The sequence below is a fragment of the Cornus florida genome, unplaced genomic scaffold (genome assembly GCF_030987335.1).
Source record: "Cornus florida cultivar Cherokee Brave unplaced genomic scaffold, ASM3098733v1 CherokeeBrave_3.0.0_Hap2_Chr09, whole genome shotgun sequence".
In the NCBI taxonomy this organism is placed as follows: Eukaryota; Viridiplantae; Streptophyta; class Magnoliopsida; order Cornales; family Cornaceae; genus Cornus; species Cornus florida.
This window is the reverse complement of record NW_026775579.1, coordinates 69,754,383-69,875,240: the sequence shown is the minus strand read 5'-3', so window position 1 is coordinate 69,875,240 and position 120,858 is coordinate 69,754,383. Positions and strand designations below refer to the sequence as shown.

Sequence of the window (120,858 nt, the reverse complement as noted above, 5' to 3'; positions counted from 1 at the left end):
TCCATTGGTAGATTGGTTCTATGTGAACTTCCTCTTCCCCTTGGATTCCTAATAGTGGATTCTAAATGCAAATCAAGAGGGACAAGAGTAGGTCTGAATGAACGACGACTATGCATGCACAATGCAACACGAATAAGCAACTTTCTCAACAATGCAATTAAACTTCACAACCACAATTTTCAAATGCAATGTATGTCAAATAAATGCCTCCACGTGGGCCCCCGATTTAACTAAGGAGATTGAGTAAGAAGGTCTCACAATAGTCCTTTAGCACTTCAACTCCAAATTTAAAAGCTTAGCTTAGCAAAAATTTTTTAGCAACTCTTCATTTTAAGCATTTTTCCTTTGCTTTGCTTTGCTCCTTAGCTTGGAAGTTCTTTGCTAGCTCCTTGCTCAATGCACCTTGTTAATGAAGAACAAACTTAATAAGTAATCAAAAACAGAAAATAAAAAGAAAGTAAAGACAAGATCAAAAGAGTACTAATCCTAATTGAATTCACAATTCGACGTTGCCAATTTAAAATCCCCGGCAACGGCGCCACAACCAACAAAGCTTGAGAGTTGTGTGTGTTTAGGAGGTGGCCAAGTTTTACATTTATAAAAAGCCACTACTACCTTTCTCTATATAAAATATAGATAGGGCGAGTAGGGATCGTCCCAAGGGATTTGATGGTGTATCGAATTGTGAACTATGGTAATTAGGGTTAGTAGGTCAAGTGATCACACAATTGGTTGGTTGGTTGATTAAGCTAAATTGAATTCAACTAAATAAAATAATATGAGGTAAACAAGAGAGAGAGGTCTTGGGGTGTAGAGATCACCACCAAGCAATACTTTTCTATACTACTAACAAGTGATCAATTGAGGGTAATGGATGTGTTGCAATATGATAAGGGTGTGTGTGCATTAGGTTGATTCAATTGGCAAGGATGACAAATCAAGCAAGTATTGTCTAAACATCATGTGAAGAGCATAATATATCTAAGCAATAGAGCATATATTGTCTAGACAACATGGGGATAGCACAATAGATCAAAACAAGTCATTAATCCTTCATTAAGCTCACAATCCACATGCAACACAATATTAGAGGAATATGTCATTTGGACTCACAAGCATGGAACATCAAACATCAAGAGTAGATTGTCCTCCCATCTAACATTATACTACCACTACACTAAATCTACACTACTAGCATGAAAATAAAGCTATCTAGACTAGGGGAGAGGCACAAACCATCAAGAATAGGCATAAACCATCAAATGAACCAAAATAACATTCATTAAGCATATCATCTTGATAATCTCTAGATCTATAGCATCAATACACATAGACATGCATCAAAAACACTAAATATAGAGATAAGCACATGAATATCCTACTCTAGCATACATAGACATATGGGTAGAATAGAATAGTCAATTGGAAGCATTAAACCATACAAACCATGAAATAATCAAGATTTATATATACATGAATATCAAGATGTATCATACAACACTAATCCCTCAATAATACACAAGATTAGAGTATAGAAAGCATGCTTGGGGCTAACTCTAGCCCCAAGAAGATGTCTAGCCACTCATGGTAGTGATGATCCAACCCTCAAGGGCTAACTCCATGGCTGATCCTTGTAGATGAAGATCTTATCCAATGGTTGCTCTAGCTTCCTCCCTTCTTCCTCTTCAAGAATAGCCTCCAAGATGATTTTCAATGTGTGACAAGGGACTCTAGGCTCCTCTCCAAAAAGTGTATCATATTCCTTATATAGGTAGGTCAAATACACCCTATGATGAGCTGTGGTCGTGCAAGGCATATTCTCCAATGATTGGGTGAAGGACGGAATAAATGAGCTGGACTTTAACTTTTTCTCGCTGGAGGAAGTTCGATCGATCGAACCTTAACTTGGATCGATCGAAGATGGGTTCGATCGATTGAACTGAATCTTGGATCGATCGAAGTGGTCTGACTCCTCCGGATAAGGATAAGGCTGAGATATTTCGAAGATATTTATGGGGAAAAGGACAAAAGTGGTTGGTAGGCGTACAGCCGTGGATAAGATCAATCATTTGAAAAGGACAAAATAGGGTTCGATCGATCGAAGGTGATGTTGGATCGATCGAACTTGGAATTTCAGCAAAGGCCAAGGTTAGATCTATCGAGAAGTACTGTGATCAATCATAGATGTTCAATCGATCGAACTCTAAGTTGGATCGATCGAACTTTTCAGCTGCACAACTTTGATTCCTTTTTGCTCCTTGCTTTCTCCACTTTGCTCCCTCCTTTGGTTTATCTCAGGATTGCTTCAATTAAGCTCTTATTTGGCTGAGTTAGCTCAATTTTGGGATTAGTGCCTGAAAATATAAATAACACGTAATAAGTTTAAAACGGCAAAGTAAGATAGATAAAGGTACTAGAATGCTTAAGCTTAACGGGTTTAAATGCGCACTTTTCAGTGCTCATCATACCGCCAAGTGCAGGACTTGGTATTACAATCGGTAATGTGCTGAATCATACATTCGGCATGTCAATAGGGAATCCACCAATCTTATCAGATTGGTCGACAGTAAATACTGTGCTAGTGTACCATCCATCTATGAATGATCAACATAATAAAAATGTGCAGCCGATTCCACCAGTGAGAGATCAGCAAGAAGTGGTAGGCAACCTAAACCAAGGTAGGGCTAATCCATTGATACCTCCAGCGGCTGCTGGGGGGCAAGTAAATGCCTGCTGCTGGGGGGCAAGTAAATGCTGATCATCAAAGGGAGTGGGTTAATCCATTTATTCCGCGGCACCCAAATGATCCTCCAGGAAGAAATGCAGGGATTGATAGGGCTCAGATTTTGGTTTTAATACAGGCCGAAGTAGCACAGGGAAGTAGATGTGCTCGGCCGGTATACAGAAAGTCCTATCCTAATCATGTCGATGCCCATGAGTTGCCTAGAAATTATCAGTATACCGATTTTTCTATGTACAGTGGCGAAGAGAATTTCTCTATGGTGCAGCATATTACAAGGTTCACCGCACAATGTGGAGAAGCAGGTCCTAGCCCTTGGTTAAGGATGAGGTTATTTTCTAGCTCTCTTGCCGGAGCGGCGTTTGAATGGTACAACAACTTACCGGCCAATTCTATTCAGACTTGGGATGAGATGGAGGAGGCGTTCTATACCCAATTCTACCGAACAGAGACAAAAGCTACGTTGGCAGACATATCTCGATTATCTCAGTTGCCGAGCGAATCGGTTGAGACTTTTGTTGCCAGGTTCAGAAAGGCTAAACTCAAATGCCGAGTAAGTTTACCAGAACCAGAATACATCAAGTTGGCATTGAATGGTTTAGACATTGAACATCGCAAAAGGTTTGATGGGGTTGAGTTTCAAGATCTCTTCGACTTAGCAAACAGAGCTTCTCGGTATGAGGAAATACTAAAAGAAGAGAAAGAGATGAAGAATTCTTCTAAGGGTACTTGGTACAAAGACCCTAATTATGAGCTATTCTCGGCAGAAGTTGGAGATGAATTAGAAGTTGACGTTGCAGAGGTCAATATCAAAAAACCATACGTTTGTGAGGCATTGGTTAAACCTAAACCGACCGCGGGGGGCAATGCATCATCATTATCAACATCGGCAGCAAGGAAAGGTCTTACCGATACCTAGAAAAGCTATTCTTTCGATTTGTCAAAAACAGATCAAATCTTTGATCACTTGATGGCCGATAAAATGATATATTTGCCTAAAGGGCATAAGATTCCATCGGCAAGTGACTTGAAAGAAAAAAATATTGTAAGTATCATAACTCTTGGAACCATGCTACTAATGATTGTACTGTTTTACGAGGTGTATTACAGAAAGTTATTGACGAAGGTACTTTAAAATTCCAGGAGAAAACTTCAGAGACTACGAAGGTGGATACCAATCTATTTCCTACAATCACATCTACAAATGTGATAAGCTTAGCCAAGCGAGAGAATCAGCAGGAGGCTGAAAAGATATCCGGTGAGTTTCTTTCATCAACTGTGACACCTGAAAAGATGGCAGAACTGCAGAAACAATTAAGGGAGGCTCAATTGGCCTTAATTGACCATGATTGTTGCCTCAATTGTAAAGGAAAGTAAAAACCAAAAGAAGATGTGCCAATGGAGGTTTAACCAAAGAAGAAAGGTATTTTTGAGAGGCTTATTTTCCCATTGAAGCCTAGGGAAGAGCCTTGGCAAGGTGGTCCCAGCAGCAGTCATTTGAAGGAGGGAAGGCAAACTCGGCAAGTATACACATCTAGCCGATTTTATCCCCAAAATCGGTATCCCAGTTTTAAGAGGCAATCGTCGGTTCAGTCAGAAATTTGGGTACAGAAAGGAGCCGATTCATATAGAGTGCGAACTGTGAAACTAAGGACAGATTCAACTGAAGATAGATGGACTCGAGTGAATCATCCAAAATTCTCTAAGGCTCAATAATATCAGAATGGAGGCCTAACTCGATCTAAAAAACGTAGGGACAAAGGAGAAGGGTCGAGGAAAAAAGGAAAGCCGAGGAAATCGACATTCCAGATAAAGATCAATTGGACGAGGAACATCAGCCGACGTGGCCCAGACGCAACAATGAGTTCAAAATTCAGTTTGGGCAGTTTCCCAGATGAAATGTCATGTAATATGGCGTTTGCATTACCAGCAATGTTCCAGGCCCCATCGGCATCAAATGCAAGTACTGAAAATAAAGGAAAAGAGACTCAGCCGATTCAGAATTTATCAATTCTTTCTTCAGAATCGGCAGAGAAAGTAGTTTTTGAAAAACCTTTGTTAGCAATGACTCAACAACTCAGGCCTTTGTATGTTAAGGTATGGGTAGAAGGTCAACCTATTAATTGGGTCTTGGTAGACAATGGCTCGGTTCTGAATGTTATTCTAGCAAACACATTGAAGAAACTAGACAAGAGTATGAAAGATGTTATTCCTACTGATGTAGTAATTTGTGGTTTCAACGGAGGCTCTACTAGCGCTGAAGGGATCCTTCCTTTAGAAGTAGAAGTTGGAGGTAGGACATCTTTCACGGCATTCTTTATTATTGAATCCACGGCTTCCTGTAATTTATTACTAGGCCATGACTGGATTCATCCAAATATGTGCATCCTATCATCATTACACTAGATGCTGATTTTTTGGGATGGAGGTAAGGCAAAAATAGTAAATGCCGAGGATAAGCCATTTATGGCAAAAGTGTACTCGGCAGATGCTGTTTTGTATGACGAAGAATGTGTTCCTATTCGATTTGTGGGAATAGGAGCCGATGGAAGGCCAACCTTGACAACTATGAGAAGAAGTCTTGCTGATCGTGAAATTGACGAGTTGCAGCAGGTGAATTTTATACTGAAGGTAGAACTCCCTCGGCTTACTATAATTGAAGAATCCATTGGAGATATATTGGCAAAAAAAATAATGCAGGAAGTGAACAAGCAATATATTATCTCAGCCGAGTTTTAACTCCAATCGAGTGTAGATATACACCTGAGAAATTATGTTTGGCTTTGTATTTTGCAGCAATGAAATTAAAAGTCTATATGTTGTCTGTTTTGGTTTATATTGTTTGTCAAATAGATCTTATAAAGTATATGCTATCAAGACCATTAATCACAGGCCGGATTGGCAAGTAGGCTTTGGCACTAATGGAGTTCAACTTTGCATATGTTCCACAAAAGGTAATTAAGGGAAGAACATTGGCAGATTTTCTTGCCGATCATCCCTCGCCTGAAATTGAGTCACAAGTATTTGATGAGCTTGACTCGGCATCCATATTCATGACTCCATGGACTTTAATGTTCGATGGGTCGAGTACCAGTGAAGACTCGAGAGCTGGTATAGTCATAATATCCCCAACAGGGAATCAAATTTCGTTTTCCTTCTTTTTGAATTTCAGGTGTTCAAATAATCAAGCCGAGTATGAAGCATTAATTATCGGCTTGGAAATCCTGCTAGAAATGGCAGTCAAAGACGTCCACATCGTGGGAGATTCAAGTTTGGTGATTAATCAAATCTCAGAATACTTTAGATGTTTGAATTAACAATTGAGACCATTTCATTCGTTGGCAACCCAATTGGTCAACCAATTTCACAATGTGACTTTGGAATACAGACCAAGGGCCATGAATAAAATAGCTAATGGTTTAGCACAGACTGCTACAGGAGTCAGGGTGCCGAGTGGTATGAAGGAAAGGATAATGAAAATTATACGCTGATCTCTTCCATCGGCTGAAACAAGAAATCAAGTTATAGAAGAAGTCTTTGCCACTGATGTTGCCGAGTTGGATGATGATGATTGGCGAATCCCTTACATCTTGTTCTTACAACATCTAACTCCAAAAGCCGATCGAAGAATAAAAAGAAGTGCAGTCGATTGTGTGCTTATGGATAGAGATCTTTTTAGAAGATCGGCTGATGATGGTTTGTTATTTCAGTGCATTAGTAAGTTTAAGGGTTTGAAGATTATGGTCAAGGTACATAAAGGGATATGTGGAGCTCACTAAGCTGGCATAAAAATGAGGTGATTGATATGCCGATATGGATATTTGACCAGTCCTTTATAAGGGTCGCGATACCAAGTCAAGCTTAAAGAGTTGTGAATTTAGGAGGTGGCCATGTTTTACATTTATAGAAAGCCACTACTACCTTTCTCTATATAAAATATAGATAGGGTGAGTAGGGATCGTCCCAAGGGATTAGATGATGTATCGAATTGTGAAACTATGGTAATTAGGGTTAGTAGGTCGAGTGATCACACAATTGATTGGTTGGTTGATTAAGCTAAATTGAATTCAACTAAATAAAATAATATGAAGTAAACAAGATAGAGAGGTCTTGGGGTGTAGAGATCACCACCAAGCAATACTTTTCTATACTACTAACAAGTGATTAATTGAGGGTAATGGATGTGTTACAATATGATAAGGGTGTGTGTGTATTAGGTTGATTCAATTGGCAAGGATAACAAATCAAGCAAGTATTGTCTAAACATCATGTGAAGAGCACAATATATCTAAACAATAGAGTATATATTGTCTAGACAATATGGGGATAGCACAATAGATCAAAACAAGTCATTAATCCTTCATTAAGCTCACAATCCACATACAACACAATATTAGAGGAATATGCCATTTGGACTCACAAGCATGGAACATCAAACATCAAGAGTAGATTGTCCTCCCATCTAACATTACACTACCACTACACTAAATCTACACTACTAGCATGAAAATAAAGCTATCTAGACTAGGGGAGAGGCACAAACCATCAAGATTAGGCATAAACCATCAAATGAACCAAAATAGCATTCATTAAGCATATCATCTTGATAATCTCTAGATCTATAGCATCAATACACATATACATGCATCAAAAACACTAAATCTAGGGACAAGCACATGAATATCCTACTCTAGCATACATAGACATATGGATAGAATAGAATAGTCAATTGGAAGCATTAAACCATACAAACCATGAAATAATCAAGATTTATATATACATGAATATCAAGATGTATCATACAACACTAATCCCTCAATAATACACAAGATTAGAGTATATAAAGCATGCTTGGGGCTAACTCTAGCCCTAAGAGGATGTCTAGCCACTCATGGTAGTGATGATCCAACCCTCAAGGGCTAACTCCATGGCTGCTCCTTGTTGGTGAAGATCTCCTCCAATGGTTGCTCTAGCTTCCTCCCTTCTTCCTCTTCAAGAATAGCCTCCAAGATGATTTTCAATGTGTGACAAGAGATTCTCTCAAAAAGTGTATCATATTCCTTATATAGGTAGGTCAAATACACCCCATGATGAGCTGTGGTCGTGCAAGGCATATTCTCCAATCATTGGATGAAGGACGGAATAAATGAGCTGGACTTTAACTTTTTCTTGCTGGAGGAAGTTCGATCGATCGAACTTTAACTTGGATCGATCGAAAATGGGTTCGATTGATCGAACTGCATCTTGGATCGAACGAAGTGGTCTGACTCCTCCGGATAATGACAAGGCTGGGATATTTTCAAGATATTTATGGGGAAAAAGACAAAAGTGGTTGGTAGGCGTACAGCTGTGGATAAGATCAATCATTTGAATATGACAAAATAGGGTTCGATCGATCGAAGGTGATGTTCGATCGATCGAACTTGGAATTTCAGCAAAGGCCAAGGTTGGATCTATCGAGAAGTACTGTGGTCGATCATAGATGTTCGATAGATCGAACTCTAAGTTGGATCGATCGAACTTTTCAGCTGCACAACTTAATTCCTTTTTGCTCCTTTCTTTTTCCACTTTTTTCCCTCCTTTGATTTATCTCAGGATTGCTTCAATTAAGCTCTTATTTGGCTGAGTTAGCTAAATTTTGGGATTAGTGCCTGAAAATATAAATAACACGTAATAAGTCTAAAACGGCAAAGTAAGATAGATAAAGGTACTAGAATGCTTAAGCTTAACGGGTTTAAATGCGCACTTTTCAGTGCTCATCAATATTATTGGCCTGGAATAAGAAAAGATTGTATGACTTATGCAAAAGGTTGTATAGACTATCAAAAACATGGTCCAATGCAGTGGGTTCCAGCAATAGAGATGCAATTACTAGTTAAACCATGGCCTTTCAGAGGTTGGGCCATGGATCTAATTGGCAAGATTAATCCTCCTTCATCAAAGGGTCATCATTAGATTATTTTAGCTACCGATTACTTTACCAAATAGGTAGAAGCCTAGGAATACGTATCGGTAACTCATAATACCGTTATACAGTTTTTGGAGCGACATATCTTTCACCGATTTGGCTTACCAGAAACAATTGTTGCCGGTAATGGATCTGTGTTTCGAGCAAATGAAGTATTACAACTCGGCATTGATATGTAAGTGAAAATGGTAACTTCATCACCGTATAATGCTCAAGGGAATGGTCAAGCAGAGGCTTCAAATAAAGATGTTATTGAAATTATTGAGACGATGATAAAAGATAAGCCAAGGCGTTGGCATGAGACCCTTTCAGAAGCGTTATGGGCCTACAGAAATTCGAAGCGAACAAGTACAGGAACAACTCCTTATTGGCTAATATTTGGCCATGATGCTGTGTTGCCGATGGAGTTAAATGTAAAATCGGTAAGGGTAGCTCTACAACACAATCTGATACTTGCCGATTACAATGAAGCTATGCTTGCCGAGTTGGAAGACTTGGATGAAGTTCAGAAACTTGCTTTAGACCATCTTATGGTTCATAAAGGAGGCTTATAATAAAATGGTGAAACTCAAGTCATTTGCAGAGGGTGACATGGTTTGGCGAACAATTCTTCCACCTGGAAAGGTAGATAGAACTTATGGCAAATGGTTTCTTACTTGGAAGGAACCATATATAATCCATCAAGTGTTACATGGAGGTGCTTATAAATTGAAGGATTTGGATGGTGAGATGCATAAAAGGCGGCCAATAAATGGAAGATATTTGAAAAAATATCAACCCACTATTTTTGAACTTATGGAGGAAAAGAAAGCCTCTAATAAGTCAAATATAGAGGGTCAGTGTTCAGTTTAATCCATTTATTTTAGTTGTTTGCAAATGTGTTGAGCGGCTCTATAGTGCATACATAATTTCGTTACAATAGGTGTAGTTAAATTTTGAAAGCCGAAGGGTTAAAACGGCTACCAAAATTGGGGGGCATTGTTGATACCCATTTTGGTAATTACATAGGCATTAACGTGGCAGTAAGCGTTGGTTTGAAAAAGAACATTCTCAGTAGAATTACTGGCAGTGACGTGGCTATAATTTGGGCTGAAATGGGTTTATGTTGTTTACGTGGATTAAAATGCATGCTAAGGTTAGAGAAACCTTTCACTTGATTAATGGATAAGGATCAAAAACTAGTATTTATTTTTTAGATAAGTTTAGTTATATAATTTTAATATATATCGATTAGTTTATGTTAGTTAAATGGTGATAATTATCTCTATGATTAGTTTATTTTGAATTTAAATTCAGTGATGAGATAGAATTTTATTATAATTAGAATACTTATTGGTAGGAGTTTGTTTTTAATAATTTCTATAAATAAACAAAAAGGCATGCTGAGATAAAGGTCCAGCACCCTCAGAATCTTTATTATTATTTGTTTGTTTTCTCAAGCTTTTTCAAGAATAGCATCCTTGCTATTTCTTCTTTCTTTCCTTCTATATTTCTCAATCTCTCGTTCTATCTATTTCACTATTTCCTTCTATCTCTCTCTTTCTTTCTCTTTTCTTGCTATATCTATTTTCTTCCCTTTTCTATTCTCTTGATACGTTACTATAAATTATACACTGAAAAGTCCTTTTAGCTAAGGCATTATTGAACTAAAAAGAGGAATTTTATTGTTCCTTTTTTCCTCGCATCGTCTGAAAGTCAACCTTCTCAAAGGGACTGACGTTGGCTGTTTACAATCGAATTACACAAGTGGTTCTGGCATGCCCGTTTTACATCAAATTAAGATCGGCTCTAACCGGCCGATTTTAGGGTCAACATTTTTGGCACGCCCGGTGGGACCCATCAAGTAAGTAATTATAGTAAATATGCCTCCAAAGCTAAGAAATTCGAAAGGTATGACTACAGGTGACAATATTGACGAAGAGAACCAGCAACTCGGCGTTGGCGATGATGTCACGCTACTCATCTATTCCATCCGATCTTCCTTTGGGTCGGGTACTGGAATCAATTATGCAGAATAATGTCCAGCAAGCACCGATCGGTGAAGTAAGGTCTCAGGTGGGGGAATCAAATCAAATTTTGGTTTCTCAAATACATGAGATGAGGTCAATGACTGGGGAATTAAATCAAATGATGTACGCTCAAATGGAGAAAATGAATTAGAAGCTTGAAACGGGTATTTCGGCTAATCAAAATTGACATGATCAAGCCGAAGCATCTCATATTAATGAGTCCATATTTCAGCGTATGACGACACCATTGATATATATTTCCCAAGGGTCTCGAACAAGCATCGTACCGCCAAGTGCAGGACTTGGTATTACAATTAGCAATGTGCTGAATCATACACTCGGCATGCCAATGGGGAATCCACCAATCTTATCAGATTTGCCAGCAATAAATACTATGCCGGTGTACCAGCCACCAATGAATGATCAGCATAATCAAAATGTGCAGCGTGTACATGTGCAGCCGATTCCACCAGTGAGAGATCAGCAAGAAGTGGTAGGCAACCTAAACCAAGGTAGGGCTAATCCATTGATACCTCCAATGGCTGCTGGGGGGCAAGTAAATGCCGATCATCAAAGGGAGTGGGTTAATCCATTCATTTCGCGGCACCAAAATGATCCTTCAGGAAGAAATGCAGGGATTGATAGGGCTCAGATTTTGGTTTTAATATAGGCTGAAGTAGCACAGGGTCGCAGACGTACTCGGCCGGTATACAGAAAGCCCTATCCTAATCATGTCGATGCCCATGAGTTGCCTAGAAATTATCAGTATCCCGATTTTTCTATGGACAGTGGCGAAGAGAATTTCTCTACGGTGCAGCATATTGCAAGGTTCATCGCACAATGTGGAGAAACAGGTCCTAGCCCTTGGTTAAGGATGGGGTTATTTTCTAGCTCTCTTGCCGGGGCGGCGTTTGAATGGTACAACAACTTACCGGGCAATTCTATTCAGACTTGGGATGAGATGGAGGAGGCGTTCCGTACCCAATTATACCGAACAGAGACAGAAGCAACGTTGGCAGACATATCTCGATTATCTCAGTTGCCGAGCGAATCGGTTGAGACTTTTGTTGCCAGGTTCAGAAAGGCTAAACTTAAATGCTGAGTAAGTTTGCCAGAACCAGAATACATCAAGTTGGCATTGAATAGTTTAGACATTGAACATCGCAAAAGGTTTGATGGGGTTGAGTTTCAAGATCTTTTCGACTTAGCAGACAGGGCTTCTTAGTATGAGGAAATACTAAAAGAAGAGAAAGAGAGGAAGAATTCTTCTAAGGGTACTTGGTACAAGGACCCTAATTATGAGCTATTCTCAACAGAAGTTGGAGATGAATTAGAAGTTGACGTTGCAGAGGTCAATATAAAAAAACCATACGTTTGTGAGGTGTTGGTTAAACCTAAACCGATCGCGGGGGGCAATGCATCATCATCATCAACATCGGCAGCTATGAAAGGTCTTGCGGATACCGGAAAAAGTTATTCTTTCGATTTGTTAAAAACAGATCAAATCTTTGATCACTTGATGGTCGATAAAATGATATATTTACCTAAAGGGCATAAGATTCCATCGGTAAGTGACTTGAAAGGCAAAGAGTATTGTAAGTATCATAACTCTTGGAACCATGCTACTAATGATTGTACTGTTCTACGAGGTGTATTGCAGAAAGCTATTGACGAAGGTACTTTAAAACTCCCGGAGAAAACTTCAGAGACTATGAAGGTGGATACCAATCCATTTCCTACAATCATATCTACAAATATGATAAGCTTAGCCAAGCGAGAGAATCAGCAGGAGGCTGAAAAGACATCTGGTGAGTTTTTTTCATCAGCTGTGACACCTGAAAAGATGGCAGAACTGCAAAAACAATTAAGGGAGGCTCAATTGGCCTTGATTGACCATGGCTGTTGCCTAAATTGCAAAGGAAAGCAAAAACCAAAAGAAGATGTGCCAATGGATGTTCAACCAAAGAAGAAAGGTATTCTTGAGAGGCTTATTTTCCCATTGAAGCCTGGGGAAGAGTCTCGGCAAGGTGGTCCCAGCAGCAGTCATTTGAAGGAGGGAAAGCAAACTCGGCAAGTATATACATTTATCCGATTTTATCCCAAAATTGGCATCCCAATTTTAAGAGGCAGTCACCGATTCAGTCAGAAATTTAGGTACAGAAAGGAGCCGATTCATATAGAGTGCGAACTGTGAAACCAATGACAGATTTAACTGAAGATAGATGGACTCGAATGAAACATCCAAAATTCCCTAAGGCTCAAAAATATCAGAATGTAGGCCTAACTCGATCTCAAAAAAGTAGTGGACAAAGTAGAAGGGCTGAGGAAAAAAAGAAAGCCGAGGAAATCGGCATTCCAGATAAAGATCAACCGGATGAGGAGCATCAGCCGATATGGCCCAGACGCTACAATAAGTTCAAAATTCAGTTTGGCAATTTCCCAGATGAAATGTCATGTAATATGGCGTTTGCATTACCAGCAATGTTCCAGGCCCCATCGACATCAAACGCAAGTACTGAAAATAAAGGAAAAGAGACTCAGCCGATTCAGAATTTATCAATTCTTTCTTCAGAATCGGCAGAGAAAGTAGTTTTTGAAAAACCTTTGTTAGCAATGACTCAACAACTCAGGCCTTTGTATGTTAAGGTATGGGTAGAAGGTCAACCTATTAATCGGGTCTTGGTAGACAATGGCTTGGTTCTGAATGTTATTCCAGCAAACACATTGAAGAAACTAGACAAGAGTATGGAAGATGTTATTCCTACTGATGTAGTAATTTGTGGTTTCAACGGAGGCTCTACTAGCACTAAAGGGATCCTTCCTTTAGAAGTAGAAGTTGGAGGTAGGACATCTTTCGCGGCATTCTTTATTATTGAATCCAAGGCTTCCTATAATTTGTTATTATGTCGTAACTGGATTCATCCAAATGTGTGCATCCTATCATCATTACACCAGATGCTAATTTTTTGGGATGGAGATAAGGTGAAAATAATGAATGCCGACGATAAGCTATTTGTGGCAAAAGTGTACTCGGCAGATGCTGTTTTGTATGACGAAGAATGTGTTCCTATTCGATTTGTGGGAACAGGTGCAGATAGAAGGCCAACCTCAGCAACCATGAGAAGAAGTCTTGCCGATCGTGAAATCGGTGAGTTGCAGTAGGAGAATTCTAGGCTGAAGGTAGAACTCCCTCGGCTTACTATAATTGAAGAATCCATTGGAGCTATATTAGCACAAGAAAACAATGCAGGAAGTGAACAAGCAATATATTATCTCAGCCGAGTTTTAACTCCAGTCGAGTGTCGATATGCACCGATTGAGAAATTATGTTTGGCTTTATATTTTGTAGTAATGAAATTAAGAGTCTATATGTTGCCTATTTTGGTTTATATTGTTTGTGAAATAGATCTTATAAAGTATATGTTATCAAGGCCATTAATCACAGGCCGGACGGGCAAGTGGGCTTTGGCACTAATGGAGTTTAACTTTACATGTGTTCCACAAAAGGCAATTAAGGGAAGAGCATTGGTAGATTTTCTTGCCCATCATCCCTCGCCTGAAAATTGAGTCACAAGTATTTGATGAGCTTGACTCGGCATCCATATTCATGACTCCATGGACTTTAATGTTCGATGGGTCGAGTACTAGTGAAGGCTCTGGAGCTGGTATAGTCATAATATCCCCAACATGGAATCAAATTTCGTTTTCCTTCTTTTTGGATTTCAAGTGTTCAAATAATCAAGCCAAGTATGAAGCATTAATTATCGGCTTGGAATTCCTGTCAAAGACATCCACATTGTGGGAAATTCAAGTTTGGTGATTAATCAAATCTCAGAAGACTTTTGATGTTTGAATTGGTAATTAAGACCATTTCATTCGTTGGCAACCCAATTGGTAAACCAATTTCACAGTGTGACTTTGGAATACAGACCAAGGTCATGAATAAAATAGCTAATGATTTAGCACAGACTGCTTCAGGAGTCAGGGTGTCGAGTGGTATGAAGGAAAGGATAATGAAAATTACACGTCGATCTCTTCCATCGGCTGAAACAAGAAATCAAGTTATGGAAGAAGTCTTTGCCACTGATGTTGCCGAGTTGGATGATGATGATTGGCGAATCCCTTACATCTTGTTCTTGCAACATCCAACTCCAGAAGCCGATCGAAGAATAAAAAGAAGTGCAGTCGATTATGTGCTTATGGATGGAGATCTTTTTAGAAGATCGGCTGATGATGGTTTATTATTTCAGTGCATTAGTAAGTTTGAGGGTTTGAAGATTATGACCGAGGTACATGAAAGGATATGTGGAGCTCACCAAGACGACATAAAAATGAGGTGGTTGATACGCCGATATGGATATTATTGGCCTGGAATGAGAAAAGATTGTATGACCTATGCAAAAGGTTGTATAGACTGTTAAAAGCATGGTCCAATGCAGTGGGTTCCAGCAATAGGATGCAATTACTAGTTAAACCATGGCATTTCAAAGGTTGGGCCATGGATCTAATCGGCAAGATTAATCCTCCTTCATCAAAGGGTCATCATTGGATTATTTTAGCTACCGATTACTTTACCAAATGGGTAGAAGTCGAGGAATACGTATCGGTAACTCATAATACTGTTATACAGTTTTTAGAGCGACATATCTTTTACCGATTTGGCTTACCCGAAATAATTGTTGCCGATAATGGATCTGTGTTTCGAGCAAATGAAGTATTATAACTCAGCATTGATATACAAGTGAAAATGGTATCTTCAACACCCTATTATGCTTAAGGGAATGGCTAAGCAGAGGCTTTAAATAAAGTTGTTATTGAAATTATTAAGAAGATGATAAAAGATAAGCCAAGACGTTGGCATGAGACCCTTTCAGAAGTGTTGTGGGCCTACAGAATTCGAAGCGAACAAGTACAGGAACAACTCCTTATCGGTTAACATTTGGCCATGATGCTGTGTTGCCGATGGAGTTAAATGTAAAATCGGCAAGGTTAATTCTACAACACAATCTGCTACCTACCGATTACAATGAAGCTATGCTTGCCGAGTTGGAAGACTTGGATGAAGTTCAGAAACTTGCTTTAGACCACCTTATGGTTCATAAAGCAAAGGTAATGAAGGCTTATAATAAAATGGTGAAGTTCAAGTCATTTACAGTACATGGTTTGGCAAACAATTCTTCCACCTGGAAAGGTAGATAGAATTTATGGCAAATGGTCACCTACTTGGAAGGGACCATATATAGTTCATTAAGTGTTACATGGAAGTGCTTATAAATTGAAGGATTTGGATGGTGAGGTGTATGAAAGGCTAATAAATAGAAGATATCTGAAAAAATATCAACCCACTATTTTTGAACTTATGGAGGAAAAGAAAGCCTCTAATAAGTCAAATATAGAGGGTCGTGTTCAGTTTAAGCCATCTATTTTTGCAAATGCGTTGAGCGGCTCTATAGTGCATACACAATTTTGTTACAATAGGTGTAGTTAAATTTTGGAAGCCGAAGGGTTAAAACGGCTACCAAAATTGGGGTGCATTGTTGACACCCATTTTGGTAATTACATAGGCATTAACGTGGCAGTAAGCGTTGGTTTGAAATGGAACATTCTCAGCAGAATTACTGACGTGGCTATAATTTGGGCTGAAATGGGTTTATGTTGTTTACGTGGATTAAAATGCATGGTAATGTTGGAGAAGCCTTTGAATTGATTAGTAGATAAGGATCAAAAGCTAGTATTTATTTTTTAGATAAGTTTAGTTATATAATTTTAATATATATCGATTAGTTTATGTTAGTTAAATGGTGATAATTATCTCTAGGATTAGTTTATTTTGAATTTAAATTCAGTGATGAGATAGAATTTTATTGTAATTAGAATACTTATTGGTAGGAGTTTGTTTCTAATAATTTCTATAAATAAACAAAAGGGCATGCTGAGATAAAGGTCCAGCACCCTCAGAATCTTTATTATTATTTGTTTATTTTCTCAAACTTTTCCAAGAATAGCATCCTTGTTATTTCTTCTTTCTTTCATTTTATATTTCTCAATCTCTCGCTCTATCTATTTCTCTCTTTCCTTCTATCTCTCTCTTTCCTTCTATCTCTCTCTTTCTTTCTCTTTTCTTGTTATATCTATTTTCCTCCCTTTTCTATTCTCTTGATATGTTACTATAAATTATACACTGAAAAATCCTTTTAACTAAGGCATTATTGAATTCAAAAGAGGAATTTTATTGTTCCTTTTTTTTCTCGCATCATCTGAAAGTTAACTTTCTCAAAGGGACTAACGTTGACTGTTTACAATCGAATCACACAAGTGGTTCTGGCACGCCTGTTTTACATCAAATTAAGATCGGCTCTAACCGGCCAATTTTAGGGTCAACAATATGTAAGATTTTTGAGAGAGAGAGATGGATAAATTTTTAAAGAGAAAAAATGATTACGGAGGTAGAAAATTTAGATAGAGAAAAGGTGAAGAAAATTTTTATAGAGATAAAAAGGAGATGGGTAAATTTTTAGATTATAGAGAAAAAGTTACAGAATTTGAAAGAGATGAAAAAAAGAGAGAATTCAGATCCAAATTTAAAAGAGAGAGTGAAGAGAATGTCACTAGGATCGGCCTTTGAACAATTTGGAGCGGTAAAGAGAGGAAAATGAAGGGTATGAAAAGAAGATAAGATATGAGAGTATCTTTGTCATATACAGAATTTTATTTTTATTATTATTTTTATTAGGCTATAGTGCATTAAACCCCTCTGAACTATTGGGGTATGTGCAAGAAACCCCCCTGAACTATAAAAATTACAAAAAAAACCCCCTGAACTATTAGGGTATATGCAAGAAACCCCCCTGAACAATAAAAGTTACAAAAAACCCCCCTGAACTATTAAAGTTGCAAAAAACCCCCCCGAACTATTGGGGTATGTGCGAAAAACCCCCCTGAACTATATATTTTTTTGCAGTTTACCCTATCCAAGCGAATTGATTGACTGAAAGGGACGATGAAGCCGAGGAATTTGTTGCTGGGATCGGTGGGTCTCCTGTCATAGCTCCATCATAGCCGTTGCACCACTAGCCAGATCCGTCGGCCATATATATAGCACTTCTCTGCACCATTGCGTCAGCCCATCGCCGTCACTGCCTTGCCCACCGTTCAGCTCACCTTGCTCACCGGTCCATTCCACCGTCCATTCCAATCTCGTCGGCCCATTCCGCCATCTCTATAGCAGAGCACATCGCCGTCCGTGTTTCGAGCACACAGCTGTCCACCGTTCACCGCCGAGCCCCCTTGAGCTCGCCGCCGCCTCCACAGTTCATGGCCGAGTCAACCGAGCTCTCATCACAGCCGAGTCCTCTGCGCACAAGCCACTATCATCCGAGACCGAGCCATCCCGCTGACCTCGGATTTCTTTGGTCTCTTATCTCTTTCTCTAGCTCTCAGTTTTGGGTTGTGTTGGGTGAAAGGCATCTTTTGGCCAAAAAAAAAGTAAGAAGTGTATAAGTTAAAACGACGCAGTGTACGTGTTATAAGGATAAACTGGTCTTTTAAAATTTTCGGTATCGAAAGCTGATGTCATGGGGGTAAATTGCAACAAAATCATAGTTCAGGGGGGTAAATTGCAACAAAATCATAATTCAGGGGAGTTTTTTGTAGTTCAGGGGGTTTCTTGCAAATGACCAATGGTTCAAGGAGGTAAATTGCAACAAACTCATAGTTTAGGAGAATTTTTACAGTTCAGAGAATTTCTTGCAAATGACCAATAGTTTAAGGGGTTTAATGCACTTTACCCTTTTTATTATTTTTCAGGGAGATTTAAGTATTTAAGTAGATGACGTCGTTGTCCCACGTCCGGCTCGATGTCTATTCGTGGATATCATTATTCTACATGAAAATGTAATGTTTAAATTTAGAAAGTTGAGGACTAACTTGGACCGGACGGATATGGTAATTTTCATATTTAAAGTACTGAAACACACTTCTTCTCACCACTGTGGGAGTGTACTGTGTTTCTCTCTCTTCAACCTCAGCATTTCAAGAAAAATGGCAGAAATGCCGATTCAATTCGGAATCATGGGCTGTGCCGAAATTGCACGCAAGGTATCGCGAGCAATTACACTCGCGCCGAACGCCACCATCGCCGCCGTTGGCAGCCGCTCGATCGACAAGGCCACCGGATTCGCTGCAGCCAACGGCTTCCCTCCGGCGGCCAAGGTCTACGGCAGCTACGAGGCCGTCCTCGACGACCCCAACATTGACGCCGTCTACGTCCCTCTCCCCACCAGCCTCCACGCGCGGTGGGCGGTGCTCGCCGCCAAGAAGAAGAAGCACTTGCTGCTCGAGAAGCCGGTGGCTCTCAACGTGGCCGAGATTGACACGATTATCGAGGCGTGTGAATCCAATGGTGTGCAATTCATGGACGGTACCATGTGGATGCATCACCCTCGGACGGCCAAGATGAAAGAGCTTCTCTCCGATTCTCACCGTTTCGGGGCACTTAAATCGGTATGTATATTGAAAATTAGCATTTACATGTAGTATACATATGAGTGTGGGTGTATATATATTGAATTTAGTTGCTTTTTGTTATTAATTAACCAAATTTAGTTGCCTTTTTGTTATTAATTAACCAAATTTAGTTGCTTTTTTGTTATTTATGTTTTTCAATAATTTCCCAATTTTGGATATAGGGGATTTTTCAATGTTGTGATGATGCTCTGAGCTTGAATTTTTATTTTTTAATTTTTTTATTATTGTTTTTTTTACAGGTAAATCTGAACTGGAAATCAATATGTGAATTTTTTTTCTTTTATTTTATGGAAATGAATATGGTTGCTTGAATGAAGATTGAAAAAGTGTTTGTGTGTGTGTGCCTATATATATATATAAATATATATATATTTTCTTGTATGCCAATCTTATTTTTTACTATTGTTGTTTAATATCTAAAATGCTTTTAGCTCACAGTCATTGAGAAAGATGATACATTAATAGTTTATTTTCATTATTATTTTCAGTTGCATCAATTCTGTGAAGCATTAGCTTGCCTAATGATTTGTAATTACAAAAATATAATGGATATTTATGGTCACTACTCATAAAAAAGTACTCATTCCCAATCAATATGGCATTTTGTTGGCCTATCCAAATGCCTTTTATGTGGTGAAAATTCATTTTTCTTGTTCATAATACATTATAAAAAAGCAGGCTTCAAATAGCAGAAAGGTTACCTAAGGTGGTGAAAACTTATGGTGGCAATTGGACGCGTGTGGAGATTTTTTTTAATGGAGGGGTCATTGAGCTTTAGTAATTTTAAAATGATTTTATCCTAAAAGTGGGTGTTTGGAGCTACAAGTTGCATGGAAATTGAATCATGTAGAGATTTCTTATAATTCATAGATGCATTTACAATAATGGGGCATAACATATACTATCATATCCATGAAATGACGACAAATCACAATAGCGATATCATGGTTATATTGAAATGTATTAACCCTTGTTGGCACTTAGAAATAGAAAACAAAAAATATGTTTCCCTAATTTGACATTTGAATTGGTTAGGTTAATATGACAACCAAAATTCACTGTCTAGACATCAATTCTTTCTCCTCTGTTCGTTTACTTGCTTTTCATTATTAACTTGTGATTTTTATTTTTATTTTAAAATTTGTTTCTTAGTAGCTTACAACCACGACAAATCAAATTTGAATACGAGGACCACACTTTTATTGTCCCGATCTGGGTCATCTCTATCTGTTCCTTTTGCTTGATTTGCAATAGGCATATGGTATGATACTCTATAACCTCTTTTTACTTTCAAAAAATTACCCTTCAATGAGGGGTAGGTGCTCAATTTATACTGAGGGACACGGGAGGTTGGAGTGGTAATTTCCGAAATCTATATACACAGTTGTCTAGGGTTGAGTTAAGGTAGCCATCATGAGGGTCCAGGTGCATTATATGCATGGCAGCCTTGTGGACGTGGAATTATCAGGGACTGGGGTTGGGTGAGTGGAGGAGGGAGAGTAAATCCTTTGTTTGGAAAGGGGAAATAGAAAGGAGGGAAGGGGACCAGCTCCTCTCTTCAGAAGTGGGGTTGGTGGAGGACCTTGGAAGGTGACCCCAGGAAAATGAGTTTTTAGACTTAGAATGTGCTGGTGAAATGTGAAGGGGATGCTAGTTTAGAGAGAAAAAGTCTTTATTATATATATGGAGAGAGAAAATTAAGATCTTGGTGTTCTGGTGGTTGTTCCCCTTAAGAACAAGGGTAAAATGGTCATTTTCCAAGGTCTAATGCATAAGGGTCTACAGTCGGTATATAGAGGTCAATTCAAGGAAGTCATCATGAGATCAAAGTAATCATATATTGTATTAAATGCATTCATACAATAATATCAAGTCAAATAATATGATCAAACAACTTTATAGAATTCTCAAAGACTTGAGCCATGAGAGTCTCCCTGAAAATTTAAGTGTGTGGTATCCACTTGTCTTTCTAAAGCATATACTTACAGATTCTAATCATATACTCTCATCAGCAAAATGATTGCACTCTTATAGCTGTACTGATCCTTGACTCTCTCTCTCTCTCTCTCACACACACACACGTACAAACTGGACTGCATATCTTTTTCAAGTCTGTTCAAGCTATATGCATTAATGTGGATCACAAGAAATAAATGAGTAAAACTTGAATCTTATATTTTGTAAAATGTTTATTGCTTTCGGATGACTTTATTCATTATAGTTCTTCTCTTCAGCAACACTATAAAGAATCATCCTTGTAAGGTTGGAGGGATTTTCAACAATAAAGATATCATTGTTGTGTTCATAGGCAAAAATAAGCCAACTATGTAATGATTTGACTTCTGCAACTAACTTACCCCACTGCTCTTTGATGCTTGAAACAGATGTTGAGCTTGATTCTCTAACATACATATTGTTGCATCCTTTTCTTCTTTTTGCTTGACTGACACACTTGAATTGAGCTCATTTGGAGTTTCCCAACATATAACAGCAGTCAACTTCGAAAAGTGAGGGAAATCTTTTGAAATTACCAGCAGCGTTTTCCGCTATGGAGTGAGAAATTGAATGATATCCTTCCATTCATACGGCATAAGCCATTCTTGATACCCTTCCTCCCCCTTCCTTCTCCCACCCTCTCTCTCTCTCTCTCTCACACACACACACACACAAACAAACACACAGAGAGACTAATCATTCTTGTTTTTCTTCCAAATTGCGCCAACCTTTGCCTAGGTAGGCGGGGGAACGAGTTTCATGGAAATGGGTGATGTTTGCATCATTGAAAGATGAGTATAGAGTTCACTACATAGTCATGTATCATGAACAAGGAGGTTTTAATCCGAAGACCCTTTTTAATTAGTGAAGGTGATATCGCACATTTGACCCTCCTTAGACCCACAGTGGCGAGAGCCCCTTTAATTAATCGACACTTTATATGGGAAAGATTATTTTCTACCAGTGGTGCCCAAATGGTTGGTGCCAGACCCCACGGTGGTGAGAGCCTCGTGCACTGGCCTAGTCCTTTAATTAATTGACTCTTTACGCGGAAAAAATTATTTTCTACCAGTGGTGCCCAAATGGTTGGTGCGTGTGAGAGTTTTGGTGGATGAGATAAAGATACATACTTGCATTTCAACAGTTTGGCTTGTGTGTGTATTATGAATATCGTTTCGTCTTTTAAATATTGTGATAATCCATTTCATCTACTTCCACGTTGATGATGCATGCGATTGAAATAACAGCCTTCTACTTGTTGAATTCATGAGTCATGTGGCCTTATTGTTGATGAATTATACATTTTCAAATTGAATATATATCTTCTTAATCACTTAACACAATCAAGTATTTAATGTGATCTGCTAGAAAAATGATCTCCTGTAAATCCCACAGGTACACAGCTGCTTTACATTTGCCGGTGACCCAGATTTTCTCAAGAATGACATTCGTGTGAAGCCAGATCTTGATAGCCTTGGTGTTCTTGGTGATGTTGGGTGGTACTGCATCAGGTCAATCCTATGGGCTGCTGATTTTGAACTACCTAAATTGGTAATAGCTCAGCGTGAACCTGTTCTCAACGAAGCAGGAGTAATTCTATCTTGCGGCTCTTCTTTATACTGGGAAGATGGGAAGGTAGCAACCTTCCATTGCTCTTTTCTCTCCCACTTGACCATGGATGTCACCGCTATTGGAACAAAGGGAACTTTGCATCTCAACGACTTTAATATCCCTTTTGAAGAGAACAAGGCTTCATTTTCTTTCGCTTCCGAATCAGGGTTCACGGAGCTCGAGACAGGTTGGGGACCAATGCCAAGCAAGCACATTGTCGTGACAGATCTTCCCCAGGAAGCTCTAATGGTGAAGGAGTTTTCTGGATTGGTTGGAGGTATTAAAAGAAATGGTTTGAAACCTGAGAAGAAGTGGCCTACTCTGAGTAGGAAGACACAAATGGTTCTGAATGCAGTCAAGGCATCCATCGAGAAAGGTTTCGAGCCTGTCGAGGTTGGGAATTAAATATGGATTTTCGAATCTGCTCCCACTGAAATTGATCTTGAACTGAAGTGCTGTTTGCTGCGTGTAAATCTAAATTATTCTCACCCTATTGTGTGAGTTTGATAATGTAGTTGGCATGGAATAATTTCAAGCTTGAGTTGTGATTCAAATGTCACATTTATCTTTTCTATTGTTATTTTTTATGATATATATATCTAATAAGATGTAAAAATATTAAGCAAGACTCCATGCTTTTTGGCCACTTGATTTGATTATGGAATTTGGATCATCTGCTGTGCATTGTCTAGTTCTGGGACCACCATCTCAAATATGGTCCCGACCAATCATAGCAAACGACATCAGCAAAATTAAAGTCCGCAGGAAGGTGATTTCAATGAAGGAATAGAGAAGATATGCGAGACTCAAATATGCTACTAGTTGAAGGTGTAAGATTATTTATTAATTGTGTTGCCCGCCTACATGATTTGGACATGTGATATATTTCATTAATTAATGGTTAGGTAAATAGATATCAATATTATTTGATCAGCTTATAAATTATCTTTTAGGTAATTAATTATTGGAGAAATGTTTTTCTATTTATTTCTTACTTTGATGGAAAGTGGAATTAAAGTTACTAAAAGGAAAACTGATCCTCTCTACCATTATAAAGTGCATATCCTCCATCAATTATGTACGCTAATGAAAACAACATGTATAATGTTTTTTATGTGTGCAAAAAGTCAAGAGAGAGAATCAGTTTCCACACGCGTTGCCTATTGTCCAGAGTTGCGGTTTAGTTCGTTATTAAATGATCTCGACATTGGACTTGATCTCAACAAGATTTGCTATCATGGATCGAGGTATTTATATCTAACTATTTATTTATGCATTATAGGTATGTGAGAATAATGAAGTTCTAAGATTTAGAATTCATATTTATTTGTGATTAACGCTTGACACGAATTATTAAAATTTACACGTGGTATCAGAGGTTAAGATTTAGGGACTCATTATTTTTCTTTAATGATGCATAAATAATATTTAATATATAATGATGATTACATGATTGAATAATGTGTTGTTTTGAATCCGCATTGTGGATATGTTTGATTAGTATTTTCCGTGGGTTTGTTTGGATCAAGTTTTGTGCACTGATTTTGGTTTCCATATATAGATTTTTGAATTTTATGTAATTACATGAAAGTTAATTACTAAATGATGCATGTATGCACATGTATAATAAGATGAAGAAGTTTCCTTTTCGTACATGATTTTAAAAAGGAATATGTGTATTATTATATACTAATTTTAATATTATTATGGATGAATTTTGTGGATACCAAACTAACTTGGGTATCTTGATTTCCGAGCCTGATTTAATTGCTAAAAGTTTTAATGACAGCTTGTTGAAGCTCACTGTTTTACCAATTATTGTCCAATGATATGAACGATTTTATTTTTAATTATCTGAAAAATGATAAATAATTAAATACATAAAGTATATATATTTATTTATTTTATTAAAAATTAGAATTTCTAGAATAATGTGTGAGTCTAGAAATTTGACTTTATTAGACATGCAAATAAATTATTATTTAATACCCAAACATGTATACATGATGGAGAATCAATTTTAGATTGATTCAATTATGATTTTTAAGTCCAAAAAATAAATAAAAATATATATTTTACTATGTATATAAAGTAAAATGATATTTTTATTAAATTTTTTAGACTATTAAGTTTTTGGGATCCAACTTACCTAAACTTGGATTGATCAATATAAGTATATGTGTATAATGTTAAATGAGTAAATTAATGATTAATTAGTTATTAACTAATTTAATATTCATGTTATATGAGTGTTAGTAACTACCAAAGTAGCCTAACCATAATGATTGATGAATCTTAATTTTAATAGTAAATATAATTAATGATGAATTAGTTACTAATATTCATATATATTATGTAAAGGTTGATAACTACCAAAGTGGTCTAATCATAATGGTTGATGAATATTAATTTTAGTGGTAAACATAATTGCAATATTTCATGAATTATGATGCTTATGATTTTTTGTGATATTGATGAATATTGGGTTTATTTAATTATGAAAAATAATTTCCCAAAGGGAATTAGTTTTTCTAAAGATTAAATGAAAATTAAAGGATTGTATGTATTTTTTAATTAGGTAAATATAGAATATCCAAAGGTAACTTATCTGTTTAATTAAATAATGCATCACCAATAAAGGTATACATATAAATACATGTAAGCATTATTATTAGTATTTTATAGTTGCCAACTAAAAGGGTACTATAGTTATACATTGTATTTATATTTTAAGTTATAAATACGTGTTGTTAACTCAAAGTAAGTTAAGTTCAAAATTTAGGTGTGTTAAATCTTGATTTAGCATTTTAAAATTGAGTAACCTATTGTTATTACTGATAAAGATAGTGAAAAAGAAAATTTTTTCCATAAAGTTTAGGATAGATCGAACAAATTTAACACTATAGTTATGCGAATAATTGTTCCCCATAGTGACAGTGCTAAGGAATATTTGACTATAAGAATATTTTCGTATTGTAGATAAATATCTAAAATGAAAATTATTAATTAATATCACTACTATGCATTTTTGTTGGTATTTGTACCATGTATGAATATAATTATGAGATGACTAATTGTGATACTCCTCAATTCTAGAGCCACGGGTGATCAAGTCCAAGCACAGATCCGAGGGATACCAAACAATTAAGTATATAAATAAGCATAGAATACAAGAATAATTAAAGAATAAGTAATTAAACAGAAAAGAATCTAAATAACAATCCTTGACTAACTAATTAAATAAGCCAATAATACCAAATCCTCTATTATTATTACAACTCGGGAATCCATCTAGTGAACCTTTAATAATATCCCAGCTAGAAAATAAATAACCAAACTAAAAAGGAAAACCAAAACTAAAACATAAATAATAGTTCTACGTAGTCGGAGGAGTGAATGACTGTCTTTACTCAGCACGAACAAGTTCTAAGACTGGAACCGTTCGATACCTGAAAAATAATAGTGGGTCAGGCCCATGAACAATTTTTACTTTACTACAATCCAAACAAAGACCCGATAAACATGTACATCCTAGACAACTCAACAATAGTTCAATAGTCCATATATGTATAAATACACACGATAGGACGCTCACTAGTCCATAGGTCTGTCTCAACCTGAATAGAAGGTAACATGAAAATCGCACATAAAATGAGCATGTATACCTAGACCTACCAGGGGACCAGATGTCTATTATGTCCAATTATCCATCCAATGTGATATACGCACCTTAACCATGATCCTGAGACTCAAGCTCATATCACGGTACCATAATTATATATATATATAAATCCATCCAAAAACTAAGGTATGTCATTCAATTGTTTATTGACCTGACATAGATATAAATAGGACTTAACTTTTATAATTAATCCATTTCCTTATAATAGATAGGTAGGACTTAGTATTTTAAACTAATCCATTTCTAAAATGTCACCGTCCCATACCGGTGCATATAATTCACAAATCCAATAATTGATGAAGTAAATAATAAATTAAAATATCAATTAATCCAAAATAAGCATAAGAATTTTCAGATAGTCAACTATGCTTATTATACAGCTGAAACATGATTAACACTATTTAATCATACATAGAAAAATTACTAAAACAATAGTAAGCAATTAAATCATTTATTCAATAATTAACCTGCAGATTTACTGTTGAAATTCATGTTGCTCCATTCCTTAGCCTATTAATGTAAACCACGCTTCCAAGTATTTTTACATGTCTATAACAGTCATTTAAATCATTTATAGCAACTTAGACAACTTATAACTACTCCAGATAGCCAAACAGAACCTAAAACATGACAAAACAAAATTGAGGAAGGGAGTCGCATCCCTGATAAGCGCCGAGCGCTCGTTCAAAGCCATTCGAACGCTCGTTCAAAGCCATCCGAACGCTCGTTCAAAGCCATCCGAACGCTCGTTCGACAATCATCAGCACCGAACGCTCGTCCGGCAATCATCAGCACCGAGCACTTGTCCAAAGCCATCCGAATGCTCGTTCGGCCATCATTAGCATCGAGCGCTTGTCCAAAGCCATCCGAACGCTCTTTCGGCAATCATCAGTACCGAACGCTCGTCCGACTCTTCTCCATGGGAGCCGCCTCCCTCCAAGATGGAGCCATCTCTCTCCCTGGTATCATCCATCGTTCTCATCTCCGGCGACTTTCAATCATTCCGACCCTCTCTGTTAAGATCGCTAATAGTCCTACCTAAGTCCCAGATTATTTCAGAAAATATTTGAATCCATTATACATCGTTAACATTAAGTAAAACCAATAAACATGCAAGTAAAATCAAGATCAAGTAATTAAAATTGCTTTAACATACATATTGCATTAATAAAATTCAACATGCATGAGAGATCAATTTAATATTCCATTACTCCTGGAATTGTTTAGGCATGTAAAGAACATGAAGCCTAAGGGAGAGAGTTAAATATAGAACTTGCCTTTGAGATTTTAGATTAAAATCTCGTTGCCGTCTTTCTAGATTTTTCTGGCAATCCTTGACTGTTTTCAACTCCTCTGTTGCCCTTGGTTCAACCCACGAACAACACCCCTTCTTCTTTTTCTTGGTTCAGCCTTGGTTCTTGGCTAAACCTTCTCCTCTTCCTCTCCCCGTTCTCTCACAAACTGTTTGCTCATTCTCTCTGCCTCCACTGTTACGTGAATAGGGTTCTAAACCATTGGCAGACGTAATAAGATATATTTATAGGCACATTTAATTTAACCTAATTCTAGTTACCTAAGGAAAAAGAAAAGGAATTATAATATAACTTAACTATATATATATAAGTCGGTACCCTAATCCAACGTGATATCATATATAATATATATAAATAAACCATTATAATTATATAATATATATCATATACTGAATATCACTATAAATTTAACTATTAATTATAATTAGTAATTAACATAATCCTATATACATATATACCTATATATATATGTATAATTATTCATAGATAAAACCATACCCATTTGATCCCCCATCCAAGTAATCCATGAGACCCAAACGGTGGGTCCATTACTTCTGTCCAAGCCCAACTCCTTAAAGTTAAACAAACATTTAATTTAAATATTTAATTACAACTAAACACTTAACACATAAAATAATTAGGTCATTTCCACATAAGCGTATAATTTCAATTAAAACAAATATATCAATTTAAACAATTAAACAATCAAACAATTAAACAAATAGCCAAATAATCAAATAACGAATATAACAATGCAATAAAATCATAAAATAAATACCGAGACTATCCTTTTAAAATTAGGGGTATTACACTAATGTTGCTGCAAAATTAATAACCTTAGGGATGATTATTGATGAGAATTTTCTCGTTTGATTTATTCTCAATTTCTTGTCTACTTAGTATGAGTTATTTTGAATTAACACTATTAAGACAAATGGAAAGTGAAAGAATTGACCATTATGTTAATTTAGGAGAAGACAAGGCTTAAGCAGTAAGGTAATCATTATGTTCATCTGATGACTCAAGAAGTTGAAAGAAATTTGGGAATAAGCCTAAAAAGGCAATAAGTGAGCAACACCAAAAATTAAAAGATTTAGGTCAATCGACTAAAAGAAAGAAATATAATAATGAAAAAGTGTCATTTATGTATTGAACACTTTTAGAAAGATTACATGAAACATAAAGAATGATTCAAAAAGAAAGATTGTAATGACCCGGTCATTTCCTTTCTTTCCTTTTTCCTCAGAATTTCACGGATGATTTTTTTTCGTTGAAATTTTTTTTCTTAGTTCAGTTTCTTGTCACTTAGTGTCATCTCGAGTGTTCAAAAATGGTCTCTGAACTCTTTCCTTTAGATTGACAAATTTCTTTAAGGACCAAGTCATTTCCACATTTTTCGTTTTTTGATACTATTCACTTTTCGTCCTTTTCTTTCTTTTGTCTTTTTCCCGTTTGTCACTTTGTTGGTATAACCTCACTTTTTGTGTTCGGAGTTGGTTTTTGACTTCATGTATCTTCATTTTAAGTGGTTTTCACGAAATACGTATCTTTACTTTTGTAGGAAAGTACTCTGGTTGCTCATGGTGTCCATAGGGGCATAGATGCAAAGTTTTTCAGAAATATTTTTTATTTCTTATGGTGTATTTCATAAATATCTTTTGGTGATATTTTATTTCAGAGGTTTTTAAGAAAATATTTTTAGAATATATTTTCATTATGGGTCATTAGTGCAGGTAGGGACCATTGTGCAATTAATGAATATTATTGCAAAATGCCTCATTTTGAGCCTGGATCCTCGTACGGGATTCATTTTCACTTTTCATTGAGTCGTGTACTCTTAGAATTGTCTTCTGGTCGTTTTCCCCCAGTTTCAGGGTTTTTGGCTTCGGTTGCAACCAAACTTATTCGGGGCATATCTCTCTACTCGGGACTCAATTTTTGACGTCGTTTCTTCCGTTATTCATATTTTCTCATTTTGGTTCTTATTCGTTCACAGAGTTTTGTCATTTGAGCGCGTCTGCTCAAATTCCACTTTTTCGAACCCGGCGAAGCCTTTTCGGGGCACTTTTAGGGTTTTCCTATAAAAGGGGGGTGAGACATTTCATTTTTAACCTTCTCCTCTCTTCATGCATGACCAGCAGTTGCCATAGCAGCCCAAGGGGGGCTGCCACCCTTCATCTCTCAATTAAACCTCCTTCCCTTTGTTATAAAGTCATTCAGCCTTTGCGTTTTGTGTTTGTCTTGACGACGCGCATCTTTTCCCCTTATTAGAACCCATTTTTGGCCAAATTTTGAGTTCGAGTTTGAGGTCAAGTTAGGATTTTGGTATGTCTTCCTTGGGGTTTATTAATCACGGCGTTGTCCCCGACAAAACCCCGAAGCATCGTCGAATTCAGAGCTGTTTCATTTTGGTGGCTTTTGAGATTTTCATCTCAAATTGAGGTAGGGGATGTCTTAGGTTTATATTAATGTTGTATTGATTGTTATATAAGCATATACAACTTGTAAGCATGCCTTTGTTCAAGTTTTAGAATTTAATTTAATTATTTTCTATGTTTAAGATTTAATTCTGATGAAGGTGAGCACCTTAGAATTAAATTGTGGCATGCTAGTAAATTAGGCCTTGGTATGTATATCAACATATAGTAAATTGGAAGTATTTGAATAAGAAATGCAAATTTTATTTAATATTTATCTTTTGTGAAAGATTAATTCACATAGTTGTAACAAATATGAAATCAACTTGTAATGTGATATTAAAATAGGTCTTGGTATGTTCTTCAACCTATGTAAAATTGAGGACATTTGGAGTTATTTGGAAATCTAGAGAAAATTAATTAATGAGTTTAATTAATTTTATTTTAAGTGTTTTAATCCATTGATTCAATATTTGATGTGATATATGTGAAGACTATGCTATATCCCTTAACATATATTAATTTGAGATAATTTGGGATTGATTTGAAATGTAGAGAATTTAATTATTTTAGTTAATTAAATTATATCTACTTGTTCCATGTATTTAACTATGTCTTTGAAATTGTTCCTATGTTTAAATCAAGGAATTGGACTTAGCATAATACAGGATGTCATTGTCTTGCATGACTTGTTTAAATATATCTTGTGTAGGTATATAGCTTGTTAGAATATTCTAATTGTTTATCTTAAAAGCTAGTTACTAAATTGTAGCTTGTTTAATACTTGTGGTTTAGGATGGTAATTTGGTTCAATTGTTGTAAAATATTATTGCTTTGGGTATAAATTGCATATTGAGGACATGACATGTCATATGCTATATAGACTTGAATTCTAGGACATGGTTTGTGTAGACTCAACCTTACTTGTGCATGGAATGTGGTAACTTGCATTTGATTTTGTATAAGTTTTGAACTTATTGATTTTGGAAAGCTTGTGAGGACATAATTTATGTGATGGCTAGGGTTTGGCTCTAGTACGTGGACAAGTGCTCTCTAAGTCATAAGTGCACACTAGGTGGTACCTTGTGGGTCGTAATTACCCGAAAATACTTGCTTGATCTAGCAACTGCATGTCCTAGTTTTTCCACTATTTGATTTTGCATTTAATTTCAAATTGTTAATCATGGATTACTTGTAACTTAAGAATTGATGCTTACTTTAGATATTTGAATCCTAATTAGTATAGTTGAACTTGTATACTTGCTCCATGAGTTTAAATTTCATTTAGTATACTTGTGCTGTGTATACTTGTCTTAGCTCAATATACTTGTGTTTGTATACTTGATTTATGAGTACTCTATATATATATCGAATACTTGTGTATGTATGTTGGATATTGCTTTTCTTGTTTAACATGAGTTAGGGTACTTGAACATTTATGCTTGTATGTCGTGTATCATGTTTTAATACGGTTTAGTGTACTTGAGCATGTATACTTGTATGTCGTTATTCATTTTAATTGCATGAGTAGCTTAGGATGATCCCTGAGTCTCACTTTGACATAGACGTTAGGTGGCATGAGCCCCTTTAATATGTTTCACCTTAAGGTGATATAATTGTAAAATGCTAGGTCGATGCATGCTCATCTCCTACGAGTAGCTTTATGTTACTCACCCACATAGTGGGGACATTTTTTTGGTACAGGGACCTTGATTTGGGATGCACACTAAGCCGTGGAAGTTTCGTAGACTTGAAGTATCATTTTCATGAAAATGTTGGCATGAAATCCTATTTGTAGCTTTGTATGTCAAAACTTGTATCTTTGATTCCATATAAGTAACGTGCATATAAGTACACCTTTTACGATGTATTTGACATGTATGAGATGAGGCCGGAGGCCAATGACTATTATTTTGTATCCTATGTAACTTTTGACTTCAAGAAATATTATGAAAATATTGAAAAATGACAAGTCATTACTTCCCTATGTTTGCATAGGGTGTGGGAATTCCATTTTTATTCTTTTATAAGGTCTCATTAATCATGTATGAAGTGTGGCCAAGGGCCAAACGGCAATTTGAAACCATTTCATATTTTTGGATTTCAAATTTTCTATATTGAGTTCATTTTCGTCATTTTTGGCCGTCGGGGGGTCATATTTTGCATCGGCCATTTTTGAGAGCCATGGACCATTCCCTCGTGCTTAAAAACACTAAATACGTTTGCGTGCATAATCATTTTAGCCTAGAAATGTATTTAGGGTCAAATGAACACTTGGTGCAAAGTTGCATTTTCCTTGTTTTTGGCCTAGACTGATCAGGGGCGTTCTAGGCATTTCACAGTGTGTTTTTTTTTTTCTTCTTTTGAATGGTCGGGTAGAAAACATGATTTTAGGGGGGGTTTCTTTTTCGTGTTTTTCCAGAAAATGTCGTCTTGGTACCGGAAATCCCTTGCAAAGTTTAGTTTTCTACTATGCATGTAACAACTTTTTAATCCTCTTGGCCTAAACTGATTTAGGGGCATTTTGAGAATTTTCTTTGAAAACTAAATTCTGATCTTGACATGGTCACATAGAAAATGTGATTTTAGAGGGGGTTTCTTCACAACCATTTTCCAGAAAATGTCATCTCGGACTCGAAAACCCCGCGTCAAATCTGATTTCCTGTGCGCACCTGCACTATTTGAAAGAGTCTGTTGTAAAGGCATTTTGGGGATTTCACGTCAAAAATAAATTTTTCTTTCAACATGTTCAGCTTGAAAAAATTATTTTGAGGGGGGTTTATTCTTCGTATTTTTCCAAAAAATGTTGTTTAGTGCCCTAAAACGGCACACTATTTTAGCATTTTGCTCATGTTACTATTCATTGCTGTCAAAATACTATTCACGGCCGCGGTGACGTTAAAACTTTGTTTTGACTTTCTCTTCCATCCGGACTCCGAATCAAGTGATTCATGAGACTAACTTGATTAGTTTTTCGCTGTCTTCCCAGTGGTGTGCTCTGTAGTACCCGATTTTATATTTTCAGAAATGACCACTTTGCCCTTGGGGCTATTTTTGTCCGATTTTCTTATAATTCACTTTCGCTACTTTCTTTTGAGTTCCGTGATTTTTTGGAAAGTCATGGATGTGTCTCGAGAATAATATACATTATAGGGACGCCATTTTCATGTAAAATGATTATTTTGCCCCCTGGGGGTTTATTTGTCATATTTATGATCTTTTGCTTTCGTGTTAGTTCTCATTGAGTTCTATGATTTCATGGAAGGTCATCAAAGTGTCTTAGAGGTGTGTTGTGCCTTGGGAGACCGTTGTCTTATTTTCTTGCTTCCGCATCTGGATCCGTTATCGGGTCAATCTTCAGTTTATCACTGGACGAAGTGGCTTGAAAAACTAGGGTCGTCACAAAGATAAGTCTTTTTACTTTTGTTTATTTCGAATCACTTATTGATATTCCTTCTAATACATGATATGTTGATGTAAGTACTAATATTTATGTTTCTAGTAGATGCAATGATTTCTTATGGTCTAAACTACAAATTCAAATGAGAATTTTTTATTTATAAGAATTGGGAAAAAGTTTTATTAAAACCATTGAGACATTTTGTTTAGTCTTAGATAATGGATTTTTTAAAAATTGTTTTAAACTCTTTATATTTTTTCAATTTCCCATAATTTGATTTTATTTCAAAACTTTATGTTAATAGTTTTTCCTTTAAATTTGATAATGATGTCTATTCAAAAAATTCTAATTTGTGAGTTATGGTATTCTTTTGATAATTTCTTTAAATTCAAACTTAATAGTTTATTTATTAAAACCTTTTTGACGTTGCACCATAATGTTAAAATTAAGTGTATCTCAATTAATAAAAATTCATTTATCTTGTAGCATAAAAGGTTGGACAATATATCAGTGAAATGTTAAGAAAATTAGTAAATGATGTGATTCTTTTGAAAATAAACTTTACTAATTTTGGTGTGTGTGTGTGGATTCTATTAAGGGTAAACAAACCAAACACATAAAGGAATGAGCCACAAGAAGTACAGATCTTCTTGAAATTATTCATACAGACATTTATAGCCCATCTGATATTTCATCTTTTAGTGAAGAAAAATATTTTATCGCCTTTATAGTTGATTTTTCACGTTATGGATATATCTATAAATATGTTGTATGAAAAATCTCAAGCAGTTGATACTTTTGAAGTATACATAAATGAGGTTGAAAAACAACTAGATAGAAAAGTGAAAATCATAAGGTCATATAGAGGTGATGAATATTATGGAAAGTATGATGAAACAGGTTAATACTTTAACCGTTTTGCTAAACTCCTTAAAATGCATGTCATTTGTGCTCAAAATACTATGCTAGGCATGCAACAGCAAAAACGTGTAGCTGAAAGGCGTAATCATACTTTTATGGATATGGTTAGGAGCATGTTAAGTAATTTCTTGTTACCCATAATCTAAAGGGTATAAATTTTACTATTGCAAACATAGTACGAGAATTTTTGAAATCGAAAATATCAGATTCATTGAGAATGGTGAAGTCATAGGAGTGATAAAAATTAGAATGTAATCATTTAAGAAGTTAGGATATAAATTTCTTTACCTATAACTTCTAAGGAAATAATGTTCCTTCAGTTGTTGAATAATATAATAGCGAAGAATAATTGAATGATTAACAACTCTATGATGAGATTGTCACCAATAAATAGATTGTAGAAGAATCACAGAGGAATAACATTAAGAAATTCTTAAAGAGAAAGGAGATCTGCTATTCCAGATGACTATTTGATATATCTGTAATAATTTGATTTTGATAGTGAGATATATAAGGATCCGGTTACATATTCATAAGCCATTGACAATAATGATTTTATTAAATGAATTAGTATTATGAATGAAAAGACTATTAAAAAACATTCTCTACAGTGCTAAGAAGGATTCTCTTAAAATATCATGGCATTAGTAGCTTATTATGATTTAGAGTTACATCAAATGGATGTGAATACAACTTTTATGAATGGGAGTTTAAAAGATGAAGTCTATATAATCAACCTGAAGGCTTTATATTAGAGGGTAAAGAATATATGGTCTATAAACTTAAGATGTCAATATATGGATTTAAACAAACTTCTTGACAATGGTATATTAAGTTCAATGATACCATTATTTTTTTTGGTTTTAAGAAAACATTGTTGATCAGTGTATATACTATAAGGTTAGTAGAGTAAGTTTATATTTTTTATTCTATATATATTGATGATATTTTGTTTGCTAGTAGTGATCTTAGTTTATTATATGAAACTAAAAATTATCTCTAAGGACTTTGAAATGAAATATATGGATGAGGTATCCTACGTAATAGGAATAGAAATATTCCACGATAGATCACGTGAATTTTTAGGATTGTCTTAGAAAGCATATATTGAAAGAGTTCTAGAAAGATTTGATATGGAAAATTGTTCAACCAATATTGTTCCATACATAAAAGGGGATAAATTCAGCCTAATGCAATCCCAAAGAGTGAGTTAGCTAGAAGGTAAAGAAACGAAAAATATTCTTTATTCATATATTGTGGAGTTTGATGTATATACAAGTTGATAAGGGATAAAAGATTATATACTCACACTTAGGAATACATTTTTATGAATGTGGGAATAATTATTAATTCACAATTGGTTATTTGTTCCTTTTGGCTGAAGGAACAATATTATGAAAAAGTGGAAAGTAATTTATTATTACTTTGTCTATTATTAGTTTTTAATTTGTAGTATGCTTTGGGGCTACAATTTATGGTTGCAAAATTTATTTCAGAACTTAGAGTTATGGGTACCATTTTCAGATTGTTGAAAAATTTATGCTGCAATTGTTGATCATCTTATATGAAAAAAAGGATAGGTATTTTAAAGTTGAAATACTTTATCATTAAAGAAGATGTTTAGAAATAACGAGTGTCTATTGAATATATAAGCACACAACTTATTATTACAATCCATTAACGAATGGATTAACACTCAAGACATTTATGAAACATGTTGAAAGAATGGGTCTTTAATGTAGTCAATGATGATTATTTTTTAATTGTAGATTGCTTAACAGTGCTTATATATATTTGACATTATACGCTCATTAAATGTGTTTATGATATTTTCTATTAATTAATGTACATGTATGTATTGCTTTAATAAATGGTAATAGGAATAGTCTTAGAAAAGACATTATTGTTAGATCATTATTGATACTTCTCATTTATAGACTATGTTAAATAGGTTATTAGTATTGTGGTACACGGAAGGGACTGCGTCATTTAGTGATATATAACCGCCATAACTCGCATTTGTAATTTATTTACCATGGTATTTATGATGACCAACTTAATAACTCAATCTAATTTATGGTGCACACTAATGACTATTTTACTAAACCACTACGGAAGTTGTCATATGGGCTAAGTGGGAGTCTGTAAGATTATTTATTAATTGTGTGGCCCACATGATTTGGACATGTGATATATTTCATTAATTAGTGGTTAAGTAAATAGATATTAGATTAATATTATATTATTTGGTCAACTTATAAATTACTTTTTAGGTAATTAATAATTGGAGAAGTGTTTTTCTATTTATTCCTTACTTTAATGAAAAGTGGAATTAAGGTTACTAAAAGGAAAATCGGTCATCTCTCTGCCATTATAAAGTGCATATCCCCCCTCAATTATGTACGTTAATAAAAATAACACGTATAATGTTTTTTATGTGTGCAAAAGGCCAAGAGAGAAAATCAGTTTTCACACGCTTTGCCTATTGTTCAAAGTTGCGGCTTAATTCGTTGTTAAAGGATCTTGACATTGAACTTGATCTCAACAAGGTTTTCTATCATGGGTCAAGGTATTTATATCTAACTATTTATTTATACATTATAGGTATGTGAGAATAATGAAGTTCTAAGATTTGGGATTCATGTTTATTTGTGATTAACGCTTGACATGAATTATTAAAGTTTACAAAAGGAACTATAGAAGGTAGCTCTGAAGGTGATTGAAAATACGAAGAATTTTGTGGCGGATTCGTGCGAATATTAGTGTAAACCAATCTAACCAACTAGTTTATGCGAATATCAGTGTAAATCGACCTAACCAACTAGTTCATGAAAGTGTGTAATGGTACTGGATACTTGAAAAAATGTTACGAATCTACCGATACATCGAGACTGAAAATAATTAGCATGATGGCTATATAGGGACGATTTGTTGCAAATCCTCATTCAGTCATTTCGGTTCTTTGTTTCATGTTAAGGATCATCGTTCTTAATTTATTCATTGATTCTTAATAGACATCGAGTAATTAGTAGTAATTATAAGAGAGAATTAAACAAAGAGATGTATATGAGAGAAGAATTGTCTAGTGTTTTGTGATTTGCATGATGTTTCAAAATTACATAAAGCACTTGTCGGAGAATTTGAAAAGTTTATAGAAATTCTCCCCCAATAAAAAATAACATGATTATTGCACACTGTATATAAATAAATAAATAAATGAATATATATATATATATATATATATATATATATATATAAAAATAAACAAAATCATGATAATGAATTTGTTAGCAGTATCAACATGGCGGCATGTAAGGAGGTGGAGGTAACATTTTTTCTTCTCGGCCCTCGCCATCTTTCACGATGAATGCCATCTCCATCCCTCAACTTAGGTGGTGCTCCATATGACAATGCATGAACCACACTTCGGAAAGAAAATATACATTTTCTTAATCAACTTAAGCTCTTAAAGCGGATATATAGATTTATAATTGACAATAATAATAATAATAAAACCCATTATTAATTAAGTTTAGCAGATGTCATGGCACACATGCCAAGGTTGTTTGCCTTGAATCTAACGGCTGCCTATCCATTCTTAGGGACTGCAATGGAGGATCGACAAGATTATACCTCAAAGGGTCCTTATCTTTGTCAAAATTACCAAATCCCCATCTGACCACGTAGAAATTGTATATGTGCAAATGCATGGGGTGGTTTGTCCTGCAACCAAGTTTTTGTTTTGGTAAACAAGCTCAACTGTGGAGTTATATTCAAGTACTTTCACTTCAATGTACTTTTTCGGCAACTGTAGCTCGAAAGGAAGATAATCCGCGTTAAAATTGAATACCAAAGGCGAGAAATTAGGAAACTGATCTCCGTACGCACCATTGATGTGATTATAGTAAGCTTGAAGTATGTCAATTGATGAAGTCACAAAGCTTATGTTGTTCACACTCGCGGAGAGCCTAGTACCATTTGGTCCGTTACACAAATTATTAGCACATGGTAAGGTTTTGACCGAGACAGTGAAAATGAGCTTGGTGGTCATGTTCAATGGGACATTGATGGGGTGGTTTTCACTAGCTAAACTTCTAAAGCTAACAGTGAAATTAGCCGACGCATTTGTGTCATTACACCATTGGTGCTCGAATAAACCCTAGTGGCCATGTAATAGTGGTCGGGAGGTTGGTTAGCTTCTAGCAAGACATCTAGGGTTTGTTCGGGAGATATCGTGACATAGTCAACTTTGAATGGCTTGGTGTAGCTACCATCCGTTCCAACGACTATGAGGTGATGTTTTGCGACCGAGAAGAAGAAAATGTTGCTCATGTCGGCGTTAATCATGCGGAGCAAATAGGTTTTGCCATGTTCCACCATTAACTTGAATGTACCCGCAAATATGTAGATTAAGTGGAAGGTCATGAACAGTTAAAAATGTTTATTTTACATATTTTGAAAAAAAAAAATGACACTTTTAATAAAGTTGTAGATATGCCATTTGGAAAATATACAATTATATATATTCTTTATTTTTAGAAATATACATGCCTATTTCTAAAATCATGTTCCATTGGTAATGGAACTTGTAGTTTTCAAATTTAATATGAGTGTCCATATTAATTTCATGTGTCCCATATTTAATTTTAATTAGTTAAAAGTGGAGCTGTAAATATCGGCTAGTAATCCAACCCTTTCGGGCCAAGTCCCATGCACTTGTAATATTCTCTCTCATTTAAACTCATAACGCCCTCGTTGCGGTCGGGTTATCTTGCCTACCTGGACTGTTGACCCAAACTCCTCCGAGCTTAGCACTTGGTATGACACCGGATCAAGGAATGAGTTTAACTTTGATACCAACTATCATGGTGATTCGCGATCCAACAAAAAAATTTGAAAACACCCAACTGATATATATACCCATTTACTTCCCCAATCTAAATTTGATATAGGACAAGTCTCACTTGTAACACTAGACCACCGAGTAATGTCGATTTTGTTTGCTTTAGTGGTAACTAGTAACTGTGTGCACGTCTACCACGTTCTATTCAACACTATAATGTGTAAGAAATATTTTAATAAAAATAAATAAATATATAATAAATACTATTAAATTATAATATATTAAATACTATTAAATTATATTTAATCTAATCATTTTAATTTTTTACTTAATATTATATTAAGTATGGATAACCGTCATAGTTATTATTGTATATAAAGAGGACGACTTCTTATTTTTTATAAAGAAGTGTTTGATGTATGAGTGATGGTATAGAGTGATTAAGACTCTTCTCTCTATTCTATAATCTATCTCCAAAACTCTTTCTTCTGTGAGATGTTGGTGTATATTATTTTACATATTGAGTTTATAAGCAACTAGGCTTATATAGACTTGGATCTAGTCTTTCTGTGGTCGCGCACATGGAGGAGACGCCGCTGTGAGCTGATGGGTTGTATCTTGGAGTTGACTAGTTTCACCAATACTTGCACGAAGGGGAGGACTATCAACTTTAGGTCAATGTGTTTACACTTCCCTCAACAATCAGACCAGCACTTTTTTACCTAATTTAATATTGTTTTCATTTCATAATTTCTATTATTATATTATTTTTTTTATTGCAGAATTATTATATTGTTAAATCCTTATTCATCTTTATATTAATATTGTTCATATTGTTGTATTTATTTTATTGAAAGAATTGCAAAGTGTTATTAATGTATTATTCATATTTATTCAGTAATGATTTATTTATTATTTTATTTCATTGTGTAATGTTGAATTGATTTATTGTATTTGTGTTAATTTATAAAGTATGTGGAATTTCCACAACAGTCTAAAGTTGACAGTCTTTTGTTTGTGTTTATTTGTATTGGATTTGGGTGTTCCCGAATATCAAAGATTTCAGATTTCATAATTATCCTATATATAGTCCAAAATATCTATGATATAGATATTTGGAAATTTTGCATAAGTTAATTTTAGAAAGGAAAAAAATTAATTGTTTAGAATCTAAAAAGAATTTCGCTTTCTGTATCTAGTGATTATAAAAAGACGTAAAATTAATATGTTTTTCACTTTTTCAGAATTGAATTATAATTGATTTGATTGCATATAGTTTTATACCTACATGTGTTACTATTTTCATATTTTTTTCTACTGGTTAGTTGCTTGGAAATCATGCCCAATGTTCATGCTGTACATTGCATGTTATGACACCTATGCATCAAATGGAGTTTCAATTACGAATGATAATATTATTCGTATGATTGATTTTATTTTGTACTTACTTTTAAATAAGGTCTTACAAAATTGTGTAACATAATTTTTAATTATATTTTATAGTGAATTAATTATGTAGCGGTCAGTAGTATTTTCATTGTTATTTTGATAATGATTTTTAAATAGAACTTTATTGACTATTGTAACTTCTAGTAGTGATAAGCGCCGAATATTGCATATTCAAGCGCCTTTATTTACATTAGTTAGGTGTATTAGTTGATCATATTGTATATATTAGCTTTATTTGCGTGTTTTTGTTTACTTTCAGGTTGGTTCCCCAAAGATAGATAAAAGTGCGGCTTTGTTGAGTTCTTGAAGAATCAAAGCATGCCGTTGCCGGGGGACCTTCATTTTGGCCAAGCCAGTGATCCATTGAACTCATGGTTATCCTTGCAAAAAGCGCTAAGGAGGGTGATCGAGTCATCGGGTCGAGCAAAGATCAGTTCATGAAGCAAAGTGGTGACCAAAGACGCTGCATTGCGGGCGCCCGCTAAAACGCCCAGAAACTTTGCAAAAATGCGGGGCCCCGCCGTGTGCCACCATCGACCTCCTTTGACACCTCGCCAGCGCCCGCCCTGCGCTGCGGGCGCCCGCCATTCTGCAGACAAGAGAGCATAGCCCTCTTTTTTCACCTAATGTTATCCCCTTAATTAGGGGGATTGCTCTGCACTTCTCTAAGAGTTTTGGGTCACGAAAATGGAGTGGTTGGAAGGGTATAGTGGATTATTAGAGTCTTGATACAATGTATTATTCATATCTCATATTGTAAGGGGTTCTAGAGATAGAAATATTGAGTTCTTGAGGGTGTGTGTGTATTATGGCTTCTAGGTGCGAAAATGGAGGGTAAGATCACCTCTTCTCCTTCCTCATTTGCTTCTATGGGTAACTAACTCCTTTTCTAGGGAGGTGATGAAGCCCTTCCTTGTAAGCATACTTTAGTTTTGGTTAAATTTGGGAGATGAAATATATGTATGGGCCAAGTTTCATAATCTAGCGCTATACACATGTTGTATTGGATATTAATGTTTATAAATGATCATTTTGAGTTTATTATCTTGTCTTAGATTGTTTTCTCTCATGATTATATGGCTTGCCTTTTCATAATGACAATGGAAATGAGATTGTGAAATGGTTTTAATGTCATGTTGTTTAAGAAATTTGATAGTTCATAGTTTAGGGCCTTCCTTTGATAGACTATTCTTGGTTTTTAATTTCATGTGCTTTATCATTTGATTGAGGGTTTCATAATTTCTAGCTTAGTGAGCATGTCTAAGGCCACACCCTAGTTTAGGTAGTTCAAACATGTCAAACTTTGATAGATTATTCTTGCCTATTGATTTCATGAATTTCTTGAAGATAATATAGCAATTTTGTGTTGTTACATATCATGGCCACTTACATATGTTGTTTCTCCAAGTTAATCATAATCTAGCATGTTTATATGGTAGGTAGTGGATTCACTCCCCTAACCCTCTTTACATAAATCTTTCTCTTTTACATTCCTTGCATTTATTGTTTATACACATTTTAATTCCAAGTATCAAGTGACAAACCAAACAAAACCTTACACCTCTTTCATCAAACTAAAAGTGATTTTAAAGACCTTGGTTGCCATAAACTAGCAGTTCTTGTGGTTCGACTTACCCCTACGATAGCCCTATTTTATAATGATTTGGGCTATTGTAAGGGTTGATTATAATTGACACCCATCAAGTAGCATAAAATATAAAATGCCATTCATTTCCAACTCACTATGTGCCCTAGCCTCTTGCCTATTGAATTATGGCAGTTACAATAGGCACAAATATACATACATATATATATATATATTTTTTGCTGGAATTTTATTTTACACATGATTTATGTGACACCCCCAACATTTTCCACGTATAAGTTGATCAGGCTTATACACGAAAAATGAGGGATATCAAAAACAATTGGCAATATACAAGCATGGAATACAAAATGATAATAATAAAAGAATTTAGACAGGAAATGAACACTAAATAATAAAACATCCATCCATCCTTTATTTAATATAGTACTCCGTCACAACTTGGAAATCCTATGTCAAGGATCCCTAAATATAAATCCTGAGAGTTCAACGTCAAAAGTAAATAAAAACTGAAACTGAAGTAATACATTAAACTTCTACCCTGAACTAGATCGTAAGAGTAGATGAATTTGGATGGTGGTCCCACACTGCTAGCCTCAACCTTGGAACGGGTACTGACCGTATCCTGAAATAACAACAATGGTGGGTCAACCCCACGAGCAAGTCCTCTCTACTATGACCCAAATCAGAGAATCAAATAAATTAATCATTTATATCTGGATGAGTACTATATCTGTATACATCCTAATGGAACTATCCAATGTATAACATGACCTCAACCAGAATAGACGGTGATCACTTAGACTCACACTAGGTGGTTAAGTGTCGCCTTTCCGTACCCGGGAAATCAGCTATTATACATGGTGCACGGTACTGACAACACAGACTGTAAAGACTACACAGTAGTAACGCATCTCAATGTACTAATGAGTTACTGATCATAACAATTAAGTAACACATGCCAATAATAATACTAAATATACTGAGTATGTCAATTAGGCAACACATGTGAATAATATGAATAAATATACTGAGTATATCAATTAGGCAACACATGCCAATAATATTAAACCACATACCCCGACAGCCACACATCTGTCTATAGCAACGAATGCATAAGGTATAAATGAGTCTAAACTTATTAGCCAGCTCACATGGTTCTATATGGCAACACATCCATATAATATAAATGCGACATAATAAACAGTCCATTTATTCCCTGAAATGCACACAGTATAATAATCATGGTTTATATACGATTAACAGTATAAATATTCCATAATATATAATAGATCATTTATATGAATAAAACCAAGCACTAATTAATTTAACATTAATGGTTATTACAGTTTAATAAAATAATAATACCATTAATAATCGTTAAATTAATTACATACGTTTACTAGCGATTCGCACTTTAACTGATACAATTAATATTTAGAAATATTAATCAGACAATTATAATAGTTAGCGGGAAATAAAAATAATAATATAATGTCCCGTTAATTCCAAAAATGCCAACCCGAGGCCCCAAAATGTATAGTGAAGGTCCTGGAAATGACAAAACAGTCCATAGGGGTATTCTGGACTTTTTCAGCAACTGCAGAGGCCCTTCACGCGCCCCCATGCGCCTCCCAGAGCTCCCCACACGCGCCGCCAAGCTTTCCCACGCGCGCACGCACTCACACGCGCCGCCACGCGCTCCCACGCGCGCACTAAGCCCACCTGATGACGTGGCTCGTCCTGGTTCGTTGGCTGCATCATCCTGCTATGGGCGCGCTACACTGAATCATCTCACCTTATCTTCACTCAATCCAACGCTCACAGATCCGGGTGTACCGCAGTAACATGAACCGAGGTGCACCGGATCAATCACCCCTTTTTAATGGCCCAGATGCGTGCGCATACCCTCCTATGGTGCGCCGCATCACACCGGATCACTCCGGTTATCTCCCCCATTGCCGGCGACCGGAAAACTCGCTGGAGGGTCGCCGGAAATTGCAGAAAATGCCTGGAAACTTCTAGAAAATTCTAAAAAAAAACCCCAAATGCCATAATACTTATTTTTTTTAACTATATTTTAATTACATAGGCCATAAAATAATTATCTACCACCTTTAATAATTAAAATTTTCTTTCTTTAATAAACTAAAAATTAATTTAATAAATTTCCTAGCATGATCTCTATGCTCTATAATTATTTAAATAAGCTAAACAATTAATTTATGGATTCAAAGGGGAAAAGTAGATAATAACTTGCCTTTAGGATTTAAAATAAATCCGCCGGTTGCGCGTAATCGGGTAAAATCGCCTACACCGGTACAGGCTCCTTTCTTTCCCTCTCTTCCTTTCCACACTTATACAATGGCTTACTGTTAATTTACTTTTCCTAGCATGCGTGAGCTCCCTCAGTGGTAAGATAACTAATATATATATATACAAACTTATATTATATATATAATACAAATATCAAATTACATTTAACTCTCACCTATTCCTCACATTCCTACCTATAAGGCTTAATGGTCATGCCTCCTAAGTCCACCCAAATAACCCAAATGTCTACTATAGGAATTAAATCCCAATCCAAATGTCAATGTTTTCATCATGACATTTAATTAATAATAATATAATTACATTATTATCTTATTATCATTATTATTATTTTATTAATCTTATTATTATTATTATTATATTATAATTTAATACAACATAATCCATACAATATAACTACTAACATTAGAATATGTAGAGCACATACTAAACATATTATATTAGGCACATTATAATATTATTTTATTATTTATTAATCTTACTTTATATCATTATAAAACACAATTAAGTAGAATATAAAAACTAACCTTATAATATATAGAGCACATAATAAATACAATTAATTTAATAATAGATGCATAAACTTACACATTTTTAATATAACATTAATTTAAATAACCACTTAATTTAAATAACCACTTCACAAATACGGGGTATTACAATTTATGACTTGCTGGAATTTTATTTTACACATGATTTATGACTTGGATTTTATTTTGACTTAGCAGTGAACCGTTAAGTGATTTATGATTGAATAATTGACAATGTAACTAACTATAAGTTTTACAACATTAAATGGAAATTTAAATATATATATTTGAACATTATAAATCAATGACTATATATAATTATTAGAGAATATGACAGTTTTTTGTTTTGCTCAATTACAAAGAGAAATTAAATTGTTTCTTGACTTAATAGTAATCGTATTAATTTAATTTGATTTGCTGGTAGTTATTGTATTGTTGTCATACAAAAGTTGTTTATTGCACAAGTTAATTAGAAAAGTTTGAGGTTAATGGGAGTGTAACACTTTGACTGTGTAATACTATTAACTTGTAACTGATTGTTACCATTTTAATTTATATCTATTACAATGATCAAATAGATTGTTACACTGTTAAATAACGACTCAATGCATTAATCTATTTATGATGTTTTGTGTCTGAATTTTATGAAGTTGTATATGGTGCGGTTTTGTATTTGTGAATGAAATTAAATGGAAAATGATCCATTTCCAATTTTAAATGTCTTTATATTATTGTATAAATCATAACTTATATAGGAGTATTAATTGTAAAGGAATAAATTAATTGTATATCTTAAAAAAAAAAAAAAAAAAAAAAAAGTAACTGTTATAAGCATTACTGTGTGTGTATATATATAACTATTACAGAACATTACTATTTGTAAATTGAGAGTATGACATCATGCAGATATACAATCCGAGATTACGTGTTATATTATGCTTATATGATAGCATTCATTAATACATAAATTAGATTGGTGATTGTGGTGTAACGACCCGCTTCATCAGCCAGTTGACAAGGCAGGATCAGCCGGCTGACCTACAAGGTCGGTCGGCTGAAACGATAGGGCTTAAATTTGCTCTCGGGACTTCCATTGTTTTAACCATCGGTTGGCTGATGGTGGGGGTTCGGTCGGCCGAACCTGGGGTTTCGGTCGGCCGATGGTAAGGATCAACCGACCGAAATAAGGCCCTGAACCCTGAAACTCACTAGAATGGCCACTGGTTGTGTTTCAAACAAAATCAAACTATAATGGACCCGTTTTGCAACCCATTTCCGAATTTACGGCAACAAAATGAGCTATAACACAATTGGATGGCATCCATAATAAATTGAAATATAATATTTTAACCCATTCATTAAGAAATGTTACATGGTCTCAAGTTACATCAAATTCCATTGAGAATTATAATTACAATACATAGTCAATGTTTGCAAAATGAATGCACTTTACTACAGCTTTGAGACTTTACAAAAGAATGGGAAGTATACAAAAGGCACAAAAGTAAACTTCTAATCTCCCTCATGCTTGTGAAGGGTTGGCATCAATTACTTCCTTTCCGAGTCCTGAAAATGTTAAATGATAGGGTGAGTATAAAGCTCAGATGATAGTGCCTAAGATACACCTCTTGTAGTCCCGTGAATCCAAACAATGAATAGGACAATAGGAATTAGGGTCATGCAAAACCGGGAAAAATACAATATCAATTCCAAATTCAAAACGAATAAGTGTCGTGCTATGAATGCAATGCCATGCATGTCACTCCCCATTTTCAGAAAATCATCCATCACTTCACAAACTGTTAATATAACCTGCCCTTTGGTGACTTCCCAGCGACACGAGAGAATGATTGGCTACTTTCCCTGACCCTTGGTACCTTCGTGGTGTCATTTGGAGCCCAAATAGCCCAACCACGCTAGGGCAATCTCCCTAGTTCCCTCTAGGTTACATTAACACACCGTCCCTTTGGTGACTCCGCGGCGACCGGGTTTTCTTAAAAACATATTTCTCAAAATTTCTCCCTAAAACCCATTTCATTTTCATGTCAAAACACTTTCCCTTTTTCTTTCATGCCCAATGCTTGTAAGCATATGACATGTCTTTTTAATACTATGGAAATGGGGAAAATTATTCTTATACAATTAACATGCTTCCTCATAAATTTCTAACAATTAAATAAGCATTATAAGTATGGAAAATTAACACATTAAGCATGCTCTTTCATATAATTCAATTAATTACACATACTCACATGCTTTATATACATATACAATCAAGTCAAATTAAAAACAATCAATTAATTTAGCATGCTAAAACACTAATCAAGTAAGATTAATTCACAAAGGTGCAAGATTGTAGGAATTAGAGACCCCTACCTCAATATGATGCAAAACCCCCAATTTCACCTCAAACCCTAGGATTTTGAGATCCCCCAAATGGTGGCCAAATGGAGATTGGCTCCGATCAACTCGTAGATCTCGTCATGGGCTTCGAATAGCCATAAACAGCTTCCAAAATATCCAAATATTGATGGAGTAATCAAGAATTGAATCTTGAAACCAAGAAAAAGAAAAAAGAAGAGTCTAGAATGGGAGAGAGAGAGACTTACGGGTGTGTGAGAGAGAAATGAGGGAAATGAGACCAAAATGTGGTTTCATGACCACTTAAGAATGATAGTGGGCCCCACAACTTTTCTTTTTATTTTCCCTTTTTCTTTTAGTTTCATTTTACACCACACACCTACATAAATATGTATACACACATTAAATCATAACCATATGCAACACATTAAATAAAATAAACATGAAGCAAATAGACCTAACTAAAATCCCGTATGCAACAATTCCGGTAGCGGGTCTCACACGGGTTCGTCCGGTCCTAAAAATGGAAAATGAAAAAAATAATGAAAATTGGAAACATCACAATCTCCCCAACTTAAAAGGATTTCGTCCCCAAAATCAAACCATACCTTGGGAAGAAAACAACGCTGGATACTTGAAGCGAACTTCCTACTCAAGCTCCCTAGTAGCCTCTTCGACTCCATGGTGTTTCCAAAGAACTTTCACCAACAGTATCGTCTTGTCCCTTAACACTTTCCGTCGTGTGTCAAGTATTTGAACTAGTCATTCTTTATAGAAAATATCCTCATTAATATCCATATCAACCCAATCCAAAACGTGAGATGGATCCGGTTCATACTTCTGTAACATCGACACATGAAAAACATTATGAACTCTGTCCATTTGCGGTGGCAAAGTAAGTCTGTAGGCAACCTCTCCTACACGATCCAAGATCTCGAACGGTCCAATGAATCATGGCGACAACTTGCCACTTTTCTCGAATCCATCAACCCCTTCCGTGGAGAAACCCCGTAGAAAAACATAATCTCCCACTTCAAAAGATAACGGTCGTCTCCGTTTATCCGCATAGCTCTTCTGTCGACTCTAAGGTACGAGCAACCTCTGTCTGATCAACTTAATCTTCTCGGTAGTCTCTAGTACTATGTTAGGTCCTAAGGCAGTTGTCTTGCCTACCTCAGTCCAACAAACTGGAGACCTACAAGGTCTGCCATACAACGCCTTAAATGGAGCCATCTCAATGCTCGCCTAATAACTGTTGTTGTAGGCAAACTCAATAAGTGGTAAATGATCTTCCCAACTACCTCCCAAGTTAAGCACACATGCCCATAGCATATCCTTCAAGATCTGGATGGTACGCTTCGACTGGCCGTCCGCCTGTGGATCGAATGCCATATTAAGATGCAACGCTGAGCCAAACGCTGCTTGAAGTCATTCCCAAAACTTCGAAGTAAACTTGGTATCTCTATCTGAAACAATAGTTACTTGAACTCCATGCAACCTTACAATCTCTTTTACATAGAGCACACCAAGTACCTTTGCGTCATCTATCGCCTTAATAGGTAGAAAGTGAGCCGTCTTGGTCAATCTGTCAACGATGACCCATATGGCTTCATGCCCTCCTTGACCTTGGAAGACCTATCACAAAATCCATAGTAATATGTTCCCATTTCCACTGCGTTACAGGTAATGGTTGCAACAAACCGACTGGTCTCTGATACTCGGCCTTCACCTGTTGACAGGTAAGGCACTTAGCCACAAACTGTGCAACATCTTTTTTTTTTCATTTCGTTCCACCAATACTGACGTCTCAAATTGTGATATATCTTGGTACCACCTGGATGAACTGCAAAGCGGGAAGTGTGAAACTCCCGTAGAACGTCCTCACGATAAACTATGGGGACAACCAACAAACTTTTGAACCGTAGACCTCCATCTGCATACAAGGTCCAATCCTTTACGGTTTCACCACTCGAGATCAAAGTGTGAATGACATCCAAATTCGGATCCTGTCTCTGTGACTTAATCACTCGTCTGACAAGAGTAGGCTGAGCCACAAGACTAAATAAGAATGCCGACTCACTACAAACATCATCATCAAAACACTGCAATCCCATCTCTGCCAGATCTTTAAGCATCTTCCATTTTCGAATTGCTAAACTAGCCAAAGTTCTACGAGATTTTTGGCCTAAGGCAGCTGCTACCACATTTGCCTTACCCGGATGATACTGCAAGTCAAAGTTATAATCTTCCAAGAATTCAACCCATCGCATCTGTCTGTTGTTTAAGTCTTTTTGGGAGAAAAGGTTCTTGAGACTCTTATGATCCGAGAACACCTCGAATCTTTCACCATACAAGTAATGTCTCCACACTTCAAGGCAAACACGATTGCCGCTAATTCCAGATCATGAGTAGGGTAGTTGTACTCATGAGTCTTCAACCGTCAAGACCCATAAGTCACTACTCTACCATCCTGCATCAGTACACATCCCAAACTATCACGTGAAGCGTCACAATAAATCACATAACCTAAGCCACGCTCAGGTATTACCAACACTGGAGCTGTAGTTAATTTTGTCTTCAACTCTTGAAAAGATGACTTATAGGCTTCATTTCTTACAAACTTGATCCTTTTCTGGGTCAAATGAGTCATAGGTTTTGCCAAACGGGAGAACTCTTTCACAAATCTCCGATAGTAACCCGCTAAATTAAGAAAACTCTGGATCTCAAAAACATTCTTGGGTTACTCCCAAGTCAAAATCGCTTTTATCTTTGATGGGTCCACTGACACTCTACCTTCTGAAACAACATGCCCTAAAAACTTCACCTCTTGTAGCCAAAACTCACACTTCTAGTATTTGGCATACAATCGATGCTCTCGCAAAATCTGTAACACAATACTCAAATGGATCTCGTGCTCCTCCCGAGTCCGTGAGTACACAAGAATGTCATCCACGAAAACTACCACAAACTGGTTCAAGTAATCGTGAAAGACACGGTTCATCAAGTCGATGAATGCCGCTGGTGCATTAGTCAAGCCAAAAGGCATAACAAGGAATTCATAATGTGCAGACCATATACGGAACACTGTCTTTGGGATATCCTCATCCCTAACCCGCAACTGATAATAGCCTGACCTTAAGTCAATCTTTGAAAAATACCTGGCTCCCTTTAACTGATCAAACAAATCATCTATCCTTGGCAAATGATACTTGTTCTTGATGGTGGCATGATTTAACTTCCGGTAATTAATGCACAACTTCAAAGAACCATCTTTCTTCTAAGAAAACAAGAGCAGTGCGCCCCACGGCCACACACTCTGTCGGATGAAAACTTTCATCCTCAAATTATCAAGCTGCGTCTTCAATTTTTTCAATTTAATTGGTGTCATACGATACGGTGCCATAGAAATTGGCGCGTTACTGGGCATCAAATCAATAGTGAACTCCACTTCTCGGTGTGGAGGTAACTCTGTCAAATCCTCTGGAAACACATCCAAAAAATCACGAACAACTGCAGGATAATCCTCTTCCACAACATCATCTTTTTCGGCTAAAAGACTAGCCAAGAAGTAATCACCACGACTCCGTCCACGAATTCCATAAAATGATGAAATGTGGGAATCACTCCGATCTCCCACGAAAAAGAAACAGTCTTCCTCAGGAGTGCAAACTGTGACTCTACCTCTTAAACAATCGATCGTAGCATGAAACGAAACTAACAAATCCATCCTGAGAATGACGTCAAAGCTAGTCATCTCCAGGAGGATAAGGTCAAACACAAAAGTCTGCCAGGCTATCACAATGGAGCAATTCTTCATAACTCGACTCAATGACACTGAAACCCAAACTGGCGTATTAACACATAATGCCCGATTCATGAAACTGATCTCTAACCCCGATACAAGTGCAAATGAAGATGCAATGAAAGAATCAGATGCACCAGAGTCAAAAAGAACATGAGCCCAATAACCAAACACTGGAAAGATACCTCAGAGAACTGACGGTCCAGGAGATGCATCATTCGGTGTAAGTGCAAAGACACGTCCCTGCGGTGCCTGTTCCTAAGAACTGCCAACCTGAACACCGAACTACTGTATTGACATGGTAGGAGTATCCTTCCTAATTGGTCGTAAACCCTGAAAAGACATGACAGGTTGTGGTGGTGGCAGTGGTCTAAAACCTGACTGAACTGTAGCCGACTGTGACGGCCTCTGCCGTAACCCTCTGCCACTAGTAGTGCTTGCTCCCTAACTCAGATAGTCTCGAATCAAGTGGCCCTACTGGCCACACCCATAACAAGCTCTCGGAGTTGAAGAAACTGAAGATGATCTCATAGGGCAATTGGACTTGTAATGTCCAGGCTGCTGGCACTGAAAGCAAACAACTCCACTCCTATCGGACCCAGCTGGCAAAGGAGTGGTAGGAGCAGATCGTGCAGACTGCTGCCCCTGAAACTGAGATGAACCACCCCTGTTCTTCTTCCATAAAGGTCCCTCTAAAGATGGTCTTACATTCCTCTTTTGCTTCCACTGTTCCCTTCTTGCATCTTTATCTTTGGCCTCTGCCTCTAACATCAATACTGTTTCCACTGCTTCCGATAAACCTTGATATACTGTGCCATTATCAACGGCCTCATTTTGTAATCGAGACCGGAAACAAACTTCCGAGTCTTGTCAATTTCATTGCTCACCATCTCTGGAGCAAAACGAGAGAGTGAGGTAAACTTGTTTTTATACTCTATTACTGACATATTGCCTTGGATAAGGCCAATAAACTGATCCTTTAATTCCCATATCTTAGTAATTGGAAAATATTTCTCGTAGAACAATTCCTTAAACTTCTCCCAACTCATATCTTCCACCTTATGGTGACTGACTTCCACCAAAGCTTGGCATCCTTAGTAAACTTGTAAGTGGCTAGGATGATTTTCACATAATCATTTGTCACATCTATAGAGGTCAATTGAGTTTTAACTTGATCCATATAGTCATCCGCTACCATGGGATCTGCACCACCTTCGAACATCATTGGTATCAACTTAGAAAACCCTGAAATCAACTTAAGACATTTCTGTGCTGGCGTCTCCTCCACCTGAACTATCGGTTATGGTACCGGCTGTGGATGAGTAGTAATTGTAGCCCTCAAGGCTTTCTGTAATAAACGGTTCAATGTAAGTTCCGCTGAACCTTTACCCTCTTCAACGGGTGCGTCAACATCATCCCTTATGGTGGAAACACCTTTTGGGGTAATCAAATCCCTAAGAAGTGTATCTTTTTCATTTTAATCCGCCGGATTAGAGCTAGAGCTTTCTCCAACATCACCTTTTGTCGGCCTAAAGCTAACTCCTCTAGGTTCCCTTCGTGGCGGCATGTGCTATAAAACGAGAAGACGGTTCAATGACATGACATTAAGGTCCACCGTGGACGACTCTACATAAAATGATGCCATTCTAACACTTAGCATGCAAAACTATGTAAGAAACACTTTAGCATAAACATGTAAGCACGTAAACACATAAACAGTTAAGCATGCTTATTCAAGTAACTAAACACATAACAAGTAATCATATAAACAATGCAAACAACATCCCATGCAACCCTACGTAGGCCTCTACCCATCGTCCTAATGATTTTCAAACTTGGCTCTGATATCAACTTTGTAACAACCAGAACCTGTGGATCCAGACCGTTACCCTAGTCCTTGCCCGAACCCGAGGTCAACTACGTCATGCCACTACTTTTCTAAGTCCACACTTATCATACAGGTCCATCCAAGGTTCCAAATCGTTCCATAAACAACTTTGCAGAAATGATCAACTGTCACAGGTCAAAAGACAATGATCAGTCGGCTTATAGCCCTTCATCGGCCGGTTGACAAAGCAGGATCAGCCGGCTGACCTACAGGGTCGGTCGGCTGAAACGATGGGGCAAAAATTTACTCTCGGGACTTCCACTGTTTCAACCGTCGGTCGGCTAATGGTGGGGGTTCGGTCAGCCGATAGTGAGGATCAGCCGGCTGAAACAAGGCCCTGAACCCTGAAACTCACTAGAATGGCCACTGGCTGTGTTTCAAACAAAATCAAACTATAATGGACCCATTTTGCAACCTATTTCCGAATTCACGGCAACAAAATGAGCTATAACACAATTGGATGGCATCCATAATAAATCGAAATATAATATTTTAACCCATTCATTAAGAAATGTTACATGGTCTCAAGTTACATCAAATTCCATTGAGAATTATAATTACAATATATAGTCAAGGTCTGCAAAATGAATGCACTTTATTACAGCTTTGAGACTTTGAGACTTTACAAAAGAATTGGAAGTATACAAAAGGCACAAAAGTAAACTTCTAATCTCCGTCATGCTTGTGAAGGGTCGGCACCAATTACTTCTTTTCCAAGTCCTGAAAATGTTAAATGATAGGGTGAGCATAAAGCTCAGTAGGTAGTGCCTAAGATACACCTTTTGTAGCCCCGTGAATCCAAACAATGAATAGGACAATAGGAATTAGGGTCATGCAAAACTGGAAAAAATATAATATCAATTCCAAATTCAAAACGAACAAGTGTTGTGCCATGAATGCAAGCCATGCATGTCACTCCCCATTTTTCAGAAAATCATCCATCACTTCACAAATTGTTAATATAACCCGCCCTTTGGTAACTCCGCAGCGACACGAGAGAATGATTGACTACTATCCCTGACCCTTGGTACCTCCGTGGCATCAATTGGGGCCCAAATAGCTCAACCACGCTAAGGCAATCTCCCTAGTTCCTTCTAGGTTACATTAACACACCGACCCTTTGGTGACTCCGCGGTGATCGGATTTCTTAAAAACATATTTCTCAAAATTTCTCACCAAAACCCCTTTCATTTTCATGTCAAAACACTTTCCCTTTTTCTTTCATGCCCAATGCTTGTATTCATATGACATGTCTTTTTAATACTATGGAAATGGGGAAAATTATTCTTATACAATTAACATGCTTTCTCATAAAATTTCTAACAATTAAATTAGCATTATAGGCATGAAAAATTAACACATTAAACATGCTCTTTCATACAATTCAATTAATGAAAGAGCATATATACATATATAATCAAGTTAAATTAAAAGCCATCAACATAATTTAGCATGCTAAAACACTAATCAAGTAAGATTAATTCACAAAGGTGCAAGATTGTAGGAATTAGAGACCCTTACCTCAATATGACGCAAAATCCCCAATTTCACCTCAAACCCTTGGATTTTGAGATCCCCCAAACGGTGGCCAAATAGAGATTGGCTCCGATCAACTCGTAGATCTCGTCATGGGCTTCGAATAGCCATAAACGGCTTCCAAAATTTCCAAATATTGATGGAGTAATCAAGAATTGAATCTTGAAACCAAGAAAAAGAAAAAAGAAGAGTCTAGAATGGGGGAGAGAGAGACTTACGGATGTGAGAGAGAGAAATTAGGGAAATGAGACCAAAATGTGGTCTCATGACCACTTCAGAATGATAGTGGGCCCCATCACTTTTCTTTTTATTTCCCCTTTTTTCTTTTAGTTTCATTTTACACCACACACCTACATAAATATGTATACACACATTAAATCATAACCATATGCAACACATTAAATAAATAAAACATAACGCAAATGGACCCAACTAAAATCCCGTATGCAACAATTCTGGTAGCAGGTCCCACACGGGTCTGTCTGGTCTAAAAAATGATGAAAATTGGAAACATTATATGTCATGAATTCTTGTTTAGTAAAGTTTCCTAAAATTGGGCTTATTATACTTACCGAACAAATTGTGCTTGCTATATTTTGGTAGAAATTATTTGAGGCTAAAATTATTTCTGTAGAAAACTCACAGAATTGTTTCTGCTTTCATGAGGTACAATGTTAAAGCACTGGAGGGAAAATCCAGCTATTGAATAAGAAGAAGAGGAAAAAGGTGGTGTTCAGAGTCGTCTTCCAAGAGGCCAGTAGCAAGGAGCACAAGAGATATGGAGATATGGCGTCACGTAAAAAAAAATAATTGAACACCACCGGCAGATTTATACACTAGGCTGAATGTTTACTGTCAATGTAATAGTTTACATGGACCTTTGCCACGGAGGTATGGTTGCATGGCAGGTCAATCCTAATAAAATTATTATTTTGTGTGGCGGAGGGAGATCGCATAGAATTATCCGGGTTCTCTCATCCGATATGGTGTGTGTGCATATGCATGTGACTTACTCTAATTCTCTCTCATGTCACTTCCAACATTTCAATCTTGCGACCAAAGCATATACTAACATTCTATCCGGATAGAATTAACAAAACTAACAAAAATATTCATCTCAATATTTTTGCAAAGAGGTATCCTCAGTGATGAATTATTTTGTTGAGGAAAAAAAATGATGAGAGAGAAAAAGAAGGAAATGGTGGGGTGAGGAAAAAAAAAATTGGTGAATGAGAAAAATGGTGAAAAAAATGAGAGGGAAAAAGAAAATAAAAAAATAAAAAACCCAAGAGTTGGGTTGTGAAGAAAAAATAAATTAAAAAGACCAAGTGTCTTATTAAGACACAGTCCTATATATGTCGAGGGGGATGGGCCCAAGGGAGTCACCTACGGAGGTAACCCAACCTTCTGATTGACGATTATATCACATGACGAAAGGTTGAATGGGTAGAAATAATCTGTATTGCGTGACTCATTGACAACACTCTTTTTAGGAGGTTCCTCATCAAGGAGATTTTTTCCTACTCATCCTTATGGCATCAGTGTTGTGATGTTATGGTAAGGAAGGGCTTTGCCTTGAATGAATTCGAGGCGAGCATACTCTCGCAGGGTATAGGTCACATATATCCTTGGAGGATTCACCTAAGTGAAAATCGTCGTGAGGCCGCGACCATGGCAGTTGGGCTGTTCCCTAGAGCTTTCATGAGAATCAAGATACCAGCGCATGGCCATTAACCGCGCTAACCCGCCAAACCAAGTTTATCATCAATACTATGTGTGTGGTATATTGAAGTTTGGCTCAATGAACCGAATTCAAAACTTTGTTTATTCAGGTTCCTCAAATGGAGATTATCACACTAAGTGTAGGTTTAAGCCTAGAAAGCACCTATACCGATTGCATAGTATAAAGTTGCTCAATTATTTATATTACTTATTTTATTAAAATCGGTAGGGATTGTTGAGAAATATTTAATAAAAGTAAATAAATATATAATAAATTATATATTCAGTTATAATATATTAAATACTATTAAATTATATTTAATCTAATCATTTTAATTTTTACTTAATATCATATTAAGTATGGATAACCGTTATAGTTATTATTCTATATAAAGAGGAAGACTTCTCATTTTTCTATAGAGAAATGTTTGATGTATGAGTGATGATATAGAGTAATTAAGACTCTTCTCTCTATTTTATAATCTATTTTTAAAACTTTTTCTTCTGTGAGATGTTAGTGCATATTATTTTACATATTGAGTTTATGAGCAACTAGACTTATATAGACTTGGACCTAGTCTTCTTGTGGTCGTGCACATGGAGGAGACGCCGCTGCGAGCTAATTGGCAGGGGTGGAGCAAATTAAGGCCAGAGGGGGCACGTGCCCCTCCTCACTTTGCTCCAACATACTATACATAGGTACATATTTTTGGTATATACATATGCTTTTATAGTAATTTTAAATAGTGTCCCCCTTTAAAATTTCAAATTCTTCTAATTTCCTTGAGTTATATATATTTCTTCTTCAAGTATACAATATATTTTTCCTTTTATAATTTTTGTTTCCTTTTTCAAAAAATTTCTTTTTTTACTTTTGTATAATTATGTATTTTTCTATTTTTTTTAACTTATTTCTTTTTATCGATGACATTTGTGATTTTATTTAATTAAAATATTATTAATTAATATTTTGTAACTATATATTTTTTTACAGTATTTATTTAGTATATTAATTTACAATTAATTTTTTTTTCTTATTTGCCTTTTTGATTTAAAAAAATTATACTTCCTATTTGTCATATTTATTACTTTTTTTTTTTTTTTTTTTTCAATAAGTGCATTGTGCCCCCTCTAAACTAAAATCCTGGCTCCGCCCCTGCTGATTAGGTTGTATCTTGGAGTTAACTAGTTTCACCAATATCCGCATGAAGGGGAGGACTATCAACTTTAGGTCAATGTGTTTACACATGTCTCAACAATTAGGTCAGCACTTTTCCTACCTATTTTAATATTGTTTTCATTTCATAATTTCTATTATTATATTAATTTTTTATTGCAAACTTATTATATTATTAAATCCTTATTCATCTTTATATCCATGTTGTTCATATTGTTGTATTCATTTTATTGAAAGAATTACAAAGTGTTATTAATGTATTATTCATATTTATTCAGTAATGAATTATTTATTATTTTATTTCATTGTGTAATATTGAATTGATTTATTCTATTTGTTTTAATTTATAAAATATGTGGAATTTCCACAACATAATGAAGCCAAAAATAAAAAGAAGAAATATAACACTATAAATTAACATTAGAAAAAATATAAAAATAAAAAAGTGGTTAATTAATTAATTAATAATCACCTGATTTCGAGCACGGACAGAGATCACCAGGTTGACCATTTATAGTGAGAGCATCAGACACAATTGGCCGGGTCTCCTCCATTCTCAAGAAAATCATTTTGAATCTCCATTATATCTTCCTTCCACCACTCCCCTGCATTCAAGTGTAATTAATTTTCTCTACCATCAAATATCTTCATTAAAAAAAAAACAAAATTAAATTCATCATCTTGATGTTGCAAATTTACCAAAATACCAATATTGATTGGACCTCAAATTTGGGTACCTCAAGATTATCAATAATGTAGCCCTCCCATTTAATAGAAACTTTTTTTTCAACCATTTAATAGAAATTGATTATTATTATTTTTCCAAAAATTAAGTAAGTATTCTAAATTTTTTAAATGTATAGTTGCCCACCAAGTGGGATTGAATCTTTGAATGAAAAAACCACAATCAAGGAACTTTTTAAGTCATTAAATTTTTTTAATTTATAAGGATTGAATCTTTAAAAGAAAAAGAGAGTTTTGAGTTAAGTTTATTCGAGTTCCCTTTGAAGTCATGAAGAGTGTTTTAATGAGTAAATATTGAATCTTTAAATGAAAATACCTCAATCAAGGTACCTTTTAAGTTACTAGACCCTTTTAATGAATAAATATTGAATCTTTGAAAAAAAAATGAGAGTTTTTAGTTAAACTTATTCGAGTTTCATTTGAAGTCACAAAGAGTTTTAATGAGTAAAGATTGAATCTTAAAATGAAAATATATCAATCAAGGTACTTATTATGTCAGTAGACCTTTTTTTATGAATAAATCTTTGAAAGAAAATGAGAATTTTGAGTTAAACTTATTCGAGTTCACTTTGAAGTCATGAAGAGTGTTTTAATGAGCAAATATTAAATCTTTGAATGAAAATACCTCAATCAATTTACCTTTTAAGTCACTAGTCTTTTTTAATGTATAAAGATTGAATCTTTGAAAGAAAAAGAGAATTTTGAGTTAAGTTTATTCGAGTTCGTGTTGATATCACGAAGAGTGTTTTAATGAGTAAAGATTGTATCTTTGAATGAAAATACCTCAATAAAAATATATTTTAAGTCACTAGATCTTTTTAATGTATAAAGATTGAATCTTTGAAAGAAAATTAAAGTTTTTAATTAAACTAATTCAAGTTTCCATTGAAGTCACAAATAATGTTTTAATGAGTAAAAATTGAATCTTTGAATGAAAATACGTCAATCAAAGTACCTTTTAAGTCACTAGACATTTTTAATGTAAAAAGATTGAATCTTTGAAAGAAAATGAGAATTTTGAGTTAAACTTATTCAAGTTTCCTTTGATGTCACGAAGAGTGTTTTAATGAGTAAAGATTGAATCTTTGACTGAAAATACCTTAATTAAGGTACCTTTTAAGTAACTAGACATTTTTAATGTATTATTATTGAGTCTTTGAAAGAAAATGAGAGTTTTTATCATGCATTAGTAAGTTATCATTTTGACAAACTCATATCTTACCCAAACTCCCTATGGTATATATCATACCAGTTACATGAAAGAAAAAAAAGAAAAAGAAAATTCAAGATTTGGATATACTCTATATCTTATTCCATCATTGTATTAAATGTTATATTTGGGGAGTATAACTTTTTAAAGGGATATACAATTATTATATTGTTCTCTTTAAGAATTACTAGTTGTCTTTTCAAGTTTGAATATTTATATAACCGAGTTTAATTTTTTTAAAAAATTTAAAAGTATTTTATGAAAATATATAAAAGAGTGATACAATAACCCAACGAAATCACCAAATGGGCATCGAAATTGACGTGCTTTGCCACATTAGATTCTCTTGTGCACATTTCTTAGAGTTTCTAATCCAAGTTTTTGCCCTTATCTTTATTACATACTCCACTTGCCCTTATCTTAATTACGTACCCCCACTCATTCTCTCTCTCAAAATTTTTTAAATCTCTTTCCAAAATTCTCTCTCTCCTACGTATTCCATGGCCACCATATTCTCAATTCATAAATTTGTATCATACTAGAAACCTTTCAACTACTTATTCTTTTTCTGTTGTCTTCTCTCTTTGAAGAAGACCGAACCAAATTAATAAGTCACTTTGATATAGACTAATAGACCTATTTTGATGAAGTTTAGATATTAGGGTTTATGTGCAAGATTTTAGAGAGAGAGAGAGAGATGGATACATTTGTAAAGAGAAAAAATGATTACAGAGGAAGAAAATTTAGATAGAGAAAAGGTGAAGAAAAATTTCATAGAGATAAAAAGGAGATGGGTAAATTTTTAGATAGAGAAAAAGTTACAGAATTTGAAAGAGATGAAAAAGAGAGAATTCAAACCCAAATTTGCAAAAGAGTGAAAAGAGTGTACGTGAACGATTTCACAATTTGAAATCGTAAAAAGAGAAAAATGAAAAGTATGAAAAGAAGATAAAACTGAATATGAGAATATCTTTGTCATTTGCAGATTTTTTTTTTTCTTTGTCATTTGAACTATGTTTTGTACATAAAACCTTCTAAACTATCACATTTAGTTGCAAAATATCCCATTAACTTACCTATTTTCATTAAATGACCATAATACCATTTCTTATTGAATTACACTTGATATATTTTTCTTGTTGAAAAAAATTCTGAAAAAAATTCATATTAATTTGATGAAATATTCTTCATTAAATTTGCATAAGTTTGCCTTTAATTTTTTAAATTAATTATTTAAATAAAAATCTTAAATAGAAAATTTTGAAACAATTTAAGTAATTTTTTAATTTTCATGAATATATTACATCAAAAAGAAGATATATTTTTATTTATTTATGTAATTTATTAAATTTTTATGAATATTTTTTGAAAAAGAAGATATTTTTTATACTGATTTTTTTTTTTTTTTTTTTCAAGTGAGTTTAATAAGTTTTATTATAATAAGTTAATAATTTTAGAAAATAATAGCTACAAATCCATTTATTTTTTTTCCATTTTTATAATCAATTGATACTAATTATAAAATTAAGGTAAATGATATAATTAATATTTAAATAAGAAAAAATATAATAAAAAATAATTTAATAAGAAATAAAAATTTAATAAGAAAGGGTAAAATAGACTTTTGTGATGAATTTGTCCTTAATTATAATAAATTAATAATTTAGGGAATAATTTTTAATTTAGGGGGGTTAATTGAAAAAAGTCAATAATTTGGAAAAGTTTTTTTTTTTTTTTTTTTGCATGTTACCTTTATTCTATATGAAAATGTGATATGTAAATTTAGAAAGTTGAGGACTAATTTACCACAACTAAATTGAGACGGATATGGTAATTTATATTTTGTCCTAACATATGATTTAATTTTCCTATTTTAAGTACTGAAACAGATCACTCCTTACCACTGTGGGACTGTACTTTGTTTCTCTCTTTTCAACGTCAGCATTCAAAGAAAAATGGCAGAAACGCCGATTCGATTCGGAATCCTTGGCTGTGCCGAAATTGCACGCAAGGTATCGCGAGCAATTACACTCGCGCCGAACGCCACCATCGCCGCCGTTGGCAGCCGCTCGATCGACAAGGCCACCAGATTCGCTGCCGCCAACGGCTTCCCTCCGGCGGTCAAGGTCTACGGCAGCTACGAGGCCATCCTCGATGACCCCGACATCGACGCCGTCTACGTCCCTCTTCCCACCAGCCTCCACGCGCGGTGGGCGCTGCTCGCCGCCCAGAAGAAGAAGCACTTGCTGCTCGAGAAGCCGGTGGCTCTCAACGTGGCCGAGTTCGACACGATTATCGAGGCGTGTGAATCCAATGGTGTGCAGTTCATGGATGCTACCATGTGGATGCATCACCCTCGGACGGCCAAGATGAAAGAGTTTCTCTCCGATTCTCACCGTTTCGGGGCACTTAAATCGGTATGTATATTGATAATTAGCATTTACATTTAGTATGTGGGTGTATATTTATTGAAATTAGTTGCTTTTTGTTATTAATTAACCATTTAGTTACTTTTTTGTTATTTATGTTTTTCAATAATTACCCAATTTTGGATATAGGGGATTTTTCTTTAATTTTTTAATTTTATTATTATTATTTTTTAATAAGTAATCTGAACTGGAAATCAATATGTGATTTTAATTTAATTTAATTTTATTTTATTTTTTTGATGGAAATGAATATGGTTGCTTGATTGAAGATTGAAAAAGTGTGTGTGTGTATATATATACATATGTATGTATTTTCTTGTATTCCAATCTTATTTTTTACTATTATTGTTTAATATCTAAAATGCTTTTAGCTCACAGTCATTGAGAAAGATGATACATTAATAGTTTATTTTCATTAGTATTTGCAGTTGCATCAATTCTGTGAAGCATTAGCTTGCCTAATGATTTGTAGTTATAAAAATATAATGGATATTTCTGGTCACTACTCATAAAAAACTACTCATTCCCAATCAATATGGCATTTTGTTGGCCTATCAAAATGACTTTTATGTGGTGAAAATTCAAAACATGGCTTGTCTTGTTTTTCTTGTTCATAATACATTTAGTTAATAGGACCCTTGTGTTATTATGCAAGACTTGTGCCCTTTATATATAAGCCTACAGAGGCTTATTAGGTTAGAGTGTTGAATATACAGTATATGTGTTTTGCTCTCTCTCTCTCTCTCTCTCGATTTTGAACATGGTATCAGAGCAAAATGATTATGGGTGTGAGAGTCAGTAGGTGGGTTGTTCTTGTATAAGATCTGAATCGCAATCAGAATCACGATTGTGGTTTTGGTGTCTCTGACGGCAGCTTCTCATTCGTCGTCATCGGCAATTCCTTATTCACCGTAGTCGGATCTGCAGCCTCGTTCGTCGTCATCAGATCTGAAGCTTGTTCGTCATCGTCTCTGCTTTCTTTGTTGTCGCCGGTAGCTCCTCTTTAGTTGTCAGCGAGCTCGCCGACATCTGCCATCTCGATTTGCAGAGGTGAGGTTGGTTTTTTGGCCGGAAGTTGCAACCGCTGCTTGTGATTGGGTTGCCGTCGGCAGCCGCTGCTTGTGATTGGGTTGCCGTCGCTTCCGCCGTGTTGTACACCGGTGTTTGTGAAGGTGTGAAGAAGAAGACCCGTGTTTGGCTACACGGTTATGCTATTCCAACCCTGGTTTACTAAACTTGGGATAGCTATTCCAATTCCGGTTTACTAAACCAGGGATAGCCCAGATCCGGTCTGTTTGCCTAGGATCCGACCCGTTTGTCCAGGATCCGGCTCGTTCCCAGGTTTGGCCAGAATACAAATTCTGCATTTTTTTTCCCTCTTCTTCTCTGTTTTCCTGGATTAAATATGGCGTCATGTTCAGATTTGCTTTCTCCCACATTAAGTATTTATTCTCCCATGACTTCAGTTAAACTCAATGGGAAGAACTACATATTGTGGGCTAAATCTGTTGCAATTTTTCTCAAAGGCAAAGGTCTTGGCAATCATCTGACTAAAGATAAACCCAAGGAAACTGATACTTCTTTTGATGCATGGGAAAAGGAAGATACTCAGATCATCTCTCTGCTGTTAAACAGTATTGAATCCCAAATCAATTCCACTTTACTTTACTTGGATACTGCCAAGGAGATATGGAACAGATTGCAGCAATTGTATTATGGGACAGGTAATATCACTCGTGTTTATGAGCTATGTAAGCAGTACTTCCATCTTGAACAAGGTAATCATAGTATAGAGGCGTATTATTCCACAGTTATGGGAGTCTATGAGGAGCTGAATATGTATCAGCCCATTACTGCTGATGTTCGCAGTATGCAACAACAACGTGAGGACTTTAATGTTGTCTATTTTCTCATCGGTCTGTCATCAACATATGAGCCTTTTCGTGCACAGATTATGGGCAGTCCCACCCTTCCCTCTCTTGCTGAGGTGTTCTCTCGACTTCAACGCGCTACACTTGCCAGTGACACCTCAAATTTGAATTTTGGGCAGAGTGGTGAGAGTTCAGCTTTGGTAGTTTCAAAGGGTGAACATAATGCTTATCGTGGAGGTCGTGGGGGACGCTCCACCTGTGGTGGTCGTGATTCACGGGGAGGACGTGGTCGTGGCAGGGAACCACGAAAATGTACTCATTGTGGCCTTTCTAATCATACTGTGAACTATTGTTGGGACCTTCATGGCAAACCATCTGGTTATGCCAATCAAGTTTCCTCCTCTCCGAATGATGTTGCTTCTCCATCTCACAACGTATCTGAATCAGAAACAGTCCCGGTTCCACGGGGTGAGTATAATCAGTTTTTGTCTTATAAGCAAGCATCTAATTCAACTTCCACGGCTACCTTTGCCTAGTCAGGTAATGCGCACACGTGTCTATTGTCTTCCACTCGCAGTCCTTGGATCATAGACACTGGAGCATCCGATCATATGACTGGATTTTCTTCTCGTCTATCTGATTTTAATTCTGTCCCTTCTTCTCAACGTGTTACTCTTGCTAATGGTTCATCCACTCAAGTTTTAGGTTCGGGGACTACTAAACTTAGTGATTCCTTGTCTCTCTCATCTGTTTTATATGTTCCGCAGTTTCCTTTAATTTAATGTCTATCAGTAAGCTTACTAAATCTCTCCAGTGCTTTGTTACATTTGATCCTACTTCTTGTGTGTTTCAGGATCTCAAGACGAAGAAGAAGATTGGTCGGGGCATGAAGCTGGTGGCTTATATTATTTTGATTTGGAACCTTATCCTATGGCTCTTCAGTCTTCTCTGTCTCCATTCCAGTGGCATTGTCGTCTTGGTCACCCGTCACTTTAAGTTTTGAAGCATCAAGTTCCTAGTCTTAGTCATTTGAAATTCTTGTCATGTGAAGTTTGTCAACTTAGTAAGCACCATCGCGTGTCTTTCAAGTCTAGGGTTAATCGTGTCTTTAGTCCTTTTCATTTGGTTCATTGAGATGTATGGGGTCCAATAAAGCATTCTTCAATTAATAAATTTCATTATTTTGTGACTTTTGTGGATGATTATTCTCGCCTGACTTGGTTGTTTCTATTGAAAGATCGTTCTGAGTTATTTTTAATTTTTCAAAAATTTCGCAAAGAAGTCAAAACTCAGTTTGGATGCCCAATTCGTATTCTACGTTCTGATAGTGCTAAGGAATATTCCTCAAACCCCTTTGATACATATCTTAGTGAAAAAGGAATTATTCATCAAAATTCATGTGTTTATACTCCTCAACAAAATGGAGTTGCAGAACGTAAGAATCGACACCTCTTAGAAGTAACCCGTGCTCTTTTGTTTCATATGCGTATGCCCAACGGTTTTGGAGTGATGCTGTTCTTACTGCCTGTCTCTTATTAACCGTATGCCATCATCTGTATTAGATGGCAAATCTCCATATTCTATCTTATTTCCTGATTCTCCCTTATTTTCTCTTCCTCCTAGAGTTTTTGGATGTGTATGTTATGTCCACAATCTTGGTCCTGGTTTTGATAAACTAGACCCTCGTGCCACAAAATGTGTCTTTCTTGGCTACTCTCGTTCTCATAAAGGTTATCGCTGCTATAGTCCTGTTTCTCAACGATACTTTATTAGCGCGGATGTAACCTTTTGTGAGTTCATCCCATATTTTTCAGATAATGATTCACTTCTTGATATCACTCTTGAGTCGCCTCTTCCTGCGGTTCCTCTTCCCTCACTTTCTCTTCAACCCAGCTCTCGTTCACCTGCCCCGTTACAGGTGGACAAAAGAAGACCAAAGCCATCTGCTGTCGTGCCTCCTCCATCATCTTCAGAGTCTTTGGATTCGACAAATTCCAATGTGTCTGATTCCTTGCCGATTGCACTTCGTAAAGCTCCTCGCTCGTGTGTTACTAAACATCCCATTGCTCATTATGTCTCTTATAATTCCTTATCGCCATCATTCTCATGTTTTTCCTCTAAGTTGTCTACTACATTTGTTCCAAAGACTGTGCAAGATGCTTTGTCTGATTCGGGCTGGAGGAAAGCCATGCAAGATAAAATGGATGCTTTGCATAAGAATGGCACATGGACTCTTGTTCCATTACCTCCAGGTGCCAAACCTGTTGGTTGTCGTTGGGTATATATTGTGAAGTATCTTCCAGATGGGTTCGTTGAGCGTTTAAAAGCCCGCCTTGTTGCCAAAGGTTATATCCAGACTTATGGTATTGACTATGATGAGACGTTTGCCCCTGTTGCTAAGATTTCTTTTATTCGTGTTTTGATTTCTCTTGCTGCTAATCGACATTGGCCTCTGTTTCAGTTAGACGTTAAAAATGCTTTTTTGCATGGTGACTTAGCAGAAGAGGTTTATATGGAGCAACTACCTGGGTTTGTTGCTCAGGGGGAGTATCTTCACACTGTTTGTCGCCTTAAAAAGGCCCTGTATGGATTGAAACAATCTCCATGGGCTTGGTTTGGAAAATTCTCTGAGGCAGCATTAAAGTTTGGTTTTCACAGGTGTCAGACTGACCATTCGGTATTTCACCAGCGCACTAAAGCTGGCTTCATAATTCTTGTGGTGTATGTAGATGATATTGTGATCACAGGTGATGATTCTAAAGGCATTGCTAAGTTGAAGTTGTTTCTGCAATATCAATTCCACGCTAAAGACTTGGGTAAACTTAGGTATTTCTTGGGTATTGAAGTTGCTAGATCCAAGATGGGTATAAGTTTATCCCAACGAAAGTATGTGTTGGACTTATTAGAAGAAACAGGTATGTTAGGTGGTCGTCCGGTTGATACTCCTATGGATTCAAATACAAAACTTGTAGCTGATGTGGGTGATCTATTTAATGACCTGGGCAGATTTCGTCGCCTTGTTGGGAAATTAATTTATCTCACTATCACTCGACTTGATATTTCATATGCTGTTAGTGTTGTAAGTCAGTTCATGGGAGCTCCTAGAATGCCACATTGGATTGTTGTTCTTCGGATTCTCTGATATCTCAAGCAAGCTCCAGGTTTTGGGTTACTATATAAACCAAATGGTCATCTCAAGGTGGAAGGTTTTACAGATGCCGACTGGGCCGGTTCTCCTTCAGATAAGAGATCTACTACAGGCTACTGCACATTTGTAGGAGGAAATCTAGTTACATGGCGAAGTAAAAAGCAAACGGTGGTAGCTCGATCTAGTGCTGAAGTTGAGTATAGGGCAATGGCCTATACCATTAGTGAGTTGACATGGATATAACATTTTCTAAAAGAACTTGGGTTGACAGTTGAAGCTCTTACTCCATTGTTCTGTGATAATCAAGCAGCAGTTCACATTGCATCAAATACTATGTTTCATGAGAGGACCAAACATATTGAAGTTGATTGTCACTTCATTCGAGAAAAAATATTATGTGGGAGCATCTCTACTCCATTTGTGAAGTCTGAAGATCAATTAGCTGATATGTTTACCAAAGCATTGGGTCATAATTAAGAACTATCTGTTTTAAGCTGGGATTATTTGATATATATTCTCCAGCTTGAGGGGGAGTGTTAGAAGTTATATATATATATGTTGGGTCATTATGTAATTACATGTAGTTAATAGGACCCTTGTGTTATTATGCAAGACTTGTACCCTTTATATATTGTAAAAATGAAGATATGTATATTGTAGAAATACACAGAGAGAGAGAGAGAGAGACCGTAAGAGAGAGCCTCTAAAGTAACTTCTCATATTTTCATTATACAAACCCTAAAACATAAGGAGAGTTTATATACAATACAATACAATAAAGGCCTAATTACATAACAGCCACAAACCCTATATCTAATTACCATAAGACCCCAACCTAAATGCATATATACATATAAGTGTTTCAACACTCCCCCTCAAGCTGGAGAATATATATCATATAATCCTAGCTTGGAACAAATTATTTTTAACCGATTATGACCAAGAGCCTTAGTAAACATATCAGCTAGTTGGTCTTCAGACTTCACGAATGGAGTAGAAATATTTCCACTCAATATTTTCTCTCGAGTGAAGTGACAATCAACTTCAATGTGCTTGGTTCTTTCATGAAAAACCGGATTGGATGCGATGTGAATAGCTGCTTGGTTATCACATAGCAGTGGAATAGGAGTCTTGACTATTAACCCAAGTTCTTCAAGAAAGTGTTGAATCCACGTTAACTCACTAGAGGTATGGGCCATCGCCCTGTATTCTGCTTCAGCGCTAGACCGTGCTACAACTGTTTGCTTCTTACTTTTCCATGTAACAAGGTTTCCACCAACAAGTGTACAATAGCCTGTAGTAGATTTCTTATCTGAGGGAGAGCCAGCCCAGTCAGCATCTGTGAAACCTGTCACATTAAGATGACCATTAGGTTTATATAATAATCCAAAACCTGGAGCTTGTTTGAGATATCGAATAATTTGAAGAACAGCATTCCAATGTGGTACTCTAGGAACACTCATGAACTGACTTACAACACTAACTGCATATGAAATGTCAGGTCGGGTGATAGTGAGATAAATTAATTTCCCAACTAGATGTCGATATCTGCCATGATCGTAAAATAAATCACCCTCATCAAGTAATAATTTTATATTTGGGTTCATAGGAGCATCAGCAGGGCGAGTACCTAACATACCTGTTTCTTTTAACAAGTCCAACACATATTTTCTTTGAGATAGACTTATACCTTCCTTGGATCTAGCAACCTCAATACCCAAGAAATATTTGAGTTTGCCTAGATCCTTTGTGTGAAACCGATTCTGCAAGAACAATTTTAACTTTGCAATGCCGTCAGAATTATCACCTGTTATAACAATATCATCTACATATACCACAAGAAATATAAAGCCAATTTTAGTATGTTGGTGAAATACCGAATGATCTGTCTCACATCTGTTAAGGCCAAAGGAAAGTACCGCCTCGGAGAATTTTCCAAACCAAGCCCTTGGAGATTGTTTCAATCCGTACAGGGCCTTTTTAAGTCGACATACAGCATAACGAGACTCCCCCTGAGCAACAAATCCAGGTGGTTGCTCCATGTAAACCTCTTCATGTAAGTCACCATGTAAGAAAGCATTTTTCACATCTAATTGAAACAATGGCCAATTACGATTGGCGGCAATAGAAATAAGGATTCGGATAGAAGAAATTTTCGCAACAGGAGAAAAGGTCTCATCATAATCAATACCATAGGTTTGTGTGTATCCCTTTGCAACAAGACGAGCCTTTAATCGCTCAACAGATCCATCATGGAGATATTTGATAGTGTAGACCCACTTACAACCAACCGTTTTGGAACCGAGGGGTAAGGAAACAAGATCCCATGTCCCATTATGATGAAGAGCATCCATTTCATCTATCATGGCTTTGCGCCAAGCTGTATCAGATAGAGCATCCTGTACAGTTTTTGGAACAGCAGTAGCAGATAACGTGGATAAAAAACAAGAAAATGAGGGCGATACCTTTTTATAGGAAACAAAGTTAGATATGGGGTGTGCAGTGACATAGGAGCGAACACCCTTACGTAATGCAATAGGAAGATCATCAGTAGCAGGAGGAGCCTCAATAGAAGTAGACAATTGGGGGGGGGGCTACTCGTGATCGACGGCTATACACTTGAAGAGGCGGTGGCACATGAGGTGATTGTGGTGGGTCACAGGGTAATGAATTTGACACAACAGGTAACGGAAGCAGCAGCTCGGTATCTAAAGACTAACTATGTGAAGAAAAATAAGGAGTATCCTCAAAAAATGTAACGTCCATGCATACAAAAGCCTTATGAGTGCTAGGATCCCAGCATTTATAACCTTTTTGAGTCCGAGAGTATCCAATAAAGACACATTTAATGGCACGAGGAGACAATTTATCAGCCCCAGGACGTAATATGTGAGCAAAGCACACACACCCAAAAACACGAGGCGGCAATGCAAATAATGGTCGAGTAGGAAAAACAAAGGAGTAAGGACATTTCCAATTAAGAACGGAAGATGGCATACGATTAATTAAATAACAAGCAGTTAAAACAGCATCACCCCAAAATGCTTTTGGAAGATGCATATGTATCATCAATGTACGAGCTATTTCAATTAAATGCCTATTTTTCCGTTCAGCTACGCCATTTTGTTGAGGAGTATAAGAACAAGAAGTTTGGTGCAAAATACCACGGGAGTCACAAAAATTAGAAATAGCACCTTTGACATACTCCATAGCATTATCAGATTGTAAAGTGCGTATAACACACCCAAATTGGACCTCAATTTCTTTTAAAAATATTTGAAATATGGAAAACAGTTCAGAACGGTCTTTCATTAAAAACAACCAAGTCAACAAAATAAGAAAAACCTGAGTGACTAGTGTGACGAGCGGGACCCCAAATGTCCGTATGTACTAATTCAAATAAAGAAGACCGACGATTAACAATACGAGGAGGGAACGACACTCTATGGTGCTTACCCAACTGACAAGACTCACAATTTAAAATAGGTACCGACTCAAGGAAAGGCAAAGCAGACTTCAAATACCGCAACGAGGGATGACCTAACCGGTAATGCCACTGGTACACAGACATCTGGGAATGTAAAGCAACAGTGGAAGGTTTGCAATCCAAATAGTATAGGCCATTTCTGTTACTGCCCCCACCAATCGTCTGTTTTGTGTTGAGGTCCTGAAAGACACAAGACGAAGGATAAAATGTGACAAAACACTTCAGAGCTTGAGTCAATTTACTTACAGATAATAAATTAAAAGGAAAATTTGGAACTAATTGCACAGAGGATAAAGAAATGGATGGGGTTAATTTAATTGTTCCCTGGCCAATAATGGAACATGTTCTACCATCAGCCAGAGTAACAAAAGATGAGGAACTAGACTTCTGAAAGTTAGAAAATAGAGAGGCATCACCTGTGAGATGGGTAGAAGCCCCAGAGTCAATGACCCAAGGGGGATGTTGAAGTCTGTAAATCGGACAAGCATGCAATATTACCTGATTGCGCAAAATTAACTACATCAGTAGAGTTGGGATGTGTCCGGTTGATCAAAGCACTGAACTCAGCTCGTGATAGTGATAGTGTCACAGTGTCACTAGTAGCTGCAGGTGATGGTAATACAGAAGTCTGACCAAGAGAGGGATGAGACCCCGCAAGGTCAGAGGAAGATACTGCTTGATTTGCCCATGCTGGTTTCCCATGAAGAGTCTAACAGTTCTCAACAGAATGGTTAGTACCTTTACAGTGGCTGCACATACGAGTGTCACTACGTCCACGACCACGGCGATTGCGACTTCTATCGCGGCCACTACCGCCACGAGAACTACCTGAATTTCCACCATACCCTCTGTTGCCACTAGGAATATCTCCTGAATTTCCACCATACCCTCTGTTGCCAGTAGAACTATCATGACCTCTAGAGGACTGTGGAAAAATAGAAGGAATCATCATAGCTGAATTTTCTTTCATTCCAGTGGGTGTCACATGTGATTGTTCTGAAACCCTAAGTAGGCGGGAGTAAATGTTACCCAAAGATGGAAGTCCTCCATCACCCGCAAGAATCTGGTCCCGAATATTATGAAGGTTCGGGTGCAAACCAGCAAGAAAAATTGAAACAGAAAATTCCTCACGTTGTCGCTTGAGAACATCAGGATCAGTAGTCAAGGGGTGGTACTGATTTAACTCATCTAACAGGCTTTTGAAATTACTGTAATACTCACCAAGCCCTTGACCAGAGAAGTCAAATTGACGAGAATGAAATATCTTTTCATACAAAGAATATATGCGCGAAACATTTGTGTCCATGGAATAAGTTTCTTTAACTGCATCCCAGATTGCCTTGGCAGTGTTGACAAACATAAAGGTGGATGCAATTGAAGGTTCCATACTGTTCCACAACCAAGACATAACCATATAGTTATCAGTTTCCCATTCCTCATATGTTGCTGATGTTTTTGATGGAGGATCAGTAGTAATAAACTTCAGCTTTCGTCGGGCACCTAAAGAAATCTTTACTGCTTGAGCCCATAGTAAGTAATTGGAATTACTTAATTTCATAGATGTAATTTGCAGCCCAATAGGATCAACATATGTTGCAGAAGATTTAACTCCAGAAGACCCAGAGGCAACATTTGAATCTTCCGGCATGGAGATGTGAATATGAAAAGAAAAAGAAAACTTATCTTTGCCAAGTTACCAAAGAGGCTGTTGCACACGAGAAGGCAAGACCAGAGTTTAACCGCGAACAAAAGAAGATTCGGTGCGGAACAGACCCGGCAAGAGAATCGGGCCGGATCCTGGATCGGGTCTAACGGGCCGGATCCTGGATCGGGTCGAACGGGCCAGATCCTGAATCGGGTCTAGCGGGCCGGACCTTGGATCGGGCCGAAACAAATCCGGTTTATATTAACCTGGATTAGGATAGCGAGCACCTGTAGCCAAACACCATTCGTCTCTCAACTCTCCGGCGAGTACGCAGCGGCAGCGGCAACGACGATGGAATAAGCAAGCAGCGATGCACCTCGCAACAGCAGTCGGTGACCAAACAACGACCAGCAACGACGACGACAGCCGCCGGTGACCAAGCAGCAAGCAGCGACGGCAAGAGAAGGCGGCGAGTAACAAAACTGGGTTTCAGATCTGAGACCAAACGACGAGAGACGAGCGACGACGACGAGAAATGGCGGCGAGCTCGTCGACACCCAAAAACGGCAACAACACCACCGTCGCGAACAGATCTATACCGTCGTGAGCTCTGAACTCTATAGATCTATACAAGAACAATACAATTGCAATTTCCCACACTCACAATTTTGATCCGCTCTGATACCATGTAAAAATGAAGATATGTATATTGTAGAAATACACAGATAGAGAGAGAGAGAGAGAGAGACCGTAAGAGAGAGCCTCTGAAGTAACTTCTCATATTTTCATTATACAAACCCTAAAACATAAGGAGAGTTTATATACAATACAATACAATAAAGGCCTAATTACATAACAGCCACAAACCCTATATCTAATTACCATAAGACCCCAACCTAAATGCATATATACATATAAGTGTTTCAACATATATAGGCCTACACAGGCTTATTAGGTTAGAGTGTTGAATATACAGTATATGTGTTATGCTCTCTCTCTCTCTCTCTCTCGATTTTGAACACTCTATAACCTCTTTTTACTTTCAAAAAATTACCTCAAGAAATACGATTTTATCACCAATTTTCTCAACTGTCTGCTAACCAAATGCGCAAAGACACATGTTTCTCAAAGACAGAAACTTCCTTGATTGAAGAATGGGTAATTACAGTTCTGGCGTTTTAACTTTCTAATGGCCTTCTTGCCAAGCAAGCACCTTTGCTACTTGTGCGAACTCATTGGCGACAATATTTGCAAGTATGGTAAAAGTATTATTATTATTATTTTTTGTATGACATTTTTTTGAGTGGTAATTTCTGAAATCTATATACTTAGGTCTAGGGTTGAGTTAAGGTAGCCATCATGAGGGTCCAGGTGCATTATATGCATGGCAGACTTGTGGACATTAGATGTGATTAGACAACTAAAGAACCAGGGATCTGAGGGACTGGGGGGACTAAATTTCTTGGAAGTCCAAGGTGTAAAGTGTGAGAAATTTGTGATAAACTCCATTACTGCACTTGTTAGAGGATTCGAGGAATGATTTGGATGTACAACAATAGTCTAAAGATGAGGTGGCCAAGGTGAAAGTGCAGGGAAGTCCAGGGGATGGGAGACTAGGTATTAAAGGAGGTAGTTCCTCAAGTTGTCGTATGATGCTTGGATTGGAAGTCCGGAGTGTGTGATGGTTCCATAGTGCAGAGTATTCCAGACTCCAAGGGTAGGCTTCCAAGGAGTTGGTCTAGACTTCAGGGAGACACCTTGGGAGATATAAGTGTAAACCCCAATCAAGGTGTCCAAGGCCTTAGAAGATACAGGTTAGAGTGAGAGTTCATCCCATGGTTCAAGGTGTTTCCAGGGTCACAATGTGAGCTTTCGAGGAGCTGGCCAGGACCTTGGAAAGTGACCCCAGAAAGTATACATATAAACTTCAACAAGTGTGTGAAGCCTTAGAAAATCCAAGTAGAGATAAGAGGGATGCTAGTTTAGAGAGAGAAATGTCTGCTATAGAGAGAGTTTGTGCTTCGGTTCAGGTGGTTGAAGAGTATTAAATGAGGGGGTGAAGGGTCCTACTTATAGTGGGAAAGAACGAGGGTAAAATGGTCATTTTCCAAGGTCCCAAGGTCTAATGCATAAGGGCCTACAGTCGGTATATAGAGGTCAATTCAAGGAAGTCATAATGAGATCAAAGTAATCATATATTGTATTGAATGCATGTCAGCCTTGCTTCCATGGAGTTGTCATCACATTAAATGTAATTAGAGAACTAAAGACAATGATATCTGAGGAGTTGGGAAAAGGTGCATTCGAGGTGCACCGTGGTAGAGAAGGTTGTGTTTGAGGAAGGGTATGGGAGTAAGAAAAGGTTGTATTTAAGAAATGACCTGATCTTCATTACCAACCATCCCTAAGCCAAAACATCCTTGAGCTTCAATTACTAGGCTCTGCCACCCTAGCCTAGGTGGCTCATCCGAGACGCTATGTTTCCCCAGAGGCACTTCCTTCCAAGATTTGTGAGGGAAGTTCATTGGAAACTCCAGAGTTAAAACACCTGCAAAGAAGGGCATTTAATGGGACATAATATCAATTCAAATAATATGATCAAACAACTTTATAGAATTCTCAAAGACTAGGCATGAGAGTCTCCCCGAAAATTAAGTGTGGGGTATCCACTTGTCTTTCCAAAGCATATACTTACAGATTCTAATCATTCGCTCTCATCAACAAAATGAACTGATTGCACTCTTATAGCTGTACTGATCCTTGACTCTCTCTCTCTCTCTCACGCACACGCACACGCACACGCACACGCACACGATCAAACTGGACTGCATATCTTTTTAAAGTCTGTTCAAGCTATATGCATTAATGTGGATCACAAGAAATAAATGAGTAAAACTTGAATCTTATATTTTGTAAAATGTTTATTGCTTTCGGATGACTCTATTCATTATAGTTCTTCTCTTCGGCAACATTATAAAGAATCATTCTTGTAAGGTTGGAGGGATTTTCAACCATAAAGATATCAATGCTGTGTTCGTAGGCAAAAATAAGCCAACTATGTAATGATTTGACTTCTGCAACTAACTTACCCCACTTCTCTTTGATGCTTGAAACAGATGTTGATCTTGATTCTCTAACAGACATATTTTTGCATCCTTTTCTTCTTTTTGCATGACTGACCCTCTTGAATTGAGCTCATTTGGAGTTTTCCAACATACAACAGCAGTCAATTTCGAAAAGTGAGGGAAATATTTTGAAATTACCAGCTGCGTTTTCCGCTATGGAGTGAGAAATTGAATCATATCCTTCCATTCATATGGCATAAGCCATTCTTGATACCCTTCGTCCTCCTTCCTTCTCCCACCCTCTCTCTCTCACACACACAAACAAACACACAGAGAGACTAATCATTCTTGTTTTTCTTCCAAATTGGCCAACCTTTGCCTAGGTAGGCGGGGGAATGAGTTGCTGGAAATGGGTGATGTTTGCATCATTGAAAGATGAGTATAGAGTTCACTACATAGTCATGTATCATGAACAAGGAGGTTTTAATCTGAAGACCTTTTGTAATTAGTGAAGGGGTGATATCGCACATATGACACTCCCTAGACCCACAGTGGCGGGAGTCTCGTTCCTTGGGCTAGCCCTTTAATTAATCGACACTTTACGTGGGAAAGATTATTTTCTACCAGTGGTGTCCAAATGGTTGGTGCCAGACCCCACAGTGGCGGGAGCCTCGTACACTGAGCTAGCCCTTTAATTAATTGACTCTTTACGCGGAATTTTTTTTTTCCTACCAGTGGTGCCCAAATGGTTGGTGTGTGTGAGAGTTTTGGTGGATGAGATAAAGATACATGCTTGCATTTCAACAGTTTGGCTTGTGTTTATATTACGAATATCGTTTCTTCTTTTAAATATTGTGATAATCCATTCCATCTACTTCCACATTGATGATGCATGCGATTGAAATAACAGCCTTTTTCTTGTTGAATTCATGAGTCATGTGGCCTTATTGTTGATGAATTATGTGTTTTCAAATTGAATATGCATCTTCTTAATCACTTAATCAAGTATTTAATGTGATCTGCTAGAAAAATGATCTCTTGTAAATCCCACAGGTACACAGCGTCTTTACATTTGCCAGTGACCCAGATTTTCTCAAGAATGACATTCGTGTGAAGCCAGATCTTGATAGCCTTGGTGCTCTTGGTGATGTTGGGTGGTATGCCATCAGGTCAATCCTATGGGCAGCTGATTTTGAACTACCTAAATCGGTAATAGCTCTGCGTGAGCCTGTTCTCAACGAAGCAGGAGTAATTCTATCTTGCGGCTCTTCTTTATACTGGGAAGATGGGAAGGTAGCAACCTTCCATTGCTCTTTTCTCTCCCACTTGACCATGGATGTCACCGCTATTGGAACGAAGGGAACTTTGCATCTCAACGACTTTGTTATCCCTTTTGAAGAGAACAAGGCTTCATTTTCTTTTGCTTCCGAATCTGGGTTCACTGAACTCGTGACAGGTTGGGTACCAGTGCCAAGCAAGCACATTGTCGTGACAGATCTTCCCCAGGAAGCTCTAATGGTGAAGGAGTTTTCTGGATTGGTTGGAGGTATTAAAAGAAATGGTTTGAAACCTGAGAAGAAGTGGCCTACTCTGAGTAGGAAGACACAAATGGTTCTGAATGCAGTCAAGGCATCCATCGAGAAAGGTTTCGAGCCCGTCGAGGTTGGGAATTAAATATGGATTTTCGGATCTCCTCCCACTGAAATTGATCTTGTGTGTAAATCTAAATTGTTCTCACCCCATTGTGAGTTTGATTATGTATTTGGCATGGTATAATTTCAAGGTTGAGTTGTGATTCAAATATCACATTTATCTTTTCTATTGTTATTTTTTTATGATATTTATATCTAATAAGATGTAAAAATATTAAACAAGACTCCATGCTTTTTTGCCACTTGATTTGGATCATCTGCTGTGCATTGTCTAGTTCTGGGACCACCATCTCAAATATGGTCCCGACCAATCATAGCAAACGAATGGAACCGTTGCAGCTAGTTAGATTTCAAAATATTGAAAGTGAGTAAATATTGTATGGAGATTTAGCGACGAATATATATATATTTTTTTGGTATCATCACCGTTGCAATATAGGGGATGAACCAGTGAGAAAAAAATTTCTTCACCGAAGGTTAACAGCTGCAAAATTCATGAATTTGCGACGAAACTTATTTGTTGCAGATCCTCATTCAGTCATTTAGGTTGTTTGTTTCATGTTGAGGATCGTGGTTCTTAATTTATTCATTCTTAATAGACATCAAATAATTAGTAATTATAAGAGAGAATTGAACAAAGAGACGCATGTGAGAGAAGAATTATTGTCCAGCGTTGTATGAGTTGCATGATGTTTCAAAATTACATAAAAAACACTTGTCGTAGAATTTGAAAAGTTTTTTGAAATTCTCCAACAATGAAGATTCTTGTCCATTTGATTTGGACAATTGTTGTATCTCATTGAAAAATCTTATTTGTTGCTAAAAATAAAAAATAACATGATTATTGCACACACGATAATAAATATATATAATAAACAAAATCATGATAATGACTTCGTTAGAAGTATCAACATGGCGGCATGTAAGGAGGTGGAGGTAACATTTTTTCTTCTCGGCGCTCGCCATCTTTCACGATGAATGCCATCTCCATCCCCCAACTTAGGTGGCGCTCTATATGACAATGCATGAACCACACTCCTGAAACAAAACATACATTTTCTTAATCAGCTCTTAAAGCGGATATATATAGTTTTGTAATTAACAATAATTAAAAAAAAAAAAACCATTATTAATTAAGTTTTGCAGATGTCATGGCACACATACCAGGGTTGTTTGCCTTGAATCTAACAGCTGCCCATCCATTCTTAGGGACTGCAATGGTGTTCTGCAATGGAGGATCGACGAGATTATACCCCAAAGGGTCTTTATCTTTGTCGAAATTACCAAATCCCCACCCGACCACGTAGAAACTGTACCCATGCAAATGCATGGGGTGGTCTGTCCCTGCAACCAAGTTTGTGTTTTGGTAAACAAGCTCAACCGTGGAGTTATATTCAAGTACCTTCACTTCAGTGTTGTTTTTAGGCAACTGTAGCTCGAAAGGAAGATAATCCGCAGTAAAATTGAATACCAATGGCGGGAAATTAGGAAATTGATCTCCGTACACACCATTGATGTGATTATAGTAAGCTTGAAGTATGTCAATTGATGGAGACACAAAGCTTATGTTGTTCACACTCGCGGAGAGCCTAGTATTATTTGGTCCGTCACACGAATCATCATCACATGGTAAGGTATTGACCGAGACAGTGAAAATGAGCTTGGTGGTCATGTTTAATGGGACATTGATGGGGTGGTCTTCACTAGCTAAACTTCTGAATCTACCCGTGAAATTAGCCGACGCATTTGTGTCATTATAGTCTGGAAGATTAGGTAAGGAAGGAGATGAAGATGGAGTGTAGTTTCCTTTGTAGCGGACAATGGCTGTCCCGGTTGTGTTGTCATAGGCGACGCCATTGGCACTCGAATAAACCCTAGTGGCCATGTAATAGTGGTCTGGAGGTTGGTTGGCTTCTAGCAAGACATCCAGGGTTTGTCCGGGGGATATTGCGACATAGTCAACTTTGAATGGCTTGGTGTAGCTACCATCCGTTCCAACGACTATGAGGTGATGTTTTGCGACTGAGAAGAAGAAAATGTCGCTCATGCCGGCGTTGATCATGCGGAGTAAATAGGTTTTGCCATGTTCCACCATTAACTTGAATGTACCTGCAAATATGTAGATTAAGTGGAAGGTCATGAACTTTTAAAATTGTTTGTTTTACATATTTTGGGAAAAAAAAAAAAAATGACAATTTTAATGAAGTTGTAGATATGCCACTTGGAAAATATATATATTCCCCATTTTTAGAAATATACATGCCTATTTTTAAAATCATGTTCCATTTGTAATGGAACTTGTAGTTTTCAAATTTAATGTGAGCGTCCATATTTCATGTGTCCCATATTTAATTTTAATTAGTTAAAAGTGGAGCTGTAAATACCAAAACATCAATTAATATTGCAAGTTTATTTTTTTTTTTTGGCTCGCATCGCCTTTGTTGCGGTCGGACCATTCTGTCTATCCGGGCTGCTGACCCTAATTTCACCGGACCTAGCATTTGCTGTGACACCGGATCAAGGAATGGGTCTAACTTTGATATCAACTATAACGAGTCGGGTTATTCGCGATCTGACAAAAAAACGTAAGCTATTAAATGGGACTGACACCCAACCGATACACACACATTCACTTCTCCATCGAGATTTGATGTGGGACAAATCACACTTGGACACTAAATCTCTGGTAATGTCCATTTTGTTTGCCTTAGTGGTAACTAGTAACTGTGCGCATGTCTACCATGTTCTATTCAACAGTATAATGAAGCCAAAAATAAAAAGAAGAAATATAACAGCGTAAATTAACATTAAAAAAAATACAAAAATAAAAAAAGATAAGCACCTGATTTCGAGCATGGATAGAGATCACCAGGTTGACCATTTATAGTGAGAGCATCAGACACAACTGGGTCTCCTCCATTCTCAAGAAAATCATTTTGAACCTCCATTATATCTTCTTTCCACCACTCACCTGCATTCAAGTATAATTTATTTTTTCTACCATCAAATATCTTCATTAAATTATTTACCCAAAAAAAAAAAAAAAAAAAAAAATCATTAAATTCATCATCTTGATGTTGCAAATTTACCAAAATACCAATATTAATTGGCACCTAAAAATTGGGGTACCTCAGGATTGTCAATAATATAGCCCTAATAAATTGTGTAAATGTATAGTTTCCCACCATGTAGGCATGGGCCTAAGTAAGGCCAGTTAGGACTACAAGGGAAGAGAACAAAAGGATTGGCCCCGCCCAAATGCAAACATTGAAGTCCAATTCCGTAAATCCAATAAGTCAGCCCACGGGATCGAAGCGTATGACACTTCCCACGGCTATTTTCTGAATCTGGTTGCCCCCAATAGTTTTTTTTTTCCTTTCCTTGTTTTCCCCCAATAGTTGAGTATTTTGATTCCTTTTGCAATAATACCAGAAAGAATAAAGCTACTTGGGCCGAATAATGCACATTGCACCTAGGGTGCAATTTTGGACATGTCAATTTGAACCAACTCATTTTTTACGATTTTGGATAATTTTATTTATAATTAGGATTAGATTTGAATTAAAAGTTTCAACCCTAGGTTGAAGGGTCAATAACATGAACCCAATCTGAACCTGAATTATAATATTAGAAATATATATATATATATATATATATAATTTTAAATATATTATATATAATATTCAAATTATAATCAACTTTCCATTTCAACTTTCTTTATTTAAATCTTAATTTTGTGTATGTTAATAATTTGAGAATTAATTTTCTAAGGTTTTTTCTTCTTCTTCTTAATGCTTAGGAGTAATTTAATATGAAACTAACTAATGATCACTTTAAAATTTTAATATTACTATGGGGAATTGACCAAATGGATAATCTGAATTAATTCAACTTTCTAACATGAAATCTTAACTCGAGTTACAAACCAGAGTTTAAGAATTCAAGAAAAGATTGGGTTCGGGTTGGGTCAAAGTTGACCATTTCATACGTGAGGTTGGAGGGTTGGATCTGAATATACTGTATATCCAATCGATCTGAATTGTAGCCCTAATTACACCACGTGTGACTCACCACACTCAGTGGTGGATCCAAAACATTTTGTGTTTTCAAACAACATCAGTACTCTTGCTATAAATAAGGAAAATGATGAGTAATTTACCTTTCAGAAAAAAAAGAAAATGATGAGTATTTATTGTATATGCACACACGTATATATTTATATAATACGAAAATAATATTTGTATACCTAAAATTAAGGGCACTTCTGAATAAGGCTTAGGATAAGGGTAGCCAATTCCAAGCTTGGGATAGACAAGAATAGCACCATGGACAGTGGCACGTGACCAATCACTGTGAGCATGCCACCATAGAGTTCCTTCCTCTGTGGAAAATACGATCTTTTGGCTAAATTTTGCTCCTGGTTGAATAGGGCACTGTGTGATATATTCAGGACCATCTGACCATGGATACTTTGGCTGTTTCACTCCATGCCTGCAAATTATATATGCTTATTTGTTATATATATATATATATATATATATTTATTGGCAAAACCGAAAAGAAGAGAAAAAAGAAAAAGGAAACTGCAGAATCATATATATACCAATGAATTGTGATGTTTTGTTTGCCCTTGTTATAAACATCGACCACTATTGTATCTCCTTTGTGAACGTATAGAGTTGGTCCCGGAAATTGTCCATTTACTGTCAAGATGTTCTTGGTGCTGCAAAGTCTTGTATATGGAGCTTCTTTCACCTGGAATGAAATAATAATAATAATAATAATAATAATAATAATTGTAGATGTCGATAGAAACAAATTTTATTTATTTATTATTATTATTTTTTGAATGTAGGGATAGTTCTCATGCTCTATTTTTTTTTGAATTTTCAAGTCATTCCGTGTAATATAGAATGAGAACTCATATATATATATATATATATATATATATATATATATATATTAACTATTGTTAATTTTTATTACTAAGTTTAGCTCTGTGTGTTTCTGAATTGTTTGTAGCATTTTTCTAATCCCAATTTTTGATCAATGCCCTCACAAGTCATGATCATAAAATAGCAAGTTGCCAGATTTGACATTTACAAACCAACAATTTTTTATTTTTTATTTTTTTATTTTTATTTTTATTTTTATTTTTATTTTTGTCTCCCTGCTAATGATATTAACAACAAAATGACAATTGTCTCCTTGCTAATGATGTTTTTATTATTTTATTATTTTATATTATTTTTAATTATTATTATTATCCTAATTGGTACACATACACTTATCTCTGTGACTTAAACCCTGACTTCCCTTTGGGAGGTAAGAGGCTGATATTGTTAGGCCACTGACTTGTTGGTTTGCTAATGATGTGAATAACACAATGACACAATGACAATTATAATGACACGTGTTCATTTTAAATTTAAAATATATATTAAAAAATAAGTAAATAAAATTATAATTTTCATTCTATTATATTTTAAGTTCAAAATGAACCTGTTATTTATTGAGAAAAAATGAACATGTGACATTGTATATGATTATGTCACATCATCAATTTGTTGGACGTTCCTCCAAATATTGTTGGATAAATTACATTGACATTCTCTAAGGATTGTATAAATTACATATGGAGTGTTTGATCATTATTACCTTAACCTCCTTAGAAATATGAAATATCTTTCATCCCCTTATCTAATTTAATAAAAAAATCTGTCAAATAAAAATACTCTATTACTTTTTTTTTTTCCCCCTTCTTTCAAACATTATATTACCCTACTTATATTTTTTCCTGAAAAAAAAAATAAACCTAATCAAACCATTAAAAAAAAAAATTGTAAAATATAAGAATATGAAATTAGTATGAAAATTGATACTTTGTATTTCAATGACAATTCCTATCAAAATATAAGGTTATTGAGGTCTTTTAATATAAGAAAAGGGCAACATAGTCATTTTTTGAATTTTCATCAACGACAGGTAATATTGATGAACACAAAAGCCAAATCTCAAGAGAGGGTCAAAGTAATAATAGCCAAACGCTTCACCGATACATAATTTACTTAAACATTAGAAAAGATTATTGCAATTTACCCAATATTATTCTTTACAAATACTTACATATTAAGTCATCAATTTAATATGCATGTACGTACTACAATATATATATATATATATATATATATATATATGCATGGTATAGAATATATTAGATAAAAAAAATAAGCATGATGCATATATCTTAATATTGATATTTATGCAAAAAGCAGTGTGTTAGTCGTCATGAGAAATGTTGTTTTAAATAATTAAAACCACAAAACTAATAATAACCAAACACTCTACCAATACCTTATTTACCTAAATCTCAATGGAGATCATTTTAATTTACCCAATATTATTCTTTACAAATACTTACATACTAAGTTATCAATTTAATATGTATGTACTACAATATATTTATATACATGCATGGGTATAGAATATATTAGATAGAAAAATAAGCATAATTTATCTTAATGTTGATATTTATACAAAAAGCAGTGTTACTCTTCATGAGAAATGTTGTTTCGAATAATGAGAACCACAAAACTTAGTGATTATCAGTCATTCAGTTCTATAATTTCATACGATGTGAACAAATTAATGATATTATCATACTTACAACAAAAGTGTGACGAACCAAAGCTTGGCAATGGAGGATAAGCCCATCGAATATGAATAAGCCAAATAAGATCAAGATCTTCATAATTAACCACATTTCTTCTGTGTGTTTGTGTGTGTGTTACTTCTCTATCTGTGCTACTTCTCTTTCTCTCTCTCTCTATATATAGAGGTAAAAAAACTAATGGGGAAGATGGTGATGAAAGGTACAGGTGAGCGTGCTTGTCATTATACCCATTAGTACAAAACAATTGAATTACGTTTCCTTTCCATTGATCAAAACTTTCAAACATTTGAATCTGACCACTTAACTAAAATCGTGTGCAGGAGGAAATCACTAAGATGATTACTTAGTGGGATCCTCCTAGTTGAAGATAATGCAGAGGAAATCACTACAATGATTCGCAATCACCGTATCGGTTAAGGTAAAGATTGTTGTAACAGTATAACGAATTTGGACGAATATAAGTGTAAATTGACTGAACCAATGAATTCATAAAAATGTGTAACAGTATCGAATCTTTAAAAATAAATTACCAAACAAGTTATACCTCGCATACCAGTGGATACGGGGACTAGACAATCGCCAATGTTTTATTAAATATGCAAACAAAATCTTGAATGATTATGACAGAAGCTTCTTAAAATTTAAGAAGTAAATAAGGGACACTTATGATCCATTAATATTGAAAGTTGAATAGATGTGACTAGGCAATAATTCTGGTTGTGTAGCGTTATTTCAGTCTAAAAGTCAAAGATGTATTTTAGACATCAATTTAAAAAGCTGTTGTGAAATAAATTTAATAATGAATTACAAAAATAAATAAATAAATAAATAAATTGATAATGTTATAGTGTTGTAATACGACATAATCTGGGTGTTGCATTTTTGATATAAATATGTTATATAAATCTTAAATTATTTTTATATTAGTGTTAAAATTGATAATCTAACATATTATATTGTGATGTATTACAGTCATGGTTCGCAATTGCGGTATTGATCACGGTAACGATCTTGGTTGAGGTATAACGAATTCGGACAAATATCGATAATCAATCGATTCATGATGATATATAACGATATCAGATCCTTAAAAAAATTTACGAATTGAACGATACCTCACACACCAATCGATATGACGAATCATAATTACGGTATAAAATTCACTATGTTTTATTAAATATCTAAACAGACTCTTGAATGACTATGACTGAAGCTTCTTAAAACTTAAAAAGTAAATAGGGGACACTTGTGATCCATTAATATTGAAAGTTGAATAGATGTGACTAGGCAATAGTTCGGTTGTGTAGCATTAATTCATTCTCAAAGTCAAAGATGTGTTTAAAGAGGTCGATAAATTTGAAAAGTGAAATAAAAACAAAATTGCATAATAGACAATTTGAACACTAGAATCTCCATTAATATTGACGTAGCAATCATGGGTTTAAGAAGAATCAAATATCGAATGAGGGTCAATAAATTTGAAAAGTGAAATAAATACAAAATTTCATAGTAGACAATTTGAACACTAGAATCTCCATTAATATTGACGTAGCAATCATGGGTTTAAGAAGAATCAAATATTGAACTTGAACTTCTCTTTCGTAGATTCAATCCAATTAAATTTGAGAGACTCTGTAACACGTAAAGTAAAAAATAACAAGAGAGAATAATGTTGGTGGTGTAACTTTCTCGCTTTTCTTTTCTTAAGTCATAAGATTCTGTCATACATCAATTAGAGAATTTTATTTTATTATTATTATTATTTTTTTGACTAATTAGAAGAAGTAGACTCGAACACATACACATCTGACCGATAAATTGAGCGTTCTACCAATTAAGCCGAGTAAGCCGATGACATGATATATTAACAAGGTACTTAGTGTTTAGTCATTCTTTACATACTTTCATTAAATCATTATTAGATGAAGGTTCCATTAACAAAGTAATAGAGTTTGGTCATTCTTTAATTTTATTGAAACATTTTTAAACAATACGTTATATTAACAAGGTACTAGTGTTTGATCATTTTTTAATTTCATTAAATTATTATTTGAGAATTCGTTACATTAATAAGGTTATAGTGTTTGGTCACTTTTAATTTTATTGAATCATTATTTGAGAACGCGTTACATTAACAAGGTAGTTAGTGTTTCGGTCAGGTTTTAATTTTATTGGATTATTATTAGACAACGCGTGACATATTTCATGTAGTAACTGATTTGATATCAAAGAACTTACCTTAAACATTATAATTGTGAACTTTTTTTACCTAGTTATGAATAAAAAAATTATGACACAAACACACACGACATTCAATTATGTGATTTAAAGTTGTTAATTTGGAAAATATTTGAAAAAGTGGATTCCTTTCAACCTTTTTACGGAGTACTATTTTTTGGGCAAGCAAAGAACCTGGGTTTGTAACGTTCGGACAAAGCTCAGTAGTTCCTAATTAGGGTGGGTTTGGTGCTGACTGCCACAAACGTGGTCCACCAATTGACCTAATAGGTTCGGCCAACTGTGGACTTGTATTGCTTGGGTTCGCACCTTTTTACCGCACTGAAAACAACTTTGGCCCAATCCAGACAGTAGTAACAATATTTATTTTTGGGTATGGGTTCGATTCTCCTCTTTAAAATGTTACTCGTACTGTGGAGTCGGGGTGGGGGTAGTTGAGGGTTTACTTTATAGTTACAAGTTTAAAGGGCAAATAATTGCGAGGATTCCGACGTCATAATAAAAAAAAAAAAAAAAATTCATTTATTTACCAAGTTATTTTGGTAACGTCATAAAATAACTATTATTTATGCTACCAAATACTTCTTTTTCGACATACACACCCTACCTATATACAACTCATTCATTGATCTTTCGTCCAATTGCACAATTGACTGTGAGAGAAAACGAAAGAAAGAGAGTTAGTGACCATGGATGTGGGGGCATACACAGACAGAGAGAGCACAATTGATTGTGGGAGAAAACCAAAGAAAGAGAGTTAGTGACCATTTGTGGGATAAATAAAAGAATTTGACATTAGTTGATATTTTTTATTGAGTACATTTATAATTTTTTGACTAGTTTTTATATTTTGGTAACGTCGTAAAATAACTTCATTATTTATGCTACCAAATACTTCTTTTTTGACATACACACCCTAGCTATATAGGACTTATCTACTGATCTTTTGTCAAATTGCACAATTGATTGTGGGAAAAAACGATAGAAAGAGAGTTAGTGGCCATTTGTGAGATAAATAAAAGAATTTGACATTAGCTGATATTTTTTATTGAGTACATTTATAATTTTTTAACAAGTTTTTATATTTTGGTAACGTCGTCGTAAAATAACTTTATTATTTATGCTACCAAATACTTCTTTTTTTGACATACACACCCTAACTATATAGACTCATCCACTGACCTTTCATCAAACTGTACAATTGATTGTGGGAGAAAACAAAAGAAAGAGAGTTAGTGACCATTTGTGGGATAAATAAAAGAATTTGACATCAGCTGATATTTTTTATTGAGTACATTTATTATTTTTGACAAGTTTTTATATTTTGGTAACGTCGTAAAATTACTTTATTATTTATGCTACCAAATACTTCTTTTTTGACACACACACCCTAACTATATACGACTTATCCACTGACCTTTCGTCAAATTGCACGATTGATTGTGGGAGAAAGCGAAATAAAGAGACAGAGAGAAATTCTTGACTATTTTACTTTCTCTAAGATCCAAAACTATTAGGCGGGACAAGAATATATAATGGTGTATCTTCAAAAATTAAAAATAATAAATGGGGTATTTTTAAGATTTTAACAAAAATTATAGGTCGTGATGTAAAAATATTCAATAGGTGCATGCCATGTGCGCCCCCAATTTGTTCCTTGATGGATCCTCTATCGGTCGTGGACTTCTATAGTAAAAAGATATAAAGTACGAACACTTCTAAAAAAAGAGTTGTACCCGTATCATGTCTGCGTCGGACACTCCCCGAATACGTCTCCGACACTTTATATACGTGTCCATAAATAAAAATAAAAATTTATTATTTTGTACACTTTACCGACACTTCTTTGACACTTCACCGATAGTTAGAGTAACATTATCAAATAATTCTAACACAAGTCTACTCAGTAATTTTGAAAATAATATGAACACATTTAAAGTGTTCAACTAAGAAAATTTATTATTATATATATATATGATCACAAGTAAAGTATAAAATAATATTTGTTCATTTAAAATAAAAATACTATTATGAGAAAGTAGTGTAATAATAGTATATATCATAGAAAGTCATTACAATAATGATATAATCTTATTTTCTGAATGCAACTTTTAGTATAGAAATTAGAAATGAATTAAATAAAAATTCATATTTATATATAACTGTATCTACGTCGTACCTGTGTCTTACTTTTTAAAAATTTAACATGTCAACATATTTGTGTTGTGCTATACTCGTGTCTGTGTCCAATATGCTACATAGGTAAAACAAACAAAAAAAATTCTTCTAGTGGAAGGAGATCTTATGCAATTAAACCAAACGTGTAGTTTGGAATTTTTAACACTCTCAATGCTTTGTCTTTTATTTCTTGAAAAATCAAAAGTTGAAAGTTTGCAAAATCAAATCAATTTGCTAAAATGCTTCCTTTAACAAGAAGGATGTGAAAGACGTGGATGAAAAGGATATTATTCAAAATGTAACCAAGTCAAATTCTTTACGATTGTGAGGTGACCATATCTTGTACGCAAGTATATATATCGGGGAAATTGATTTTTGAATATTGCTACATTTTGAAATACAGCCACGGTGTTTTCGGTCGTATAAATATGGAATTGCAATCGGAATTTGAAAATTTTTTTATTCAATTTTTTTAGTTTTTTTTTTTTTTTTATTTAAATTTTACTAATATTAAAATTTCAATTCTATACTACCGAACATACACTCATCCTATTTTTGTTTGTATAAATTTTCCCTACTCACCAAGGTTTTATTTCTTCATATCATATACAACCCTGCTAAGTGAGATTTTTTGTTAGTGCTGTTCTTTCTTTCCTTTTCATATCTTCTCTAATCCATTTGGCATGTTATTGATTCAATCCTAATCGCTTCACTTAATAGCTGGATTAGAAAACACAAGAATTCAACAATTTTTTCAATCATTCAAAGATGACAAAGGGTCAGTTTCGTTGACAATATTGATTTGTAACATTTAAGTTTGGAAAATGATTTTAGAGCTGAAAAGGCTAACCTATTTTTATATATTTATAGAAGATTTTAGAAGTCAGAAGCCTTGTCCTTGAGCCGAAAGCATCAAGGCCCTTCATGACATATCCGCGTTTGGGTCCCATAAGAAACAAGCCTGACCAAAATAGCAAGTATTCTTCGAGTTTTATTCAGATTAAAAGAGAGTAAAGCCACATATTTCAAATCTATTGGGCATCACTAACCCAACACAAATTGATTTATTAAAGTGGGTTTAGTCAAATATTCCAAGTCTAGTATTGTTCTTTGTATCTTTTTGTTGAGCAAAAGGAGCTATATATATCTTGCAAACAGACCCATTAATTGATCCATTATATACCTTCCAATAGGGGTTGAACCAACCATATGTGGCATTAATTGAACTGATTTCTTGCGTTTTCTAATCCAGACCCAATCATATGTGCCAAAATGGAATTGGAGATATTTGGGTTAATAATGCTCTTCAGAATAGACCAACTGATGGACTAATTGAATGACCCTTGAAAGCTACAACTTTGGTTTTGTCTAATCCGTTATAATTAGTGCTGTCAAGAAAATTTAAACAAAGGGGAGGTCAGTGCAATTTTCCTTATAGTTTAGTTGAAAAGTAAAAAGATAGGGACATATTTTGTCTTTTATAATATAACTTTGTTGACATAGCAAATGTCAAATACTCAACATTTTTTTTATTTTGACAGTTAAAGTCAATATTGTTAATAAGTAAACTGTAAATCCAGATGTGATAAACCAAGGTTGCCAAACTCAATTTGGAAATTGAGTTGCTGTGAAATTTGGATGTTCCTTTCCAGTTCTGACCATGAGGATGGGATGTGAAATCCACAACGTGCTTGTAGAAATAATAACCACAGAGGTTTAACAAATGAGCACTCAAAGAAGAGATGCTTATGGGACTCCAATTCATTGTTGCACAGTACACACATGGTGGCATTGATATGGTCAGTGTTTCTTCTGTCCAATGTAGGCAATCTTTGTTGAATTGCAACCCAAAGGGTAAAGGAGTGTTTTGGGATTAAAGGCTTTGTCCAAGCCAGGTGTGGCCAAGAAATTAAGGGTGGTGAAGTGCTGAGTGAAGTGTTTCATGGTTTGTGAGATAGAAAATTGACCAGAGGATGATGGAAGCCACAGAGGTTTATCACAACAGTTAGGCCTTGGACTAGGAAGTAATGCAGTGTGATGGAGCTGAGGTAGGATATGGGAGATAGAGGATGGGAAAGACCAAGAGTTGTTTGTGATAAAGGTGCAGACCTTTGTTTTGTTGTCAAATCCAGAGGTAGTGATCTGTTGAGGGGAGACCAGCTGATGAAGAGGACCAATGTGGCACCAGTTGTCAAACTCGAAATTGGAGCTCGAACCATCTCTAATTTTGAGCTTGACAAGTGGCTTCATGACATCTCTTAGACTAAGGAGTTTCCTCCAACTCTAGGAACACTCGCCAGATACCTTGACTTCCCATAGACTTCTACCTTTGAGCAAGTACGTATTATTAATCCATTTTATCCGCAGCATGTCCCTTGAGCTGATTATATGCCACAAGTGCTTCATAACCGCACTCTCATTCCAAGTGTTGAGGTTAGGTAACATTTTTTATAAGAATATTCTAAATCAATCTAATTGTGCCATATCAGGGATATTTGGTGTAATTTTTTAATCAACACAAGTGATCCATTGAAAGAATATCATGGGAGAAGTAAAGCAAAACAGTGTCTATATATATATATCACCGTTGAAATATATATATATCACCGTTGAAATAACTTGGATTAATTACAATAACACTCCTTGAGATTTGGCATAATGACAACCATATATAAGTTGGATCTATTTTGAGCAATGACACCCCTTCACATTTGATAAAGTTAACAAAAACACCCCGATCTGACATAGTAAAATGACTTTATTACCCTTTGACTTATTAGTTAACCTATTTAAATAATATAATTACATTTTTAACCTCTACACCCACCATTCCAAGCCACCACCACCCACCACCACTACTCTCCACAGCTCATATTAAGAGAGAATGAACACACGGATAAATATATTTGTGTGTACTACAACAATAAAAATCATGTAATTGAAGTAAGGAATTGGGTGCGTGTGTTTATGTATATATTATTTTGATAGTATGTATCTGTTTATGATTCCAATAGGAGTGTTTAGAAAAGTATAGGTGAACTAATTACAATCCAGGAAAGTTGAATAATTGGGTGTGTTTGTGTGTAATATATGTATTGATGTGTAGAGAGAGAGAGAGAGAGAGAGATAATCATGATTTTCTATATATAGATAATATAAAATCTCTCACATAAATTCTTTTCTAAATAAATTCTTTTTTTTTTTTTTCCTAAATAAATTCCTTTTTTAACTTTCCTTTTCTCCTAAATAAATTCCTTTTTTCTACAAGACCGATTGCTAACACACATACATAAAGAATCCATACACAATACATACACAATGAAGGGCTGATAATAATCAATGAAGAATCTTGAAACACCGGGAAAGCACCGTCAAGCAAAGAGAACAAACAGAGAAGCAACCCTCTCGTCGCCACCTCCGCTGCGGTCCACGAAGCCACAAATCAATCTAATTCCTTCACAAAATTCTACAAACCCTAGTCCAATGCAACTTCCATCGTCGCGATCCACTTCCTTCTCATACCACCCATAGATCAACCATGGTGGTGGTGATAAAAAGAGATGTAGGGGTAGAATTAGTGTTTCATTTTTGCAAAACTTAGAGAGAGAGAAGAACGGATGCTTACGCCGTGTTTGGAAAAGAAAGAATAAATATCCAATTCACTGAAGGGCAAAAATGACTTTTCATTTTTCACAATGAAAATGAATAAAATATTCATAGACAATTGTTCGGATCAAAATTCTGACAGGGGTCTAATTGTTCAAAAAACGTTTAAGTTATAAAGGACTGATATTATGGCAAACCTTGGAGAGTGTTATTGTAATTAACCCAAATAACTTTCATGAAAAAATTACAAAAGCAGCAATGATGATAATAGTACTACAATACACTGCAGACTCATTTTATATTGTTCACTACAAAAGACCAATAATATTGTTCTTGTAACAAATCGAAGAAATAAATTGTCTTCGTAATAATATTAATGAGCACTTAATCAAGCTCATGATTAATATATAGACATCTCAAATAAATGATCATAGTCTTGGATAAAATGTCTGAACGATTTACTACATCTAGGCATCTACGGAGGGGGATCCAACATGAAAGAACTTTCATGAAATATATATATATATATATATATATATATATATATATATAGAAAGGAGGGAAGGGGACTAGCTCCTCTCTTCATTAGTGGGGTTGGTGGAGGACCTTGGAAGGTGACCCCAGGAAAATGAGTTTTGAGACTTAGAATACGCTGGTGAAATGTGAAGGGGATGCTAGTTTAGAGAGAAAAACCCCAATTAAGGTGTCCAAGGCCTTAGAAGATACAGGTTCTGAGTGAGAGTTCATCCCACGGTTCAAGGTGTTTCCAGGGTCACAGTGTGAGCTTTCGAGGAGCTGGCCAGGACCTTGGAAAGTGACCCCAGAAAGTATACAAATAAACTTCAACAAGTGTGTGAAGCGTTTAGAAAATCCAAGTAGAGATAAGAGGGATGCTAGTTTAGAGAGAGAAATGTCTGTTATAGAGAGTTTGTGCTTAGGTTCGGGTGGTTGAATAGTGTTAAATGAGGGGTGAAGGGTCCTACTTATAGTGGGAAAGAATGAGGGTAAAACGGTCATTTTCTAAGGTCTAATGCATAAGGGTCTACAGTCAGTATATAGAGGTCAATTCAAGGAAGTCATCATGATGAGATCAAAGTAATCATATATTGTATTAAATGCATTCATACAATAATATCAATTCAAAAAATATGATCACACAACTTTATAGAATTCTCAAAGACTTGGGCCATGAGAGTCTCCCTGAAAATTAAGTGTGTGGTATCCACTTGTCTTTCCAAAGCATATACTTACAGATTCTAATCATTCACTCTCATCAGCAAAATGAACTGATTGCACTCTTATAGCTGTACTGATCCTTGACTCTCTCTCTCTCACGCGCACACGCACAAACTGGACTGCATATCTTTTTAAAGTCTGTTCAAGCTATATGCATTAATGTGGATCACAAGAAATAAAAGAGTAAAACTTGAATCTTATATTTTGTAAAATGTTTATTGCTTTCGGATGACTTTAATCATTATAGTTCTCTTCAGCAACACTATAAAGAATCATTCTTGTAAGGTTGGAGGGATTTTCAACCATAAAGAAATCAATGTTGTGTTCATAAACAAAAACTCCGCTACTCTTTGATGCTTGAAACAGATGTTGAGCTTGATTCTCTAACATACATATTGTTGCATCCTTTTCTTCTTTTTGCTTGACTGACCCACTTGAATTGAGCTCATTTGGAGTTTCCCAACATATGACAGCAATCAACTTCGAAAAGTGAGGGAAATCTTTTGAAATTACCAGCAGCGTTTTCCGCTATGGAGTGAGAAATTGAATGATATCCTTCCATTCATATGGCATAAGCCATTCTTGATACCCTTCCTCCCCCTTCCTTCTCCCACACACCCTCTCTCTCTCTCTCACACACACACAAACAAACACACACAGAGACTAATCATTCTTGTTTTTCTTCCAAATTGCGCCAACCTTTGCCTTGGTAGGCGGGGGAATGAGTTTCAAGGAAATGGGTGATGTTTGCATCATTGAAAGATGAGCATAGAGTTCACTACATAGTCATGTATCATGAACAAGAGGTTTTAATCTGATGACCCTTTCTAATTAGTGAAGGTGATATCGCACATTTGACACTCTTTAGACCCACAGTAACGGGAGCCTCGTGCCCTGAGCTAGTCCTTTAATTAATCGACACTTTACGTGAGAAAGATTATTTTCTACCAGTGGTACCCAAATGGTTGGTGCTAGACCCCACAGTGGTGGGAGCCTCGTGCACCTAACCCTTTAATTAATTGACTCTTTACACGAAAAAGATTATTTTATACTAGTACTACCCAAATGGTTGGTGTGTGTGAGAGTTTTGGTGGATGAGATAAAGATATACATATTTGCATTTCAACAGTTTGGCTTGTGTGTGTATTATGAATATCATTTCTTCTTTTAAATATTGTGATAATCCATTCCAGCTACTTCCACGTTGATGATGCATGCGATTGAAGTAACAGCCTTCTTGTTGTTGAATTTGGCCTTATTGTTGATGAATTATGTGTTTTCAAATTGAATATGTATCTTCTTAATCACTTAACACAATCAAGTATTTAATGTGATCTGCTAGAAAAATGATCTCCTGTAAATCCCACAGGTACACAGCAGCTTTACATTCGCCGGTGACCCAGATTTTCTCAAGAAAGACTGAAGACAGATCTTGATAGCCTTGGTGCTCTTGGTGATGTTGGGTGGTACAGCATCATGTCAATCCTATGGGCTGCTAATTTTGAACTACCTAAATCGGTAATAGCTCTACGTGAGTCTGTTCTCAACGAAGCAGGAGTAATTCTATCTCGCGGCTCTTCTTTGTATTGGGAAGATGGGAAGATGTCACTGCCATTGGAACAAAGGGAACTTTGCATCTCAACGACTTTGTTATCCGTTTTGAAGAGTAGGCTTCATTTTCTTTTGCTTCCGAATCTAGGTTCACGGTGTGAGATATTATTTTATTTTTGGCAATTATCATAGACAAAACAAGTCCAAGTCGAGTTGTAATTCAAATTACTTGTTGTGTAAGTTATCAAGTTCGACAGTGACTACAGAACTGGGTAGTTGTTCAAACTTACCATACTTGAAGATTTTTTGAAGAAAAAAGATAAGAACAACACTTTAGGAAGGATTCTAAACAGGGTTGGACACATTCTACACTTTCCGTTTTGTTCAGAACTTACCGTAGAATGATTTTAGGCTGAAGGAACCAAAATTTCAAGTCTGCCAAACTTGAACTGGTTCAAGATGCTCAAGTTTGGCTTCGAAAAGTTTCTGCCAAACTTGAACTGGTTCAGCTCCTCTGAACTAGTTCAAGGTGTCATGTTCACTATACAACTTCAGTTTTCTTATCCTAAATTGTTTCCCAGTTGGTCTAGAATTGTACCAAATCCTATGCACAAATTTTTCCTTATTTTCAGAGGGATTAGGTCATTTTATACTCTATATATAAACCATGTCATATACATTGGTTTATTAACGGCTTTTGCATTACCAGTTTGTTATTCTCAAAAAGCCTTAGGAAGATATTTGTCACAGAAAGTCTTAGAGAATTTTTTGTTTGTCTTTCTAGAACATATACACATAAACACTTGAGTTTAGAGTTGTGTTGTTCGAATCCTGATCGTGAATATACAGTTGCATCTACATCGATTAGACAAAAGTAGATCTATTTCTACATCAAATCCAAAAGTTGAATAGAAGTAAAATTAATCACACTTTGAAAGGGTTGGAGCATTCGAGGAGTGTTGTCTGATCTACCTGTTACTCTTCTACAAAGATCAAGCATAAACTTGAGGTTAGTTGCTGTTGGAAAGGGAGTCGCAAAGCTAGAGGATTGTTAGCAGTTGGTGTTTGGTAGAACGTAGGGTGTGAGCCAGAGTCAAAATTCAATGTACTTTGTTTCAAGCATAGTGGATCAGTTTACTTTGGACTGCACAGTCCACGAGATTTTTTCTTATACAAACAGTTGACGTATTTTATCAACTGGGATTTTTTTGCTAAAATCCTGGTGTCATCTCTAACTTTACTTTGCTTTATTTTATATTGCATAATATTGATTTATTAATTGCTAAAATAAAGAAAGTTGGAAAGACACAGATCTGTTTTAAAATAATCAAAACTTTCTAAGTATTTTCCTCTTTCCTTCATCAATCTGTTTCTTTAGATCGTCATTCTCTCCTTTTGCTTGGATAAACTCTTTTTTTAGCTTATTGATTGCCTGTTTTACTTCCATGGTTTCTTTGACCATCTTTTTCAATCTTTCATCGTCCTTTTTAGCCTTTTGCACCTGTGCATCATGAATTTCATTGTCTTCATTATCTGAAATATCAGAGTCAGATAAAGAAACGACATGAGGACCTCTATTAAGAAAAACAACATAAGAAAAATCATTAGTATCATCCTGAGGAGAATTATTATCACTTAAAGTAGAATTTTTAGATATAAAAACTTTCATTGCTTTTCCTTTATTCCTATCATTTTGTTCTTTCCTAGGACTAGGACAAACATTGGATGCGTGACCTTTGCCACCACAATTCCAGCAAATGAATTCAGTTTCTTTTGATTCTTCTACTTTCTTTTCATTAAACCTAAACTTTGACGTCTTGTCAAAATTTTGAGGATTGGCCATGTTGCTATTCCTTCTCTTCTGTTGTCTTTGCAAAATTTGACTGAATTGCCTTGACAAGAATGCAAGATCATCATCAGAGTTATCATGCATCCACATAATTCTCAACCTGTGTAGATTTTAAAGCAATATTTTTCTCCTTCTGACTTAAATCAAAGTTCTGCATCTCAAAAGTTTTCAATGAACCTACCATCTCATCTACTTTACTGGTAAACAAATCTCAATGGTCAGTGATTGTTTCAACTTAGGTAAAGATCTTAAGATTTTCTCACAGATTTTCTTATCACTAACTTTTTTTACCTAAGTAACGCAGTTCAAAAATTATTTCAAGAAGACTAGAATAAAAATCAGAAAATGATTCATCTTCTTTCATCACGATGTTCCCAAATTTATGAGAAAGCAATTGAATTTTGGACAACTTCATTTTTGAAGTTCCTTCATGAGTAATCTGCAAAATATCTCAAGCTTTTTTAGCAGTTTTACAATAAGAAATTCTAGCATATTCAGATGGAACAACAGAATTAATAAATGAATATAAATCTTTGCCATTAGCATCATTACTGTGACGACCCTGGATTTTACAACCTAGTGTGTCCTGTGATGACCCGAAATGGATCCAAAAATGCGGAAGCAAAACATAAACAAGTCCTTAGAGATGTACGTCATCCCTAAGACACAAGAATGGCCTTTTGAGGAGTTTCGAGACTCAATGGAAGCAAAACGAAGACAAGGGTATCAAAACCCTACAAAAGAAGGACCAAGGGTAAAATGGTCATTTTACCCTAAAAGGAAGGAATTTGACTTCCCACAAGTCAAATGAGATAAAAAAAAAAAAAAAAAACATTCAAAAACAACCTTTGGTAACTTCACATGAAGTCCCAAGGCCAACGGAAGAGAAATCTCAAATGAACCATATCCCGATTCGAACCAAAACTGATACCCTCTCACTAAAATAGGGATATATCAGGCTAGGAGAAGAATCTGAAACTGAAATTTATACCATTGGAAATCTTACTTCGACGCGGTCCGTTTAGACTCAAGAACGAACCAATTCGGAGTTGAAATGAAAAAGTTATGACAGTTTGAAATTGGAAGACCAAAACTGAACTTACAGAAAAAGTTCTGGAAGATGTGAACTGGTTTAGCACCCCTGAACCAGTTCAACATGGACAGAACGTCCGTGTTGGACCCAAAATCACACCTTATACCGGTTTAGCCCCTCTAAACCAGTTCAACCCAACTTGAATTGAACCAAACAGCAGAAAAAACAGAAAAATGGAACTGACATGGGGTTTTCGATACCAAGAAGATATTTTTTGGAAAAATTTCATGAAGAAACTACCCCCAAAATTACATTTTCTATATGACAGAGTCAAGACTAGAATTTATTTCCCGAAGGAAACCCCAAAATGCCCTTAAACTATATTATGCAAAGAAAATGTAAAATGAGTCTATAGGAGGCTCAGTTCACCAAGGAAAGGAATTTTCTTGAAAATGATCATGCACGCAGATGTAACTTACCTATTAGGACATGCTACAATGATCCACGATTTAAAAATACCGTCGATGCAAAATTTGACCTATCCAAATCCCAATGCGTGAAAAATGCCCTTTAAAGGCAAAAACATGCAACCACCGGACTTAAACACTTCATGCATATTAAATGGGTCATAGTGGAGGTGCTCGTGCATACTTTGCATCACTCGATTTGAAAATGAACCCTTAAAGGCTCGAATTTTTATATTTTAGCCTAAAATGCAATATATGAAACTAAAGTGTAAAACCTAGAACAAAATGGTGTTTGGCCTTGGCCACACCTCATACATTGTAAATGAATGCAAAATGATGAATTTCATACACAATCCACGCACCGGTGTAAAAATGACATACTAAAACCCTAGTTTTCATACTTTTCTCATTAAAGGCAAAATTCTACATTTTTGGATATACAAGGATTTTAAATGAAGTTTGGCCCTTGGCCACATATCATATACATAGAATGAGTGTCCAAGTGTGCTTAAGCACATACTACAAGTTCAAGGCAAAAATGGCATTTTTGTCCTAATTATGCATTACAACTTTAAAAGTAGAACTCAAACATGCTAACACTTGCATGTGAACATGAATGCACTTAAAAGAACTTCAATCGAACGAAACGATCTAGCGATATTGTGCATCCTAAATCAAGGCATCTGTACCTGAAAAAACACCCGATAACTTTGGGGTGAGTAAACAAGTTACTCACAGGAAATGAGCATGCATAGACTTAGCATTTTACAATATCATCACCTTAAGGTGAAACATGTTAAAGGGGCTCATGCCACATAACGTCTATGTCGAAGTGAGACTCAGGGATCATCCTAAGTTGCATAGGCGATTGAAATAAAATACACAAAGCAAGCATACGAGACAAGAGTATACTAAATGGAATTTAGATACAAGGAGCAAGTGCACAGTTTCAAGTATGCTAAATGAGATATAAATACACGAAGTAAGCATAATGTCTATGCAATTAAACAAGGTAGGAAATACTCCATATACCACGACAAGGTTCTTAGATCTTCAAGAGATAACACTTGAAATCTAAAGGTTTAAAGATTTTACATGTTGATATAAATCATTACATGTGGCCCATGCTACCTAGAATCTAAGTCAAGTTACATGTATAGGATCATTCCTAAGTCACGATAGCATAAAGTAACATGAAACGAGATAACTAAGAAAATTAATAAGATTGAAACAATTCAATTAACACGACAAGGACATGGCGTGAAATCAATGATAATGCATAATATCTATACAATTAAACAAGGTTGGAACATTTCATATAACACGAAAAGTTTTTTAAATCTTCAAGGAACGTAACACTTGAAATTTAAAGAGTGAGATCTGAGATGAAGCATAAAGTCTATGCAAATAAACAAGGTTGTAATATTTCATATAACATGAAAAGGTCTTAAATCTTCAAGAAATGCAACACTTGAAATTTAAAGAGTGAGATCCGAGGTGAAGCATAAAGTCTATGCAAATAAACAAGGTTATAATATTTCATATAACACGAAAAGGTCTTAAATCTTCAAGGAATGTAACACTTGAAATTTAAGGAGTGAAATCAAAGATGAAACATAAAATCTATGCAATGAAACAAGGTTGGAATATTCCGTAAAACACGAAAAGGTCTTAAATCTTCAAGGAATACAACACTTGAAATTTAAGGAGTGAAATCAAGGATAAAGCATGATGCTTATGTAATTTAAATAAGGTTGGATCATTCCATATAACATAAAAGAGTTTTAAATCTTCAAGGAATACAACACTTGAAATTTAAAGAGTGAAATCAAGGCAAAACACAATATCTATGCAATTAGACAAGGTTGGAACAGTTCATATAACACGAAAAGTTTCTTAAGTCTTCAAGGAATGGACACTTAAAACTTAAGGATGAAATTAATGACATGAAAAGGTTTTTAAGTCTTCAAGGAATGGACACTTGAAACTTAAGGATGAAATTAAACAATGTGGATACTAGGATATCGTCCGGATTAAGACCGTACTCTTGGGATCACTTTAGGGCTACTAACCCATGGGTACCTTTCCCTAGTGCACACTATAATGTAGGGAGCCTTCTATCTCCCGTACTAGAACCAAGTTCTAGCCATGTTAGTTCTTGATTGATATCCCAAGTTTCTAAAATCAACAAGTTATGCAAACCATGATTGTATCAACGTACACATAATGCATTAAACTACATTCCACGCACAACCAAGATTTGGAACACACGAGTCATGCCCTAAGTCTTCAACTATCGTGGCATATGAAATGTCAAGTAATCATAGTATGCATCTATATAGACTACAAACTAGAATTTATCACACATAAAATTTATTTATGTAAATATACCACTAGTATAAGATCCAAGATTTAATTATTTGATTAACATCACTTCAATAATTAAATCATCACAACATCAATGTGCAAGTTCATTAACCATATTAATGAAATTAAATTACAACAAGTTAAGGTACATGATAAAAACACAAAAGCCCCATGAAATACATGACTAAATCATTAGAGCAATTAAATAAAAATCATTTAAACTAATTTAATTAATTTTTCTAGATTTCAAAAGTTGTCCAAAGATTCCCAAAATAATATATGTGAAAGATTATTCCATGGTCATGCATATATTAAATCAAAAGTGTAGAATAATCAAGATATCATCATGTAGAATTTAATTAATTTAAATTAATTAAATTTCTAGATTTCAAAAGTTATTCAAATGATCTCAAATTAATATATAACAAGGATTAAGTCATGGCTATGCCATATATCAAGTCTAAAATAGAATACAAGCAAAGTATAATTAAGTAGAATTTTAATCAAATTAAATTCATTAAATCTCTAGATTTGAAAACTCATTTAAATCATCCCAAATTAATATATAACAAAAATCAAGTCATGGCCATGCCATATACTAGGTCTAAAGTGAGTTATATTCAAGTTACAATTAATTATTAATTTCTCAAGTTAATATAAAACATGCATACAACTTATATTTCACTACAAAAGTAAGTAAAACCCTTAGATAATAAACTAGAGCATCCATACCTCACAAGAGGATTGTTCCTCTTGAATCCAAGAAAAGCAAAGGAATTTCAAGTTTTCCTTCTAGGATTATGTAGAGGAGGATGTGGGGAACAAAAAGTATTCACAAGGTTAAGCTTGAATATCAATGGAAGACTCTCAAAAATCAAAGTCAAAGCTTAAGGCTTTAAGCTTCATTCATGGAGGCTAGGGCTCTAATGTAAAGGATAATGTAAAATGTGAGGGAGATGAAATGTGAGTGGAGGATTTAGAAGCCCTCCACTCACTAGGTGAACTAACACCATGGTCAACACACACAAATCTTGGTAATTACACAAAGACCCCATTTTAATGCAAAAATCCCAAAGTGGCCCAAAAATATTTGCAAGTAAGTCCCTCCTCTAAATATCTTGCAAACTTAATTGTAAAGTGATCCTCAAGACAAAAATAATTACTTTAAGTAATTACACAAGTAACCCCAAAACAAGAAAGTTTCCAAAGAAAGTGTGCATCCACACCCCTAAGGAAGAAAGTGCACTAATGGCATGCATTTCTAGGAAAGTAAAAATACACGTTTCTAAGAAATCATATATCATGAGTGCATGCTAAAGTGGAAGCAAAACTGAACACGAAAAGTGAGTTGTGCCAATAAAGTGACAAACAGAAAAAAGACGAAAGGTGAATAGTGTCAAAAAATAATAATAATAAAAATGTGAAAATGACTCGGTTCTTAAAGAAAATTGTCAATCAAAAGGAAAGAGTCTCGGAAACCATTTACAAGTACTCGAGACAACACCAAGTGACGAGAAACAGAACTCAGAAAAGAAAATTAAACAAAAAAAATTTATCCATAAAATTTGAGAAAAAGGAAAGAAGGGAAAATGACCGGGTCATTACAATTACGCTCAGTTTCAATAGCAGTAAAAGCAAAAGTATCTTTTAACTTTTTGACTATTTTACCATCTACAGTTGTATCTACTGAAGGAGGTGTACTATACCTCTAGAATTTTGCAAATAGACTCTCATCTTTGATTTCCAAAAATTATAATTATCTCTGTTGGCCTAAGGATTTTTATCTAAAGGTCAAGCTTATTTTTGATGATTACAAACCATTAATGATGTTTATGTACTAATATTTTCATTGAGTTATATATAGTTCATATCTTATATGATGAGCTAGATGAGCCATTTCAAGCATTCAAGTACTCAAGCTATGGACTTAATGAAGCCTCAAAGATTGCAAGAAATCTAAGAAAGACTCAAACTTCAAAGATCAATTAAACAATTTCAAGGAAGAAAGCAAGTCTTCATCAAGCTCAAAAGATTATGGTCAGGGAATGGAGAAAAGGGTAGATAGGATGGTGAGAGCTTTAGATTTAAATGTTAAAGCATATTTGAATATCTTCTGAAGCTCAAGTTTTTAGGTTCATGCATATTTTCTCTAAAAATCAGTTTTTAGAAGGCCTAAAATCTTTCCATGAGCTTTACTTATGCATGCTCTCATAATAGGAAGTGCGCAGAACAAAACTTGTTTCATTTTTAGTCTTACACAAGGATTGGAGCCGCCTCCCAAATATTGGAGCCTGCTCTTTGTAGCCAAATTGTGTGTCGTAGAATGCATTTTGTGAATTGGAGCCTCCTCCCAGTTATTGTAGCCGCCTCCCATTTATTGGAGCCTCCTCCAATTTTTTGAAGAGCCGGCTCTTCTAGATTATTTGAATCTTCAACGGCACTTTTCTGCATTTAAGACTTCCAACTACTTCTAACAGACATATTAAGCCTTGGTTGTCTATATAAAGAAGGTTCATTTTACTGAAGTAAGATACCACTGAATAATACATTCAAGAGAGCATTCCAGAGCATTCAATAAGCCATTAAATTCTTCTCTGAGCTTTCACTTTCAACCATCACTACATTCTCTCATCCTAGAACTTGAGCTTCATTAATATTTTGATATTCTCTAGTTGTGAGCTTACACTTGTATATCTATTGAGAGAGATTCTTGTATTTCATTAACAAACTTTGCTACAATCTTGTAAGGGTTGGTGTGACCCAAAAGAAGCCTAGGAGAAGGGTGTTCTCCTAGCAAGGAAAAGAAGCGAGGTCTTGCTTCAAATTTGAAAGTTTGCTCTCCACCATTAAGGAGAAGCTCTAGTGAATTTGGGAAGTCTCAAGGGGGATCTTGAGCCGAGAAGTAGGAGTTTCCGAACCTCGCTAAATCACCGAGTTCATTGTTTGCATTTTCTTATCTCTATCTCTTTTATACTTGTGCTATATATTGCTTAAATTTTTCAATTAATCATTGCATAATAGTTATTGTAAAACAAATTTCATAAATTGCGAAAATTGGCCATTGAATCTATTCACCCACCCTCTAGAGTCAATTAGTGGTTAACAATTGGTATCAGAGCCTAATCTCTAGAAAAAGATTAATCATCTTAGAGAACGATCATGGCTAATACAAATTTTCATCAAGAAGGTCAATCTAACAATAGACCCCCTTGGTTTGATGGAAGTGACTACAACTATTGGAAAATCAAAATGAGAGCATTCTTAAGAGGCATAGATGTAGATGTTTGGAAAGCCATAGAAAAAGGAGACCATGTTCCAACCAAGATAGTAGAGGGTGAAAATGTTCGAACACCCGATATTGAATGGACCCTCAATGACCGTAGGCTTATACAATGTAATGTCAAGGCTATCACTAATCTCTATTGTGCCTTAAGCAAAGACGAATTCAATAGAATTTCGGATTGCGAAACGGCTAAAAAAATTTGGGATAAACTTGAAGTTACCTATATAGGTACTAGTCATGTTAAGGAATCCAAAATGAATATGCTTGTCCATAAATATGAACTTTTTACCATGAATAACAAAGAAACTATTAGTGAAATGTACTCTCGTTTTACTAACATTGTTAATCCTTTGAAAGCTCTTGGAAGAAAATATACATCATCCGACAATGTAAGAAAAATCCTTAGATCTTTGCCAAAGAATTGGGAAGCAAAGAAGACCGCCATCCAAGAAGCCAAAGATCTTAACACATTTCCCATTGACGAACTCATTGGTTCATTAATGGCTTACGAGCTAGAAATGAATGATAGAGATGAAGAAACTCAAAAGAAGGATATAGCTCTATAAGCTACTACCAAAGAAGTTGCAATTGATAAGGCTCCTCATGATGAAGAAGAAGAAGAAGTTGCTCTCATTACCAAAACCGTGAGAAGAATCCTTCAAATGAAGAAGTTCCAAAAGAGCAACAACTTCAAAAGAAATGGGTCATCTAGTGAGCAAGGAAAAAGAGAAGCACCTACTTGCTTCCATTGTGGAAAACCGGGGCATTTCAAATCCGATTGTTATGCCTATAAAAATGAAAAGGAAAGGAAAAAGAAAGGAAAGGCCATGCAAGCTACATGAGAGGATGATGATTCAAATGGATCCGAAAGTGACGATGAACTCAATGAATTGGTTAATCTTTGCCTCATGGCCGATGACGATGAGGTAAATTCTAATTATGACTCATTTGATTTGGAAACTACTTATGATGAATTGGTTGATGCACACAATTACTTGCTAGATGCTTTTAGAGAATTGCATGATGAATTAGGCAAAGTGGTTCAAAAATGTGCTATTCTAAAAAGGGAAAAGAATATCATTTCTAAAAACCTTGAAAAATTTCAACTTGAAAATAAAGCTTTGAAAAAGGAAAAAAGAATTAGCTAAAGAATCGGTTTCAATAGATTTAATTTCTGAAAATAAATCATTAAAAATTATAATTGAAGATCAAATTGAGACTTTAGCAAAATTCACAAAAGGTAGAGAAAATTTGGGTCTCATACTTGGAAAGCAAAGAAATGCTTATGCCAAGGATGGACTTGGATTTGATCCTCACAACAAAGATTCTTGTTTATTGAAAAAGATAGAACCTTTGAACAATTACTTTGTTAAAAATTCCTCTTTTGGTCCACAATGTAATTATTGTAAAAAAAATAGGACATAAGATCAATCATTGTCCTATTAGGCCATGTAAGACAAAAGAAGTTTGGGTTATTAAAGGGACTTATACACCTCTTCCTAACTCTCATGGACCCAAGAGAATGTGGGTACCAAAAGAAGATTATTCAAATTCCTTTTGTAGGTTTTCTTGAAGTCTCCATATTTATCCAAGGACAAATGGTTTCTTGATAGCGGATGCTCAAGGCATATGACGGGAGATCAATCAAAATTTCACTCCATCAAACCTCATAAAGGAGGAAGCGTCACATTCGTTGACAACTCAAAAGGCAAGGTCATTGGCATTGGAACTATTGGTATCTCCTCCTCCTTATCTATTGATGATGTGTTACTTGTTAAGGGCTTAAAACATAACCTATTTAGTATTAGCCAATTATGTGATAAAGGATATGATGTTTTGTTTAAATCGGACAAATGCATTGTCAAAAAGGATAATGTTGAAGTTTTCCATGCTCTAAGAAATGGTAATGTATATTCTTTGCTTTTATGTGAACTACACGATCAAGATGTCAAGTGTCTTGTATCCTCAAATGAGGATAGTTGGTTGTGGCATAGAAGGTTAGGTCATGCTGGTATGGATTTGATTTCAAAACTATCTAAGAATGAATTGGTCAAAGGCCTCCCAAAGACTAATTTTTCTAAAGATAAAACTTGTAGTGCATGCCAAATAGGCAAGCAAATCAAGTCATCATTTAAAAGGAAAAAGGATATAACGACTTCAAGAACACTAGAATTAATTCATATGGACTTATTCGGTCCGGAGAGAATTGCTAGTCTTGGTGAAAAACTCTATGCATTTGTCATTGTGGATGACTTCTCTAGATGCACTTGGGTATTTTTCCTTACACATAAAAATGAGGTTCATACAATCTTTACTAAATTTTGTAAGAGAGTCGAAAACGAAAAAGAATGTAAGATCAAGTCCATTAGAAGTGATAGAGGTAGAGAGTTCGATAACCAAGATGTGGAAAGATTTTGTGATAAAAATGGATACAATCATAATCTTTCGGCTCCTAGAACTCCTCAACAAAATGGAGTTGTTAAAAGGAAAAATAGGTCTCTCCAAGAAATGGCTAAGACTATGTTAAATGAACATAATTCTCCTAGATCTCTATGGGCCGAAGCTGTTAGTACCTCATGCTATGTCATAAATAGAGTCATCATTAGAAAACTCCTTAATAAGACTCCTTATGATCTTTGGAACAAAAGGAAACCAAATATTGGATACTTTAAAGTCTTTGGGTGTAAATGCTTCGTGTTAAATGACAAAGATAATCTAGGAAAATTTGAACCTAAATCAGATGAAGGTATTTTCCTAGGATACTCTTCTCGTAGCAAAGCATTTAGAGTGTTTAACAAAAGAACACGAGTGGTTGTGGAATCAATACATGTTGTACTTGATGAATCACCATTATCCCCTCTTAGATGCTCATTGGATGAAAATGAAGATGTGTTTAAGATTGAAAAGAATGTTGAAAATCTTGACTTAAATGATCCTTCTCATAAAGATCTCTCCAAAGATGTTCCAAAAGAAAGTCACTCTCATGAAGACACTCCTCCTAAGGCTTGGAAGCAAGTGCTTAATCATCCAATAAATTAAATTATCGGTGATCCATCTAAAGGTGTAAGAACTAGATCTCAAATGAGTAATATTTACAATTATGTAGCTTTTGTTTCCCAACTTGAACCAAAAAATATTCATGAAGCCGAAAATGATGAATCTTGGCTTTTGGCCATACAAGAAGAACTTAACCAATTTGAAAGAAATAAAGTTTGGCTTTTGGTTCCAAGGCCTAAAGACAAAACTATCATTGTCACAAAATGGGTATTTAGGAACAAAAAGGATGAATCGGGAATCATAGTAAGAAACAAGGCAAGGCTTGTTGCTCAAGGATATAATCAAGAAGAAGGAATTGATTATGAGGAATCCTTTGCCCCCGTAGCTAGACTTGAAGCTATAAGAATGCTCCTTGCTTTTGCATCCCATAAGAACTTCAAGTTATATCAAATGGATGTAAAAAGTGCTTTCTTAAATGGTATCATTGAAGAAGAAGTATATGTTGATCAACCACCAGGCTTTGAAAGCTATAATTACCCAAACCATGTTTTTAAATTATCAAAAGCCTTGTATGGTTTGAAACAAGCTCCTAGAGCTTGGTATGAAAGACTAAGTGGTTTTCTACTTGTTAATGGTTTTATTAGAGGTAAAATTGATAATACTCTTTTCACTAAAACCATCGATAACAACTTATTGGTCATTCAAATTTACGTTGATGATATTATCTTTGGATCAACCAATAGTGTGATATGTGAAAAGTTTGCTTCTAGTATGCAAAATGAATTCGAAATGAGCATGATGGGTGAACTTACTTTTTTCCTAGGATTGCAAATCAAACAAACACTTGATGGCATTTTTGTTTGCCAATCTAAGTATGTTAAAGATTTGCTAAAGAAATTTGGCTTGGAGGAAGTCAAACATGCCAATACTCCAATGAGCTTATCTTTGAAACTTGATAAAGATGAAAAAGGCACTGATGTAGATATTAAAAAATACAGAGGTATGATTGGTAGTCTCTTATATCTAACCGCAAGTAGACCGGATATCATGTTTAGTGTATGTTTATGTGCTCGTTTTCAATCTTGTCCTAAAGAATCTCATTTATGTGCCGTTAAACGAATCTTTCGCTATTTGAGCTATACCACATCCTTGGGACTTTGGTATCTTAGACATACATCATTTGACCTTGTTGGTTACTCGGACGCTGATTTTGGTGGATGCAAAGTTGATAGAAAAAGTACTAGAGGGACTTGTCACTTCATTGGACAATCATTAGTATCTTGGTCTTGCAAGAAACAAAATTCCATAGCTCTATCAACAGCGGAAGCCGAGTATATTGCAGCCAGTAGTTGTTGCGCTCAAACACTTTACATTAAACAACAACTAGAAGACTTTGGACTCTATTTTGATCACATTCCTATTATGTGTGATAATACAAGTGCAATATGCATCTCTAAAAATCCTATTCAGCATTCAAGAACAAAGCATATAAAAATTAGATACCATTTTCTTAGGGATCATGCTTCTAAGGGTGATATTGATCTTATATTTGTGACTACTGAAAAACAATTAGCTGACATCTTCACAAAACCACTCCAAGAGGAGAGATTCTGTCTACTCAGAAGAGAAATTGGAATGATCACAGAGCAGAATGTCATGCAGTGAAGTAGCAGCAGCAGAGTCGGCTCCAATCTAAATAAGAGCCGCCTCTATAGAAAATAAGAGCCGGATCATCTCATTCAAGAGCCGCCTCTCCAACCTGCATCCAAGAAAATCACAAATTCTAACTCTCGGTATCTCTAGAGCCGGATCACCAAATTTCATGAGCCGGCTCCCCAAAACCTGCATCCAAGTCCTAACTCTCGGGATCTCTCCAAAAATCAATAGCCGGCTCCAAAAAGCTCTTGAGCCAGCTCCAATTTCCCATGAGCCGGCTCCAATCAGGTATGTCTCTCTCAAATCCTCTCGGCAGTAGCATTTTAGGCATTATATTCACCAATTCCAGAGAGCATAAACCGTGAGAGCTCCTTCACCATGAGTATGAGTGCTTCAAATTTTAAGGTCTCAAAATGATTTCATCCATCATATAATATCAAGTGGCCTTTATTCTGCATCCTAATTCATTCTCCTCTCATTGTTGTGCAAGAATTTCCTCATCTCAGGTAAAAACTTCAACCTCATTTGTTCTCCTTTCTTCATTATTTCGTCTATCATATATATGTATTGATCCATGCTTTGATGTAATACTCCATGAATTGCTTTAAACTCATCTTAAATTGAATTTTGTTGCATGAATTCCTTTCATTTTTAAACAAAATTTTGGTTTAATCTTCTTTACATTACATGTTCAAACCCTAGAAATGTCATATTTTGATCCAAAATTTTGGTCATGCTTCATGAATCTAAGCATTTTCTTGTGGATTATGTTGAATTTCCCTCTTGGGTTTACATTTCCATAATATTTTACCAATTCCACATGAATTTTCATAATTGATTCAACATTTCTCAAGACTTAATTTTCTATCAAACCCTAGAAAATTAATACTTTCAGCAAATTTTTTTTTGGGGGTACTTTGTGAATTCATTTCTTTTTAATTTTATTCCATTAAAATTCCATTTTAAGTCTACATTTCAAAATTCATTTTTCAAAATCCAACGACAATCGCATTGTTGCTCATAATTTTTTTTTGGGTTTTCAAACATAGTTTATTTTATTGTTTTGTTCTCCAAATTGTCTAGATATGAAAAATTTTTGTTCAAAGTCTTTTGAAAATGCCTCCATATCTTTCAAAATTAATATAAGTTTAGTTTTTAAATTGTGACTTGTTTAGGTCCCTACTGAGTTTCCATGGCATCATCCTCCCGTAGAAGGAATCCTTCTCGTGGCAAAACTAGGATCACTCAATCTCATAACTCTATCCCAAATGAACAAACTCCTCCTCCAAGTCCAATTCAAATTTCTGCCACAAAGTTATATAGAACTCCTACTCACAAGAGGCTACATGAGAAAGAATTTCTTCAAAGGAAAGTGGCCAAAGGAAAGGTTCTGTCACACACAATTTGTGATGATCTCAACCTCAACACCTACAAACTCTTTAATGCTTTTGGCCTTCGGTCATTTGTTAGGATGAAAAACAAGTATTATCCAAGACTTGTTCAGTTATTCTACAACCACCTTGAGAAAATGCCTGGTGTAGAGAAGTTACAATGCTATGTGGCTGGAGTGGTATTCGATCTTGATGTTAGAAGCATTTCCAAAATCTTTCATTTTATGGATGATGGTATTCAATTCTACTCTCCTCAAAAATGGTTCACTGGGAAAGATTTTGACAAACTAGCAGCCATTCGCCAAATGAGCTATGATTCCCGCACTACCAATATCAAAGAAGTCAAATCCAAACAATTGACTATGGAAGCTCGCTTGATCCACAAAATTATTGCATACTCTATTCTTCCTAAAACCGGCAGTCGCTCAAAAGTCTCTCGCATGGAAATCTTTCTGATTTGGTGTGTCTTAAATGGAAAAGATTTTGACTTGGCCTACATCATCTTTCATCACATGTTGGCATGCAAGAAAAAGAAAAAGACTCCACTCCACTATGCCATGGTTCTCACTCACATTTTCATGGCTAACAAAATTCCACTTGACAAAAGTGAATCAGCCAAACTAGGCCCAAGAGATATCCTTGATGCTTTCAATCTAGACACAATGGGGCTAAAAAGGGATCCCGATGGTATGTGGTTTTATCCTAGGCAGAGAAGATTCGAAGAGGCTAGAGCTCGTGGAGAAGAGATTGAGGATGTTGATGATGGGGATGAGGAAGAACATGAAAGCAATAACAGTGCTGAAGATGAGGATGTTCCAGTTGCACATTGCTCAAATCATGATCTTTTATTGGAACTTCTAAATGTTTCTCGTCAAAATCAAGCCACTCTTCAAGAATGATGAGAGCTGAAAAGTACACATTTAAACCCCTTAAGCTTAAGTATTCTAGGACCTTTATCTATCTTATTTACCCGTGTTAGTACTTATTTTTGTTTTTGTCTATTTCAGGTCAATAATGTTAAAATGGGCTAAAAATGAGTTCTTAAGGCCTTTTTGGAGTTAAACTAAGTCTTAGCGATGATCCGGAGCAAAAAGAGGCTGATTTGGAGCAAAAAGAAGCTGATATTGAAAAGCTGAAAAGTTGGATCGATCGAACTTTTAGTTGGATCGATCAGAAAAGTTGGATCGATCGAAAAAGTTGGATCGATCGAAAATAAGTTAGATCGATCGAACTGGACATGCTGGCAGCAAGCTGTCACTTTTTCCGTGCACGTCCAAAAGTTCACCTACCAAAAAGTTACGGGATTAGATATTTTTGGGCATATATTCTAGACTTAGTGACTAAGAAAAGGACCTTCTATATAAAGGGAAGCAACCCATTTATAAAAGAGGATTCTTTAGGCTTTTTATCATTATATTTTTCTACATTGTAATTTTTATTTCTCTCTCTAGAAAAGTTAGAGATTAGGGTTAGAAGAAAAGAGAGAAGTGGAGGCACATCTCAAGAACACATCTCTAAATCCACTATCTCTCCATCTCTAGAGCTTCAAAGAAGAAGAAGAAGAAGAGGAAGAAAAAGATGGAGCCATGTTTAGAGCTTGATTCCATGACTACATCCACCTCCTCCATGATTGACTAGATTTACACTTAGGGCTTGGATGAACCATGAGTCTTGTGTAATCTAAACCCTTGTATTTCTATTTTTGGGGATTTATATATATATATTGTTGTGAATAGTGTTCTAGCCTTGTGAATTTCATGAATCTTGGTATATTTCTATGATTTCCATGGTCTAATTCTTCCTATTAATTCTCTAGTTTATTTACATGTCTATGTGTGATTAAATTAGGAATTATGTCTCACATGATTCATATGGGTTAATTCTTCCATTGATTCTCTATTTTAATTACATGTTGTCTTATGTGTGATTATTTGGGGAATTGATCTCTACACTAGTTTTTCTATATTAATTGCATGTGTTGGCCTAAGGATTTTATCTAAAGGTCAATCTTATGTTCTGATGATTACAAACCATTAATGATGTTTAAGTACTAATGTTTTCATTGAGTGATATATAGTTGATCAATATTCAATCCTCAATGTTGAGCTAGAAGATCCATTCCAAGCATTACAAATACTCAAGCTATGGATTCAAGGAAGCCTTAAAAGTTGCAAGAGATCAAAGGCATATTCAATCAAAGAAAAATCGAACTTCAAAGATCATTCAAGCATTTCAAAGAAAGAAAACAAGTCTTCATCAAGCCTAAACGATCATGGTCAAGAATGAAGAAAAGGGGTAGATAAGATGGTGAGAGCTTAAGATTTAATGTCAAAGTATTTTTGAATTCATTTGAAGCTCATCTCTATAGGACCATGCATATCATACATCATATGCTCCTACATCATTAGCAATAGACTTTGAACTTCAATACACATATATTTAACATATGAAGTCTTTGCTAAGAATGAGTTAGTTCAAGCTTGCATAAGCTTTGAAAGAACTCAACTTAAGCTAGAAATTCTAGGACCATGCACATTAATCACAATACTTATTTTGGTCTCTAGAAAGAAAAGGAAAAGGCATTGAATTTTATATTTCATCTTTAAAGCCCTTATTGCCATAATTTGGTAAATGACTCTAGGACACAATGCACTTGAAATTTAACATCTTCATATGTCCCTAGACTCCTAGAAACAGGCCTTGAACTAAATTGAATCATTCATCAAAGTCCTAGTGCTAGAAAAATGAATATCTCAAAAGAAGCTATTTTTAGCCTAGAAAATTTCAGACCAGCTTGCACTAAAACTACTATAACTATCTGTGTAGTTGGAATTTTTACACAAGGCCAGTGGCATTGGAAAGCTGACTTCGAGCCCTTGAGTTTAGACTCAAATTTCACCTAAATTGGATTAAAAATGACTGAGATATGAGCTTCACAAAATACCTGATTCTGCTCTGCGAAAATTCTGACCAGGTTGCACTTAAACAGCCATAACTTTTTCTATGGTTGGAATTTTTGAGCAAGGCTGGTGGATTTAGATATCTGACTTCAAGACAATAAATTTAGACTCAAATTTCACCTCATTTGGAGTTTCATGGATTGAGTTATGTCTATTTGAAGTCATGCACTTTTTTCTGTCCAATTTAGCAGCAGCCTTCATGAAGCAAGAGCAGCCTCTATAAGAAATAGAGCCAGCTCTCTCAAAGACTAGAGAAGGCTCTACAAAATTAGAGACGGCTCAGGAAAGTAGAGAAGGCTCAATGAAAAACTAGAGAGGGCTCTACCAAAAAGTAGAGAAGGCTCTAAAAATCTAGAGAAGGCTCCACTTTTCCATTGAGCCGTCTCCTTTTCAGAAAAAGAGCCTGCTCCGCTTTTCTAATGGAGCCGCCTCCATTTGAAATTGAGCCGCCTCCACTTTTGCAAAGAGCCGGCTCCTTTGAGGGTTTTGAATTACAACGGCATTTTTTCTGCATTTAATTCCTCTAATCACTTCTAACAGCTATATTGAGCTACGAATTTCTATATATATACAGAGGGCTTGTCTGCAAAAATACACCATTTTTTAAGAGACATTAAATTACATTGCAATCAGAGCTTTTGTTCTCAATCTTCTCTTCATCTCTCTCATTTCACTCTTATTCTATCTTGAGAGATTCCAGAAAAGATTAACAGGGCTTTTGCTCTTATTTTAATCTTCAAAGAGTTTTTGCTCTATTATACTACTTGAGAGAGTATTCAAGAACATTCATTCAAGTGCATCAAAGAGAGCTTTTGGCTCTATCTTTATATAGAGCTTTTGTTCTGGTTTTACTCACTCATAGAGCCTCTGTTTAGACATCAATCTTCATCTCATATAGAAGCTTCCATAGCTGAACCAGAGTGAACTTCAGAGAGCATTTAGTAAGCCTTTGCTGAACTTTTGTTCTAGTATTTCATCAGAGCTTTTGTTCTGCATTTTCCTCATCATCTCTCATACATTTCATACTTAGAGTTTGAGCTTCACTAGATTTCATATATACTCTATTGTGAGGTTTGATTTGTATCAGTTCTTGAGAGGATTTCTTGTACTACAAATTCTATCTACAAATCTGCTGTAAGCCTAAAAGGAAGAGTTTCTCGTAGCAAAGAAATTATAAGGGCTGGTGTGGCCTATGTAAAACTAAGAGAGGTGGTCTCTTAGCAAGGATACTGTAAAGGGTTGGTGTGACCCAAAAGGAAGCCTAGGAGAAGGGTGTTCTCCTAGCAAGAAAGAGAAGCAAGGTCTTGCTTCAATTGAAGGTTTGCTCTCCACTATTAAGGAGAAGCTCTAAGGAATTTGGGAAGTCTCAAGAGGGATCTTGAGCCGAGGAGTAGGAGTTTCCGAACTTCGCAAAAATCGCTGTGTTGTTGTTTGCAATCTCTCTTCCCTTATCTCATTTACAATTGTGCTAAATTGATTACTTTCATATCTTGTTTATTGCATAATTGGTTATACTGTTGATTAGAAATTGTATTTCAATAATTTACGAAAATTGGCCATTGACTCTATTCACCCCCCCTCTAGATTCAATTCTTGAGTAACAATTGGTATCAGAGCCTAAACTCTATTAAAGGACTTAACCGTCTTAGAGCACGATCATGGCCAACAATGGTAGTATGACACTCTTAGAAGGTTATCCCATTGATAAACCTCCTTGTTTTGATGGAAATGATTATATCTATTAGAAAATTAGAATGAGGGCATTTTTAAAAAGTATTGATATTGATGTGTGGAAAGTTATAGAAAATGGTGGTCATATCCCAACTAAAGTTCTTGAAGGAAATAAAATTCCTAAGTCGAAAGGGGAATGGGATGAAAATGATCATAGATTAATACAGTGTAATACTTTAGCCATATGCCATCTTTATTGTGCATTAAGCAAAAATGAGTTCAATAAGATTATCTTTTGTAAAACGGCTAAAGAAATTTGGAACTCACTTGAATTAGCCTATGGAGGATCAATTATTGGTGAGGAATCATATATGCCTATGTTTATTGAAAAAGATGCTTTTTCCATCATAAATGAAATGAATTAGTTAGTGAGATGTATTCTAGTTCTACTAACATTACTAATCATTTGAATTTTCTTAGTAGAACTTACTCTTCTTTCTATAGTGAAGTAAATAAAGCAACTTAAAAGAAGAGTATTGCTCTTCAAGCTTCTAGCAAAGAAGCAAGTGACGTTAAAGAGTTGGACAAACTTTGTCTCATGGCCGATGAAGATGAGGTAAATTCCAATCATGAATTTTTTGATATAGAAGCCTCTTATAATGAACTAGTTGATGCATATAATGAATTACTTGATGCGTTTAAAGAGTTACATGGTATGCTAGATAAAATGACTGTGAAATGTTCTTCTCTTAAAAAGGAAAATCACAATCTCTCTCAAAGACATGAAAAAGTCCAAATGGAAAATGATTCTTTGAAAATGAAAAACCATTATCTTGTGCAAGAATTACAAAAGATCCAACTTGAAAATGAATCCTTGAAAAAGGAAAAGGATAATGTACTATTTATAGAGCCACCATCAATTGATTGCGTTTCCGAGTATAATTTTTCAAAGGAAATCATTGATGATCAAAATGGCACTTTAGCAAAGACAACCAAAGGAAAAGAGAACTTAAGTTCTATAGTTGGAAATCAAAGAGTTGTCTATTTCAAAAATGAGATAAGACATGATCCTCATACTAAAGATGCATGCTTGTTGAGAAGAAGAAAGCCTTTGTATGATCACTTTGTCAAAAGTAGTACCCATTCCTTTAAATGCAATTATTGTAAGAGGCTAAGACACACAATTCATGATTGTCCATTTAGAAAGAAGTTGAGGTCAAAGAAGGTTTGGGTTCCAAAAGGAACTTATGTTCCATTACCTAACTTATATGGACCCAAGAAAATTTGGGTACCAAAAGAAGAATATGCAACCCTTTCTTATAGGGTTACTTGATGGCATCAATCAAGGATTATAAATGATACATCTATTTGAGAAACAACTTCCAAGCTAATGAAGTTAGTACCATGGATAAATAATTCATTTCTCATTAATATGCTCTTATATGAAGTATTCAATCATGAAATTCTAAGTATGACACTCTTAATATGCTACTTATTCCTAATAGATGTAAAAATGTCTATGTTTTGATATTTTGCATAAAAGTTTTTTTTTTATATATGAGTTATGAACATGCTAACATGAAATGATTTTCTATCTTAAAAATGATCTTTAGATTAACTATGCCCAATCTTTGTGATGGATTTATTGGAAGATATGCCCTCAAATGAAAGCATACATTATCAAATGTATTAAAGTAGCAATGTATAAAAAGTCATCTATATGCTTTTGTGATCTTAAATGTTTTATCTACTTATTTGTGTCACTTCCATGCATACAGTAAATGAGGTTGTTCAACTTGAGGAACAAATCTCATTGGAAGAGCCATCTCATTAAAATGAAGAATGAGAATGTATATTGCTTTCCTAAGGGTTGGAAGTGTGTTGTCTATACAAAGGCTGTTATAGCAAATTGAAAGGGTAAGCCTCAAAGTAAAAAGAAAACCTTAGAAAAGAAAGCTAAATGAGAGTGTCTCGAGAGGCCATATGAACACATGATTTCCTGAGTTCTTAATCAAGAATGAAAGCTGAATACATTCTCAGAAATCAGTGAGCAAATGTAAAATACATTGAAGTGATGATGGATGCTTAATAAACTGAAAATCTGGTGCAAAATGTGTCTGGAAGGACTTAAATTTGCTGGAATCACTATCTTAGCTTGAAGAAGGTTTAAATAAGCTCTTATATCATGTTTACATCTGCAGGAGGTGCTCACTTGAATAAAGTTGAGCTGAAGTAAGTTTTTCATATCCCTAACCCTCATTTAAGCTTATTTTCTGGTTCAGCCTCTGATTTATGAAAGGAAGTGTTAATATCTTGTTGTGATTCATCTGCCAATCATTCTAGCAAGTGTCTGTGGTTGAATAGAGACTAGTGAAGTTCAGAAGTTACATTAAAACTGACCAACTTGAAGTTTGGCCTAGTAAACCTAAGCTGTTAAGGATTAAGGCCTGAAAATCTGGGATTCAAACTATGAAAATTGTTTACCATGCTTATTTTGATGTAATTACTGTCTGAGCAAGTGTATTTACATGAAATATATCTGAGAGGTTCGAATTCAATGCAGTGGTGCAGTGATTTTACAGCTTTGTCCCTGAGTGCAGAGTTTCTACAGAAACTGGTCTATAACAGATTTTGAGGCTGAAATTAAATTATGAAATGAATTGCTTAACCTCTGAGCTTTTGTGAGAAGATGAACCAACAAACTGCAGCAGAGCCAGCTCCATTCAGAGTAGAGCCGTCTCTTTGAAGAAAAAGAGCCGTCTCTACACAAGGCAGAGCAGTCTCCACAGATGATATCAAATTGCTTACTCTCGGGATTTCCTCTGCAGACAATTGAGCCTGCTCAACAAAAAGGAAGAGCCGGCTCCAAATTTTTTTTAGCCGTCTCCAAAAATATAAAGAGCCGTCTCCAAGTAAAATTCAAGAGCCGGCTCCAAGATAATTAAATAGCCGGCTCCTATTTTTGGCCAAATTCAAGCTCTCGGCATCTCCCTGCAGCATGTAAGAGCCGGCTCCAAAATTCCTAAGAGCCGGCTCCAAGATCCTTTACAGAGCCGACTCCAAATTTTCTATAAGCCGGCTCTCACATCTGTTGTCTACATGTTTTTAAAGTCTTGGCATCTTCCATTTGAGCATCTTCCATTTGAGGCATTCTATGCTAAATATTCCAGAGACACCTCAAGGCAGCCATCACTTGCGATTTGGGCATTGTGTTCTAAGCATAAACGGAGCAGGCTCTATCCAATGTTGAGCCGCCTCTAATGGAACAATAGAGCAGGCTCCTTATAAAACAAGAGCAGGCTCTAAGAATTTATAGAGCCGGCTCTATACAACATAAGAGCCGGCTCCCATGATGGTTATAAGCATCAGTCTCTCTGCATCTCAAGAAGAGCACAAGAGTAGGCTCTAACAATGCTATGTGCCGGCTCCATCTTTGTTGTTATATTAGTCTCGGCATTTTCTATATTGATCATTTCAGTTGAAACTTCCAGAGACATGAACTAAGAACTCTAGGACTACTTCATGTTGATTAGGCATCTTCATAAGTAAGCTCTCTTCATCACAATTCTCTTTAAAGTTCATGTAACTCTTGCTTTCTAAATGATTTTTAGTAATTAATTTCTAGTAATTAATTTCTAAACTCATCACCTTTAATTCATCATTCCATGAGACCCTTGATTGCAATGTAGCCTTTTTCTTTCACATGTAAAAGACTTATTCTAGCAAGAATTGCTTAGTCTATGGTCTGCAAATTCAAAATTTATGCACAAATTATCATTTGTCCTTTAATTAATCTATTGATCCATTATATATAGATCAAATCTTAGAGATATATTGCACAAATGTTGTTATCAAACCCTATTTGTTTTGAAGTTATCTTTGAATAAATTTTCAACATGTGTTGTCTATGGTTCAATTTGACAAAATACTTCAAGATTCTACTGGATTTCCACTTTTAGGCTGAATTTATCCATTTCAATCTTTAAATCTTGTTACATAAAATTTTGTGTTGGGGTTTTCAAGTATAAATTTGTCCTAGCACTCAAATTGACTGAATGTGAAATTTAAACTAGATTGATTCATTGTTTCAACATCCTTTTAAGTACCTCTGTTAATCTTCAGTCAAAACTAATTTGAGTTTTGAAATTATCATTGTATGATAATTGGATTTTTTTTTTTGGGAGAATTCTTTCTGTAATTTCAGTTTAAACTCTAAAAATATCCATGGCTTCTATAGATGTAAAGTGAAAATTTGCTTCAAATTTCTTCTTATTTGTTTAAATCTTTCAAGTTTCTTATACTCTACTACTTGAAAATATGGCAAGAAACTAGATTATCTTCCCACCTTTTTGAGATGACAAAGGGGGAGAAAGATGTGTAATTCATTATGCTTGTTATGCTTATACGTATATTGCTTTTCACTTATTTTAGATGCATGTTGAAAGGGGGAGTCTTACACACTTTAATGTCTATTATATTTGTTGTAAAATCAAGCATGCTATGATATTCAAAATATGCATATTGATAGGGGGAGCATTCTTTCAAATGCAACTCCACTTTGACAATAAACACATCAATGTTTTGTCATCATCAAAAAGGGGGAGGTTGTTGGCCTAAGGATTTTATCTAAAGGTCAATCTTATGTTTTGATGATTACAAACCATTAATGATGTTTAAGTACTAATGTTTTCATTGAGTGATATATAGTTGATCAATATTCAATCCTCAATGTTGAGCTAGAAGATCCATTCCAAGCATTACAAATACTCAAGCTATGGATTCAAGGAAGCCTTAAAAGTTGCAAGAGATCAAAGGCATATTCAATCAAAGAAAAACTCGAACTTCAAAGATCATTCAAACATTTCAAAGAAAGAAAACAAGTCTTCATCAAGCCTAAACGATCATGGTCAAGAATGAAGAAAAGGGGTAGATAAGATGGTGAGAGCTTAAGATTTAATGTCAAAGTATTTTTGAATTCATTTGAAGCTCATCTCTATAGGACCATGCATATCATACATCATATGCTCCTACATCATTAGCAATAGACTTTGAACTTCAATACACATATATTTAACATATGAAGTCTTTGCTAAGAATGAGTTAGTTCAAGCTTGCATAAGCTTTGAAAGAACTCAACTTAAGCTAGAAATTCTAGGACCATGCACATTAATCACAATACTTATTTTGGTCTCTAGAAAGAAAAGGAAAAGGCATTGAATTTTATATTTCATCTTTAAAGCCCTTATTGCCATAATTTGGTAAATGACTCTAGGACACAATGCACTTGAAATTTAACATCTTCATATGTCCCTAGACTCCTAGAAACAGGCCTTGAACTAAATTGAATCATTCATCAAAGTCCTAGTGCTAGAAAAATGAATATCTCAAAAGAAGCTATTTTTAGCCTAGAAAATTTCAGACCAGCTTGCACTAAAACTACTATAACTATCTGTGTAGTTGGAATTTTTACACAAGGCCAGTGGCATTGGAAAGCTGACTTCGAGCCCTTGAGTTTAGACTCAAATTTCACCTAAATTGGATTAAAAATGACTGAGATATGAGCTTCACAAAATACCTGATTCTGCTCTGCGAAAATTCTGACCAGGTTGCACTTAAACAGCCATAACTTTTTCTGTGGTTGGAATTTTTGAGCAAGGCTGGTGGATTTAGATATCTGACTTCAAGACAATAAATTTAGACTCAAATTTCACCTCATTTGGAGTTTCATGGATTGAGTTATGTCTATTTGAAGTCATGCACTTTTTTCTGTCCAATTTAGCAGCAGCCTTCATGAAGCAAGAGCAGCCTCTATAAGAAATAGAGCCAGCTCTCTCAAAGACTAGAGAAGGCTCTACAAAATTAGAGACGGCTCAGGAAAGTAGAGAAGGCTCAATGAAAAACTAGAGAGGGCTCTACCAAAAAGTAGAGAAGGCTCTAAAAATCTAGAGAAGGCTCCACTTTTCCATTGAGCCGTCTCTTTTTCAGAAAAAGAGCCTGCTCCGCTTTTCTAATGGAGCCGCCTCCATTTGAAATTGAGCCGCCTCCACTTTTGCAAAGAGCCGGCTCCTTTGAGGGTTGTGAATTACAACGGCATTTTTTTTGCATTTAATTCCTCTAATCACTTCTAACAGCTATATTGAGCTACGAATTTCTATATATATACAGAGGGCTTGTCTGCAAAAATACACCATTTTTTAAGAGACATTAAATTACATTGCAATCAGAGCTTTTGTTCTCAATCTTCTCTTCATCTCTCTCATTTCACTCTTATTCTATCTTGAGAGATTCCAGAAAAGATTAACAGGGCTTTTGCTCTTATTTTAATCTTCAAAGAGTTTTTGCTCTATTATACTACTTGAGAGAGTATTCAAGAACATTCATTCAAGTGCATCAAAGAGAGCTTTTGGCTCTATCTTTATATAGAGCTTTTGTTCTGGTTTTACTCACTCATAGAGCCTCTGTTTAGACATCAATCTTCATCTCATATAGAAGCTTCCATAGCTGAACCAGAGTTAACTTCAGAGAGCATTTAGTAAGCCTTTGCTGAACTTTTGTTCTAGTATTTCATCAGAGCTTTTGTTCTGCATTTTCCTCATCATCTCTCATACATTTCATACTTAG

At 35.5% G+C, this 120,858-nt stretch overlaps 3 protein-coding genes and 1 pseudogene across 3 annotated transcripts; 2 read left to right on the top strand and 2 right to left on the bottom strand.

Annotated features, from left to right (window-relative positions):
* Nucleotides 1-18,644: 18,644 nt before the first annotated feature.
* On the top strand, nt 18,645-23,475 carry LOC132274258 (uncharacterized oxidoreductase At4g09670-like). The gene is made up of 2 exons (XM_059775492.1): nt 18,645-19,219; nt 22,634-23,475. Exons 1-2 carry the CDS (start codon nt 18,659-18,661, stop codon nt 23,252-23,254), a joined length of 1,182 nt encoding a protein of 393 aa, XP_059631475.1. The 5' UTR covers nt 18,645-18,658; the 3' UTR covers nt 23,255-23,475.
* A 14,372-nt stretch (nt 23,476-37,847) lies between these two features.
* On the bottom strand, nt 37,848-60,140 carry LOC132272799 (laccase-15-like; annotated as a pseudogene).
* A 1,534-nt stretch (nt 60,141-61,674) lies between these two features.
* Nucleotides 61,675-77,248, top strand: LOC132274257 (uncharacterized oxidoreductase At4g09670-like). The gene is made up of 2 exons (XM_059775490.1): nt 61,675-62,201; nt 76,483-77,248. The coding sequence occupies exons 1-2, from the start codon at nt 61,740-61,742 to the stop codon at nt 77,101-77,103; spliced, it is 1,083 nt and encodes a 360-aa protein (XP_059631473.1). The 5' UTR covers nt 61,675-61,739; the 3' UTR covers nt 77,104-77,248.
* A 482-nt stretch (nt 77,249-77,730) lies between these two features.
* LOC132274256 (laccase-14-like) lies at nt 77,731-83,886 on the bottom strand. The gene is made up of 6 exons (XM_059775489.1): nt 83,749-83,886; nt 81,685-81,836; nt 81,328-81,572; nt 79,924-80,052; nt 78,246-79,190; nt 77,731-78,119 (listed from the first exon to the last, which is right to left on the bottom strand). Exons 1-6 carry the CDS (start codon nt 83,842-83,844, stop codon nt 77,989-77,991), a joined length of 1,698 nt encoding a protein of 565 aa, XP_059631472.1. The 5' UTR covers nt 83,845-83,886; the 3' UTR covers nt 77,731-77,988.
* Between the last annotated feature and the right edge of the window lie 36,972 nt (nt 83,887-120,858).

Coding starts and splice junctions, on each gene's coding strand:
- LOC132274257 (XM_059775490.1), top strand. CDS start 61,740: ATGGCAGAAACGCCGATTCGATTCGGAATCCTTGGCTGTGCCGAAATT. Junction 62,202..76,482: donor GTTTCGGGGCACTTAAATCG/GTATGTATATTG, acceptor TAAATCCCACAG/GTACACAGCGTCTTTACATT.
- LOC132274256 (XM_059775489.1), bottom strand. CDS start 83,844: ATGTGGTTAATTATGAAGATCTTGATCTTATTTGGCTTATTCATATTC. Junction 80,053..81,327: donor AGAAGTGCCCTTAATTTTAG/GTATACAAATAT, acceptor ACTTGAATGCAG/GTGAGTGGTGGAAAGAAGAT. Junction 78,120..78,245: donor ATTCAAGGCAAACAACCCTG/GTATGTGTGCCA, acceptor GTTTTGTTTCAG/GAGTGTGGTTCATGCATTGT.
- LOC132274258 (XM_059775492.1), top strand. CDS start 18,659: ATGGTAATTTTCATATTTAAAGTACTGAAACACACTTCTTCTCACCAC. Junction 19,220..22,633: donor GTTTCGGGGCACTTAAATCG/GTATGTATATTG, acceptor TAAATCCCACAG/GTACACAGCTGCTTTACATT.